Below are 140,962 nucleotides of genomic sequence, written 5' to 3' on the forward strand. Positions count from 1 at the left end.
GCCTTTCCTGTGTCCCTAATTACGCATGTGAGCTGCTTTTGTTGGAGGTTTTTTTTCCTTTCTTGGACTTTTGCCCTGCTTAACAACCCAGAACACGCTGGCGTTAGAGACACATTTGTTTCATCAGCTTTTACTCCAAAAGGATTTTATAGGATCAATTTGTTTAGCAAACTTTTAATTTGGTTTTGTTTTCTCTTCAGGGACTTTATTTGTAAAACTGGTGTGCATGTACACAAAATCAGATGGTTCAAGTGATTGAAATGCCAGGAAGCAGAAAACTAGCTCAGCCTCAAGGATGCTGAGACAAACTCCCGGTGTATCCGCCAACTGTATGTCTTAGATGTTTTCACGTTTTGCTTGCAAGATGTCTTACTCCACTTGGGCTGCTACGACAAAAGCACTGTATGCTGGGACTCAGGGTTGGGGGGGGTGCTTTGTGCAGGGGCCCTTAAAGAAAAACACTTCTTTCTCCCAGTTCTGGAGACTGAGAAGTCCAAGTTGAAAGTGCCAGCAGATTCATCTTGGTAATGATCCACCTCCTAGTTCCTGAACAGTGGTCTTTTTGCTATAACTGTAATGGGGGGGGGGAATCCCCAAGGAAAGGGGAGGTTCCAGGTTCCCTGCCCCACCCAAGGGAGCGTGGACCTGAGCAGGGGGCAAAGAAGCTGGGAAGGAGATTGGAGAAGGAAGGAAGTAGGATAGAGCCAGAAGGAGCCCTGGAGGAGGCACATGGAGCCGAGAGGCAGGTGAAGAAACTGCGCTTGCTTCTTGGTGCTGACTGGGTGACACAGACATGGGTGAGACCCGTGTGAAGGTGACAGTGGCAACTTTTATCTTGATTTTGATTTTGCTCTTTTCCTCCCAGACTTGCCTGGCCCTGTCTGCCCCTTCCCTATGGGTCCCCTGCAGGAGGTGCCTTAGACTCGTGGCAGGCATTCAGGCCTCAGTGGCCCTACTTTGGGCCAACCCTGTTTGGCTGGGCGTTTACCACGAGGGGATGGGTAACTTCGGCGCTTGATTTGTGTGGGTCTGCTAGACTTGAGTGGCCTGTTCAGCCACCATTACGGTTACTGCAGTTCTGCATTCCTATACAGAGGTCAGAACTGTCCAGTCATAGTCATAGGAGCCAAACCTTACAAGGCGCCTTTCATATCAATCAAGAGCAGAAAGCTTGATCACTCTGGGAAGGGTGTGCATCAAGAGGTATGACCGGGAACGCCCAGGGGGCTGAGGACCGATGTACAAGGGACCCAAGAAGCTGATCAGTGGAAGGCCTTGTTGTTAAGATTAGCACCATGGCCAGGGGTCTGGGGTCTAGTTTCGATGACAACACTTGATCATCAAGCTGATAACATGGTCAGCAGACTCGTGTCCCCCAAGCCCTAGATGACATTCCGGAGTTTCATCCATCCTTTTCTCCTTGTCCTCCTAACGCCCGTAGCTGATGCTCTGTGATTATTCTATTCTATCAATAAAAACGGCCAGGATCTCGCTCTCAGCAGCATCTTGCCTTGTGCAGCCTGCTCCATGATTCCGGTGTCTTTGTCAGTGTGGTGTTGCCCGACGCAACAGATTTGGAAACTTTATTCTTTGTCTTTTCTTTGTTGCACACTCATTGTATTAAAGTTCCTTTCCATTAAAGGTCTTATGCACTAGGGAATGTTTTGTCTTGATGGGGTGGATGCAGAACCTATTTAGAATCGGCAGATTCTGGGGTTCAGAGGTGCCCCTCATCCTGCACTGCGACAGATTCTCACAAAACAGAAGTGGCAAGGGAGTTCTCTGAAGCCTCTTAAAAGGTCACTAATCCCATTCGTGAAGGCTCCCCCCATCATGATCTCAGCACCCCCAAGGCCCCACCTAAGAGTTAATGAAGGACTTCCATGTAGACCAGCCCAAACCCAATTGAGTTATAATAACAATCTTCTGCTGTTGTTTCAAAAGGGCTGATGAGGGCCTTCCTGGTGGTGCATGGGGTTAAGATGCAACCTATGAAGCTATCCGCAGCCTCTGCAGCACAAGTTCGATCCCCAGCCAGGGAGCTACCCACATGGCGCAGCAGACCTCTCCTATTTAACCCTCTGCTCCCCTCAGCAGTGTATTTCAGTCAGTCTGCCTGTTCTGCTCCCCACTCTGTCTCTGGTGAATCCTCTCACCCCCTGCACCTCTGGCCTGTACCCCCGTTCTTGTATGCATAAATAAATAAATCTTTTGAAATAAATAAATAAATCTTTAAAAAAACAAAAAACAAAAGGGCTGATGATGAAGGGCTGAATTTAAAAGAACAGGATTGTCTGCCTTATTTAAACTGCTTGTTTTATTTTCCTGGGTATTGTTATACTTAATTACTGAAAACATGTACCTGAAGTTTACTTAAATTAAGCTGAAAGGCTATCACTATTTTCACATTGATTGCTAAATTGAAAAGTGGCTTCAGTATAATTACTGGGCCTACAGGCTTTCCCTCCTTGTGGGAAAACTCAATCCATCCATCACTGTGAGCTTTCATCCAAACTGAGTCCCCCAACTTTTGTCACTTGCTGCTAGCCTGTCTATCACTATCACGTATTGTTTTTCTCTGCTTCCCAGTGTGCTCTCTTTCATTGCTTTTTCTGTTGTTCTGTCTCACCTCCAATTAACTTTATCTACTTTTGCATGGATTGCTCTTCCCTCCCGTATTGCATCCATTCTCCCACCTCGATGGTCTTTTGAACATGTTGCAATCTGACACTGCCCACAGATACATAAATTCCCCCAGAGAAGCCTTCAAGGTTATAAATCAAATGTGAGACTACAAATATCAGAGGCTCTTTGAAGCTTTGCTCCATTTTGCGCCATTCAAGAGATAGCAGTGGAATGAACTGAGCAATTGAGCAATTCAAGAAAGATGACAAAAATGCCAGGGAACACAAAGATAGCACAGCCTCAAAGAAAACTCAGAACACCTTGGACCAAACTGACTATCAATACCGTAAAGAGACAGGAGGAGCACAAAAGCTTTATAGAAGTCTCCATAGAAGGCTGTTTTAGGTAAATAAGAGAACCATGCGTGAAAGACAGCTAGGAGAAGGAACTAGGATGGGGAATTGGAGCATGCTAATTCAGAAGGTTTTCTTTGATACTCTGTAAATTTAAGTGACTTTAATAGGATAAAAAGGTTTATTTCTTCTTTCTCATCTTTCTCCACTGCCTGCTGCTCTCCACCTACTGCCTCACTAGACTTAACGGTGAAGCAGGAGTGCAATATGGAATATCTAATAGCTTCTCATATAAAAAAGAATCACTCTCACTTCAGGCAAGAAGTTAATTTAGTTCTTTCTGCAAATTTAGTTCTCTGAAAATCTGCTGATAACACATCATGAAGAAGGAACAGGTGATATTTCCTAGACACGCTTGCATGTTATTTTACTTTACCCTTCTAAAACTCCCAAATCCCCAACCAATTTTATTGCCTCTTCTTTCATTTTCTTCTTTTGGACACTCTACCACCACCCTCGATGCATTTTGACCTACCTCTCCTTCTAGATTCAAAAGTAATAACAATAGAATTTAAGAAAAGATTGTCTTCCTACGTATGGCAATGCCGGGGTCTTCGCCCCTGCCAACCCTTAGCGCCTGGTGATGTGATGCAATGGAGAGTGCCCCTCAGGAAGCAGTCGGCCTGGCTCTAGTGCCAGCTGCACCCCATCAGGCAGGATTTGATGGGGTGATCCGCGCACGCTTCCTTGCTCACATGCTGTGCGCCTATTTGAAGAGCAGGCATGCCGAGCCCTCCTGGTTCTATCTAACAGATTCTAATGCCCAGTGATCCAGAGCTACATTCTTCACCCCCTGTGTCCACAGTTAGGTCTCCCTAACAAGGAAGATTGAAATACCAACCTCAGGAGATGGTTGTGAGGCTAAAGAGTTCGAATATACAAAGTGCTTAGCATAGAACTTAGCGTAGTTAAGTTGCACAAAAGTAGCTGCCGTGGGTTTTTGAAACAGCTTTTTTGAGATATAGTTCATATATCACAAGTCACCATTTCACGTGCATCATTAGGTGTAGTTACAGAATTGTGCAACCACCACAGGAATCAATTTCAGGACATTCCATAAAATGGAATTTTTTCCCCCAAATCAAGTCCATACCCTTTAGCTATCAACCCCCTATTTCCCTCAAGTCCCATTGCTGGCCCTAGGCAACCACTAATCTACCTTTAGTCTCTCTCCAGATTTGCCCATTCTGAGCACCACGTGACTGAAACGTGGTGGTTACTATATGTGGTTTTGTGACTGACTTCTCTCACTGAGGGTGGTGTTTGCAGGGTTCATCTGGGTTGCAGCCCATGTCAGCACTTCATTCCTCATTATTGCTGAGACTATTCCCTTGTGTGGATCTACCCATTCATTGGTTGATTGGTTGTTGTCACATTTAGACTATTAAGAACAATAATACAATGAGCATTCATGTACATGTTTGTGTGCGGTCATATGTTTTCATTGCCCTTGGGTATAAATCTAAACATGGCATTTCCAGGGCAGACAAAATCTATTTGATTATTAAAGAACAAGCAGACTTTCCCAGAGTGGCTGGATGATACCTCATTCCCACCAAGAGTATCTGAGAGTACTAATTTCTCACATCCCCACCCACATATGTTGTCTTCTGACTTTTGATTTCTAGCCATCCTTGTGACGAGGCAGGGACAGCTCATTGTGCTTTAATTTGCATTTCCCTAATAACTAGTGACATCAAGCATCTCTGTATGTGTCTGTTGGCCAGTTGTAAACTACGGGTTCTTATGACATGCCTACTGCTGATGTTTAGTACACTCATCCCACAAGAGATACTCAAATCAGAGCCGAATCCTGGGTTCCCAAGAGTTTGAGAGGATTCAGCTCATGTGTTAGCCCTTGCAAGGAGGGCACATCTACCATGTTCTTAATGTTGTAGCCAGGAAGGGAAACTGAGAAACAGGAGAGCCAGTCTCACCTTCAACAGGACTTTGCTTTAGCTTCCTTTCTACCCAAATCCCTTTCATTTCTATGAAAACTCTTTTTAAAAAAGATTTTATTTGTGTGTGTGTGTGTGTGTGTGCATGTAGAAGAACTGGGGTGCAGGTCAGAGGTGTGGGAGGTAAGAGGATTCACCAGAGACAGAGTGGGGAACAGAACAGGCATATTGACTGAAATACGCTGCTGAGGCGAGCAGGTGAGACAGAAGAGGTCTGCTCTGATATGTGGGTCAGCATCATGACCAGGAATGGAACTCAAGCTGTAGCTATGATAGCACTGACACTTAACCCCAAAGCCACCAGGGAGGCCCCTCATTTCTAAGAAAGCTCTTATTCCAGTGCCTCCAAAGGTCTCAATTACCACAGTTAGGGTGTTCTCAAATTCTACTATCTTGATGTCTTTTTCATGTGTGTTGACCTTCCCACTGTAAGGCTGGAACACTTAGATTTTTCATAAAGCGCATGGAAGTAATCTGTATGTGCTGCTGAGACATCTTACCACATCCCGAGAAAGAATCTCTTCAAATGAGCCAAAGCAGTTTAAACCAGATTTTTCAGCTTGAACAATTAGCTTCTCGCATATAAAAGTTATGTTTACACTGTTAGGCTCTATTAAGTCTATCTAGCGTTATGTCTTTAACACTATGTAAATACCTTAATCAAAAATACTGCTAAGAAATGTTAATCCTCATCTGAACCTTCAACAAAGTCATAACCTTTCGGTTCCTGAGGCTCTTGCTTAATTGTTCATAGTAGCACACTGACAAGGTTAGTGGAAGATAGGTAGGTATGACTGTGGCAATTTCTTAAAAAAGCAGTAAAGATTGCCATATTGATTGCCTCTTCTTTTTTTTTTTAAAGATTTATTTATTTATGCATACAAAAGCTGAGGTACAGGCCAGAGGTGTGGGGGGTGAGAGGATTCACCAGAGACAAAGCAGGGAACCGAACAGGCAGATCTACCGAAGTACACTGCTGAGGGGAGCAGCAGGCGAGTCAGGAGAGGTCTGCCGTGCCATGTGGGTTGCTCCCTGGCCGGGAATTGAACTCGTGCTGCAGTGGCTGTGGATAGCTTCAAAGGTTGCATCTTAACCCCTTGCACCACCAGGGAGGCCCTTGGTTGCCTCTTCTTTCACTAATTCATGCAATTTTACCCACAGAACTTCTTTCAAAATTGGAGTCAATCCTCTCAAACCCTGCTGCTGCTTTTTCAGCTAACTTTATATAATATTCAAAATCATTTTTTGTCATTTCAACAATATTCACAACATCTTCACCAGTCACATCTTCGGGTTCTATTTGTATCTCCAGTCCTCTTGCTATTTCCCTCACATCTGCAGCACCTTCTCCCCCTGAAGTCTTGAACCCCTCAAAGTCATCCATGAAAGTTGGAATTAACTTCTTCCAAACATCTGTGAATATTAATATTTTGACCTCCTCCCATTAATCACAACTATTGTTAATGGCACCTAGAATGGTGAATTCTTTCCAGAAGGTTTTCAAATGACTTTGCTTAGATCAATCAGAAGAATCACTAGCTATGGAAGCTATAGCCTTACAAAATAACTATTAAATTGCAAGGCTTGAAAGTTGAAGGACTTCTTGATCCTTGGGCTGCAGAACAGATGGTGTGTTAGAAAGCATAAAAACCTTAGTCTCCTTATAAATACCCATCAGAACTGCTGGGTAACCAGGTGTATTGTCAACAAGCAGTCATGTTGAAAGGAATCTGTTTTTTTCTGAGCAATATTTCTCAACACTGGGCTTAAAATATTCAGTAAACCACACTATAAACAGATGTGGCTTTGTTGTTCAATTTATAGATCACAAGCAGAGTAGATTTAGCATAATAATTCTTCAGGCCCCTAGGATTTTCAAAATGGTAAATAAACATTGACTTCAACTTCAGTCATCAGCTGCATTATTCCACAGCAAGGCAGTCAGTCTGTCCTTGAAGCTTGGTAGCCAGGCATCAACTTCTCTTCTGCAGCTATACAAGTCCTAGATGGCAGCTTCTGCCAATAAAAGCCTGTTTTGTCTACATTGAAAACTTGTTTACTGTAAATGCCTTCATCAGTGATCTTTTCTAGATCTTTGCTGAAGCTTCTCCACTAGCGATTGCTGCTTCACCTTGCACTTTCACGTCGTGGAGGTGATATCTTTCCTTAAACCTCATGGGCCAACCTCTGCTCGCTTCAAGCATCTTTCTCTCAGATTTCATAGAACTTAAGAGTTAAGGCCTTGTTCTGGATCGGAATTAGGCTTAGGGAAATGTTGTGGGTGATTTGACCTTTTACCCAGGCCACTGAAACTTTCCATATCAGCAGCAGGGCTGTTTTGCTTTCTTATCATTTGTGTGTTCACCACAGAGCTCTTGTAATTTCCTTCAAGAACCTTTCCTTTACATTCATACCTTGGCTAACTATTTGGTGCAAGATGCCTTTCGACTTGCCTTCTTCACAAAGTTTAATCATTTCTAACTTTTGATTTAAAGCAAACAGAGGTCACTGTAGAAATATTATTTGAGCTAATTTCACTGTTTTTGTGTCCCAGGGAATAGGAAAGCCAGAGGAGAGGGAGAGAGACAGGGGAACCACAAGTAGAACAATCAGACAACACACAATATTTATTAATTAAGTTCATCATCTTAAATGGGTGTGGTTCATGGTACCCCAAAATAATTTCATAGTAATATTTTTTAAAGATTTATTTATTTCTGCATACAAGAGCTGGGGTACAGGCCAGAGGTACGGGGGGTGAGAGGATTCACCAGAGACAGAGTGGGGAGCAGAACAGGCAGAGTGACTGAAATACACTGCTGAGGGGAGCAGCGGGCGAAACAGGAGAGGTCTGCCGCGCCATGTGGGTAGCTACGTGGCCGGGGATGGAACCCGTGATGCAGAGGCTGTGGATAGCTTCATAATGCTGTGCTTAACCCCTTGTGCCACGAGGGAAGCCCAAATTGCATAGTAATCAAACCTTCAAACCACAAACCTTCAATATGTGAAAAATGCAATCTCTGCAAAGTGCAATAAAGCAGTACAATAAAGTGAGATATGCCTGCATCTAACCTATAGCGCGCTCTTGTGAGGAGCAAATGAGATAATGTAGACAAATTACATGGCACAATGCTAGACAAATAATAACCATAAAATAAAACAAGAGGCTACATATATATTATCTATAAATATGTATGTATACATTATCTATAAGCACACACACCTATTACCAATTTATCCCCACTTAAAACTATTCTGTCTAAAGTCATCTGCAGGGGCCGTCCTCCTGGTGGCACAAGGGGTTAAGATGCAACCTGTGAAGCTGTCGGGTCTGCAGCCACTGCAGCCCAAATTCCATCCCAGCTGGCCAGGGAGCTACCCACATGGCACAGTAGACCTCTCCTGACTTGCCGGCTGCTCCCCTCAGCAGTGTGCTTCAGTCAATCTGCCTGTTCTGTTCCCTACTCTGTCTCTGAATCCTCTCACATACACACCCCTACCCTGGCACCTCTGGCCTGTACCCCAGCTCTTGTATGCATAAATAAATAAATCTTTTTTAAAAAATAAAATAAAGTCATCTGCAGGCTGACTGTACAATCTCGGGGGCGTTGGTACACAGCAGGGCTCAAGAGAGGGACTCCCCAATAACACATTAACCTGGGAGCTTAGAAAATAAGAAAGAGGAACTGCAGACTCCAGAGGCAACATGGCCAAGGTTGAATTATCAGAGGAATTTTCATCTCACAAGGCACGTGGTCAGAGAGTGGAGGTCCCTCCCGCCCCGCAGCCTCCACAGCCTTTGCAGGCTGCGAGGATTCTTCTCGAAAACCTCAGATGAGGAATCGGGACAGAACGAAGTTCCCAGCTCTGAGAGCCGCGTGTCCGACAATGACTTTGAGTGCACAGGTGCTCTGTAGCCGGTTGCCTCCCTCATTATGCCCGTGACTGTGGCTTTACAGCAAAGGCTGCTTGGGTCCCCAGCTAGCAGCGCGGTCACCTGCTGCCATCTACGGGCGGGACTCTGGAAGTGACCAGCAGGAATGACACGTCCGCACATCCTCTCCTGGACACTTCAGTGTGACTTGGAGAGCAGCGAAGACATTTGTTGCTTTGTCGTTGATTTTCCTCATATACATCAACATAAGAAGCAAAATTGAGGACATTTATCAACCCTACCACAAATGCCATCAAATCAGCCTGAGGACAGTGATTGGTTTGAAAGAGAAATTGATTTTTGTCCTCCACCACTCTTTTTTTAAAACAAGAAAAGATTTATTTATTTATGCATACAAGAACTGGGGTACAGGCCAGAGATGTGGGTGGTGAGAGGATTCACCAGAGAGAGTGGGGAGCAGAACAGGCAGACTGACTGAAATACACTGCTGAGGGGAGCAGCTGGGAGTCAGGAGAGGTCTGCTGTGCCATGTGGGTAGCCCCCTGGCCAGCCAGGGATCAAACTCGTGCTGCAGAGGCTGCAGATAGCTTCATAGTGCGGTGCTTAACCCCTTGCACCACCAGGGAGGCCCTGTCCACCACAACTCTTAACTGGGAACTAATTACAAAACAAAGAGGCAGGTGGGGAGGAAAAACATTAATAATGAGGCAAAGATCAAATTGGGTTAAAGAATTTTTAAGTAAGAAAAATTGTCATGGTTCTCCCTAAAATAGCTCATCAAAATCTATTACAGCAAAGGTCCTTTTGTCTTCACTGCCGTAGAATTAGAATCTTCACAATTATTTTAAAATAGTACTTTCTTTGAACAGTTAGAAACCTCTGCATTCAGAGACAGAAGAATGGGCTTTAATGAGAAAACACTCGATTGTGTCCTGAAATATTTATACCAGCTTTGCAAACAAATATAAAACATTTAACAGTGCTGCCTCAAAAAACGTTCTTGAATGGGATAGAAAAATATAGTCTCAGATTCACTTGTCTAATTTGCCAATTTTAGGCAACTTTTAAAGTCCAGGGGAGGTGAATAGAACAGAAAAATAAAAAGGACGTACACACAATTCTTAAAGCATTCATTACATTTATGCCTATCTCTTAACCAAATATGAAGCCTTTGAAGGCTGAAATAGTATTGCATGCTCCGAATCTAATCCCAGTGCTTGAAGTTTAGATAATAAATGTTTGAAAATACCTAGTCAATAAAAGTTTATTTTGCATCTACCATGTACTAATCAAGCTGCCTTATTCTAGGCACTGATAAAAGGAAGGAAGGAAGGAGAGAAAAGAAGCGAGGACTTTCAAATGTGCTTAAAAGATGGGTGACGACTTTAGCAATACAGGCATAATATGATGCAGGAGAAGTAGTGTTTTCTTGAATGAATACGTTCAGACAAGTTACTTTGACTTAATTAATAATTTTGCCATAGTGGGGCCTCCCTGGTGGCGCAAGGGGTTAAGATGCAACCTATGAGGCTCTCCACTGCCATTGCAGCACTGAGTTCGATCCCCAGCCAGGGAGCTACCCACATGGCGCAGCAGACCCCTCCTGTCTCCCCACTGCTCCCCTCAGCAGTGGATTTCAGTAGATCTGCCTGTTCTGTTCCCCACTCTGTCTCTGGTGAATCCTCTCACCCCCCACACACACACCTCTGGCCTGTACCCCAGTTCTGGTATGCATAAATAAATAAATCTTAAAAAAAATTTGCCATAGTGTAAACCTTTATTACTAGGAAGTAATGCATCAAGGCTAAGCTTTGATAGTGTATGTGATTAAATTTGAGTATTTCAGTTTATTATTTTCCTCTAAGGAATGTAGCATCATCTTTGGAGGGGGAATGGATTTTCATCTATTTTGTTTACAGCTGTATCTCTAGCACATAGAGCAGTGCTTGGCTCATAATGTTCAATAAGTATCTATGAATTAATATTAATATCTTAGCGTCCTACCGCAGGCATTATCTGGCATACTTGTGAAAATGAGACCTGTAGGGAGATGTAATGTTCTTCCCAAGATCATTTAATAAAAAACTATTTGAATTCCAACTGTCATCCAATGTTTGTTTCTGAAAATATTTCTAAGATCCCAAGGGGTATCTAAGATCCCAAGCTTTTTCATTATACCAGACCATGTTCTATTGCTCAGGCCTCAGATTCTAGTCTCATTGACACTAGCAAATAAATACACACAAAAAAGTATAGTAAATCCACGGCCTCTTCACCTGCCTTTGCCACAGAGCATTTCTCTGCCCACCTTCTGTCTGATGTTGTCTGAAGGGGTCTGTGATAATCACTGAACTACGTAACCATCCAAATGAGCTTGTTCTTGCATCTGTTAAGGGCCATCAGAGACCCCGTGCTATGAATTTCAATTTAAGGAGCTTTATGTCCCATCTGGAGAAGAGGAGTCATTCTCATGTAAGAGGAAAAAACCATTGTGATTTTAACCTGGTTTTAAGGGAAATAACTCAATTCAAATTTTAAATTTTAAATACGTTTAATGTTTCAGCACACTGAGAAAGAATAATCTTGCCAAGCATTATTTTCAAGTCACTTTGCACAGCAGTAAATGCTCATTAAAATGCTCATTAAAAATAAACCATGTATACAGGAGCTCTCATTGCAGCATTGTTAGTAAGAGCAGGAAACTTGACATTAACCCAAATGTCCATCAAAGGAGATGGGATAAAGAAATTGTGTTATGTTCATACCATGCAGCTATTAAAAAGGATGCAGTGGGTCTACATGTGCCAGTGTGACAAGCTATTTAACAGAGACCAATGAATTAAAAAAGCAAGATTCAAAACACTATGCTTGCTTCTAATACTAACAATAATAGTAGTAAATGTCAGTGTCAGCAAAACATCTGGACGAACATACAACAAACTATAGAGAGTAATTACTCTGGGAAATAACATTATAATTTCATTTTTCAACCTCGTACATCACTGCATCATGTGAAATGTTGATGCACTTCACATATCCTGTAATTTTTAAACTTCTTTTATGTCATTTTAAATATAAATAGGTAAATAAGTACATTTTAAATGAGTAAACTTTAATTTTATTGATATTTAAGTTTAAAATAGTAGTTCCTATGTAAACTGAATATGATTCTTCCAGAGAGTTTACTTTATGCCACAAACATTATATGTTTATATTCATTAGTCCAGTAATCTGTAGTACAGAAAACTTTCAATCATAAAAACATTTTTTACAATTCTTTTATAATTGCAGAAAGTTGGAAGCAAGCCACATGGTTAACAGAGGAGCAGTTAAATTAACTGTCATTCTCAATAAAATATTATGCAGCCATTTAATAAAGTGAAGTGTTAAGACGACTGAAATTACATGAAATGCTCGTGTTATAATGTTAAGGGTAAAAGACATGATACAAAATTATATATTCAAATGTGTTCAGTAATATCTCTCAATGGAAAATAAAATAGAGTTGCCAGAGTTAAGAGGAATGTTGTTTGGATAGAGGTTATTTTTCTTTCTTATGCATTTTCATAATTTCAATTTAACAACTTGCTACATTTATAATTAAAACATAATCAATGCTGTTGATAAGATATTAAAGAATTCAAAACTTTTTGTTACTATAAATTTATTCACACTTTTTTCTTTGACTCAGCTCACCTGTTTTTGTTTTTTTTTAAGTTTAATTTTTATTTATTTATGTATATAAGAATTGGGGTTTAGGCCAAAGGTGCTGGTGAGGGGCGGGGGTGAGAGGTTTCACCAGAGACAGAGTGGGGAGTGACTGAAATACACTGTTGAGGGGAGCAGCGGAGGAGACTGGAGAGGTCTGCTATAGCAACTCATGCAGCAGTGGCTGGAGATAACTTGATTGTACTCAGACTTTAACCCTTGCACCACCAGGGATGCACAACCCTCCTGCTCTTTTTGAGGAAAATCCAGTTTAATATGTCATATTGGAGGGATAGGCTATGTGGGAGAAAGTATATAGTCAAAGAACAATATCAGATTCAGAAACATTATAAGAGGCAAATTACAGTGAGAATAAGAAATGAAGGTGAAAAAATAAAACAAAACAAGAAAAGGGCAATTTTGATAATTGATGATAATGAAGTATGATTTGAGGACTCTAAGTAACCTGAGTCTGTATCAGTGTTTTCAAAAATAGAAAAAAGAAAAAATAAGGAAGTGTCTGACTGCCACTGGGAGTTCTGGGTTGTGACCTTGATTTGACTTTGCTAATTTGCTGTGGACAAAGCCACACTGCTTTAACCTACAAAATCTTAAGGAGGAGTCAGACAGCCTGAGACCAACTCCCAACTCCCAGCTCCATCGCTCCCATATGACCAACTTTCTTACCCTTCTCACAAGTTCATTTCTTTACATGTCAAATCAAGGCAATAATGTCTCATGTGTTCCTGCAACATAGGTACATCCCTTCCCCTTCATTTTAGGAGAATTCTGAGTCTAAAATTCAGATTCAGAATTAAAATTTAACACGGTTGTTTTACAAATGAAAAGACAGACAGAAACATGAAAAAGCTGGTAGAAAGAATAGTAGGTGAGGAAGAATCTGCACTGTGACTGCAGCTTTGTCGACCTATCTTGCAGCCAGGATAGCTAAACAACCCAGTTCTGACCAAAGGTTTATAAGAGAAACCCCCCCTGGGAGGGATGGGCAAAGGAGGGATTATGAGACATATAGTTTATCTCCCTGATAAAGGATTCTCAAAAAGGGTAAGACCAGGGCCACGTGCCCCTCCTGCCTCCCACCTATTTCTCACCTTCAGGTATAGTCACAGTATCTGCAGCTGTTGCATTATCTGGCAACCAATAATCAGCACAGTTGTTTGAAAGAGTAACATGCTCAGGAAAGCAGAGCAGAACCACAGTAGGGAGTGTCCTTGAAGTGTCCTCAGAGACAGTAGGGAGCAGCTGGACCCATGGAAGTGCCTGGCCCCAGACTTCTTGTTATATAAGATAATTAAACACCATATAGCTTGAGGTACTGTTTGTGGGCATTGTTTTATTTGTAACCAAAAGTACACCTCGTCATGTGTCCCTATAATTCTGAACCTGTACAATTATTTATAAATTGATAAAAATGAGTTCAGACATGATCTGTACTTAGACCTTTTGACTTGAAAATAAAAAAGAATACAGAATAATTTTACACTGTCAAATAGAAGCCAGGCACTGTGCTAGACCCGTCATATACATGCCCAAACCTACAATTTCCTTTATTACTCATATCATGACACTGAAGGGCCTCTGATTCAGAGAGCTACAAAAGCTGCTTTGGGAGGCAACATATCTAATTCTGTCTGTAGTACAATATAATGTGAGTGGAGGAAGACAGCCAAGAGCCTGTGTGGTATAGTGACTAAGAATGTAACAGGTTACTTAGGTCTTTTCCTATCACCCCTGAATTGACAATCAGGACCCATAGCAGGAACAAAAAGAGTTAAGACCTCCACTTTCTAAAGAGGTTTGCCTACAATTGGGATGACTCTCTGATCTATGAGGAATATAGAACTAACACCACCGCCACCCCATACTCTCTCCCAAGAGGTCAGGGAGAGGCAGTCTTTGGAGAACCCAGTGACCTGCTTCATGGGAGGGTGCTTTCCTCTGCACCATCAGGCTGAGACTACAAAAGAGGAGTGAGAGGATCCCCAGGTTATCTCTCACTGAGAATTTTTTTTTAAGATTTATTTATTTATTCATACAAGCACTGGGTGTAGTCAGCAGCACGGGAGGGTGAGAGAATGGATCGAACCGGCACTACAGAGGCTGCGGGCAGCTTCGCAGCCCAGCGCTCAACTGCTGCACCACTAGGGAAGGCCCCCTCTCACTGAGATTAAGGGTGTCTCCTAGAATGGTATCAAAGAGCTTCTCATTCCTGGATCTGTTAATAACCTTTGGCAATACCGCCTTGGCAATGCTGCTTTCTGGCGGACAGAGGGACCTGAGGTAGTGTTCGCTTCCGCCAACTGAAAGAACTACAAATCTGATGCAATCTTAACAGGAAGTTGCAAGGTCCATGGAAAGCGCATGCGCAAGGCGAGAAAAGCGCATGCGCAGACTTTCCTATATACACACACACACACACACACACACACACACACACACACACACACACCACACACACACACACCACACACACCCCCGCCCCTCGGTAATAAAGAGAGTTCCTGCTTCCTGCGAAGACGAGTGTACGCATTTTTCATCCCCAGCCCCTCCGCCGAGTTCCTGAACCCCGTCGGCCTGCGGGACGGACCGTCAAGTGGCGCCCAGCGTGGGACACGAGTACGAGGGATCCTCGGAGGGACCGATCCATCAGTAAGGTCAGGATTAGGTAAGTGATCGGCATCATGGGCCATACCATGTCCAAGGGCCAACTCGTTAGAGCCCTGCAACTGTAACAGGGTGGTCCCCAGGAAAGGGGGAAGTTCCAGGTTCCCTGCCCCACCCAAGGGAGGGTGGAGCTGAGGAGGAAGAGGAGAAGCTGCAGAAGGAGACCTGGAGGAGGCGCATGGAGCCTAGAGACACGTGAAGAAACTGCGCTTGTCTTTTGGTCGTGGACGGGGTGACCCAGATGTGGGTGAGACCCGTGGGGAGGTGACCATGGCAGCTTTTATCTTGATGTTGATTTTGCTCTTTTCCTTCCGGGCTTGTCCGGTTGTTTGTGACCCTTTTCTGTGGGTCCCCACTGGAAGATGCTTTAGACTTGTGGCAGGCTTTGGGGCTTTGCTCTGGGCCGATCCCATTTGGATGGACTTTTACCCACGAGGGGACGGGTAACTTTGGGTGCTTGATTTAGAAACTAGATTCTTCGCCTTACCTGTATTGTTTCCTAGTTTTATTAAAGTTCCTTTTCATTAAAGTCTCCTATGTTTTGTGTTGATGCGGCGGATGGCAGAACCCACTTAGAATAGACAGGTTTGCGGGGTTTGGGCTGCCCCTCTCCCTGTCCTATAACACAACTTCTGCTTAAACATTATGGAACTCCCGTGAAGGTTCAGACCCTTCATAACCTAGTCTCAGTCCTCGCAAATACCAGCAAATGGTTCCTTCAGCAGGACACCGTCTCAGTACGAAACTGGGGAAAGGTCAAGGCAGACCTTCTTCTTCACAGGGATCTCTACGGAGCCCAAACAGACCACCCCCCACCCCCCACCCCCCGCATCCTTTCTGTGTGGCAGTTAATTCACGATACCCTCCGTGAAGGGGGACCGGCTGCTTGCGAACTGGCGGCTGAGGCCCTACGCTCCGCGGCCCAATCCGAAAGTGAAACTCCACCCGCGGCCCGCGCAGCCACCCAGGCCCCGGCCGTTTCCATGTCCCATTCCCATTCCACAAAGCTGATGGAGGACTCTTCCTCCGACAAGGGGGGTGTAGAGGATAACACCGACCGCCCACCACCCCCACCCCGGTATCCCTCCCTTTCTTTCCTTTTCTTTTTCCTGTCACCTTCTTTGCCTTCCTCGCCTTCTTCATTTCCTCTCCTTCCATTCTTTCCTTCAAAATACCATGGACATTTACTCTACTGTACAAACTTAATACATTTAATATCTAAATAACTCCGCATTTAATATCTAAATATCTTCCTTATGAGAAAGAAATTGCCTTTAAATTTCACATGACTTTGAAGAAATTATACACAGATGATGAGAACAAATTAAGCTAAAACTTAGTAGAAGGAAATAATATATGGCAATCAGAATGAAAGCAAATGAAATAGAGACTTAAAAGACCATAAAAATACAGCAAAACTAAGTTTAAAAAAAAAAACAAAAAACAAAATAGTGAAAACTTTAGCTAAATTAACCAAGAAAAATAGAAATACTCAAATGAAATTGGTCATGAAAAGTAGACATTATACCTGATACCACGGAAATATAAAGGATCATAATATTCTATTATGAGCAAATGTAGCTGTAAAAGACTATCTACATACTTAAATTAGTATAATAAGTTTCACCATAATCTAAAAAGTCCGTTCACTTGTATTTGATAAAGTATCTTAAAAAATAGGCAACAGGTGTTTTCACCTAGCCGTCATATAGACTAGTTCTCTGCATACCTCTGCTACTTATTTCATCCCAGTGTGCTCATTTTTTTTTTTCTAAATGTAAGTTGAAAAATAGACTAACAGAGCTACAAAATTTTAACATGATAAGAAAATATTTAGAGGGTGATAGTCCCCAGTGATACTTTAACCCTTTGCACTCCAAACCATTCTGGACATTGGCTACCAGCTACTCGACGCTACTTTGCGGAGGAAACGTGCATTTACAGACCTTCGTATTATTTAGTATAATTTTGGAACCAAGTAACGTATTATAATGATATTGGACTTATATGAATTGGGTGACATCGAGGAATGTATATTTGCAAAAAAACAGTATTTTATTGTTTATAATTTTGTACAGGATGATAAGTTTTGTAACACTCCCCAACATGCATTGCAGGCTGATTAGTGCATGTTTGACGTGTCTGTATAGAGGTCTATCTGGAGCTCATCTTCACTTCTACTTGTGTCATGAGACTCATTCATAGTTGGACGCTTTGCCATTGTTCTAATAAAAAATATGAATAAATGCATGGGTTGAAAATTTCTAATTGTTATTACTAACTGACAAGATGATATTTACCAAAATAGTTTTCACCAAACAATTTATTCACTAAGAAAAGAATCACTTTTCCGATTTTCTCCTCATTAGATCTATGTGCACTGCTCGAAGCTTCAAACCAAAATGAGCTCAACTTTGAAAATCTTTTCCTCCAGATGTAGACTTGTTTATTTGTAATTATATATCTCACTATACAGTGCGCACTATGTTTGAAAACCGACCTTTCTTCTACAAACTCCCCTTATTGCACTTTTCAAGTGGCGTCGTGAAGTTCTCGGACCTTCGTGAGCATGCATCTCACATTCTCGTCCGACACAAAACCCGCTGACATTTCTTGTATATATCTTAGTAATTTTACGATATTCTGATTTAATTTCTTGTGCCATTTCAAGATAAAACTTCAGGGAAACATGCATGTCTCAAAAAGTTGCGTTGAAATAACTCAATTCCCCATAATCACAATAAATTGCAATGTCCCCTGAGAGGGGACATCCGAGCGATATGCTAGAATTCCGATGTCCCCTGAGAGAGGACAGCGGAGTGCAAAGGGTTAAGTGAAATTCAATCAAACCTTACACCTCAAGATGCTATTCCAGAGAACTTCCGTATTAACCACCATGATTGCCCTTGCCTGGCAAAAAGTCAGCTGTGAATTATTTGTTTATTGTGCTCTACCAGGGGAAAGAACCCAAACAGCCAGAAGCCTGTGTGTACAGAAGGTGGCAGGAGGGGTGGAAGGAGTCAAACTGGAACCTACTCTCCAATGTCAAAGGATTCTTCAGTGAAGAGTCCCCAACTCCACTCTCAAAAAAAATACGCACACACAACTTACAAGAGCTGGTGTCTCAATGCATGTCACTGACCTCAAAGGTCGGACCATGGGAGCTAGAAAAGTAAAGACAACCAACGAAAGGGGGCTGCTCCCGTGGGTCAACAAATACAAACAAGTATCCTTCCAATCTTTAACTCCAAAACAGTCCATGGCAGGAGAAGAGAAAGTGTTCCAAAGGCAGGTCATGTCCTTCAACTCCAAGGTGAAAGAGAGTAGAGCGAACTTGCTTCTTCCCTCCTTCAACTCGTCTATGAAATAATTAAGTTCTTTATTATTTAAGCCCCCATTAATAGTCTGTTAGTTGTGATCGACAACATGTTTTTTCCCATCTTTATTGTGATAAATTGACATATAACATTGTGCAAGTTTAAGATGTGCAATGTGATGAGTTAATACACATATATATTATGAAATATTTACCACAGCAAAGTTAGTTGACACATCCTTCATCTTCGTTTAGTTGTTATGGTGAGGATATTTAATTTCATTGCTACTTCTAAATATGCAATCTAGTATTGTTATAGACACCATGCTATAAAATAGATCCCTAGAAATTACTCATCTTATAACTAAAAGTTTATGCCCTTTGATCAAAGGCCAATTTCCCCAACCCCCGGTAACCATCAGTCTACTCTCTGTTTCTATGAATTCAATATTTTTAGATTCCATATGCAAATTATATCATAAAGTACTTGTCTGTCTTTGCCTGACTTACCTATTAAGCCCTCAACTTTCATCCATATTGTGACAAATGGCAGTTTCCTTCTTTATGGCTGAATAAGATTCCATTGTGTGTATATGCCACATTTTCTTTATCCATTCATCTGTCCACGGACTTAGATCCGCTGTCACTTAGAACCTTTTGTGTCTGCTAGAACCAATGAACATATAGTGCAGATGTCACAAAAATAATTCCACTTCCTTCAGATATATAACTAGAAGAGGGATTTCTGGATCTCATGGTAGCTCTATTTTCAATTCTTGAACTGTTTTCCATGGTGGCTAACTTACATTCCCACCAACAGTGTTAAAGTTTTCTCTTTTTCTGTACACCCTTCTAAGTACACAATCCGGTATTGCTATAGACACCATGCTATAAAATAGATCCCTAGAAATTCCCCAAAATTATTATTTCTTTTTTTTTTAAGGATTTTTTTTTAAGATTTATTTATTTATACAAGCACAAGCCAGAGGTGCAGGAGGGTGAGAGGATTCACCAGAGACAGAGCAGGAAGCAGAACAGGCAGAAGGACTTAAGTACACTGCTGAAGGGAGCAGCAGGCAAGACAGGAGGGATCTGCTTCACCATATGGGAACTCTCCCTAGCCTGCCGGGAATCGAACCGGCACTGCAGAGGCTGGGGACAGCTTCACAGCGCTGCACTCAACCCACTGCGCCACCAGGGGAGGCCCAGCACTTGTTACTTCTTGCCTGTTTGATAATAGCCATTCTATCACCTTCAGGTTTTCATTTACATTTCCTTGATTACTAATAATGCTGATTACATGTTCATGTAACTTTTAGTCATTTTTATATCCATATTCTTCATGGACAAGTCTATTTGGTTGCATTTGCCCATTTTTAATCAGATTATGTGTTTGATTTGGTATTGTGTTGTTAAGTTCTTTATCTCTTTTAGAGATTAACTTCTTATCAGATACTTGATTCGCCAAGTATTTGCTCACATTCCATAGGATGACTTTCACTTCTTTGATACTTTTACTGTGCAGAAGTTTTTAAATTTTACATAGTTTCACTTCTTGATTTTTGGTTTTAGTTGCTTTTAATTTTGGTGTCATATTCAAAAATATATTGCCAAAACCAATGCCAAAGAGCTTTGCTCTAATTGTTTTTGCTAGGAATGTTATATGGTTCAGGCCTGACACTTAAATCCTTATTCCACTTTGAGTTAATTTTGTGAATGGCTGAGGATAGGAATCCAGTCTTATTCTTTTGTATTTGTAATCCAGTTTTCCTACATCATTGTAAAGATTTTTAATTTCTTCATTGAATATTATAGTTTGTCTTGTCACATATTAGTTGAATATATATGAATAGGTTTATTTTTTAGCTCTTAATTCTGTTCCATTGGCCTATGTATCTGTTTTTATATCAGTAACACACTGTTTTGATTACTATAGCTTTGCAGTATAGTATGAAATCAGGAAATGTAATGCTTTGTTCTTCCTCAAGACAACTTTGGCTCTTCAGGATCTTTTGTGGGGCTATAAAATGTTAAGATTGTTTTTTCTACTTTTCTTTAAAAGTAGAGGTAGTATGGACAATTTTACCATCTTAATTCTTCTAATCTGTGAATAGGGAATAGCTTTCCATTTATTTGTGTCTTCTTTGGTTTCTTTCATCAATGTCTTGTAGTTTTGGTACAGATCTTACATCTCCTTAGTTAAATGTAATCCTAAGTATTTTTTTAATGTGATGCTACTGTATACTGGTTTTCTTTATTTCCTATTCATATAATTCATTCTTGGCTTATAGAGTCACTGTTGATTCTTGTTTGTTGATATTGTATCATGCAATTTTACTGAATTTATGAGTTCTGAATTTTTTTTTTTTGGTAGAGTCTTCAACATTTTCTATATGTCCCCTCCAAACAGAGAAAATTTTACTTTTTCTTTTCCAATTTGGGTGCTTTTCTATTTCTTACCTGACTGGTTTGGCTCACACTGCAAGTACAGTGTGAAATAGAAGTAGTGAGCATGGACATCATTGTTTTGTTCATTTCACCTCTTGGCTTATCATAAGTGGTCTTTATTATGCTGAGGTATATTCCTTCTATAACATATTTGTTGAGAGTTTTATCATAAAATGATGTTAAATTTTGTCAAATGCATCTATTGAGAGGATGATGTGTTTTTTTAATCTTTCATTCTACTGAGATGATGTATTACAGTTTGAGTTGTTTAAGTTCCTTATATCTTTTAGATATTAACCTTTTCAGCAGTGCATATGTTGAACAATCCTTACATCCAACATGTAATCCCACTTGGTCGTGGTATATTATCCTTTTAATGTACTATTGGATTTGATTTACTAATATTTTGTTATAAATTTTTGCATCTATCTTCATCAAGGAAATTGGTCATTAGTTTAATTTTTTAAAAAAAAAAAGATCTTTTCATGCATGCATACAAGAACTGGGGTACAGGCCAGAGGGGTGGGGGGATGAGAGGATTCACCAGAGACAGAGTGGGGAGCAGAACAGGCAGACCGACTGAAATACATTGCTGAAATACACAGCGGGCAAGTCAGGAGAGGCCTGCTGCGCCATGGGGGCAGCCCCCTGGCCACCCAGGGATTGAACTAGTGCTGCAGAGGCTGCGGACAGCCCCATATTGCTGTGCCCAACCCCCTGGACCACCAGGGAGGCCCCACTAGTTTTATTTGCTTATATTGTCCTTATCTGTCTTTGGTATCAAGATAATGCTGGCCTTGTAAAATGAGTTTGGGAATATTCCCACTTCTTCAATCTTTTTTTTCCTCTTTTCAATTCTTCAGTCTTTTGGAAAACTTTGAGAAGGGTTGATATTAATTATTCCTTACATGTTCAATAGAATTCACCAGTGAAGTCATCTGCTCCTGGGCTTTTCTTTACTGGGAAGAGGGCAGCTCTATTATTTGGGAGTTAGTTGACTACAGGATCAGAGTACTTTAATTCTAATAATATCTAATTTTTGTAATTTTAAACTTCAATGAGCATATGTCATTTTAGCATAAGTTGGCAACCCAAAATTGGATTAATAACTTAAATAACTACCAGGCTATACAAATTCCTGGCAGATTGCATATCGGACCAATTGTTATAAGTTAATGTTTATAACTCAAGGTCATCTAAGACAAATAATCACCTGAAGGGAAAGGCGGGCAGACCTGGAGCTACAGGTGCCAGAGGCTTCTATGACTACACAAATGAATATTAGATATATCTAGACACATGGTAAGAAATTTAATTTTTTCTGAATTATTGATTGCTACATTGCCCTCATACTTTTCAAGAAAACTGTCAAGAAAGAGGATAAATTGAAGTTGAATTCATTAAACCACTTCCTAAGTAGTTCTGGCATCTAGTAGATAAGTTCTAGTCAGACATAATCCTTCAAAAATTTGAGATTTCAAAGGCCAAGAACTGAAATGATACTATGAGAAATGTGCCTGGGCAGTGGTGAGTACTTGTATTTTCATTTGGTAAATAAGCCTGTGCTTGAGTCAACAGAGCAGTCAACCTGTTGGAAAGGAAACTTGAAAGTCACAATAGGTTCCACATATTTTTTATATGTAACAGCCCCAAAATGAACCTAAAGAAATAGAAAATGAGTTGCAGAGATTGAAACTCAATCTTCTATTCTTTTTTTGTGGCCTTTCAGTTATTAAAGATTGTATACATGTCACTCCTCACACTGGCAAAGATTTTACATCTTTATAAATGCTGCATAAGTTCTTCAACCACACTAAGTTGGCGTGATATCACAGCAAAGATGATGTATATGCAGATGAAATAAGTAGCCAAGTGTCACATAACTTGAGGGTCATCAAAAAGCTCTTTGGAAACAGACTCTACAATAGAGAGATAAATGTGTTTACTTGCAAATGTCTTAAGAAGACATATCAGGAAAAAATGGATAAGGCAGCAAATAGACAGAGGGAGAAGCAGTTGTGCAGTGCAGTTGCAACAGAGACCTCAGTCTATCCTTCAAGGAGATCTAGAGTTGGGGTGGCCCTTCATGTTGCCCCAAATTGAAGTGGGAGCGTGTTGGGAGCTGAATTATGTCTCCCCAAATTCATGTTGAAGTTTTTCCTGTAAGTGCCTTAGAATGGACTGTGTTTGAAGATAGAACTTTTAAAAAGTCAATCAAGGTTAAATGAGGTTATATGAGTGGGCCGTAATCTAACAGGACTGGTGTCCTTACAGAAAGAGGCACCAAGGGTGTGCACACACATGATAAAGGCCATCTGGAGGCACAGCAAGAAGACACAGCCACCTGCAAGCCAAGGAGAGAGGCACCAGGAGAAACCATGCCTGCCAACACCTTGATCCTGGGCTTCCAGAAATAAATTTATGGCAACTCTAGCAAACTAACACAGAGCAGACTTCTATTTGTCAAAAAGTTCCTCCATTCCTCCTGAAATTCCATTGTCATAAATTCCCTTAAATCACTAGTAATGTACTTCATTCATCAAAATAAAAAAATCATCACCACCACCTTGTTTCTGTCAGGCATAATGCTACGGACTAACAAGACATGGTGAGCCTGATGGACATGGTTCCTGCCTTGTCCAATAAGACAGAGAAGTAATTACAATGACATGAAAAGCACCAGATATTAGACTGGGAGAAGGAATAATCCAGCAATATAGAGCAGCACCTATCAGGAAGCAAAAGCTGATGGTGTCTTTAGCAATGGAAGGATAGAATGCAGGGTGAGAGGACAGGTGGAGAGGACGCGAGAGGAATACAGAACTGGGCATCCAGGGAGTTTAGACCTTTCATAAAGATACAAAGAGGCACTACAGGTCAGAAGCAAACAGACCCAGAAAAATTTGTTTTGCAGAAAATCATCTGGCTGTAGAAGGGATTAGATAGAAGATAGAATTTGTGTCAATATAGGGGGTAGAGATCAAAAGGGACTTTGTGATCGACCATCAGTGATAAAGCAAAGGGAAGAGTCATTTGGAAAACTGGGCAGATGTGTAAGTGGACAAGGGTGGGGGATTTTAGTTTGTGGGCTCTTCACCCATGTGCTGACAATTGCATCCCACAACTCAACACAGGATGCAACAACAAGGTTTTTTTTCAAAGGGAGATTCCCTCAGGCCACAAATAGGCAACTGCCCTACCCCAGAGAGTGTCCACTGTGCCCAGGAGCCCAAATCAAAAGCTATGCATGCGGGATAGTGCTGTCCCTCTGATGAGAGCCTGGAACTGGTGGCTCACCACTGAGTGCTGGACCAGGATCCAGCTAACCCGTGGCAGCTCAGATGGTCACAGGCGCTGAGGTCACACCACAGCAGCATCTCTCCTACAGCCAAAGTCTGTCTCCTCCTGAAGCTTCCTCTAAGCTGTCAAACTTCTCAAGTCTAGTTGTCCTCACAAGCCAACTGAAGTCTTTTTTTTTTTTATAAATTTTATTGTTATATTCCCCATACAATTGCAGCCCCCCCATTCTGACCCCAATCCCTCCCCTCCCGCCCCCGCCCCCCTAAAAGTGTCTCTGGTTCATAGTTTTCTGTTGATTTTGATTTTCACTTTCTTATAGTTATTCATTTTCCTGGTCCCTTATTTAAGTTTTCTAGATTCCTGCTCTGAGTGAGACCATCCGGTATTTCTCTTTTTCTTTCTGGCTTATTTCGCTGAGCATGATCCCTTCCAGCGCCATCCATGTTGCTGCAAATTGCATGTGTTTATCTTTTTTGAATGCTGAGTAATATTCCATGGTATATATGTACCACATCTTCTTGATCCAGTCATCTATTTTTGGGCATTTGGGTTGTTTCCAAAGCTTAGCTATTGTAAACAGTGCTGCTATAAACATAGGGGTGCAGGTGTTCTTTGGAATTGATGTTTCTGTGTCCTTTGGGTAAATACCTAGGAGTGGAATTGCTGGATCCTATGGAAGCTCTATGTTTAGTAGGTCCAGAAATCTCCACACAGCTCTCCACAGTGGTTGGACCAGTTTGCACTCCCACCAACAGTGCAGAAGAGTTCCTTTTTCTCCACACCCTCGCCAGCATTTGTTGTTGCTAGTTTTTTTAATATGTGCCATTCTCACTGGTGTAAGATGGTATCTCATGGTAGTTTTGATTTGCATTTCCCTGATGGCAAGTGATGTTGAACATTTTTTCATATGCCTGTTGGCCATTTGCATTTCCTCTTCAGAGAAGTTTCTTTTTAGCTCTTCTGCCCATTTTTTGACTGGATTATTTTCTTTGTTGTTGTTGAGTCTCATCAGCTCTTTGCAGATTTTTGTGATCAGTCCTTTATCATTAGTGTTGGGTGCAAAAATGTTCTCCCAGTTGGTGGGGTTTCTCTTTGTTTTGGTTATTGTCTCTTTTGCTGTGCAGAAGCTCTTTAATTTGATGTAGTCCCAGCTGTTTATCTTTGCCTTCACTATCACTGCTTTGGGTGATGTGTCTGTAAAGATGTCTTTGATGTGCAGATCACGTAGTGTTTCGCCTATATTTCCTTCTATGTATTTTATGGTTTCAGGTCTTATGTCTAGTTCTTTAATCCATTTTGAGTTGATTTTTGTGTATGGTGTGAGGTAGTGGTCAAGCTTCATTCTTTTGCATGTAGCGACCCAGTTTTCCCAGCACCATTTATTGAACAAACTTTCTTTGCTCCAATGCATAGTCTTTGCTCCTTTGTCAAAGATTAGTTGACCATAAATCTGTGGGTTTATTTCTGGATTTTCTATTCGATTCCATTGGTCTGTATGTCTGTTCTTGTTCCAATACCATGCAGTTTTGATGATTATGGCTTTGTAGTATAGTTTGAAGTCTGGGAGTGTGATGCCTCCATTCCCTTCTTTTTTTTTCCCAACTGAAGTCTTTTTAAGCAGCTTCTCTTGAACTGACTGATGCCTTCCCAAAACGAGTCAAGCCTCTCTCCTCAAGCCTCAAGCTGGCTCCAAGCCTTTCCCACACAGCCCCTCTCCAACTACCTCTTCCTCTGGCAAGCTGAGGATCTAGTCTCCCTCCCAAGTCTCTGCTTATATCCCCCTTCAGAGTACCCACCTTTCTAACCTAATTGGCCCACTTTCCAAACCAGCTGTTTCCAAGATGGCGTGTAATGGGTGTTGGTGTGTGCATGACCCTAACTGGTGTCAGTGCGAGCCTGGACCTGTTTGATCCATTCTCAAAACCAGCTCAGGATTCAAAACCAAACCCCTGATAGTGCATCCAATCTGCCCTGTACCCTCTCATGCAAGAGCTGGGCAGGTAAACTCTGCTGAATCTGAATGAATTGTCTCCAAAACTGGCACCTTTTTATCCTTCTTTTTCCTAAAACCCAAAGATAGCTGCACCAGGGTCAGCCATCAAACCCTGCTACCATCGTATAGCCCAGCCAGATGCCCCGCAGCTGGGGCTACTGTCACAGATGGTGGTATCCTTCCCAGAGAAAGAGAGAAAGCACCCCAATTAGCTGCCATCATCACGTTCAAACCTTGCCTATACTATACCAAGTGTTTGCAAATTACCTTTCACCCCATTGAAAGGTAATCATCTTGAAGACAAGGAAATAATTCATATTTCTATTCAGTAGGCACAGCACTTCCAGTTGCACAAAATGTGCTGCTTGAAGAAACACAGGCTCTGAGATGCAAGCAAACCTTAACTCAAATTCTAATGCCATAACCCGCTATGTGACCTGCAAGTGGTTTTACTTCTCTGAGCTTTAGTTTCCTCATATGTGAAATGCAAAGACAAAAACTTAACTTACTATATTGCTGTAGAGATTAAGGGAGATCATGTATATAATAAACCTGGCATATGTATGTATTCACTCGCCTTAAGCACCTGTTACGCACAGGTACAGTTCCCTGCTTGAGGATTCAGGAGCTACATTCCAGTACAGGAAGACAAACTGAATTTTGAAGCAAGATAACTTCAGACAGTGACTAATACTAAAAAGGCAAGAAAACAGGGGGAGATAATAAAAAGTTGCCATGAGAAAAGAGGCTGTTGCTTCAGATAAGATCATCATAGAAAGCCTCTCGGATTTAGCAAGTGCAAATGCCCTGAGGTCTGCATTCACTAAATGTGAGTCCTCTTACTTTCTCTACATTTTTTATTAAACTAACATTGCATTATAACATTACATAAGTTTCAGGTATCTGTCATTAAAAATCAAAATCTGTGTATATTACATTAAGTTTACCACAAAAGTCCAATTCTGTCCTTCACTATATAATTCCTTCCCTAATTGAAATAAAGAAAATAATTAAATTTACTACATTTTGATCTCTATGGCAATTGACCCTTTATCTGCTAATGTTTACATTCTATGTCAAGTGGATTAGACTTGTGCTTAATTAAACTCTCCAGCTGATCCCAAAATTTGAAAATCACTGTATTACAGACAGGACTGTGTGCTCCAATTAAAACATACACTGTCTTCCTTATAAAATGTCCATCTTGGAGTCTGCAGTTTGATTCTTTGTTTCCCTGCCTTATTCAGAGTTAGATGAGAACTTGCTCAATTAGGAAGCAAGTTAGTTTAGCTCCAAGCTAGAGAAAGAATTGTGCCCATGTTTTTGGCTCCTTTTAATTGAAGATAAATGTTAACATTCTGGAAGAAGTCCAAAGAACAATTACGAAGAGAAAAGTACTAGAAAATTATAAAACGACTGAGTTTTGTTTCCAAAAGCTGAACATACTCTGCTCCATAATGATAGGGAGGAATATGAAATGTCCAAAGGGGAATTTATAATGCCAAGAAGAAATGCTCTAGAAGAGAAAAGACATTTCATTTACCAAGTATAAGTGTCTCATTTTAAGCAACGAAAAATTAAAGTTCCAGGGCCTCTCCTGGTGGCGCAGCAGTTGAGCGCTGGGTTGCGAAGCAGTTGAGCGCTGGGCCTCTGCAGTGCCGGTTCGATCCCCAGCCGCCGGCGAGGGTCCCACACGGCACACAGACCTCTCCTGCTGCGCCCACTGCTCCCCTCAGCAGTGTACTTCGGTCCTTCTGCCTGTTCTGTTCCCCGCTCTGGCTCTGGTGAATTCTCTCACCCTCCCGTGCTTCTGACTGTACCCAGTGCTTGTATAAATAAATAAATAAATCTTTAAAAAATAAATTTAAAAAGTTCCAAGTGAGAGAAATACTTGCATCAGTCATGAAGATATTATTTATAAAACAAAAACATAACTACTTTATTGAGACTACTCATACATTACTTTGTAGAAAAGGTATTTTTTTTTTCAAAAAATATAATTATAATTCTAGAGCCAGCAGATACAGGGCAGGTTCACTATGGATTTGGGCAGATGGAAAAGGACAGTCCTGGAGTCCTCAGCAGATTTTACAGGCTTTAATGCTCTCTCAGGGAACCAGGCACACAGGCACACCAGGCAGGGAGGCTGGCATGCAAGGAGGCAGGCACAGGCCAGACAGAGCAGGTAGGAGGCAGGCAGGCAACCAAGCCTCCCAGCCCCCCCATGAATATTTACTCTTTCTGGGTTCTCTGGTGTTCTCTCGTGCTCTTGCTTCTTCTGTAGTCACGCTGCTCGTCCTCTCACAGCTGCTTGTCTCTGAGTAACATCATTTATATCCCTGGCCTCTAGGCTTCCTTACAAAATGAGACATTTCTAGGAGTAGTTGAACTGCCGAGGGCCTCAAAATCACTGTGTCGCTGTATCCTGTTACAAAAACTTTCAAGTGAGACACCAAATAACTTGATAAACTACACTTTGAGGGGAAAAGTCAGAAATGCACCATCTCAAATTTAACTAATCTGTACCTAGCAAGGATCCTGAAATCTTCATCCACAGCAAGCCTATGCACAGCCTCTCCCAACAGGGAGAAATGGCAGCGCTGTTTGTGGCCAGGGTCCTTTGGGGCTGCCATTGAAGGAGCTGGATAGCCAGAGCTGGAATTGCGCGGTGAAAAGGTCTAGTGGTGAGGGGACTAGTCTTGTAATAGCGTAAACAGTGGCTGAAGCCAAAGTCTGTTACAGGTGGTGCCCCCTGCAGGGGGGTTGCTGGCGAGGATAGATAGCCCCGGGGAAATGCTAAAAAGTGTCACATTTGGGGGTGGAGTGACTGACAAGAACTATAAGGGACTGCAGAAGCAGCCGTGCTTTATTCAGTGTTTGGGATTCAGCATTTGAGGATTCGGCATTTGGGTTTTGGGGTCAGCGATTTCAGCACCAACCATGCCAATCTTCCAGAAGACTGTTGTGGGCCTCTGAATGTGGAGAAGCTTCCAACACCCACCTCAAAGAGGAAAAGTTCGGAGGCTTTGCAAATAGCTGAGACTAAAACTCTTCCCCGTTTTGCTGCTGGTACAGCCTGGTAGGGAAGGTGAAGACCTGGAGCCAGGTGCCTTGCTAAGCTGCATGAGTGTGGCCATTTGAGGGGTTGTTCAGCCGCTGCTGCTACTGTTTTGAGAGTTGCTTATCTGATGCTCTGCTGGGGCATCTCGGCAGCTCAGAGAGCATCTCCTGTTGTATCTTCTGTTGCCTTTGTGAGTTGGAACGTGGCCTGTAGTCTGGCTGCCGCATGCTCCAGGCCCTCAGTAGCAGGAAGACGCCATCGTGGGCACATGGCTTATTGTTCAGGAGGAGCTCTGCGTCCTCAGAGGCAGGAGGACTATCTTAGCTGCTTTTGTTTAGGGCTTGAAAACACTAGACACTGCTCTGGGTGAGGTAAATGGTCATTGTTGGCCTCCGTAACCCTTTGCTTTTCCCTGGTTTGTTAAATAAATGCCATTATTGTTGTTTTCTGAACCTGAGTCGTCTTGCAATGGTGCATGCAGGTGATGAACTCAGACAGTGATAAACTATCTGGGGTGTGTTCTTGGCCAGTGTTAGTGCCCCTTGCTGGCCTGTATCAATAGCTTTGGGTACTCAAACACATTTTAGGAGCAAAGTATTTTTATTTCATTGTTATAAATCCTTCTGGACAATCCTTCAGTTACAATCCTTTCTATGATGAAGATACACTGTCACTTCCAGAAATATTTATTGAGAAACTATGCATTCATTCCCTGGGAATTTCCATCCGTCTGGAATTTATATTCTATAGGGAGGGTGTGGGAAGGGGTGGGAAGCAGGGGAACAAAAACCAGACAGATAAGAGAAACATACAAATGTCAGATAGTTGTATGTTCTATAACACAAAACAGTAAATTAGAAGCCTCTAGGGAGGCTGGGTAGAATAGGGAGGCTGGAGAGGGGTACAATTTAAAATATGGTAAAGGGATGATGGTCACCCTTCTTGAAAAAATTGTCAATGATTGTTTTCCTTCAGCCCTTCAACTACATTGTCATCCCTAACCCTTGAAGGAAGATTCCCTCCATGCCTCTTGAGAAATTGCCAGGGAGATCCATGGCATCTGAGATGGGGTACCCCACGGGAGGAGGCCCTACACTCCAACTTTTCCTAGGGTTTCCTAAGAGTTTGTGGGCAACACACTGGCTTCTAGTTTGTGAGGAGTAATGACAGGCACTTGGCATTTAGAAGAGCCTATCTGGGCTAGAGGCAGAGAGCTTTCAGCCTGGTTCTCATGGGAAAGTAAGTTACTCAGGATATATCCTGCCTCCTTTTACTCTGTGATTTACTTACAACCTTCCTCTGCCCTTATATTCTTGATAGGTCTCAAAAAAATGGCATATAATTGTCTTTTTTTAATGCAGTTTTAACAGCATTTAATTGAAAGGATTAGTTCACTTACACTTATTATGATTTCTTATATATTTCAATTATTTCCACTGCCTGGCATTATTTAGTGGTGTGTGTGTGTGTGTGTGTGTGTGTGTGTTCCTTTTTAGCTTTTCTGGAGACCAACTGAGGTTTCTTTTACCAGCTTGGCTCCCCCTTCCCCCCTTTTTTAAAGATTTATTTTATTTATTCATGCATATAAGAGCTGGGGTGTAGGCCCAGAGGTGCAGGGCATGAGAGGTTTCACCAGAGACAGCTGGGAGCAGAACAGGCAGACTGACGAAACACACTGCTGAGGGGAGCAGTGGGCGAGACAGGAGAGGTCCGCTGCACCATTGGGTTAGCTCCTGGGCAGGGGATGAAACTGAGACTTAACCCCTTGTGCCACCAGGGAGGCCCTGGTTTTCCCCTACAACAAACAAAAACTAGAAACATTCTGTTTTGTCCTTTGGTGTTTACCCTTAAGTAGAAACTCTTAACAAGTCAAAGCTAGTATCTTCATTCTTCTCTCATATACATGAACTTCAGCATGCATTTTAGCATTTCCTCACTCTGGTATCACATGGTTGCTTAGCCATTTTGCTTTATCTTGTTTGCCATAAATCTTAGAAGTGACTTGCTATTATTACTAATTTATGCAATTAATATTAAGAATTCTCCATATTGATGACCTTTTTTTATTCATCACTTCACCTTGTGCTTTAGCTTTTCCTACTGAGGTGATTTTCTATCCTCTTGAAGTATAACTTGTAAATACCTTTAGTGAAGATATGTTGGTTATAAACCCAGTTTTATTTCTCAGAAATGTCAACATTTCAGTCTTCTTGCTGAAAAAGTTTTGCTGGATATATAGTTCTACACTGATTGTTTTCCTTGAATACTTTACTCATTTTCTTCTTTTCTGTCTTCCTGTTTATTCTCAACACTGCCCCAGAGTCCTGTGCTCTTTGTAGGGTCCTGTGCTCTGGCTGTGTTAAGAATTTTGCATTGCCTCTGAGGTTGTGTAGTTCTATTATCATTTGCCAAATCACAGATTTCCTTTATCAGTCCCAGAAAATTATCTTTTTTTTTTAAGATTTACTTATTTATGCATACAAGAACCGGGTACAGGCCAGAAGTGTGGGGGGTGAGAGGATTCACCAGAGACAGAGTGGGGAACAGAACAGCAGAACACTGCTGTGGGGAGCAGCAGGGAGACAGGAAAGGTCTGCTGTGCCCTGTGGTTCAGCTCCCCGGCCGGGAATCGAACTCATGCTGCAGTGGCTGCAAATAGCTTCATAGGTTGTGTCTTGCGCCACCAGGGAGGCCCAGAAAATTATCTTTTCAATGAACCAGGATTTAAACTTTAATAATCTTTGTCATTTCTTCATTTTCTGTTTCATTATTTTTCTGCTCCTGAATTTTGAGCTTTTCTTTTAGATTAAAATTTTCTCATGAAATACTTCTTTAGCTATGTCTTTTAATACATAGTATTATTATTCCATTTTTATCATTCTACAAATTCTGTTGTGCTTTCTTCATGAGATATTCAGAAATTCATGAGATATTTAGAATGTGATGTTAAATTTTTTAACATATGGATTTCTTAGTTTTTCTTCTTTAACTTAACTTCCCCATGGCCAGAAAATTAATATCTTAAATTTATCAAGATGGCCTTTATGGCCCATTCATGGTCAACATTTGGACATATTCAACATGAACTGGTGAAAAATGTACTCTCCGATATATGGAAGAAAGATTTCATAATTTATCAATTATGTTAGTAGTAGTATTAAAATCTTCCATATCTTTCTGTTTTGATCTTAAATAATTGAGAAAGTTTTTTTAATGTCTCACTATGTGGATGAATTTGTCCATTTCTCCTAATTTCTTTCCCTTTATGTACTACAAGACTGTTATTAAGTTCACCCAAAATTGTTATTTCTTTCTCATAAACTTGATGTTTTAGCACCAGGAAATGCTCTTTATATGCCTTAAGTTCTACTTTTTCTGGTGTTAATGTAACCGCAACAGCTTTCCTTGTGTGAGTTCTGGAAGTCGGCCTCTAGAAATACCGATTGCATAATAGTTAGTGTCCAACTGTGGTCCTTGAATCTTGATCGTTAAGGAACCTCAGGATAGAGGATTCTCAGCTCACTCAGAACAAGTGAGGGGTGATTTTATTCTTCCCCCTAAAGGATGACTTTGCCTTGTGGAACTCCTCCCACTCTACCACTAGGTGGTCCAGGAGTAGGAGGGAAGGAATCTGATTCGGCCTCACTGGCTTCTGTCACTGCCCAGCTGGAAGCCTGCCTGCCAGTGGGCACCTCGCCTACAGCCAAGTCCCTCCCCAGGCCCTGGGGTGCCAGTTGCCACTGCCAGCCTCTCCCGCCTGGGAGTTAGGAGGAAGCTACTTCTAGGGAGCTGCAATCTTTAACTTCTTGCATGGGATGGAAAGGGCAAAGGAAAGAAATGGTTACCTGTTCATTAACACTGCTCTCCAAGAGAAGGTCCATCTGCGCTGTACTCAGTGTCTTTACTCCTAGCACAGGTACGGCTTGCTGGTATCTCCCCTCCCCTTATAAGGACACCTGGCACATTGGGTTAGATTCCACCCTGAAGGCTTCATTTTGCCTTAATTAACTTTTTAAAGATGGTATCTCCATGTCACATTGTGTGGTACTGGGGTTTTAGGACATCAACAAATTAATTTGCGAGGGACATGGTTCAACCTGAAAACCGGCACATGGTCCCTAAGCATTGGTGGCCTGGGAGGAGGACGTGGCAGAGGTCAGGAGGTAAGTTTAAAGTCAGGTTGCAGCCACAGTCCACACGTCCATCCCTCTGTTGCTCTGATTTAAGCCCCCTCATTCACAAATGTTGGTGTGAAGGGCCATCTCAGCCACTTCAAAAGGCTGCCAGAACCTGGTTTCCAGTGGGTTAGCACTGGTAAGTCAAGATTTGAGGGTTTGGGGGGATAGGAGAAGGGCAAACTTTTCCCTCAAAACAGAAATAATAAAGAGTGAGTCACAAGTGCAGACATGAAATTTAAAATTCCGTGGAATCATTCTCACCAGAAACAAAGAAAAGAGGGAAGCTGAAGCCGGCAGTGCCGGAGCTGGCTGAGCCCCAAGACCTCACCCTGGGTGATGCCATCACGCTGGACATTTTTCTTCTGCTGCCTTAAGACTCCTTGGGAAGCACTTATGAGAAATAGGTGGGTTTGTTCCAGGAAGCAATAAACTCAGCAACTTTAACAACCTCCACACCATCCCTCTGAGCCTCCCGTCACTCCTCTTACTTGCTGACTTTCTGGGCACCACAGAGGCATGTAGCTTCTCTTCTTCATACCCACTACAGCTCCATCGCTGGGTAGGGCCTGTTTCCCCTTTATTCTAAGTCTATGAAAGCACAATGAATGCTGCGATGTGCTTCTCCTCTGGGATCCCTTGGTGAAGTGTTTCCTGGCTCCATACATCTTGTGCTGCTTCTTTAACCACTGCCAAGAGTCTCCCACTCCTTTCCCCAGAAGCTCTCCCAGGAAACTGACCCCAAATAAATGGAATCTTGACATCTTTATGCCAGTGGAAAGAGAAGGAATGCCGTGTACTCTTCATGAGAATGGCTACCATAAAATACATGGAAAAGAAGTCCTGGCCAGGATGTGGAGGAATAGGAACTCCTGTGCAATGTTGATGTGAATGTAAAATGAGGCAACCACTATGGACACATTATGGTATTATCCTTAAAAAATTAAGCATAGAGGGCCTCCCCCGTGGCGCAGCAGTTGAGCGCTGGGTTGCAAAGCTGCCCGCAGCCTCTGCAACGCCGGTTTGATCCCCGGCTGCTCCCCGGCCACCGGAGGAGGGTCCCACATGGCGCGCAGACCTCTCCTGCCACCCTCTGCTCCCCTCCGCAGTGTACTAGGGTCCTTCTGCCTGCTCTGCTCCCCGCTCTGGCTCTGGTGAATTCTCTCACCCTCCCGCGCTTCTGACTGTCCCCACTGCTTGTATAAATAAATAAATAAATCTTAAAAAAATTTTAAAAAAATTAAGCATAGAATTGCGATATGATCCAGCAATTCCACATCCGAGTGTGTGCCCAAAGGAATTGAAAGCAGATACATGACGCAACCCAGGTGTCCAACATATGAATTGATGAGCAAAATGTGTTTTGTCTCTACAATATTTGAGGGTTAGAGGGGGCCAGGAAATAAACCTTTCCCTTAAAACAGAAATAACTTCCACTCATGTAAAGAGAGTGAGTCACAAGTACAGACAATTTAAAATTCCCTGGAATCATCCTCACCAGAAACAAAGAAAACAGGGAGCCAGCAATGCTAGGGCTGGCTGAGCCCCAAGACCTAACCCTGGGTGAAAGTCAATATTGTTGATCTTCAAAAGGAAATGAATTCTGGGCCTCCCTGTTGGCCTCTGGGTTAAGTTAGTGCTATCACCAAGGCCCACTGCGACTGCCTCAGTTCAATCCCCAGCCAGAGAGCTGCAGCAGACCTCTCCTGTCTCGCCCGCTACTCCCCTCAGCAGTGTATTTCGGTAGATCCACCTGTTCTGCTCCCCACTCTGTCTCTGGTGAATCCTCTCACCCCCCCACCCCACACCTCTGGCCTGTACCCCAGCTCTTCTACACAAAAATAAATAAAATCTATTTTAAAAAAAAGAAAGAAAATAAATTCTGACACTTGCTACAACATGGATGAATATGGAGACCACTATGCTGTGCAAAATAAACCAGTCTCCAAAGGACTAATCCTATATGATTTCATATAGGTGAGTCCCTAGCCAGTCACATTCACAGAGACAAAAAGTAGAATGGTGGATGCCAGAAGGCAGGGTGGGAGAGACCAGCAGCTCCTGTTTAAAAGTTATAGCATTTCAGTTTTACAAGATGAAACAAGTTGTGGATGTGGATGGCCATGATGGTTGCACGATGTGAAGGGATTAGGTGCCATTCACACGAAGTGAATTTGGTGAGGATAACAAATTTTATGTTACATGTATTTACCATTATTTTAAAATTTGGGGGGAAAATCAACAGATAAGGATAAAAATTTTTAAATAGAAAAAATTTTTTTAAAGAAAAGGGATGAAGAAAGAGTTGAGAGTCAAGGATGTGATGGGACCAGGAGATGTAGCAGAGTCTGTTAAGCATATTAGTTGGCAATTTCATAAACTTGAAAATTGATTGACATTTTTAGTCTGCAACAAATTTCCCATTGTCACAAAGGCTGTGTCAGATACTGGTCACCCTTTTAAAATTAATAGCAAGAATGATGAATCATGGCAATATGTCTGTTGTCTTTGTCTTTCTCATACAGGCAGTAGCACAAATATTGCCTTATGCAAAACCCACCTACATTTCCATTCTTTTATATCCAATTAGTGGAACATGCCAACACTGTTGGTCAGAACAGCCCATTTTGACATGCAGGATAAAGGGAAGATATTTTGACCAGCTATTTGTCCATTGTTTCAAAACAGTGCATCAACGTACAGAAACACCACTGATTGCTTAGTACTATTTCAAACACCTCTGACACCTCCCCTCACCTGAATCTCACCCCATCTCTGATTCCTTCCCACCCCCAAATCCCACCTGAAAATAACCGCATCCAAAATTATAAAAACATGTTTTTTCTTCATTATCAAAGGATCTTCAGCACAGTCACACAGATAGCCCTTGTCTTCATCCCTATGCCCATCCTGTGCCATATTCTTCTCCAACAACGATTGAGGATCAAGGAAAAATCATGCATCCAAACAGATGTAGCAAGGGCACCTGTAGTAGCCTCTTTGGAGCCAGGTATCCCAGCCCCTTGACTCAGCTTTGATGTGGGTGGCAGCTATAGTAGACAGTTCCCAATAGACTAACACCTAGGAGGCCCTCCAAGCCCTCACCTCAGTCTCCACATCCTGCCTTGTGTCCTTCCCTGAACATTCAAGAGCACACTTGCTCCTCATGAGACAAAATCAGGACACACAGAGCCGTCAATATCCCCAGTGAGCTTCAACCAGGGTCGGGGACAGACTAGCTGATGGCTAGTGCCCCAGAGAGACAATGCTGCCTGCCTCCACTCAGGTCCGGTGCACTGAGCCCACATCACCGGGATAACTCAGCATCAGTAGGCTTTCCTCTGCCCTGGTAGATCTCTCTCTGCTTCTTTCTTGTTTCCTGGGATCACTCTTCCCCACAAATTATTGATTTGAGCTCAACTTCTCAACTTTCAGAGGAACCCAAATCATGGTCATCTTTCCCCAAAACCTGATGGTTCATGTTAGCTTCTTTTTAATATGGTTTCACCTGTGAAGGCTGTCTCAGAGAGAACCCCCTTCAAAATAGCCAAGCTGAATGGACTTGTCGAGATATTATGAACTCATATAGAAAAGTCCCATTTGTAAGATGTTGGAGTTGTTTGGGTACATTTGTGTGTGTTTTAAGCTACACACCACTAGCTATTTTCTGAAAGTTCAATTTCTGTTTTGCTCAATGGTTCTGCATAGACCTAGGGATGTGTAAAATGAATCTCACAATAGTGTGCGTGTATGTTTGTGGAATGTGTGTGTAGATACTACTAGTGGAGTTTCAGGGGAAAGAGAGGGCTTTTTTTTTTTTTTCAGGTAACTGTACATTTTAGCATTAGTCATTAAAACAGGCAAATGATATTTGTATTAAAAGAACACTTAGGACCAGGGAAATTAAGCAACATATGATAAATGATAAACATACGCTAACAGTAAACTTAGGGTCAAAACCCATTGACTCTGAATCCAAGTTCAGTCAGTGAACCTTACATTAAACTACATAATAAAATATTTCAAACATAAGGAACCCATTCTTTAAATGACTTATAATGATGATAATAGTAGCAATTGTTAGATGCTTACTATGTGCTCTAAGTGCTTTACCTGCACAATGTCACTTAATTTTATAAATGTGAGATGAACACTGTTATCTTCACTCCTTTTGCAGATGGGAAAGCTGAGGCATAAAGGGCAGGATAACCTGCCAGGGTCACAGCGTAAGTGATAGAACCAAGCCTCAAACTCAGGTAATGTGGCTCTAGGACTTACAGTTTTAACCCTTATGCTTTAGTAACAATTCATCACATGATTCTTACACTTTGCAGCTGTATTTATTTTCATATATAATCAAAGGCATCGCCTTTGAGAGAACCAAAAAGAACTTTAAAGTATGATGATCTTTTCTGGTTCCACAGGGAACTGTGGCACTGATGTTGCTTGCTTGAGAAAAGGCCAGAGCCGAGTGCCACGGCAGATGGCGTGTTCTCTCACCACCGGCAGGGCCAAGGCAATCCTGGCTGGTCACACCCTCCACCTGGGGAAAGGTCTGGTGCTCCTTCTTCCCTCTCCTTCCCCCAGACTCCAAAATTCCTGCAGTTCATTAGGAGAGATGCCGCATTTAACACTCAGCGTGGCTACTTCACTGAGCAATTGCCAAGAACGGCATTTTTATCAAGACAAAACACAATCAAATTGGAAAGGAAATGTGTTTTGTATGTTCACCAGTATCAAAGAATTATTGTTACATGGGTACTTCACATCCACATGCATTATATCCTCAAAGTACTAAACTTATTTCAGATTCCATGTAGTCCGCTAAATTATACATCTGAACTAGAAATATGCAAGTATGTCTGGAGTCTTTTATAAGCATATGTCAGTTAAGGAAGGAAAAGCACAAAGTATAATCTGTTACTTTTCTAACCATTTTATAAACCACGAAAAATAAACTGGAACTATGCTACTGATAATAGAAATGGTAATAATAATAATCATTAAAGGGAGTTCTTATAAATAAATGGATAAGTAAATAAAGTGGGAATAAAATAAACTTCCACTCACACCACTCATAAAAATTAACTGAAAATACATGAAAGACTTACATGTAAGAGTTGAGATCATGAAATTCCTAGGTGAGAATATGGGAATAAAGCTCCTTGATGAGGTCTCAGGGGTGAGTTTTCATAAATGACACTTAAAACATATGCAACAAAATCAAAAATAAGCAAATGGGACCACATCAAACTAAAAATTTTTCTGCACTGCCAAAGAAACCACTGGCAAAGTAAAAAGACAAATCACAAAATGAAGAATAAAATTGTAAACCACATGTCACATGTCATATCCAAAACATGAAGAACTCACACAACTCAATAGCGTAAAAACAAATAACCCAATTTAAACATGAGTGAAGAGTCTGGATAGACATTTCTCTAAAAAACGTGTGAAACGGGTACACAAAAAGACACTCAGTGTGACGATAACCAGAGGCATGCAGACTAATTGCACAAATTGCTGTCATCTGACACTTGCTAGCAAGGCCTGCACCAGAACAACAGGAGGTAACAAATGCAGGTGTGGATGTGGAGAAAGGGCACCCATGTGCACTGGTGGTGGGATTGTCGATGTAAACTGGTGCTATACAAGAGGAAACAGTACAAGGATCCTCAAAACCTTAGAACTACCACATGATCTGTCACAAACTTACAAAATTTTCAAAATGCAGAGGTTGCACCACTTGATTCCAAGATCTTGCCTCTTTAGAGAAGTGAACAAGAAAAACTTCAAGTATTTCCTTAGATTAAAGGCACAGAGTTAAGGGGTAGATTGGTTTCCTAGCACTGTTGTAATAAAGCACCACAAACTGGGTGGCTTCAAGCAACAGAAATTAATTCTCTCCCAGATCTGCAGGCTAGAAATAAGAAATCAAGGTGAAGGCAGGATGGGTTCCTTCTGGAGGCTTCGAGGAAGGGTCTGTTCCTGCTCTAACTTCTGCCGGTTGCCTTCTATCCCTAGTGTTCCTTAGCTTGTCCATGCACCCCAACCTCTGACTCTCTCTTCACTGGCCACCCCCTCCACATGTGTCTTCACATGCCTGGCTCTGTGGCTCTGTGGCTCATTCTTTATAAAGATGCCAGTGTTAGATTGGCTTTGGACCCATCTTCACTCAGTATTCACCCATCTTCATAATGATGGCTTTATTTTCAAAGAAGGCCGCATCGTGAGGTTCTGGGAGGAAATCAATTTAGAAGAAACACTATTCAACCAGGGTAAATATAGATGTGTGAAAATATTTAGATCATAATTCATAGAATATGGCTATGGGTTAGGTCTGCACCCAGGGTAGCTACACATTGTACACTAAGTAGCTCACCCTGATCTGTGGGTTCACTTTTCAGTCTCAGTTACCAGAGGTCAACAGTGGTCTGAATATATTTATTCTATTATTAGTTAGTGCTAATTGTTATTATGCTTAGTTTAAAAATTAAACTTTATCATAGGAATGTAAGTGTAGGAAAAAAACAGCACATATCAGTTTCAGTACTGCCTGTGGATTCAGACATCCACTGGGGGTCTTCGAAACATATGTCCATGGACAAGGGACAGCCATTGCATGGTGTGGGATTTAGTCCAAAATATCTCACCACAATTTAGGTTGCTTATCAACATAATGTAAAATGAATTCAAACTTGAGCTCAAATCCATAACATCCACTTTCCCACAGCTCACCAGCTAATAATCTGCTCCTCCCTAAGTGGTTATTATATTGTTATACATGGTAGATGTTACAGTATTGAATTTTCTACCCAATATGTGGGAGGCCCCCAAGGCCACCCTCACATTCATAAATTCACTAAGAGGACTCGGGGGACTCAGCGCACAGTCATACTGATGCTGTGATTTATCACAGCAAAGAAGAAGGCTCATTGGGCAAAGTCTGGGGAAACAGGCATCTGCTCCCCAGGGGCCTCTCCCACTGGAATCACACAGGCTGCTCTCCTTCCTCCAGCAACTGGTTGTGATCTCAGTGTGAAATATTGTCTATAGGGAGGCTCATTAGAGACTCAGTGTCCAGGGATTTTATTAGGGGCTGGTCATATACACAGCCTCTGCCTGCCTGCTGGAACAATGTTCCAGACTCCCACAGGAAAGCAGGTGTTCAGCATAAACTACTGTGTTTGTTCAAACACTGAAACACAGGGTGTCACTCTTGTCACCCTCTGATGGGACCTCTCCTGATAGCTCTGTTCCCAGACACCACCCAAGCGCCAAGCTAGCAAGCAGGGCTTTTTAAGACCAAAGGTTTAGGTTGGTTGTACTCACTCTTTCCTGTACCCCCTGAGGCATAGCCAAGCTCCCCAAAAGATCAGTATGCTGCAGTCAATGGAGTGATGAGAGTTGTTCCTGGAGCCCCATCACTCCCACTAGATTGTTGCCTTTCTCCCTGACAGACACTCTTATTCTTACCTGAACAGAGCAGCTGTGAAAGGACAAATTGGAGTAGAAACAGAGAGGCAACAGGTCCTAGTCCTGGGCCAGCCCAGTATTAGAGGAGTTGAGGAGTCAAGTAGAAGGGTAATTGGGAGTGGGGACAAGGTATGACCTGGAAGTCTTGAACTAGGTCCTTCCTCATGATGGAGGAGATGATTTACTGATCAGCCAGAGTGAGTTTCTAGGGTATTTTTAAATATTTATTTTTATTCATTCATTTATTCAATAACCTAGGCTAATACAAAAACAATGACCTTTCTAAAGTGCAGATTGGGGGCCTCCCTGGTGGCTCAGAGTTAAGTCTCAGCACTATGAAGCTATTGGCAGCCACTACAGCACGAGTTCAATCCCCAGCCAGGGAGCTACCCACATGGTGCAGCAGACCTCTCCTGTCTCGCCTGCTGCTCCCCTCAGCAGTGTATTTCAGTAGAGCTGCCTGCTCTGCTCCCCACTATCTCTAGTGAGTCCTCTCACCACCACCACCCACACCTCTGGTCTACACCCCAGCTCTTGTATGCATAAATAAACAAAATTAATCTTTTTTAAAAAATAAAGTGGGGCCTCCCCGGTGGCGCAGCGGGTTGAACGCCGCACTGTGAAGCTGTCTGCAGACTCTGCAGCACGAGTTCGATTCTCGGGCAGCCAGGGAAATTCCCACATGGCGAAGCGGACCTCTCCTGTCTTGCCCAATGCTCCCCTCAGCAGTGTATTTCGGTCCATCTGCCTGCTCTGCTCCCTGCTCTGTCTCTGGTGAATCCTCTCACCCTCCCGCACCGCTGACCTGTACCCCAGCTCTTGTATAAAAATAAATAAATCTTCAAAAATAAAATAAAAAAAAAATAAAGTGCATATTGGTTGTGTCTTATGTTTCCTTAAAATGCTCGTGGTTCCCTGTGTCACTGTCATAAAGTCCAAACTCCTTAGCTTGGAATCAAGGTGCTGACCTCTCTCTACCTCCCTGACGCTTCTCTCTCACCACCCTGTTTGCCTTTACCCAATGTTTTCACCTTCCTCCTCACTTCGGAGGTATATACTATATATCCTTTGTATATGCCATTTCTGGAAGGTTTGGAAAGCCAAGATAGGTTGGTAAACATTGAAGGAAGTAAGTCATCAGAGCTCTGAGCTGCAAAAGTCAATATGGCAGAAGTATGTAGGACAGATTGAAAAAGAAAAGAACTAAACTAATAATCCCAAATAAATTATTTTGGTTTGGTCTGCTTCTTCCCTGATGATGTCAGATTTTGGGGAAAAAAATAATAATTAAATAAAAGGAAAAGTAAACCCAAGAGTTCAGAGCAGTTCTATGATTTAACAAATCTCCCAAATGATCTTTAATCAGTGAGGGTTTTCAGTCTCAAACAATGGAACCCATTTTGCGACAGGAACAATTAGTTCCCTCCAGCAGCCATTCTTTCTTTCCCACAGGAGTAAAACCTCCAGTTTTTAGCTGAGATATGGCTCTCCCAAACAAACACTGTATTTTCCTCTGACTAGAGTTGGCTGGATAACTATGTCCTGGCCAGTGCAGTGTAAGTAGAAGTGACCAGTTCGACTTCTGGGTTATGTCCTGCAAGGGAGGCTGCATACCCTCCCCTCTCCTTCTTCTGGCTGCACTATCTTGGCAGATAATAGCAACAGTCTGTGGTTTTGCCAACACCCTGGAACCACCATATCAACTCTGCATATTATACGAGAGAGAAAACATTTAATGCACCTTGTGGTATCCCTGTTCTGGATGCTGCAACTGTATCTGAAGTGCTAAACCAACTTAGCTTGTTAAACAGAAAACTCATGTCCTAAGTATGCTTAGGTAGCTCACAGAGTTTGTGAGAGGATCAGAGAGAGGCTTGAAGGGTGCACAGCCAGAACAACACCCAAACCATGGGACAACCCTACTCTAGCAAAGACCCACACAAGGAACTGCGCATTCGATGCCAGAACTGCTGCGGCCACTGCTGCCTCTGAAGTAGAAGCCTCTACCACCATCAATGCTGGAAAAAAATGGTGTTTGACTCTTTCATTGCTCGCTTACCAAGCAAAGACTCGCTCTGCAACATGTGTGTCTGTTGGACCGGTTAGGTCACATGCCTAACTGCAACGGACACCAGGAAACTGGGGTCTGGCATCTCTCTTGGGGAGGCAAGTAGGTCAAGCCAACGATGCACTGCAGGACTCTGAGGAGCTGCATGGATGTATTTAGTTGAGGGTACTAATATTTATGTAAATATCCTCCAAATTTCAAAGGCCTGATATCTTCTGGATGTTATGTCCCACCATGCCACAAAGAAATCAGGCACTCAGCAGGCAACCTTCCACATGGTGATTCAGAAAGTTTGGCTCCTTCCATTCCTGTGCGCAGAGGAAACACCCACTGTCATCCTATCCCATTGCGCTGGAGAAGGCTTAGGCAAAAAATAAAAGACACACACAGCTCATGCTTGAGGTGAAATGCTGTCAGCAAGTTATAAGTCAAAGCCATTACTGAAAGCAGAGGTGAGGCTGAGTGGAGGTACACTCCGAAGGCATCGCACACTCCAGCTTCTACATCACCACTTACCTGCACAGGACCGTGAGTAACTCTCACTCTAAATCCAAAAATCCTTTGACTTGTGTTGAACATCTAAGATACCCAGGGCTGGGATGTAAAGAGAAAATGACTAAAGTGGCTTCAGTGTTAGCATCAACCTCAAATCAATGATAAGCCTCCATCCAATTCCCCTTAGGGGTGGGGTTAAATGTTGCAAATTCACTGAATTCAGTCAGCCTGTCATTCTGTGTCCAGGTTACACCAGAGAGCCCTTCCATGCAGTTTCCTAGAATTGCTTCTGCAGGTAGGAGCCACTCACAGGCTCACTCATTCCAAGAGGGTGGGTGCACCAAGCACTGTTTGTGCAGCTGTAGCATCCCTGGAGACAAACCCTACCCGCAGAAAAGCTACCTCCCGAATGTCATTCAGTCCTTAAGCTTCTCCTGGGAAAAGATACTTTGTTTGCAAAAAATCTGCACCCTGCACAATTTCCTGGGGAAATACCTCAAATGAGGGGGAAAAAAATGAGATATTCTATTCTTCAGAATACCTCCCCTGCATCTCTGACCTGGTCCCCAGAAGCTGCTGTCATCAATAACTCACCCCATCAGGGCCCTGCAGGAAGATGCAGGGTACCTAGCCAGCAGTCACCACTCGTTTCCATCAGTGCATCCCTTTCCTTACCCACCAGGACCCTTCCCTGCAGGGCGAACCTGAGGAGGGTCTTCTGCAAGACCTGGGGATGACAGCCTTTGTCCCCACAGTGCTCTCCAGGGCTCTTCGATGTGTTGTTCCTTTTGGATGCCACACAGAAGTCTACACTAAGCATTCTTACTGATGCCACTCAAGACCTCCCTTTAGGACCTCCCTGGTGGCGCAAGTGGTTAAGATGCGACCTGTGAAGCTGTCTGCAGCCTCTACAGCACAAGTTAGATCCCCGGGCAGCCAGGGAGCTACCCACATGGCGCAGCAGACCTCTGCTGTCTTGCCCGCTGCTCCCCTCAGCAGTGTATTTCAGTCCGTCTGCCTGTTGTGCTCCCCACTCTGCCTCTGGTGAATCCTCTCATCCCCCACGCCTCTGGCCTGTACCCCAGCTCTTGTATGTATGAATAAATAAATCTTTAAAAAAAAAAAAAAGCTCCCTTTAAAGAATTTGATTGAAGCAAGCTTAAAGGGTTCTTCTGACTCTGTGGTTGCCTTACAGAAGGAGGGGATGTCAGCCCTTGAGGGATGCACATGGCCCTGCTCTCCCACCCATCCTTCACATTCCTCTGCCTTTTCTCAGTCTCCGCACACTCAGGCTGCCATGCTCATGTGTCTACACACTATTGACATCGGAGAAAGACCTCTTTATTCCTTTTTTTTTTTGCATCCTTATTATAACTTTTTTCCTCCAAATATGAGGATTTATATATTCAGCATAAAATTTTTCCAGCAAATGGGAGGAAATGTGTCTTCTTACAGAGTGAATCTGAAAAATGCCACTTCAATTTATTAAAGACTTATTAAAGTGGAAAGACCTTGTTGATCTAGCAATAATTAAAATAACCTGAGTTGCTAAGTGATTTGCTACTTTCATGAAAGATGGATTCATCAGTTATCTTAAAATTAATAACCCCATTCTTGATATTAGTATATTGGCTACATTGGGTAGTTTATATTGTAGATCACATCATTTGTCATTTTACTGTATCACCAATGCTGAATTCATAATTAAAATTCACAGTCATAATGTAACAACTAATAGTGTGTACCATTAATAATTCACAATAAATAAATTATATGTTAATTAGGAAGTACTAAGTAAGTTATTTTATAGCAATTGTTTGGTTTAGTTATGAACCAGTCATCAGTTAAAATTTAATAAATTTAGAGTTTAGCAGCTTATTACTATATATAACTTTAAATGTTACACATTTTAATGTGAGGTGCTAAGCTATTAAATTATTTCTCCCTACTGAGAGAGAAATTTAATTCTCCCCAAATTAAACTTTATTTTAAAGCTACTCAAAGTCTACTATCTCACAGAAAGGTGGTCAAATCTAAGACCATTTCTACAAAAGGTTAAAACAAGCAAGCATTGAAATGGTCATAAAGTATTTCATTTCAGCAGTTCTTGTCCTTGACACCTGCCTCCCTGTGTCTATGCAAGCATTTCGCTTTCCTTTTGTCCCTTTTCATTAAACTTGCCATGTGCTGATAAAAAAAAAGAATTTCATTTCCATAAAAACAAGACATGTAGGGCCTCTCCAGTGGCACAGCGGTTGAACGCTGGGCTGTGAAGCTGCCCGCAGCCTCTGCAGCGCCGGTTCGATCCCTGGCCGCTGGGCGAGGGTCCCACATGGCGCACAGACCTCTCCTGCCACCCGCTACTCCCCTCAGCAGTGTACTTTGTCAGTCTGCCTGTTCTGCTCCCCGGTCTGGTGAATCCTCTCACCCTCCTGCGCTTCTGACTGTACCCAGTGCGTGTATAAATAAATAAATAAATAAATAAATAAATAAATAAATCTTTAAAAAAAAAATAAAAGACATGTAATGATTATACAAATTATTTTGTTCATTTTACTGATTATTATTATATAAGAAAATATCCCCAAACTACAAACATTTACTGTCTGACGTAGTTTCTGAGTGTCAAGAATCAGGGAGTGACTGCACTGGGTGATTCAGGCTAAGGGTTTCTCACAAGATTGCAGTCAGATGTTGATCAGGGCTGCGATCATCTGAAGGTTTGACTGGGGCTGGGGGGTCTGCTTTCAAAATGACTCCCTCAGAGGGTTGGCCAGAGGGGGTCTAAGTTGCCCATTATGTGGACCTTTCCATGGGGCTGCTCACAACATGGCTGTTGGCTTCTCCCAGAAGAAATACGAGAGAGACAGAGAGGAGGCCAAGACAAAAGATGCAATATCTTTTATAAGCTGTTCTCTGAAGTATCATATTCTCCCTCTGCCCTACTATTCGTTACACAGATCAGGCATGTTAGAATGTGAGGTTTTGTGCAAATACCAAGAAATGCAACCTTGAGAGACATCTTAGAGGCTGACTTCCAGCCAGGAAAGTTCTTAATTTCTCTTCTAAAATATAAATTTTCTTTTAGTTTGATGTGTGCACTGATTGTTACTGTTCTATTGAGACATAATGATAAGAAATGTCTCCAAAAGCTAGCTTTGGGGTTGTGGTAGCCCTGATACATCCTCCTTGGGAGTGGGGTATGCCTACCCATTTCAGAGCCTTCAACATTCATTGATTTGCAGAAGATAAATCAACAACTGCCTAAATCTCCCAAGTCCCAAACTCATATCCCTGAAATGACCACCAGACATATTCTGCAAGCCCCTCAAATTCAACTTGTCCATTATCAAGCCCACTATCTTTCCTGAAAAAGTATCTTGCTCCACTTCAGTATTTCCTGTCTCATCCAGGTAGGTGAATACCTACCATGTCCACCCAGTTGCCTAAGCCAGAAACTTGGGGCTATCCCTGACTTCCCATTTAGTTACAACATTATTCTGGTTTTACTTCCTCGGCATCTCCCAGCTGTCTTCTAGATGCCCTTCAACACGATGTCACTTCCAACACTCATGGTTTCTCCCTGATTATTTCAATTACCTTCTAGTTATTCTGCCTCTGGTCTCATCTTCCCTTCTCCAGTCATTCCCCCACATTGCCCATTAAGGCAATTTTAAATGTGAGTTTGATCATATCATTGAAGTCCTTCAATGATTCCACATAAATGTCCTAATTCAGCAAACAAGGCTTTCTGGAGATTGACTCTGCTTTTTCTCTATTCTCATTTCTCATGAGACTCTAAATTCTATTCCTAACAAACTCCAGAGTCCTTGAAATCATCTATGCAATCTCCTTACCTCCACACCTCAGTACATATGTGTTTTCTCTACCTGGAATACATTTCCACCTCCTTGTCTCTCTTCCCAAAGCTCTGTCACCTTTCAAAACAAAACTCTAATGTCATCTCCTTTGGGCAACCCTCCCTAATCCTCAAGCTAAACCAATACTCCCTCCTTTGTTTTCCCCATGACATCACACACATCTCTCCATGGATGTGAACTTGTGGGATGAACTCATTAATGAGTCCCTCCACCACTGAACATATTGGCTATGCCACCGTATTCAATCTTGTAGTCACAGTAATGTAATAGTCACTTGATAGTTGCTAGTGAAAAGTCAAAAGGAACAGAGTCTCTTTTCCTCTGCCAGGGGCTTCATTGGAAGCAAAACTCTATGTGTGTGTCCACATCCTGCAGCTCTAGTCACCCTGGGTCCCTGAGGCATGGAAATGCTGCTTCCATGGAGAAAGAAGCTGATTACCTCTGCCCTCTAAACAATGCTCTTCGTGACAGATGATATAGGGTAGATCAGGATTCATTCCCTACTTGGCCTTGCTTTTCTGTTGAGGAAGTGAAGGTAAATATTTGACTTCGCAAACTTACAATTACAAAGGGGTGGCCATGTGACTCAGTTCTGGGCAACAAGATGTGAGCAGAAAGCCCTAAGGGAGTGATTTTTTCCTGAAATGAGAGACAGATCCTTGGTCTGTCTGACAGAAGCCTTGGTCCCCTACCCTTTCTCTTTCCTTTCTGCCCAGAATGTACTTGAGAGGCCTAGTGAGGCAACAGCCTTCTTATGCCTACGAATCCAACAACCTTGAGAAGGAAAAACACACAATAGGCAGGAAGACAAGTAGGATCAGTCACTGATGATGCCAAATTGCCAGTCTCTGAGGGTATTCTGTAAGTTAAATAAACTCCTAATTCCACAACAGGATATGTTTTCTGCTATTTGCAATCAAAAGCATTTCTAACAGATACGCTATTGAAATATAAATTTCTTATTACCTCAAATCCCTTGGATTCTTATACAATATTAATAACAAAAACGGGTACTATTTATTGATCACCTACTTAGACCAAGCATGACAGTAAGTTTTCACCATTCATTAGCTCCATTTCTAATCCTGCAAGATAGGGGGTATTTTTGTGATAGAGTTCTCTTTAAGAATAGGATGATTCAGAGTGAGAGACACAGAGAAATGCCTTTAAGGCCACACAGTTATAAATGTCAGAGAAAGCACCCATGTTCTTAACCACTGTGCTATTTATTTATTTATTATTTTTTATTAATTTTTGACATCGTTTTTCATTTTTAAACAATATTTGCTTCCCCCCACCCCTCAGGTGGAGTCCCCATAGAGTTTCCTTCCCCAATGCACCCCCGTGCATCATCACCTCAGTCCCCTGTGCTCCTCCCTCCCTCCCTCTGATCCCTCTCCCTCCTGCTCCCCTGCAGGATGTCTCTGGTTTATAATTGTCTGGTTTTGCTTTGTTGTGTTTTGTACTGTTACTATTTTTTACACTGATGTCTTTTTTGGTTCCTTTATATTTCTGCTATAAGTGAAACCATCTGATGCTTTTCTTTTTCCTTCTGACTTATTTTACTGAGCGTAATGCCTTCTAGCTCCATCCACGTTGCTGCGAATGGCATGAGTTTATCTTTTTGATTGCTGAATAATATTCCACTGTGTATATGTGCCACATCTTCTTGATCCAGTCATCTATGTTTTGGGCATTTGTGTTCTTTCCAGGTTTTACCTATTGTAGATAGTGATAGTGCTGCAATAAACATAGGGGTGCAGGTGTTCTTTTGAATCACTGTTTTTGTGTCCTTTGGGTAAATACCTAGGAGTGGAATTGTTGGAAGCTCTATCTTTAGTAGGTTGAGGAGCCTCCAGACAGCTTTCCACAGTGGTTGGACCAGTTTGCACTCCCACCAGCAGTGCAGAAGAGTTCCTTTTTTACCACATCCTCGCCAGCATTTGTTGTTGCTTGTTTTGTTGATATGTGCCATTCTCACTGGTACAAGATTACCACTCAATGTGGTTTTGATTTGCATTTCCCTGATGATAAGGGATGTTTTTTCATATGCCTGTTGACCGTTTGCATTTCCTCTTTGGAGAAATGTCTTTTAAGTTCTTCTGCCCATTTCTTGACTGGATTGTTTACTTTGATTTTGTTGAGTCATGTGAGTTCTTTGTAAATCTTTGTGATCAGTCCCTTATCACTTGACTGGAGTGCAAAGATTTTTTCCCAATCAGTGGGATTTCTCTCTGTTTCGGATAATGTGTCTTTTGCTGTGCAGAAGCTTTTCAGTTTGATGTAATCCCAGGTAATTTATCTTTGCCTTGACTATCTTTGCTCTGGGTGATGAGTCTTTCCACGGTGCTCTTTTAAATAATGCCAATCAGATTTTTTAAAAACCATTCCTTTTTGAAAACACTCCTTGCCTATGCCTTTCTTTTATCTGATGACTTTCAATTCAATAGGGCTTGGCTCACAATGAGACTTACGCCATCAGAAGCTAACTACCAGTAAACAAAACTTGCTTAACCAAGTCAAATGGTATGATCACAAAGAACTCATGGAAATTTGAGCAGATTAGCCTTCTAGAAAAATGCCACAAGGGGCCTATTTGGCTTTAAAATGCAAAGTAGTCTGGCCAGAGTCTACATGGAAAATGTATAAACAAACATCTTTACAAAGTCTCAAGAAATGTTGGTGGTGTGAGCTGGTGCTATCCAGAAGGAACTGGACTCTGAAAAAAAAAGAGCCATAGGAACACGGTGGGGGCAGTGCCTGCTTTGAAGGAGTGAGAAATTCCCTCTAAGTGGAGAAAGGCAGGAAAAATTACAATGAGAGTGATAAGTGACAGACAAATTGAAGTAATTCTCTGCTTGTGTTAGAGTTATCCTCTGAAACTTCAGAAACACCTCCTGTCAAAATAGCCTTGGATTAGCACTGTTTTGCAGAAAGAAGGGCAGTGGCTTCAGAAATCCACACATAGTTACCAATAGCAAGGATGAAGTGACCGGGTCCAGCACGAACCACCAGCATTGTGAACTGCGTCTGTATTGTTCCTCAGTAAGCCAAATCCAGTGGGCCCTTCCTTAGGAGCAGAAAAGGGAACTAGATGCTGTCAGAACTTATGGTGGAGAATGCAATACAGTAAGAAATACATCTATTTGGTCTTGGCACAGAGAACCAGAAGCCCTTGGGATCTGGGTGCTGGAGACTCCTATGCTGATGAGGCAGCTGGCAACCAGAGTCCCCAGACAGTTAGCCAGAGCTGGTCTCCAGAAAGACCAAGGCTGATTAGAGGGCTGGAACATCCAGTCCACACTCCGACCTCCAGCAGGGGAGAGGGGCTGGAGGTTGGGTTCAATCACAAGTGTCCAGTGATTGAGTCAAGCATGATTAAGTAATGAACATTTCCTAAAACCTCCTTAATTACAGGGTACAGAGACTCTGGTTAGTGAACTAGATGCGGGGAGGGTGGTGCACTGGGAGAGGTAGGAAGTGGGGAGGTGGGGGTGGGAGCTTGGGAGGGTACTCCAAGCCTACCTCCAACCCCTGACACCCTTCTATCTGCCCATACCTCTGTTGCATTAAACCATTCAGCCATAAGTCAGAACTTCATCTGCAAACCAGGCTTTTATCTGAGGTCTTAAGAGAATTGCAATCCAGGAGCTTGGTGTGCTTACTGGTGGGAAGAAAAACACAAAGCCTGTGTACACAGGTTTTAAAGAGAAAGGAAAACACGTCTGTGTGCTAATGCAAAGAATGTCCTCTTCAAGCCTAGTTCATACAGAATTTGGCACCGTCTGCTCAAACTTGCCAATTCCAGATGTCAGGATGCTGGTTTGCCAAGGCTGATTGATATATGTGGTCATCAATTTGAGTTTCAAGTGGTCTGGCGTGGCAGATGTGTTTAAGTTCTACTCTCCTAACAGCCTCTAACTCCATTTTGGACATTCCCTTAGCATTTTAATTTTATGATTTCTTAGTTACCTCCATTGCTGTAGTCTTCCTTTCAAACCAGCAGTAATGAGTGTTTTCCTATGTGTGTTTCTGAGCAAATTATTAAACTTGTGAATCTTTCCTCTTTTTTAAATATTTATTTATTTTGTAAAAGAACTGGGGTATAGGCCAGAGGTGGAGGGGGGGTGGTATAGGACAGAGACAGAGTGGGGAGCAGAACATGCTGAGGGGAGCAGCTAGTGAGACAGGAGAGGTCTGCTGCACCATGTGGGTAGCTCCCTGGACGAGGATCGAACTTGGGCCATAGCGGTGATAGTGCTGAGACTTAATCCTTAGACTACCAGGGAGGCCCCTAAATTTGTGAATCTCTCCTTATATAACCTGAGGAGAAGATCAAGGAAACCCCCAATTCATAGCCAGTTGATCAGAAGTGGGGGGGACAGCTTGGGACATAGAGTCAGTGTGGGAAGTGGGGGCATCTTGTAGAACTAGCCCTTAAATGTAAATCCTCGAATGCTAATTCTGAGTAGATAGTATCATAACTGAACTGTAAGACATACAAGTTAGTGTCTAGCATTGGAGATGTCGGAAGTGTTAAGTAAAATGGCTCAGAGAGGATAAAGCCTTTGACGGGTGGTGCAGGAGAGGATACTGGGACCACCAAGCACTTGCCGTCCCAGGCCTTCACTGGCTTATTAAAAATTGGGTGACATCTGGGCCTCCCCTGGTGGCGCAGTGGTTGAACGCAGCACTGTGAAGCTGTCCGCAGCCTCTGCAGCACTGGTTCGATCCCGGCTGGCTGGCGAAGGTCCCACATGGCGCGCAGACCTCTCCTGTCATGCCCGCTGCTCCCCTCAGCAGTGTACTTTGTCAGTCTGCCTGTTCTGTTCCCCACTCTGGCTCTGGTGAATCCTCTCACCCTCCCATGCTTGTGACTGTACCCAGTGCTTGTATAAATAAATAGATAAATCTTTTTTTTAAAAAAAGGCAAAAAGTGGGCTTCCCTGGTGACCTAGGGGTTAAGTTTCAGCACTTTCACTGCCATAGCCTGAGATACATCCCCAGCCAGGGAGTAACCCACAAATGGCACAGCAGACCTCTCCTGTCTCGCCTGCTGCTCCCCTCAGTAGTGTATTTCAGTAAATCCACCTGTTCTGTTAATCTGTCTCTGGTGAATCCTTTTACCCCCCCATACCCTTCCTCTGGCCTATACCCCAGTTCTATGCAAAAAAAAAAAAAAAAAAAGTAATATGTGTTCATTTATAGAGAACTTGATAAATATACAAAAGAACAAAGAAAAAATTAATCCAGTCATAAACTCCTTTTCGTAAATAACCACTGTTAAATATTTTAATATGTGGGGCCTCCCTTGGTGGCGCAGCGGTTGAGCACTGGGCTGCGAAGCTGCCCACAGGCTCTGCACTGCCAGTTCCATCCCTGGCCACCAGGGAGGGTCCCACATGGCGCGCAGACCTCTCCCGCCGCCTGCTGCTCCCCTCAGCAGTGTATTTCGTCAGTCTGCCTGTTCTGTTTCCTGCTCTGACTCTGGTGAATTCTCTCACCCTCCCATGCTTCTGACTGTACCTAGTGCCTGCATACATAAATAAATAAATAAATCTTTTAAAAAAAATTTTAATACATGTGCTTCTAGAATAATGTATATATTACTCACTATTATAGTATAATTATATATTATACTATATAATAGCAATTATACTATAAAATAGCAATCTGTACTATTATATTAATATGTTAATATATAATGCTATATGTTATAATCATAACATGTAATTGAATTTACATATTAATTATAAATTGTATATTGTTACATTTATACATATTATAGTATATAATGTTAATAATACCGATAACACATTTAGGTAATATGCACAGTATTTTTTGCTCTTTCTTTCACTTTAGAGGTAGTTGTATACCTAAATTGACTTTACCTTTTTCTGCACTTTCAAAAAAATCAATGCAATTATCAACATGCTGCAGACAGATTATCAATCTTTCAGGCCCCAGGGTCAAATAAATTTTGTCTATTCCCAATCCTTCATTATCTATGTCTCTACTATCACCATACGTTTGTGGGGCTATTCCCTCCAAATGTTTTACTCCTTTCTCTTCATACTCAGCATTTTCAGCCAACTTCATTTCCCACTGATGTTACCGTAAGAGTTACCTCTTTGATTTCCCTGAGTCCATTTCAATCCATCTTGTCCACTGATGCAAGACTAATGTCCCCAAAATGCTATTTTCCAGCTATTGAGGAAAGGCAGGCAAATGGGGAATCAAATAGTCATCTTTGACTCAAACAGAAGAGCACATTTCGGCGAAATTTTTTCCTCCAAGGGAAATAAAACCACTCCTCCATCACCTTCTCCTTCCCACCCAATCCATTATTGTGAAGCAAAGCCTATTGCAAGATATTTAATCAAACCTCAAAAAGATACTAGCGACTCAAGTCGCCAAGGAAGGCTATAAGCAATGCAGCTGCTCTTCCCTACAAACGCCAGAGAGTTAGACTAGAGAAAGGCAGACAGAGGGGCCTCCCTGGTGGAGCAAAAGGTTAAGTCTCAGCACTATGTGCTATCCGCAGAGTTCAGGAGCAACCCACAAGGCGCAGCAGACCCCTCCTGTCTCGCCCGCTGCTCCTCTCAGCAGTGTATTTCGTCAGTCTGCCTGTTCTGTTCCCCACTCTGTCTCTGGTGAATCCTCTCACCCCCTGCATCTCTGGCCTGCACCCCAGCTCTTGTATGCATAAATAAATAAATCTTGAAAAAAAGAAAAAAGAAAGGCAGACAGAGACCCAAACTGGTGAGCTGCAGTGCAGAGGAAAAAGGCGGGTCTCACATGAAAAAGAAAAGCTTTGCAGGGAGAACGCTGATAGCCAAGCGGACTGAATGTCTGGATGGTACATCTCCCTTACATATAAAGAAAATGAAAACATATGCTAAGTGAAACTTGTTAAATTTTTGTTCACTAAATTTTCTTCTTAAAATAAAGACTTACAATTTAAAAAAAAAAGAAAATTAAAAAAGATTGCATTCACTATGAAAGTATATTTTTCTAAAAGGAGATAGAAATAAATAAGTTTAAGAAATTAAGATCTCAGGACCTCCCTGGTGGCACAATGGTTAAAGTCTCAGTGCTACCACGCTATCACCAGCCACTGTGGCATGAGTTTGATGCCTGGCCAGGGACCTAACCTACTCTTCTCACCTCTCCACCCCCAAACCTCTAGCCTACACCCCAGTTCTTGTATGCATAAGTGAATTAAAAAATAAATCTTTAAAGAAAAGTAATAAAGATATTGTTACGGAGCAACCCCGATATCAAACGGGTTGCCTGGCTGTGGGTCCTCACCTGCACGCTTACAAGGAACTTATGAATACTCCACTACAGGCACACACAGAAGGTTCATAAAAGGTTTATTTACAAGGGAAAAGGAAATAAGGTAAATGTACAACTCAGGGAGAAAATAGGGAAATAGTCTTTAATGCGTCCTACCCGATCCGCCGACCTGGAAACCCCAAAGGCACTCCAAGAGCTGCCCAAGCTGCAAGCTGGCTCGAGCCAAAAAAAAGGGAATCCCCCAAAGTTCACATGTCTGGTTTTATACCCAACCTGGCTGCTTAACCCACCCTCAGGTCCCAGCCATCTTCCCTTTGGTGGTAACGGGATTTGTCTTTCCCAATGTCCTGATGGCTTTGGTCTGTGTGGAATATTCACCTTAAATGTATGCATGCATATATTGAAGACATGTGAAACTTGATTCTAATTTTTCACATTAGTAATTATATATCTGGACATTAAACACTAAAAGTGTCATGGTATCATTAGTAAATTTAAAAACTAAGCATACATAAAAAAATTAAAAATAAAAATTAAAAAAATCATGTATGATCCGACGACTAATATAAAGTTAAATATCTTTCTAATAAAGTTAAATTATCTTTTAAAAAAAAAACCTAAGCATCCACTCCTTGCCCAGCAGGCAAGTTTTGGAGCTTGACTGGACAGAGGGAGTGGACGGGACAGCCAGGGGAACTGAGCCATCAGGTTGATGACCCAGATCAGGAGTCAGGACACACTCAAGACTAGCCACCCTAACCAGTCACTGATGCCTGGAGTGTAAATAGATTCTCGGGACTCTCACATCTCTGGACTATCTCATCAGCTGCTTCTCTTAGCAGTGTATTTCAATAAATCCACATTTTCTGTTCTCCCCTGTCTCAGGTGAATTCTTTCACCCCGATGCCACTAGCTTACAACAAAAACTGCAAATCATTTTTCAATATAAAAGTTTGCTAAGGTTGCATTAGGTTTTTTTTTATTTTAATATTTTTTATATATTTTTACATCATTCTTCTTTTTTTTTTTTTACAATGTATGCTATCTCATCTCAGTTATAGTCCCAGTGAAATTCCCACCACCCATTCACCAGTGCACCATCACCACACCCCCTTGTGCTCTTCCCACCCATTTTGATCTTACTCCCTTCTCCTCCCGCAGGATGTCTCTGCTTTATAGTTGCTTATTGATTTTTGATTTTTACTTTATCATAATAACCTTTTTTTTTCCTGATCCCTTATTTGGATCCTCTACATTCCTCCTGTAAGTGAAACCATCCAGTATTTTTCTTTTTGTTTCTGGCTTATTTCGCTGAGCATGATCCCTTCCAGCGCCATCCATGTTGCTGCAAATGGCATGTGTTTATCTTTTTTGAATGCTGAGTAATATTCCATGGTATATATGGACCACCTCTTCTTGATCCAGTCATCTATTTTTGGGCATTTGGGTTGTTTCCATAGCTTACCTATTGTAAATAGTACTGCAATAAACATAGGGGTGCAGGTGCCCTTTTGAATTAATGTTTTTGTGTCCTTTGGGCACTGGTGTAAGATGGTATCTCATTGTGGTTTTGATTTGTATTTCCCTAATTACGAGTGATGTTGAACATTTTTTCATATGCCTGCTGACCATTTGCATTAATTTTTTTTAAATGTTAAATGAAACTGTGCTTTAACTTTGACTTAAAAGTTTGATTTTTGTTACTTGCAATTATTTTGTCTTTTAGTGGAGACATTTCAATATTTTGGAAAATATAAATCATTGAAGCAATTTAAGATTTTTTAAGTTTTTACATTTACTTTAATTTGTTTTTGATGTAACATATAACCTTTGTTCAACTTGAATACATTTTATTTTTTTAAACATTTAGATCATTCCTATCCTAAGAAAACAAATTATGTGAAAATATTCATCATCCAGATATGGGGTTCAGATGATGAGGTCTGGTGTGTTGGGTCCCTCTGAGAAAGAATTCAGCAGATGTTCATCAGCACCCAGCAAGTTTATTGAGAAAAGGAAAATAAAAGGAAAGCGAGATGCCTGAATACATTCAGGTGGGCAATCTTAAAAGATAATAACTGCATTTTTCCAGAGCAAGCAGTGTTCACCTTTTAAAGTGTTCCCTGATGGAATTATTGTGGAACTTATCACTTCGGAGTCAGGTTAGGTTGGTCTTCTATGATTAATAATCCTCTCTGCCACCACCTCTGGCTGATAATCTTTTCTGACCCCGCCTCAGATTCCTGGAAACTTCCAAAACTGGTTTAGTTAAAGATGTACTGATACTCCCAACCCCCACCTCTGAAGTTTGTCCTTGTGAGACCTTCCATCCTAAATTTTTCTACTATAAAGCTCTACTGTTACAGAGAAGGGAGAAGGGTACCTTAGAGCCCCTGTAACAGGGGGGTCCCCAGGAAAGGGGGAGGTTCCAGGTTTCCTGCCCCACCCAAGGGAGGGTGGAGCTGAGCAGGGAGAAGAAGCTGCAGAGGAGACTGAGGAAGGAAGGAAGCAGGATGGAGCCAGGAGACCTGGAGGAGGCACATGGAACGTAGAGACACGTGAAGAAACTGCACTTGCCTTTTGGTCGTGGGCGTGGACTGGGTGACACAGATGTGGGTGAGACCGTGGGGAGGTGACAACGAGGGGACGGGTCACTTTGGGTGCTTGATTTAGAAACTAGATTCTTTGCTTTTCCTGTGTTGTTTCCTAATTGTATGAAAGCTCCTTCCCATTAAAGTCTCATATGTTTTGTGTTGATGAGGCTGATGGCAGAACCTATTTAGAGCAGGCAGGTTTGGGGGGTTTGGGGTGCCCCTCTCCCTGCCCTGTAACACCCCCAAACCTGCCTGCTCGACCCCCACCTCCTTGTGAGTCAAGTTCTGGTCTTGGGGCACCTCCTTTCCAGTCTTTCTATTCTTGTCCTCCATCACTATCACCAAGAAAAGTATTAATAGAAAATTTTAATTTATAGAAAATTAATTATAAAGTAGATAAAAGTGTATAAATCAGGAAAGTATTTAATAATCTTGTAAACCTTGCCAGTCCATGAACAGAACACCTACGTATTCCCAGTGAGAATTAAATTCAAGATCTTTATAATATTTTGCAAAATTTCAGTCATTTGAAAACCATGAACAGGTGCAGCAGACCTCTCCTATCTCCTGCTGCTCCCCTCAGCAGTGTATTTCAGTCAGTCTGCCTGTTCTGCTCCCCACTCTGTCTCTGATGAATCCTCTCACCCCCATACCTCTGGCCTGTACCCCAGTTCTTGTATGCATACATAAATCTTTTTTTAAAAAAGAAGAAAAGAAAATGTGATGTCTTGAGCTTTGTTCTTCATGCTTAAGATATCTTAAAAATAAATAAATAAAAACCATTAACAGCCAAGCCTTTTTATTTTGTCATATGGAAGTGTATTCCAAATAAAAGAAGAAAAGCTTTTTCTTGGGTTCGTTCCTGGTGTTAGGGGTTTTGTATCAGGGCTGCCCTGTAACACTGAGGTGCCATAAATGACAGTGGCAAAAAGATTTACAAGGGAAAAAACAAACGGAAGTTTAATCATATGTATCATGCATACACACGGGAGCTTTCAGAGACATAATGCAAAGGGCTGTTGAGGACCTGGGCTTACATAGCATCTTATCAAAGATCAATAATGTTATAGAGATGTGACAAGACAACGGGAGAGGACTTTGAGCTTCTAGGGGCAGCAAATTGCGGGAAGGCAATATAAGGAGTGATGGTAGATAAAGACTAGCCTTAGAAATGTTTGCTGTAGATCTTCCGGGCTGATAAGACTATAGAGTTCTCTTGGATAATGAACTTCTGTCCTTCCGGGTAGAGAAGGGAGAGGGACATCTTTGCAAATGTATGTCCTGTTTTGGTAGGTTTAGAAAACTTAAAGATCTTTCTTTAATCCCTAGAATAATACACAAACATTCAACCCAAAGAGATAAAATCAAAAAGGGAGGTGGGGAGCAGAGAATTTTTCTTATTGTCTACTTCTCAGTTGCATTCAGCTCAAAGTAACCCTTATGCCAAAGCATCCATCATCGCAAGGAGAGAAGATAGCACATACTTGATTTGTAACTTCGGAATATTTGGATATATGGGTAATGAGTCTCCATTTGCCCTCTTGCTCTGATGCCCACAAAAGTCAGAGGCAGTGTTAGGGGGAAAGGATGTTCTAAACTAATCCCATACAGGCTTTGTGGACTCCACCCCCACTCCAGACCAAAGCCATCAGGACATGGGGAGAGACAAGTCCCATCACCACCAAAGGGAAGGTGGCTGGGACCTGAGGGTGGGGTTAAGCAGCCAGGGTTGGTATAAAAACCAAACATGTGGGCCTTGGGGGGCTCGCTCTCTCGCTCGCCTCCTGGCTTCACGGCTCCTGGCTGGTGGCCAGCTCTCAGAGCACCATTTTGGGATTCCTGATCGGTGGATCGGGTAGGATGCATTTAAAACTGTGTCTCCCACTTTTCTCCCTGAGCTGTACATTTCCTCATTTGCCCTTCCCTTGTAAATAAACCTTTTATTAACCTTTCACGTGTGCCTGCTGTAGAGTATAGATAAGTCCTTTTAAGTGCGCAGGTGAGGACCCACAGTCAGGCACCCCATTTTATATTGGGGCTACCCTATAACAGCTGGACTGTTTATAAAAGCAAAGAACAGAACTGGCACAACAAAAACTTAAATGTTTGCCAAGGAAGAAAGGCTTGAGATGATCAAAGTGAGCTCAGGAGCATAAAAAACAAAATGAGCAAACTCATTCAACAGAATAGATATGGGAAATAAAAGTGATGCAATATGTGGATCATTGTCTCTGAAGTAGAAATCCAGCAAGGGGATAGAAACTTTATCAGAAATACAGCACAAAAGTCTTAAAAGAAAAACGAAATCTACAGCTTAAAGAGAAATGTCTTCGAGATTTGTACAGACTGAAACCCTCAGGCAGGAGAAAGTGGGTAACCTCACCATCATATGGTCCAGCGCCAGCTGTGTTGTCACTCACCTTTCTTACTGTACCTTGCACTTAGTTCATTTCTCTGTCCTCCTGGCTTGTTTCCTATCTGACGACATTGGGAGAGTGCTAATGTATTTTATGTTATACGTGAAATGAGATAAGCAGGCCCAAATGTGTGTCCAAAGGCCTTAGCTGTGTCATACATTGCTCAGGGTTGGTCAGGGTCACTGGTGTTACTCAGAGGCATTCTTTATTTCCATTTTAGGGCTGTTCTTAAATGCTAAAATCACCATAAATCTGACTTCCGTGGAAGGGAAGAGTCCGAAAAGGAAGAATTCCTTCCACTGTGTTCAAGTTCCCATCTCATTGCACATTACGAGGTTCTTCCATCGAGAGTTCCACCTCCTGGGGAATGCTAAGAAGGTGTACCCCCTCCCTCCTCACCCTCTAACCTACCTTTATTGTTATAACTGGAATGAGTGTCTTGTAGATAGCATATGGTTAGTCCAGGGTTTCTTTTTTCTTGAACTTTTTTTTTTTAATTTATTTTATTTATACAAGAGCCGGGGTACAGGCCAGATGCATGGGAGGGTGAGAGGATTCACCAGAGACAGAGCGGGGAACAGAACAGGCAGACTGACAAAATACAATGCTGAGGGGAGCAGCGGGCGCATCAGGAGAGGTCTGCAGCGCCATGTGGATTGCTCCGAGGCTGGCGGGGATCGAACAGGCACTGCAGAGGCTGCAGACAACATAGCACTGCATTCAACTGCCTGCGCCACCAGGGAGGCCCTTTTTTTCTTTCACTTTTAACCCATTCTGACAATCCATGTTTTTTAATGGTGTGCTTAGACCAAAGTTTAGTAAAGATGACCCACAGGCCAAATATTGCTCACCACCTGTTTTTGAAACAAAGAAGAATATGAACAGAGACTGTATTTGACCTGTAAAGTAAAATATATGTAATATCTGACCTTTTAAAAAAATTTTGTTGACTCCTGGCTTAGGCTATTTGTATTTAATGCACAGATAACTCTTAAACAACATGGATAGAACTGTGTGGACTTATTTATACAAGGATTTTCTTGTAAATAGACTATGTAAACTTCTAGGATAAATAAATACAGTATATTTTCTCTTCCTTATGATTTTCTTTTCTTTCCTTTCATTTACTTCATTTTAAGAATACAATGTGTATTACATCTACAAAGTATGTGTCAATCGACCATCTGTTGTTAGTCAGACTTCCAGGCAAGAGTAGTTAGGTTTGGGGAGGTGTCAAAAGTCATGTTTCGATTTTCAACTGTGTTAGCAGTTGGTGTTTCTAACCTCAGGGCTGTTCAAAGGTCAACTATAGTGATCAGTGTTTGGATTTTAAGTCTATCATTGTATTTCAGTTTCAGTTTCTTCTGTTTATCTTCTATTTCCTCTTTTCAATGTCCTTTTGAGCTATTTGAACATTTTTTTTATTTTTACAACTTATCTATTCTGTGTGCATTTTCTTTTTTTTATTGCATAGAAGAACTGGGGTGTAGGCCAGAGGTGCAGAAGGTAAGAGGATTCACCAGAGTCAGAGTGGGGAGCAGAACAGGCAGATTGACTGAAATCCACTGCTAAGAGGAACAGAGGGAGAGACAGGAGAGGTCTGCTGCGCCACGTGGGTCAGCTCCTTGGCTGGGGATCGAACTCAGGCCATAGCGGTGGTAGCACCAAGACCTAACCCCTAGGCCACCAGGGAGACCACTCTATTGTGTGTTTTGATTTTATCTCTTTGGATCGATTGTGTATTATTCTAGGGAGTACAATATAGATATTTAACTTTTCTAAATCTACTTAAATTACCATTTCAGCACTTCATAGCTAAATTTCCACATAGCTCTCTTTATTCTTGCCCCTTTATAGTGTAGTTCTGTTACATGTTATTTCAATACACACTGAAAACCCCATCGGACACCGTTAAAATTTTCGCTTTTCAACCACTAAACAAATTTTAAGGAATAAACAGAAGAACCATCTACCATATATCATAATAGATATTCGTTATTTCTTTTCTCCATTTCTAATACCAAGTTTTCCTTTTGGTACCATTTTCTTACATCTGCTGAATTCCTTTAGTATTTCTTTTAGAGCAAGTCCACTGGCAACAAACCGTCTTAGTTTTCCTTATCTTAAAATATCTTCATTTCAGTTTCATTCTGACAGAATTTTTCTTGGATTTAGAATTCTGGGTTCACAGTGCAGGTTGGAGGAACACTCAGTAAACTCAACATCAGTTCACTTTGAATTTTTGTCTTCTTCACTGATCTGCCTGTTCACACTCATTTTTCAGCCCTTAATACCTGCTCTCTGCATCCTCTCCAGGGTTTACAGCTGCAGTGGAGAGACGGGGTAGGGTGTGCTTACACCATCGCTACCCAGAAACCGAACACTCTTCCTACCCTTCACTGCTTTCCCATTAGGGAGAGGAACTCATTGGTTAGTGGGAGCTAATCTTCCCTGGTAATGCTTCCAAGTAAGTGGGGTGATTTCCTGAAAGGTCACAGCCAGGCATGCTCCAGTGCCTTGTTTTATCTTTATTTTTTATTCTTTGCAGCAGGATAACGAAGCACTGCCTTCTCTGTCACCGCCTGGTAAGTGCCCACAAGGCAGGCCCCGCGCCTCTTCCAGAGATAGCTCTAGCCATCCTCCACTTTCCTCCTAGGATCTCAGCATTTGTGCTGCCAGTGAGATTTCTCATGGTGGTCTCAGGGGTCTGCTCTGTGAGTCCACTTGGTCATGGGAGGTGCAGCACAGAGGTGCAGAGAGAATAGGAGGAGGAAGACTGTGCTTTGGTCAGTCCACTTTGTCAGATCATGAATCTGAGGGTTGTTTGGTCCCTGCCTGAAGTCTTTTGTAGTTGATACTTTCTACTTTTCTTTCAGGGCAACCCCAAGTTAAATGGGTTGGCCTACTGTGGGTCCTCACCGGCGCTCTTAAAAGGGGCTTATAATGAGACTCAACTGCAGGCACACACACAAAAAGCTAATAAAGGATTTATTTACCAAAGAGAGAAATGAAGAAAGGAATAACTCAGGGAGAAAGAGAGATAAATTGGTGAATGTGTCTTACCAGTTTGGCTGAGCTGGAAACCTAACAGCACACTGAAAGCCAGTGAAAAACCCAAGCACCCCCAAGGCCCACATACCTGGTTATACACCAAGCCTGGCTGCTTAACTCCAGCCCCAGTTCCCAGCATCCTCCCTTCGGTGGTGATGATATTATGGGATTTGTAGTCCTTGGTGTTTTGGTTCTCTTTGGTCTGGGGTGGGGGTGGGGTCCATAAAACCTGCTTGTGGAGTTTGTTCAGGACATCTTCTCCCCCCAACACTTTGACCATAAGATTCTTGTATCTAGTATCTCCCATCCACTAGACTCCTGGTTTAGTCATGGTAAGAGACAGAAAGTCTACTCTAACTGGTTTAAACAAATAGTTTGTTGTTTTTATAAATTAGAATGCCAATTTTGGGGGCCTCCTCTGGTGGCGCAGCAGTTGAGCGCTGGGTTGCGAAGCTGCCCACAGCCTCTGCAGCGCCAGTTCCATCCCCGGCCTCCAGCGAGGGTCCCACATCGTGTGACAGACCTCTCCTGCCACCCGCTGCTCCCCTCAGCAGTGTACTTTGTCAGTCAGCCTGTTCTGTTCTCCGCTCTAGCTCTGGTAAATTCTCTCACCCTCTCGCGCTTCTGACTGTACCCAGTGCTTGTATAAATAAATATTTAAAAAAAATAAATCTTTAAAAAATAAAATAAATGCCAATTTTATTGGCTAAGCTAGAACCAGGAGTCCTTCTCTTCATCTTGCAGGTCTGCTTTTTCCCATAATGGCATTATTGTTGGGTCCGAGGAGCTCGAGGTTAGAAATGCTACAGTGAGAAATCACAGTAAGACCTTCTTCTTGCCAATATTTCTAAAAAATCCTAAAGCTGGAGCTCACTCACTCTGATTAGATGACAGGTCCATGCCTGTGACCTAGAGAAAGGTTGGCCCATACAAACCCCAAGGACCAATAGCAGACAGTGGCTCCCCATGGAATATAGGGGTGCCGAAATAACAAACAAAGAAGATGCTTTGGAAAGCAAGCAACACTTGTCACTGCCTCATCCAAGGAAAAGTCTTATCAAAATTGTAATTGCAACTCACATACATTCCAACTATACACCAGGCACTATACTTTACATGGGATCAATGCACTTAGCACTCAAAATATTATTTTTTTTAAATCATGAAAATGTACACCAACATTAGCCGTCACCAAGACAATGTGCATTAAAAGAATATATGGAAGACATAAATTCTCATCCACTGCTGCTTAGAGTAACAAAGGTGTAGAGTCACTTTGGAAATCAATTTGGCAGTTTCCATAAAGTCAAACCATACTTACATCTGATTCAGCAATTTGATTCTAAGATATTTTCCCTGGGGGAAATAGCTATCCAGTCCATCCATCTACCTACCCACTGAAGTAGGCCAATTTTAGGATGTGTGCCCTCAAGATTGTCCAATTTTAGCACAACTCCTGATAAGTCAATTATCTCTGCCTGCTCTTCTCCTAGGCACTTTGCAGGTGGCTTATGGCTCCAAACACACTCTCTGTCCATCAGGTACGTGCACAGAGGGGAGTGCAGGAAAGCAACTCCGCACAACAAGAACAATGCCCTTTTGCTTTGTTTCTCCTGCCCTGTGCCTCGTGTGTTTCATTTATTCGTTAAAAGAACATTTCCTGGGCCTCCCTGGTGGCGCAAGGGGTTAAGCACTGCACTAGGAAGCAAAACACAGCCTCTGCAGCACGAGTTCGATCCCTGGGGGGCCAGGGAGACACCCACATGGCGCGGCAGACCTCTCCTGACTTGCCCGCTGCTCCCCTCAGCAGTGTGTTTCAGTCAGCCTGCCTGTTCTGCTCCCCACTCTGTCTCTGGTGAATCCACACACACACACACACACACACACACACACACACCGCCTTTACCCCAGCTCTTTTATGCATAAATAACTCTTTAAAAAAAAAAAAAAAGAGCGTTTCCTGAGTTCCCGCAATCCCAGTCACCGTGGTGGCGCGACAGGCCTTCCCGTTGCTCCCGAGCTGCACCCGGCTGGTGTGAAACGCCCTTTCTCGTCAGCAGCGCGTCTGACCCCCCGCCCCGCCCCGCCCCGCCCCGGGTCTGGAATTCCCAGATCGAGGGTTTCTCAGGTCGACGGTGCCGGAGCCCAGAAGCAAAGGCCCTAAACTTACTTTTCCCCCTGAGGAGCCATTTACTCGCGCACCCCGGCCCTGTCAGAATCTCCTCACAGGAACCCCCGCGCCGCACCCGGGGCCTTAGGACCCGGGGAGCTCGTGCCCCCCCCCCCCACCCCCGGGCTGCCTGGGGGGGCCGGGGCTTCGCGCCTCCCCAGGGCACCGGGCGATTGGTGCCTCAGCGAGGACGCGGGGTCGGGGCCGCCTCCAGCTCGTTCCAGCTCCAGGCGCGCCCGGGCCGGCCCGCCCCGCGCGCCCCGAAACGCGCCCGCGCCCCGCCCCGCGCCCCGGAGCCCCGCCCCGAGCCCCGCCCCGCCCGGCCGGGGGTGCGGCGCCGCCGCCCACGCGCCCCGCGGCGGCCTCGGCCTGTGCGCGCGGCCCGGGCGCCTCGCATGGACGGCGGCTCCGCGGCGGGCGGCGGGCCCGGGCGGCTCCTGCTCTGCGGGCTCCCGGCGGGGCTCGGGGCGCTGCGCCCCCGCTGCCCGGCGCGGGCCTCCCCGCGGCTGCTGCTCCTGCTGCCGCCGCCGCCCGCCCCGCGCCGGCCGCTCGCCGACTGGGGGCGCGCGCGCCCCGGCCCCCCCGGCCCCCCCGGGCCCCCGGGCCCCGCGGCGGGGCTCGGCCCGGGCGCCCCCGGGGCCGCCGGCGCCCCCGCGCTGGGCCGCGGCCCCCGCGCCGCCTGCAGGAGAGGTGAGGCCGGAGGCGCGCGGGGCGGGCGCGGGGACCCAGAGGGGCAGCCCGGGGCGCCGGCCCTCCGGGGCGCGGGGCCCGAGGTCGGTCTGTCTGTCCGGCGCCGCCTTCGCGGCTCGCCGGGCCGGACAGCGGGGAGGAGCCGGAGGGCTGGAAAGTCAGTCCCGAGGTTTTGGGTTATTTATTTATTCACACAAGAACTGGGGTGCAGGCGAGAGGACTCCCCAGAGGCAGAGCGGGGAGCACAACAGGCGGCCTGACTGAAATACACTGCCGAGGGGAGCAGCGGGCGAGACAGGAGGGGTCTGCCGCGCCGTGTGGGTAGCCCCCTGGCCGGGGCTCGAACCCGTGCTGCAGAGGCTGCGGGCAGCTTCCCAGGGCTGTGCTTAACGCCCTGCGCCACCCGGGAGGCCCAAGTCCCAAGGTTTGGGCGCAAATTTTTAGCGGGATGCCGGGGAGGCCGAGCGTGCTGGGCGGAGGGGCGGTGCGCGCCCGCCGGGGCTCTCGTTGTGTCGGTGCCCGGCTTGGGGCGACGCCCGGGTGAAGGGCGTGCGGGAGGCCGGGAAGCTGGAGGAACCGAGCCCTGGGGAACGAAGGGCGGTTTACAATTTCATTTCAGACGCTGAGGGAGTCATTCATTGAGCACCAGTGTCTCCTGGCACTTCTGTAGGCGCTTGGGTTATAATAGTTAACAGAAGCCTTTCCTTCCTGGTCCTTAATTTTAACAGATTATTATACGTATACAGAGCGTAAATATATAATATATATAATTTATGCAAACATTAATTTTAAGATTATTATACATATACAGAACTTGTAAATATATTATATATAATTTATGCAAGCATTAATTTTAAGATTATTATACATATACAGAACTTGTAAATATATAATATATATAATTTATGCAAACATTAATTTTAAGATTATTATACATATACAGAACTTGTAAATATATTATATATAATTTATGCAAGCATTAGTTTTAAGATTATTATACATATACAGAACTTGTAAATATATAATATATATAATTTATGCAAACATTAATTTTAAGATTATTATACATATACAGAACTTGTAAATATATATATAATTTATGCAAGCATTAATTTTAAGATTATTATACATATACAGAACTTGTAAATATATAATGTATATAATTTATGCAAACATGAATAGCTTGCATTTAGTTTACAGAAATAATTATGTATTATGTATGTATACATATTTGTAATTTACACATTGTGATAAATGATAAGGGACAATATACACGGGTTAAAGGTTTCCGTGAGTGGCACAGGCTCCAGTCATGAATTTAATTACAGTCATCAGAATAGGTTTCATTGAGGGGGTGCAATTTGATTAAAAAAGGAAATGTGGCTAATCACATGCCCTGATTGAAACCGAAGTGTCAACAGGCTCTGTTTACTAGACAGCAGACAGTGATAAAAATGACATTTGGGTTATTTTTTATTTGCAAACATTAGCAATACCACGTTGGGAAGTCTAAGTCCATCAGGAATCAAACTGATGGCTGTTTTTTAAAATATCTTTCTTAACCGAAATGCCCAGTAAATGTTAACAGCATAAAATTCAAGAATACTGTTCACTCTCTGGGGGAGAAACTGGTGGGGCCACTAGGTGAAGGTAGCTCACATACAAAGGGTGGGAGATGAATATTTAACTCTGCCCATGTCCTGCAGTAATTATGAATTAGAGATGGCTTTGGTTTTATGTCTGCACTTTGCCTTTTGTTGCTCTTTTTTTGATGACCTGTTGACCTGTGGTTGAATTTCTCATAATTCTAGATTATGGGGCAGTTTTCTGAGTTTCGGTCAGTTAGTTTTCTGATTTTGTACCAGCAAGGCGGCACCATTGGATTCATCTCGAACGAGTGATCTGATTCTTCGGAGTCATGCAGAGTGAGGCGGGATGTATCGATACTGGAGAACACAGAGAGTAAGGAAGGCCATATGCCCATTCACCAGCAGTAAATGACTGATCATTGCTATGTTTTCAGCCTAGTGGTTTGTTCTGTGCCCAGGGTTTTCACTGGACTGTTCACGCAGTGCGATGTTATGAATAGGAATTTAACTTGGTTTCCTTTTCTGTCGAAGGCTGACTTTAGGCTTCTTTTGTTAGTGTTTTTATTTATTTTTTATTTTTTTTTAAGATTTATTTTTTTATTTATTTATACAAGCACTGGGTATAGTCAGAAGCGCGGGAGGGTGAGAGAATTCACCAGAGCCAGAGCGGGGAGCAGAGCAGGCAGAGGGACCGAGGTACACTGCTGAGGGGAGCAGAGGGCGGCAGGAGAGGTCTGGGTGCCATGTGGGACCCTCACTGGCGGCCGGGGATCGAACTGCTGCTGCAGAGGCTGCTCGCAGCCCAGCGCTCAACTGCTGCGCCACCGGGGAGGCCCTTGTTAGTATTTTTAATATGCTTTTGATATGCTGAAAGTCTCCCCAAAAGAGAATTACATATTACACTTTAGTATAGCTCAGTTTACTTGCTTGTTGGCTATTAGTGGGAATTCCCGGACCTTGTTTTGTTTCTTGATAGAGAAGGAGGTGTTCTGAATGCCAGAGAATGGCCGAGCCCTAGTCCTCAGGTTTGCCCTTTGACTGAGGTGAGGCTGCAGTCAGTCACCCTCTCCGCAGGAGCGGCAATGCCAAGTGGGAAGTGGCCAGCCCTTTTCTCCACTTTTTAGAAGGCAGCATTTTGAAATAAGCTTACTGTTGAAAATCTCGCTCATTTTGGAAAGGAAACCTGCATGTCTAAATCGGAATTCGCTCCTCTTTAGAAAGTGGTTATGATGGTTTGTTTTGTGTGTGTACAGAGGTGGAATTTGTGTTGTACGTCAGATGATTACTTGGTTTTTAGAAACAAGGAATTTGGAGCTAGAATAATCCCTTCACTCTTTGTGAGGTCTGAACTCAGATGTTTCCAGTTTCCATGAAACAGTCCAAGGCAGTTCTAGGATGAGTAAGGAGACTATAGGGGGCACTTGAGAGGTGCGTTCTTTCATTCGGTCACTTATTCACCCACCCTGTGTCTCAAGCCAGGTCTGCTCTGTGTCAGGCATTCAGGGCCTCGTTTCGTGAAGTCCAGTTTCTGTCCCAGGACTGGAAATATGGAATGGAAAGAAGAGGTACCAAATTCCAGCGAGCTTATCTATGTGAAAAGGGAAGACTAGGAAAGGAGTTGATCTCAAATTTTCTTCCTGACAGTCTCATCGTGCAGATCTTAGAAGTCGTACAGGTGAATCTGAAAAATTAATTCTGACCTGCAGTGTGCCAGGCCCTCTGATAATGCTAATGGCAAAAAAATAACTAAAAGATCTTGATCTAGTAGGTGATACAGACAGGGAAATAGTGTGGTCACTGCCATGCAGGAGCTGTGTGTGCTGGACTAGAACACTGAGAGAACAGCAGTCACGTTTTCTCCCCACCCCAGGCCTGGGTGGAGACAGCAGAGGGAACCATACAGTGTAGCATGTGTGTCCAGAACTTCATGGGTGCTTTGCAAGTTGTCAGAATATTAAAAGACAAGTAAAAGCAATACTTAAAATTCACCAGTTGAGAAAGGAGGGCAAACCACGCTGAAGGATGGCGTATCAAGATATGAAAGTGCAGGAAACAGCCTAGGCGGCTAGAAAGACAGCTGAAAGGCTAAGTGTGGGCTCAAAGCTTTGTTTTGCCAAGAACCTTATAAGGCTGTTGGTTTTTTGGATCTAAGGGCCCATTTTTACCATTAAGCACAGACATACAGTAGTCATTACATTTTAAATTTTGTTAGTCTGCATACTGCTTGGTACAATGAGTGATGATTCAGTCTCTTGCACTTACCTTGATGCTCACAGCCGCTGACTCTTTCCAAGTTGCCTGTAGGTTGGGAATCACTGCTGTGGGCTTAGGGAGAAGCATGGGCTCAGCAGGGCCCTGTCCATGCCTTGCTTTTGCTTACTTGCAACTTCCTTTAAGAGCCTCTAGTAGTGAAGGATTAAGAGTAGCAGTTGATTAACTGAAGTGTCTTTCTGGTCACCTAGGAAACCTCTTGAGCAAATCTTTAAACTTGTTAGTAGGTGACAGGTCTACCACTCCTGTACAACATATGGCATGTGGGGAAAAAAGCAAGATTTTCATAGCTTTGTTTGCTAGATTTAAATGAAAGTTATTTTATATTTTGCCTCTTTATTTTTCCTTTGCTTTCAAAATGTTTTTTTTTAGTTTCAGTATGATAATAAGGAGCTATTCTATTTAAATGACCTTTCTTGAAATAATGAGAAATTGGCATTGTGCTTGTTCCAAATTTTTCTTAAAACTTAGTAGTTGATGAAATAAATTAGGTCATGCTTTCTTATGCTACCTTCTTCAAATGACTGCCTTGAAACAAGTTTACAAAATGAGTTGGATGTGTAGCTAAATAGAAATTCATAGAAACTACAATATACAAAGTGTTAGAGCACATCTCTCTAAAGGTAGACTTTTGGGAAGACATCCCAAGAAAAGAAAGCAAAAAACCAGTGTTTATTATGTGTAAAAATACAGTAATCCTAGCAAACCAAATCCAGCAATATATAAAAAGGAGTGGACATTATAACTAAACAGGCTTTTGTTCCAGGAACATCATGTTCACTTATATCTGAAAATCAATTCATATAATGCACATATTAATAAAAGAGAGAAACTACGTGGTCATCTTAAAGGGAAAAAATTTGATAAAATTCAATACCCTTTCATGATTCAAAACAAAATGTGTCCCTAACTAATTAAAAACAGGAGGATACTGCCTCACCTGTTAAAGGGTATCTGAAAAATGTGTGGCTGATATATTTAAATAGCAAAAGACAGAATGCTTTCTTGTTAAAGTCAGGATTAAGGATATCTTTTCTCACCACTTCATTCAACACTATACTAGAAGTTCTAGCCAGAGCAAACAGGCAAGAAGATGAAAAGTGTTCAGATTGAAAAAGAAGAATTAAAACTGTCACTGTTCAGGTGACATGAACTTGCATATAGAAAACCCTGAGGAATTCATACAAATGATAAGAGCTAATATGTTCAGTGAGATCACCGAATTGATAAACTGATCTAAAGTACATATGGAAATGCAAGGGACTTAGAAAGCCAAAACAATGTAGAAAAAGAACAAAGTTGGCAGACTCCCATCCTAAAAGTCAAAATTTACATCAGAGCTACAGATAATCAAGAAAATGTGGCACTGCCATAAGGGCAGACAGGCTAGAATGGGAAACCGGAGCTAAGGCCTCACATTTATAGTCAACTGATTTATTTTTTTTGAAGATTTATTTATTTATGCATACAAGAACTGGGGTACAGGCCAGAGGTGCGGGGGTGGTGGTGAGAGGATTCACCAGAGACAGTGGGGAGCAGAACAGGCAGGTGTGCTGAAACACTGCTGAGGGGGGCAGCGGACAAGGCAGGAGAGGTCTGCTGAGCCATGTGGGTTGCTCCCTGGCCCACCTGGGGATCGAACTAGTGCTGCAGGGGCTGGCAGTAGCTTGATAACACTGTCTTTAACCCCAGCGCCACCAAGGAGTCCCCTATAGTCAACTAATTTTTGATGAGTTACATGACAGTTTAATGGAGAAAAATAGTGCTGGGACAGCTGGTCATCCATGCACAAAAAAATTGAAGTTGAGCCCCCATTTCATAGCATATACAAGAATTAACTCTAGTGATTCAAAGACTTCAATGTAAAAGCCAAAGCATATGTCTTTGTGTACTTCAATTAGATATGACACCAAAAGCACAAGGAGCAAGAGAGAATATAAACTGAAGTTCACTAAAATTAAAAACTTTTGTGCTTCAAAAGCTACCATCAAGAAAGTAAAAGAGGGCCTCCCTGGTGGCACAAGGGGTTAAGATGCAACCTATGTAGCTCGTCACAGCCAATGCAGCATGAATTTGATCCCTGGCCAGGGAGCTACCCACATGGCACAGCAGACCTCTCCTGACTCGCCCGCTGCTCCCTCAACAGTGTATTTCAGTCAGGCTGCCTGTTCTGTTCCCCACTCTGTCTCTGGTGAACCCTCTCACCCCCCTCAACTCTGGCCTGTACCCCAGTTCTTGTATGCATAAATAAATAAAATCTTTGAAAGAAAAGAAAGTAAAAGAAACCCAAGAATGTTAGAGAATATTTCCAAGTCATATCTATGATAAGGGAATTATCTAGACTATATAAAGCACTTATAACTCAGCAATAAAAAAGATAACCCAGTTTTTAAATGGGCAGAGGATCTGAATAGATGGTTCTCCAAAGAAGATATGCAGCTGGCCAATAAGCATATGAAAAGCTGGTCACCATCATTAGCCATCAGGGAAATGCAAATCAAAACTGCAGTGAAATACCACTTAACACCCATTAGGATAAAAAGATAATAACCAGTGTTGTTATGGATGTGGAGAAACTGAAACCTTCATATACTGCTCTTGGGAATGTAAAACCGTGCAGGCACTTTGGAAGGCTTCATCTCGGAGAGTTAACATGGAGTTACAGTAGGATGCAGCAGTCCCACTCCTAGGGGTGTACCCAAGAGAACTGAAAACGTGTTCACACAAAAACATATACATGAATGTTCGTAGGAGCAGCATTCATATAGGTAAATGTGGCAACAACGCAAGTGTCCTTCAGCTGATGAACAGGTCAAAAAAAAATGGCATGTCCATACAATGGAATGTTGTTTGGCAATAAAACAACAGAAATAAAGTACTGACATGTATAGCAAGATGATGAACCCTGAAAACATCACTCCGAGTGAAAGAAGCCAGACAAAACATCACAGGCCTTGTGATACTGTTCCTATGAAATGTCCCAGGTAGGCGACTCCACAGAGACTGCAAGTCGGGGCCTCCCTGGTGGTGCGGGGAGTTAAGTCACAGCACTGTGAAGCTGTCCACAGCCACTGAAGCATGAGTTCCATCCCAGGCCAGGGAGGGGACCCACATGGCGCGGCAGACCTCTCCTGCTCCCCTCAGCAGTGTATTTCAGTAAAATCCACCTGTCCTGTTCCCCGCTCTGTCTCCGGTGAATCCTCTCACCCTCCCCCCAGCATCTGGCCCCATACCCCAGTTCTTGTATGCATGAATAAATAAATCTTTAAAAAAGAGAGAGAGATTGCAAGTAGATCAGCAGTTGTCTGGGGGTGGTGGACTAGGGAGATTAAGGAGTGATAGCTAACAGGGATGAGTCCGCTTTGGGGTGGTGAAATGTTCTAAAGTTGATTGTGGGGATGGTTGTACAACTCTATTCTAAATGAAATGACACACTTGCGGTGGGTGAGTTGTAGGCTATGTGAATTAGACCTCAACAAAGCTGTTGTAAAAAAAAAAATAGGTTGGGGGGGGTATGTCATATTTTTTTCATGGTGCTAAGTTGTTTTTTTCTGCCATTAGATTTGGTTTTGAACATTATTGGCCTTTGCATTTCTAGAGCTGAGCCTCACTACTGGGTGCTTGCAGCTGGAGCGCAAAAGGAAAGAGTTCACCGCCTCTGGGAGCAGGAAGCTCTACTTTGACACCCATGCCTTGGTGTGCTTACTTGAAGAAAACGGTAATCCCCACTCATTGGTCATTCCCTGCCTTAAAAGAGAACAATAAATTACGAGTTCTGTCATGATTAGATTTCATCTAATTTCTCCTCTTTCTGACTTTTAAGTCTGCAAATAACCTTCTGAATAATCTGGTTTTTTCATTCCCTTGTTTTTTCTTTAAGGAAATGTTTGCTTCATCAGTACAATGGAGATGTTTTTCACACATTTCCTCTTCGTTCCAATCAAGTGTATTTTTATAACATCACTATGGATATATAGTGTCGTAGGTAAAAACTCAGGTCAGCAAAACTCAGGATTGTTTTCTATAACAACTGTGTGAAGCACAAAAATAATGTTATCGCTCTGCATCTTGGTTTTAAATTTTTTTGTGGAATTAAAATGTAGGTAGTTGAGCAGCAATTAAGATGCTTTCACCTTATTCTTTGTTTTTTAATATTCAGACTAAAATTTCCAGACTAACATTTTTAATATTCAGACTAATATTAGTTCCTCATGGTCAGAAGAATTCCAAGGATCCTTTTGAGTATTCAGTGAAATAATTTACTTGAATGCACTTTGGGAGAACTGTCAAATGCTGCATAATAATTTCTACAGTTTCTCAAACTTGATTTTTAGCGAGAACTTAAAAGGGGAAGATGCGAAGTAAGAGGAAGGGCATCTAAAATTATGTTGAGAAGCAGAAGTCTTCCTGCTTTGCTTTTTCTTTTTACATTCTCTCTCTCTCTCTCTCTCTCTCTCTCCCCCCCCCCGTGTGTGTGTGTGTGTGTGTGTGTGTGTGTATGTGTACCTAGTGTTCTTATATTCAAAGAAGTCAATTGTAGAAAGACATTGAAGCTAAGGGGGGCATTTCTACATGATATTAAGGAAACATCCTTAATTTGCTAAGTGTGACAGCATGGAGGTGGCTGTAGTAAACTCAGTGGCCTCAAGCCTTCCTCTCATGAAGAGGTGGAGTTTATTTCCCTTCTCCCCCCCCCAAAAAAAGTGTTATCTATTTTGACAAAAATTGTACACATTTAAAAGATCAAATGCACTATTTTGATATGTGCACTTTCTGCTTTTCTTGATTTCAAACCTTGACCCACGAGGGTGTGAAGGTGCTTACTCAGGCTGATGGTGATAATGTGGGGTATCTAAGATGACTAGGTTGGCATGAGGTCAGGCAGGATGAGGTCCAGAGCTGTGTTTCCTAACAAAACTCCCCATGTGTCTATAATCTCACTCACCCTGATTGTGTCTTGTTCTCTCATTCCAAAAAAAACTAATTTGTATCTGGTAACTCAATAGGTTTTCATGTTTAACGTCAGTTTTTTATTATCCCTTTTTCCTACCATTGGGGGTTTTAGGTTTTCAGACTTTGGAGTTTATCGCCAGTGTTAAGTTCTCTTTTTGTTTCTGTTTTTCTTAGTTTTGCGTCTTAACCCCTGTGCCACCAGGAAGGCCCATGTTTCTCTTATTCTCTTCTTCATAATTGCCAGACCAAATTATGTTTAACTATGAATTCTTCTTATTAAAGTATTAAAACATACAGATGTTCACTTTCAAAAAATTAGGAGGACAGAAAAGAAACAAGAGAAAGTATTCCGAATTCCAGTTCCCCAGAGCTACACAACACTATCATGTTAGTGGGTAAATTTTGGAATGGTTTTCTTGATGAGCATCGCCCACACATTGAAAATGAAAGGACTTTGAGTAAAGTGGAAGGAATAGGTCTTTGAAGGTCTTTTTTTTGGTCTCTTTAAGTATATTTTTTTTTAAGATTTTTATTTATTTGTTTATACAAGCACTGGGTACAGTCAGAAGTCCTCGTGTTACATGGGGGCACACGCTCAACCCAGGACTCTAGTCTCCTTACCCTCTGCTCACTAGGCGCTCCTTCTGCTTCTGAATTCACACATTCACCTGAATATGTTTCTCCATGGACAATTTTTTTTTCTGACATCTGGAATTCCTGAGTGTGATTATCTTTATGTGTTTGCTCAGGGTTTACTACTCAACAAGCAGAAATCATTGTGTCTGCCCTGGTCAAGATCATGGATGCCAATATGGATATTGTCTACAAAGATATGGTCACCAAGATGCAGCAGGTGAGTTTTGTCAGCCACCTGAGCAAATAAGAAAGCTGAAGGTGGCATTATTTGTATATTATATTTTCAGATAATTTTCTGTTGAAAAGTAGTTAGTGACTTTACCCATAATTGAGAGGCAAGTGATTACAGTGTCATTAAAAAATATATATTTTTTCAAAGCTACTTAGTGGACTTACAGAATGGTGCTATAAAGTCACTTTACTTGAGAACTGTTCCAGTCAAACACACATTAATAACGGCGATGTGGGCAGAATTACAGTGCTGGGCTCTTCAGCTTGGACTGCCCCCCTCTTGACTGTGGTTTACGTGATGATGATACTGGACTTGTGTTTTATTCTTTTCCTTTCCTCATTTTGTAATTTTTTTTAAAGATTTATTTTTTTATACAAGAACTGGGGTACAGTCAGAAGTGCAGGAGGGTGAGAGGAGTCACCAGAGACAAAGCGGGAAGCAGAACAGGCAGAAGGACCAAAACACACTGCTGAGGGGAGCAGTGGGCGAGACAGGAGAGGTCCACCACACCATGTGGGTTTCTCCCTGGCCAGCCGGGAATCGAACCTGCACTGCTGAGGTTGCAGACAGCTTCACAGCATGGTGCTCAACCCGCTGCACCACCGGGAAGGCCCTGTAATTTTTTTTTTTTTTGAGCCTCTTTTCTCATGCTCATGTTCTTCTAATCTCTTATTAAGATGATATTTGATGGGAGATGGACTTTTTTTTTTAAGATTTATTTATTTATGCATGAAAGAACTGGGGTACAGGCCAGAGATGTGGAGGGGGGGGGGGTGAGAGGACTCAACAGAGACAGCAGAGAACAGAACAGGCAGACTGACTGAAATACACTGCGGAGGGGAGCAGCGGGTGAGACAGGAGAGGTCTGCTGCGCCATGTGGGTTGCTCCCTGGCCGGCTGGGGATTGAACTCCGTGCTGCAGAGGCTGTGGATTCATAGTACGGTGCTTAACCTCTTGCACCACCAGGGAGGCCTGTGAGATGGACCTTGTAGACTAGACTAGATTATATGTTTTATTTTTCTTTTCCTAGGAGATCACTCTTCAGCAAATAATGTCTCAAATTTCTAATGTGAAAAAGGATATGATTATTTTGGAAAAGAGTGAATTTTCAATGCTCAGAGCAGAAAATGAGGTAAAATTAGAATTGTTCATATTTACAAACTATTTTATATTAAGGTACTGAAATATATAGACACATAAAAGTACACAAGTGTACATTTTGATGAATTTTCACAAGGCGTCCTTCTCATGCCCCCCTGTAGTCACTCCTCCCACAGAGGAAGCCATATTGCCTTTGACTAGTTCAGCCTATTCCAGAACTTTATCTGATGGAATCATATGGTGTGTCCCACAGTGTACGTCATTCTTTTTCATTGGCTAAACAGCATTATATGAATATGCCTCATTATTTTATGCTTACTTTTGTTAGAAGTGTTTCCAGTTTTGGGTTATTATGAATAAGTGTTGCTATAAAATATCCCATAGTTTCTCAAAGCATGTCCTATGGGATCAGTGTTTAAAGAAATGCTCTCTTTGTATTTGCCTTTTGTTTCAGTCCTATTTAAAGTTCATAAGGGAAATGCAATTATTACCTTTTGATCTTAACCTTGCCCTTAAAGCTAAGGCAGAATTAGTTAAAAGAAAGTTTGAAGGATGTATTAAAGGATGCAGCTTCTCTGAAAGCAAATGCATATGTTAAAAACACTTGTGTTACCATTTTTTGTAACCTTAGTGATGAATCATAACAGATCTGAGGATATACATGTGGTCATAGTACTATCCTGTCTCGACAAATAATCTTTTCTGCTACTGAAACTGTTCCATTAATACTATATTCTTAATGCAGACACTTTTCCTGTGGAACGTGGGGGGGATTTGTGCATTAGTAATGTTTTCATATTTGTTAATTACTAAGCTTTATATTTTTATTCAACAGTCTAAACATATCATTGGCTTATTTCTTTTTAATGTGTTTTTTAGAAAATGAAACTTGAGCTGCATCAGTTAAAACAACAAGTAATGGTAAGATCACCATCCTGTTTATTGGTTTATTTTATGTAATTACATGAGCTTATTAATAATAAATATAAGAAATATTTTATGTCCTTAAAAACATAATTCCATATTAAATGTGTATGTAATATGTTTCAAAAGTACAAATTAGAAGATTTAGCTAAAAACACAGCCAATGAATAATTTCTGATGCCTACACCCAAATTCATTAGGGAAATTGTGTTCTGGGAAGAATTAAGGCATCTTTTTTTTTTTTTTAATAGAGGCATGTTTTATTTATTTATTTATTTTGTTTATACATGCACTGGGTCCAGTCAGAAGCGCGGGAGGGTGAGAGAATTCACCAGAGCCAGAGCGGGGAGCAGAACAGGCAGACGGACGAAGTACACTGCTGAGGGGAGCAGCGGGCGGCAGGAGAGGTCTGCGCACCAAGTGGGACCCTCCTCCGGTGGCCGGGGAGCAGCCGGGGATCCAACCGGCACCTGCAGAGGCTGCAGGCAGCTTCGCAACCCAGCGCTCAACCGCTGTGCCACCAGGGAGGCCCCAGGGCATCTTAAAGTGAAAGTTTTTTAAAGTAGCATTGTGGATTCTCTTAGAAGACGTTATCTTTAGCTAATTACTTGTGGTTTTAAAATGTTTACTATGTTGGGTGTTTGATTGCTTTTGAAGTGGAAGGGATAATGATATTACGGAAGATGTTTACATGATTGTCAGGAAGAAAGCTTTATTTAAACCACTATTAATGTTTTACTTCACTGAGACCATCTCTGCTTTCCAAAGTTGTCCAAGAAATAACTTTATTCATAAATGTCACAAGGAAATTATATTGAGAATCCTGAGGTCAAAAGCAACGATAACTCTTTAGAAATGGATTTGTAGCCATAGCTGCGTATGTCCCGAGGCAGGACAGACTCCAGATGTAGCTTGACCAGTGTCCCAGCATCATCAGTCGCTGTCCCCCCTTTGTCTACAAGCCCCTGTGTCTGCCCTTCCTCTCTGCTGCCTGTGGAGACACAATCGCAGGTTTCACATCTTCAGGGGTTTAGATTTCTTACTTTTGATTTCTTTCTCTCTTTTCTGTTTGCCCTTTTAGGATGAAGTGCTCAAAGTCCGAACAGATACCAAGTTAGACTTCAATCTAGAAAAGAGCAGAGTAAAAGAATTGGTATGTTCTTTTATTAAAAATAGAAAACTATTTTCTTCACAGGATGGAATGTTTGATGAAGTTGCCATTTATATGCAAGTACTGTACCATATTTACCTGTGTATCAGTGTTAGACACAACTGCTTCTTTTTTTAATTATGTTTTGGATTCGGGCTTAAATTTTAAACTTTCGAAAGTAACGTGAAAATTAAAATCTGGGTCAAGTCAAGTTTGAATCATCTTTATTTCCAAGATGCTAAATTATGTGTCCTTAGACATTAACAAAGAAATTGAATTCAATCTTGCTTTATTTAATGGTGACTTAAGCCTCCAGCTATCTTGATTTTATAAAAGTTCAATTGATTATCTGGCTTGAATAATATTAGATTATTAATTTCAAGTTCTATACTGAAATTTAAGATTAAAATATATTCTCATAGTCTTTAAAAAAAATTTTAAACATTTATTTTTATTTATTTACGCATACAAGAACTGGGGGGTAGGCCAGAGGTGCGGGGGGGGTGAGAGGATTCACCAGAGACAGAGTTGGGGAGCAGAACAAGCAGATGTACTGAAATACACTGCTGAGGGGAGCAGCGGTGAGACAGGAGAGGTCTACTACAGAGATCTGCTGCACCATGTGGGTCAGCTCCCTGGCCAGGGATCGAATTCCTGCTGCAGTGGCTGTGGATAGCTTGATAGTGCTGAGACTTAACCCCTGCACCACCAGGGAGGCCCTCATAGTCTTTTTTTAATAGAGAAATCATAATGACTTTATTGCATTGTTTCAAAATGCAAATTCTCAATAATTCTGTAAGTTAGGCTAAATTGAAATTTCAAATAAAATAGTGCTCTACATTTGTTACCAAAAAGAGGTGACAAAATGTGGGCTGTAAATAATCAAGCTGATGGAGATAGATGCTCTGCAGCTGTGTGTGCAGGTTTACACTCAGGATCTGAGGACAGCTCTGCTGTCTTCGCCTTTTCAAAAGTAATGCCTATAAATACATTTTTTTTCATACGAACGTTTCTTTGTTTTCTTAAATTTTGTTTTTTATGGCATTGAGATATGACATATGTAACATTATATTAGCTCAGGTGTGCAGCACGTGATATTTCTATGCATCACAAAATGACCCCCAGCCTAGTCAGGCCTGTCATCATACGTAGATACAGTTGTTTTTTTCTTGTGACGAGAACGCTTAAGATCTGCTCTGCAGCTTTCAAATATGCAGTACTGTATTAGCTGTAGCCACAATCCTGTACATTACACTCCATGGCTTATTTATTATATCACTGGAAATCTGTACCTTTTGATCCTCATCACTTTCTCCTTCACTTCCCCCTGACCCCAACCTTTGGCAACCACCAATTTGTTCTCTTTATCTATGCGCTCAGGGAGCTTTTTTTCCCCCTTTTTTAAAGAATCACATGTAAGTGAGACTGTACCGTATTTGTCTTTTCTCTCTGACTTATTTAACTTACCATAGTGCCCTCAAGTGCCGTCCATGTTGTTGTAAGACAAAATTTCCACCTTTTCTAGGACTAGGTAATACTCTGTTGTGTATATAGGACATTTTCCTTATCCTTGCATCCATCAGTGGACACGTGGGTTGCTTCTGTGTGTTGACTGTTTTAAACAATGCTGCAGTGAAAGTGAGGGTGACAAATGCCGAAAAATAGATGACTAGATCAACAAAATACTGTATATATACAGAATGGAATACTATTCGGCAATCAAAAAGATAAATTCATGCCATTCACAGCAACATGGATGGAACTGGGAGGGATTATGCTTAGTGAAATAAGCAAGAAAGAAAAAGAAAAATAGGGGGCCTCCCTGGTGGCATAAGGAGTTAAGCATCAGCACTAGGAAGTAATCCACAGCTACTGTAGCACGAGTTTGATCCGCCACCAGGGAGCTGACCCACATGCTACAGCAGACCTCTCCTATTTCAGCTGCTTCTCCCCTCAGCAGTGTACTTCGGTCTATCCGCCTGGTCTGCTCCCCATTCTGTCTCTAGTGAATCCTCTCACCTCCCGCACCTCTAGCCTGTACCCCAGTTCTTGCATGCATAAATAAATCTTAAAAAAAAAAAAAGAAAAAGAAAAATATTGGATGATTTTGCTCATAGGAGGAATGTAGGGGAACCAATTAAGGGATCAGGAAAAAAATAATTATAATAAATAAAAAACAAAATTAACAGGCATCTGTTAATCAGAGACACTCTGCGGAGAAGGGAAGAGGATCAAAACGGGAGGGAAGAGCACAAGAGACAATGGTGATGGTGCACATGGGAATTGGTGGTGGGAATTTTATGGGGACTCCACCTGAGAGGTGTACAAAGCATGCCTTGTACAAAAAGGAAAAATGATGTAAAACATATATATATAATTAATGATAAAAAATAAATAAGATGACATTTAGTATAATCATAAAAAAAAAAAATACTAACCGAATCACAGCTAAGAGAGCTGAATATGAAATACATTTTCCATCCATGTTTCTGACATAGTAATTAGATGAAACATTTTATGTGTTTTAAGAGTGTCAGCAAAGATTATTTTAATTTTACCTTAAATTGAAAACCAAAAATTTTTAGTAGAATTATAATAAAGATGAACATATCCCTCAAAAAATAAATAAATAAATAAATAAATAAATAAATAAATAAATAAGAAAGTAGGGGTGAAATAAGCTGAAAGTGTTAATAAAGATATGTGTTGGGTTGCTATTTTTAGCCCATCTGTCTTTTTGTTTACACCTTATTTGAATTTGATAACATTAGATGCCCTTTTTATTCTCATCATAATGAAAAATAGGGCATAGAAGGTGTTTTCACTAACACAGAGCTGGATACATGTCCAGACAGTGAGTACTCAAAATTATTCATTGTTTTCTCATTTTTATAATTTGCTTTTAACCAAAATGTACTGCAATGATAAATGAACCTAGTCTGGAAATTCAGACAAATACTTAACTGTATTTAGAAATTGCCTCTGGATTTCAAGAGTTAAGTTGAGCTTCATTGTACAAAGTAATTGTTATGCCTATGTTACCTGTCTTTCTAATCTAAAAATATTTTTCAGACATGAGGACCAAATCACCTAGTATCTGAAAAATACTTAGTGATCACTAGCATATGACTGGTATCTCAAAGAAGAGAATCTCTTTTGACTACTTTTGCCCTAACTGGTTGAGTCCTTAGCAAAAATTCTGAATCTATCTGATTGATAAGGAAACCTCTAACTAACTGTTCTTCTATATCATAGGAGATTGGGAAATATAGGGTGTCATCAAGGATTAAAACCAGTGAATTTCCTAACCTAGCTGAGAAGTTGATCTTGGTAATCCTAAGCTTAGATCACTATGAAGCGCAGAACAATGGTATATTAATATGCTGTTGTCCTATACTCCAGAGTAACTTCAGCAATTACCATGTGTAGAGATGAGTTATTGAACTTCTCATTTTTGATTAATAAAATTAATAATTTGGTTAATAAAATTATTGTTCAGTTCAATGAACTGTGGTGATATAGCCAGTTTCAAAAGCAGTATGACCTATAAACTTCTTTAGGGAAGACAGAGCCTTGGAGATATTATTTTAAAAATAATGACAATGTCAAGATTTAGGCTCTTGTGACTGAGTCAGTACAGTTAGAGACTGGAGTTTAAAAGGTGTGCAGAAAATCCAGCCCTGCCCTCTAGTGGTGATATGATGCATGGCTCTCTCCTTGTCTGGAACCCTGACTTAAAAGACAGAATGAAATTTATTTTTTGGTCTTGCAACTAGATTTTAATTGGGGGGGTCGAGATTTTCTTTTTTATTATTATTATTATTATCTCTAAGCAGTGACTTTTTTGATACTATCCCCCCTAGTAGTCCCAGGAGGACGTCTTATACCTAGAAAGCTTCTAAATATTTCCAAAATCCCTTGTGCTCTTTTTGCCCTTATTTTGATCCCTTTCCCTCCCCCATCACTGCACAATGTCACTGACTTATAGTTGTCTGTTTATTTTTATTGTGTTTTTTTATTGTTACAATTTTTCCCTGACCCCTTATTTGGTTCCCCTACATTCCTCCTATAAGTGAAACCACCCAGTATTTTTTCTTTTTCCTTCTGACTTATTTCATTGAGCATAATCCCTTCTAGCTCCATCCATGTTGTTGCAAGTGGCATGAGATTTTCTTTTTTGATTGCTGAATAGTATTCCATTGTGCAGATATGCCACATCTTCTTGATCCAGTCATCTATTTTTGGGCATGTGGGTTGTTTCCAAGTCTTACTTATTATAAATAGCGCTGCAATAAACATAGGGGTAGAGGTATTCTTTTGAATTAATGTTTTTGTGTCCTTTGGGTAGATCCCTAGGAGTGGAATTGCTGGTGATGGTACATGGGTGAATTGGTGGTGGAAATTCTGTGGGGACTACATCTGAGGAAAGAAAGCAAATATTGTGGAAAAAAAATGAACATTGATATAAAATGTATAAAAATAAATGAATTATTTTAATAGATACTTCCAAATGCATTTCTTTTTCTCCTATAACAATGTTAATTTAATGAATCCTTAACTATTCATTTCAATATAGATTTGCATTTGTTCATTTAAATCCTAATGCTCACTGCTAAGGAGATATGTCTGATTTTTATTTCAGTGTCAACAAATTGCACTAAATCCTTGCTCAGACATAAATAGCAAAGATCAGTTCCTTAGTAATGCTCCGTTGTGACTACAGCCAAGTGTTTTGTTTTTAATTGAAACCAGTATAATGGCTTTGTGTGTTGGATCTGTGTTTTCCTTGTGTTTTCTAATCACAAGGCAACGTCTGTGTCACAAAATACTACTTCTTGAGACTATTTTTCTGAACTTTATCTTTTGTCTAAGTCTCAAGTTGTGACCAGATTCATTTGTTATTATGCAGGAACAGCCCTTAAATTGAATCCTTCCCAACTTTTTCCAGTACTCTCAAAACCAGTATCCATCTAAATTGGTCCCACAAAAGAATAGTGTGCGGGACAGAGACAGCACAGTAAAAAGCTGAAAAGAGAAAAACATAGCAGAGAGAGGTGAAAAATGACAAAAGGGAGCTCCAATATCTGAGATTGAGTGATAAGTGATTACAAATAAGAAACCTCAAGAGCAGATCTGAAAGAGCGGAGCAAGCAGGCTACTTTATCTCAAAGGTGATGACTAGGGGAATCCAAGAAACCTTGGGGATTACTAAGACCAGCATATTTTAAGGAGAAATCAAAAGGAATACATTAGAATCTCTGAACTGTGTTGCATGTTTTTTCCAGTATTCATTGAATGAAAGGAAGCTTCTGGAAATGAAGACAGAAATGGTGGCATTGGTAAGAAATGAGATTGACTTCTTGATCTAAAATTACTCACCTTTGCTTCATGTCAGGCATGGTTACTGTCACTTGTAATTATGTAATGTTGCAGGAAAACATGCAGGTTTGGTGTCGTAGGGATTTTTGGGTTTTTGTGGGGTTTTTAAACAGTAAAATACACATAAAAATGGCCATCTTAGCCATTTTTAAGTTGAATGGCACATTCACATTATTGTGCTACTATCACTACCATCTATCCAAAGAGTTCTTTTTCATCTTGCAGAATTGAAACTACCCATTAAATACTACTAGCTCCCTATTCCCCAGCCCCCAGTTGGTAGTTACAGACATTCTGCTTTCTCCTTCTATGGTTTTGACTATTCTGAGTACCTCAAATAAATGAAATCATTTTGTATTTGTCCTTTTGTGACTGGCTTACTATCCTGAGCATAGTGTCCTCAAGGTTTATACTCGTAACGTGTAAGATACATTCTATTGTATGAATATATACCATATCTTGATTATCAGAGGACACTTGTGTTGCTTCTGTGTTGTGGTCATTTGTATATTGAGTGATTTATAATGCCATAAGAACATGGCCATACACGTATCTGTTGGACTTTGTGTCTTCATTTCTTTTGGCTATATGCCCAAAAGTGAGATATCATCGGGTTTTTTATTTTATTTTAATTTATGGCATGCATTCTTTTCAATCCTGTAATACATAGAATCTATGCAATCTACAAGAGACTTCCATGGTAAGAATACTGAAATATTCCACTAGAGTATTTTTCTATTCATCTAGGCATTTATTTCCTTATTGATTAACTGATTATTAGTCCTAGGGAACTAGCTACTCGCCTTAGGAAAGTTTTGGTGAAGTTACTGCAGTGTTTTTGTGCATTGATGAAATATTACAACCCATTTATACCATCACCCAAACTCACCACCTTTACAGGTAGATCATATGTCTAGTTTAACTGTGTTATACTTGGGAAACAACACAAGTAGGCCCTTGGTATACACAAGTCTCATAATAATAATAAACACTCTGCATTTGAAATATAAAAGAAGAAAGCTTTTATAACTGTGAGTAGAAATAGTGTCAAGCAAGGACTGTTGCTTTTAGATTATCCAAGATCCCATTTTTTAAAGTATTTCTATAGTCTTCTCATTAGGAGGAACATATGAAAGGGTGAGACATATTCATTGCCATTGAGAACTGACGGGCTTCATAACACCCCCCCTTATTTTAGAGTCATTTGTGATTGACAAAAGCTTTTTAATGCACGTTTTCATGTTTAAATTTCTGAACATCCCGTGCGAGCAAAATATACTCTTGAAAAGTACTTTGGGATAAAATTAAGTTTTCGATATCTAAGTGTTCCTTGAATACTATTTAAATTTTATTTCAGAAAGCAAAAAGTAGTTGACGGCATCTTTTCCTGTGCCTTACATGTCATACACCTTTACAGAATATAGCAATTAAAGAATATTTTCTAACTTTCCTTAAACCAATCAAGTTCAGTTGCTTTTTGTTTTTTTGTTTGTTTTTCTTATTTTTCTTCTCCTTTTTTTTCAAACAAGGAAACAGACCTAATAAGATAAGCACCCTGCGGTGTGCAACACAACCATGGTGGGAGTGTGGGAGCAGTAACACCAGGGCCAAATGTCCTGAGTCTTTGCCTAGTGTCCTCGGCTGCACCCTGTTGGGAAAGGCTGGCAGAGCAGAGGGGGCTGTGTCTTCTCAAGCGGGTTAATGCTGTGAATCTCTTTGTTTTAAAAGCATGCCCAGCAAGACCGGGCCGTCACCCAGACAGACAGGAAGATAGACACGGAGGTTGCTGGCCTTAAAACCATGCTTGAGTCACACAAACTTGACAATATTAAATACTTAGCAGGTAAGTGGCTTTGTATCTGGGTAGTTACAACAAGCTGAAAATAAAATAAACTTATAAAGTAAGTCAAAGACAGGTATTGCCCTTCATTGATTCCAGCTTATCTTGTTTCAATTTCAACATCTCTGAAATGGACGCCATCTTACAATTTGTAGTGGGTGGCTGCCATACTATAATTGACACCTTTTTCTTTCTAAGCAGTAACATAATTAGTAAAATGATGCACTTTATAAATCACTGGATGAACTGTTGTCGTTGAACTACAGGTTAGTTCAAAACAAATATTTTTAGAGAGAATGAAAGGCTTTTGAGTTGTGAACTTCCTGCTTCATTGGGTGATATTCCTCATTAAAAAGTTGTTTTGCTTTTGCAATTTTTGAGCCCAAAGAGGGAATGAAAATTCATGTATCCCCCCCCAAAAAAAAATTACTTAGCCATTATTTTAACTCAGATTTCATGTTTTGGCTTAATCAGATATTTAGTGTTTAGAAGTGAAATTTGGCTCATGAAGGGTCTGTCCTGTATATATGTACATATGCACGCACACACACATACACACACTGTGACCACCAAATTTTTGTGATTCTAAACTTGGATTGAAAAACTTTCTTGAATATCAGATCCTTTTGTACTTTGAAAATAATTTTAAGCTGTGGGTTTTTTTTAATGGGCTGGTGTTTCATAGGATATTGTACATCTTTGAACAATATAAATCACTTGGATTTTTTTATTTTTTTCTTCTTTTTGGCAAATAGGTCGGTAAGTGGGTGTTTTACTAATAAAAAGACATTCCCCTAAGTAACCGTTAATAGAACTAACGCTGTTCTCAATTATTTTTTTTCTTACAGGGTCTGTATTTACGTGCCTAACAGTAGCTCTGGGATTTTATCGCCTGTGGGTACAATAAAGTATGTATTTAACAGTATCTCTACTCTTTGCCTTAAGAATGCCAGATTGTTGTCCTTTTTTCTCATCTTAAATTTTAACCCTGATTTGTATTTAATGCAGATTATTTTATATAAATATGGACAGACAACCAAGATAAAGAAGGCAGAAATTTCACAATTGCTCCTCTTACCTTTTCTGTTGAGTTGACTTTATAACCAAGTGGCTGTGGAGAAGGATACTCCACTCAGCGGGGCCAGTGAACTTGATCTAACCTGTGGGACATACCCAAAGTAAATATTTATCTAATTCTCTACAATTTTTTGTCATGTAAAGATATGAGGTCTCCATTGAAAAGCAAAGTGCCGAAGAATCACTGAAACCTAAGGACACTAAATCCTCTTCCTAAAAGCCCCACCCGTGCCTTCAGCCAGTCCCTGCCCCAGACGACTGTGTTTCAGCCTGAGCTGGTGGATATGTTAGTGATACAGCTGTATTTTACCCCCAAAGGAGGGGGTAAAATTTTCTTTTCTTTTCTTCTAATTTCCATTGTCTTAATAAGTTATTGTTATGGTTAATTTTAAAGTGTCTTCCAGCTAGAAAATTTTGTTGCTTAATGAAGTGTAATTGTCATGAGAACTCTCTTTTACTTCTTAAAATCCTGAATTTCCCTCCCTCTTCTTGCTGTTCTCTCCCTCATTGACAACTGTAACAATCCACTTGTGGAATTACCTTTCCAAAAACCTGCTAATTCTTGACATGGAACTCTACTTCAGTTTTTAGAACAGGGTCTACTTCTGGTCGTCATCTGCTTTTTATAAAAGAGAGGCACTCAGTATTCCTCTGTAATGATACCTGGATGTGTGATCGTGTACACACTTTTTAGGAGTAAACGTTGGTCTTTAATAAATATACCATTGCCCATTACAGGCTCAGATCACAGATGTTCTCATGCCAACCAGTATCATCCTAAGTTAGGCTGATTTCTCATGCCTACCTTACCTCTAGATCCAAACAGATCAGTTCCTAAATACAGCTGGAGTTATTTTGGAGAAGCATTTAATTAAATGACCACCACATAGAGGAAGATACGCATTTTAGAGAGGAAGGTGTCCATAGCATCTTTTCTCTTCCTACCTGTACTCACATGTGCACATAACCTGGTACTGTGCAGAAGCCACACGATCAGATGGGTAAAATGTTATTGTTCTCACCATATTAGTAAGAAGGTTACCTTTTGTCCTTTGGATATATTTTCTAAAATTTGGAAAGTATAAGTCATTGCCTTTTTAGAAAACATTTTTGTGGCATAAAGATTCTGGGCTCCACTTCCCAGTGGCGCAGCGGTTGAGCGCTGGGTTGCAAAGCTGCCTGCAGCCTCTGCAGCCTCTGCAGCGCCGGTTCGCTCCCCGGGCACCGGCGAGGGTCCCACATGGCTCGCAGACCTCTCCTGCTGCCCACTGTTCCCCTCAGCGGTGTACTTCTGTCCTGCCTGTTCTGCTCCCCACTCTGGCTCTGGTGAATTCTCTCACCCTCCAGCGCTTCTGACTGTACACAGTGCTTGTATAAATAAATGAATAAATCTTTAAAAAAATAAAATAAAATAAAGATTCTGGGCTCCAAATAAGTAGAAAGACAAGTAAGTCTACATTTGTGGTCTCAGTTTCAAGTGAAATAACACAATTTAACCTTTCTTCAGCTAGACTGCAAATGGTCTTAACAGCTCTTTAAAATATTTTACCAGTATAGACTTCCCCTTTCTGAGAAAGATCCCCCCAAAACACTATACATTTAGCAGCCACTTTTAGTATCAAAGACTGATGTGCATGACGTCCCATTATTTGCACCTACTTCATATAGATCTGAATTTGGCTAATAAGAACTTGGTGAAGGGGCTGCAAGCTCAGGTGCTTCTCCAAAATAACCCCCAGAGGAGGAAGAAAATACAAGAAATTGTTTCGAAGCAAACACTAACTTCTATAGGTTAAAAGCAGTGAAGTTAAAAACCAATAGTCTTTTTCAAAATAATACTCAATGGAATGATGTTCTTTCATCTGCCAAAATTACTTCAGATGACATTCCTGCTGTGATCGTGGGCCATAGCCGTCTGTCTCTTGGGGCTCTGATTTTGCTGCGAGTTCTCTGCAGTACAGAATCCCTGCCCCAGCCCGCCCTGGAAGCAGTGAACTTTTGATGGCATGGATGGCATGCACATACAGAGGTTAGGAGGACTCAGGACTGTGTTCCTTTATTTTATCAAATATATTCTATTTGAAAAGCACTTAAGCCAAAAATACACATAAACCCTCCCTGCTGGTGGCCGAGATGCCTCAACATTGTAGGCCTGCTGTGACCGGACAGTATGAGAACCCTGAGCTAGCTTACACAGGTTCAGATCACCCCAGGAAATTAGACATTAATTCTCAGAAGGAAGCCGGTCCTTGGCAAAACTTCCAGATAACCTCTGTCCGGCATGTAGAAACATCAGCCAGAGCTAGATCCTGAAAACATACATCAAGCAAAGATGCCCTGGTACAGATTCCTACAGCAGAACCTCAGACGGGCAGAATCCAAATGTGTCCCTTCTGTGTATGACTCCATGCTTAGAGGTTCCTCTGCATTGCTGCTTCCTCCCCTCCTGTCCTAAGGACCTTCATCTTTTTTATAGAACATAAACTCCAATTTCATTCCTTTCCTTAATAAGCAAAACCCATTTAGGTGGAGCATTCTTTACAGGGAACATGAATTTTGGGTTCCATGCCCATCTTATTCCCTAGCTGTTCTTTTCTCACTTAATACCTAACAAAAACAAATCTGAACATGTTCATTTTTGCCAGGTACCTTAGTTGAGAAATCACAAGTTCCAGAAAAAAGCTTTGACTGAAACTAGAGATCTTGCTGGAATTTGCCTCCAGACACTAAAAACCAAAATCCTGACCCACAGTGAGGATGCCCTGTCTGGTCGCCTGTTACTCACCTGTGATTGTCTCTGCAGCCACACGCAGTGACAGAACCTTCCCTCCTGTGCTCATTCTCCAACCTGTCTGTTCATTACACACGTGCCCTGGCAAGCATTTCTCTTCTCTCACCCTAATATGGTCTGGTCTAAGGATTTTGGTGTCACTTCTGAACAAATATAGATAGAACTTGTGTCTAGAAAACTGTGGTTTTAAAACCAATTTGTTGTGGCCTTTCTGAAACTAAAGCAAAAACATGTTAACCAGAAATAATTTATTCCTCATGTATGTGAAATGTTGGAGAATGTTCAGCCTTTTATTGAAATTTTATTTGGAAAATACCTATATCTAGAGATTTATACATATGTTCCTCTGATCCTAGCCCAAATCATTTCTTAATAACCCTTTTATTACTTAAGCAGATGTTCAGTTGTATTTTTATATAATAAGGTGCATATATTTTTATTGCCTAAAATAAAATAATTATCTTCTTTGGAAAATGTACTTTTCAATCAAATCGAATATGAAAAACTAGAACAACTTCTGCCTACACTGTATTTCAACTGGTACTCCCTCCACTTGTATATACTAACACAGGTGTACGCTGAGAAAATCTGATACCTAAACATTTGAATTTATATAGAAGGTAAATATGACAGTGGCATTTGATACACAAAATAAATTTTCATTACTCAAAAGAATTCCTGGGCCTCCCCTGGTGGCGCAGCGGTTGAACGCTGGATTGCGAGGCTGCCCGCAGCCTCTGCAGCACCAGTTCGATCCCCGGCCACCGGCGAGGGTCCCACAAAAAAAAAAAAAAAAAAAGAATTCCTTTAGTGTGCTTATATAAAATATTGTGACTACTTGCATGAGTGGCAATGATGAGGTTTCTACACAAGTTTTAGAAATAGCTGAGGACTTGGATGTAAGTGATAGAAATCCAAATCAGGTTAGTTTGAACAAAGAGGAATTTGCTTTTACCTGATGTAAATTCAGGAAGGGCAAAACTCAGCCCTCAGCTTTCAACTCTGCTTATCTTAACCTCCGCTTTTTCTCCAGGCAGGCACAACTCAGACCAACTTCAAGTGTGAAGAGCCAGAAATAGTAGCACATGCTCTTGTAACTTTTCCACTCTGAAAAGCTTTGAAGTAGCCAGCGTAGGCAGCTGAGGTGGCAGCGAGTGGCCCGTCCAGAGAGGGGTGCTGGGTTCTTCGAGGCATGCTTCCTCTGACCACCTGTTGAGCAAAATGCCCCACCTCTGAAAAATGGAGCTCTCCAGTCAGCCTGCCTGGAGACCAGCAAGCTGATCTTTGATGTGACAGATGTCTGCTCAGAGAGGAAAGCGATGGGGGACCGTGCAGCTTGGATAAATGAAATAGAAAGGTAGCCTGGCGTTTTATGTGCTTTTCCCTTTCTCCAACCACAGATCACTTTTACCAAAGTTAGTCAAAGAAACTAACAAGATTTGAAGATGAGCAATCGAGTTGATAAAAGGGGGACAGCAAATGAGAGGCAAAGTGAGCTGCATGTGTGTTTAAAAACAGTGTCAATGATGTGTTCGATGTGGCGGTTCACGTCACCTCACTGCCACCTGCTTCGTGTCAGTGGTGTGCAGACAAATGAAAAACCTGTTCTTTGCTTCAGGTCTGTGATTTCTTTAAAAATAAGACATTTGTCTTAAAGACAGGCATTTTCTAGAAACCACTTTCTCTGGTATCTAAACCTCTGGCTTTCCACAGCCAAGTTTCATCATTCCTTTTACTGCCAGGCATGTCTACCTTAACTCTGCCCTTTTCACCGGGATCACACTGACCCCACAGTCAGCCAGACACACAGCATGCTTGGCGGAAATGGGACAGCTCCGGTTGTCTTTGACATAGCACAAACACACAGATCACTATTTTTAGGCCAACAATTCCAGGAATAAGTTGAACTATGTGGACATGCTACAAAGTCCTATCTTTCCGTTTCAGTTTCGACTTTTGTCTGCATGGGGTTTTTTGTCTTTTGGTTTTTGTTGCATTGCTTTCTGTCAGTTTCCATGATTCTGAAGCTTTATCAGCTTCAGATTAAAGGCTGGGAAGCCACACTTAACAGTTGCAGCTAGTGTCTCATTTCTCCAGTTTCTTTCAGAGAAGCTTTGTAAATTCTTCCTCAGCTACCTCAGACTCCGCAACACATTCTCCCAGGAGAAAAGAAACAGCTGCCTGTGGCATCCTGTCCCTTTCAGATGGAAGTCAGTGTCTTCTCCTAACAGCTATTTTTTCACTATTTCTCTTTTATTTTTATACTACTTCATGGTTTGCTTGAACCTCCCAGCGTTCTGCGAGGCTCTGTCACAGGCAGTCACTCTGTCAAACCTCAAGAATTGCTCTCTCTGCAAACTCTGGTGGTAAGACTTTGGGGAAACAGTGGTAGCCTGGGGGAATTGAGAGATTCAGTGAGCCTGTGAAAGCACTTATAAATAGATGTTTTTTTACATATATATCTACAGGACTCCTTCAGTTGCATTTAGCAAAACTAAACAATAGCTTATACCTATGTTTATTAAGTCTAGAAATAGGTAATTCTAAGGTTTGGATTAGTCGTTCATGGTACCTTCAAGGACCCAACTGCTTTTTCATATTTCAACCCCTGCCTTCCTCTGCGTGTTAGCTTCAGGGTTGGGGCTACCTGATCACAATATGGCTCCCCCGGCCATCCTCACATAGCATCCAAGCCAAAAAAGATAGATGTGCAAAAGGACCCTTCTCGTGTCTCTTAATCAGGGAGAAAGATCTCCCCAAACACACACACAGCCCTGTTTCATAGGCCAGGGTCAGGTCGCACAGCCACCTGTAGCAAGGAAGGGGGCTGAGAGTGGTTGCCACATCATCAATGTTCCTTACAATATTCAGGGCAACCTAAAGAGAGTCACGCAATTAGCTTTCCTCTAAGTTACCATTCCTTAGTAGCTGGAAACACTTCAGAATGTCTCTTCCCTTTATTTTCTTTTTTTTTTTTTTTTGAGATTTTTTTATTTATGCATACAAGAACTGGGGTACAGGCCAGAGGTGCCAGGGGTGGTGAGAGGATTCACCAGAAAGAGTGGGGAGCAGAGCAGGCAGCCTGACTGAAATACACTGCTGAGGGGAGCAATGGGTGCAACAGGAGAGGTCTGCTGCGACATGTGGGTAGCTCCCTGCCTGGCTGGGTTTTGAACTCGTGCTGCAGTGGCTGGTGACTGCTTGATAGCAGTGTCCTTAACCCCTGTGCCACAAGGGAGGCCCCCCCTTTATTTTCAATAATGGGTAATATATATTCCATGTCACAATATTTTCACAACCAACCAAATCTCCTTTTTTTTTTTTAATAAATTAATTTCCAGTATCTACCATTGTTCCAAGTTAATTTGCATGCTTGGGGGTAAAAAAGTCAATGAAAAATTCACACATTTGGGGCCTCCCTGGTGGTGCAAGGGGTTAACTCTGCACTATGAAGCCATCAGCAGCCACTGTAGCATGAGTTCCATCCCCAGCCAGGGAGCTGACCCACATGGCGCAGACCTCTCCTGCCGCCCGCTGCTCCCCTCAGCAGTGTATTTCGTCAGTCTGCCTGTTCTGTTCCCCGCTCTGTCTCTGGTGAATCCTCTCACCCTTCCCACCCACCGCCACCCCACCTCTGGCCTACACACCAGCTTCTGTATGCATAAATAAATAAAAATAAATCTTTTTTAAAAATTCACATATTTGAAAGTTTCTCAAAATTCTTTAATATATATCTATGTATTAGCTGTGCCATATTATTTTAGCCAAAGCACAGCATATCCCAGGTACATGTCCCTTCCCTTGCAAGGAGCAGGGAAGACTTGCAGCAGGCACTGTCAACACTTGCGTGAGGTTTGCTTTCCCTCAGTGGCCTTGACTGCATGGCAAAAGCAAGTATCCTGCCTTCCTTCTCTCTTCACTTCCTCTCCCAGCTTCCTGGTTTCTAACTATCTCCTACAAAGATAGCTCAGAGCATATACTTGATCTGAAATTCATGTAGGTGCTAGAAAAATGTAAAGGGTCATCCGCACTTGGTAGAATTGGGTGTTGGGAGGGATGACTGTGACAGTTGGTGGCCCTCGTTTATTCAGAGGGTAGTAGACCTAGAAATCATCCTGTTTGATAGTGAACAGTATGCCCTTATGGGATGTTGCAATTCCTGACAGCCCGTTCCTTCATGTGACATAGAACAGGTGTACCTGTGTTAGGGGGAAAAGATGTTCTGAGCTAATCCCATACAGGCTTTGTGGACTCCACCCCACTTCAGACCAAAGCCATCAAGACATTAGGAAAGACAAATCCCATCATTAGCAAAGGGAGGGTTGCTGGGACCTGAGGGTGGACTTAAGCTGCCAGGTTTGGTATAAAATTAGACACGTGGGCCTTGGGGGTCTCTCTCTTGGCCTCCTGGCTCTTGGCTCTTCACCAGCTCTCAGCGTGCCATTGGGATCCAGGTCGGCGGAACAGGTAGGACACATCTAAGACTCTACCTCCCTCTTTTCTCCCTGAGTTGTACATTTCCTCGTTTCCCTTCCCTTGTAAATAAACCCTTTATTAACCTTTTGTGTGTGCCTGCAGTGGAGTATTCGTAAGTCCCTTTTGAGCGCACGGCTGAGGACGCACAGCCAGGCAACCCGTTGTAGAGCGGGGTTGCCCTGTAACACCTGCTTATGATGTGTGTATCCAATTAAGTCGCAAGGTCATGTGCTTATGAAAACAAAAAAGCTGATGAAGCAAGCATGGTCAGCTCTGCGTTTGCCCCATTAATATTTATGTGCATTCCTTTGCTTGGTTATGAGCTTCAGCGAGTGAGTGTGGACAAAACAGTAGCAAGTCCTCAAAGTATAAGAAAACTCTAAGGGAAGAAGTTGAAGATCAAGGAAAGTGTCAATTATCTTCTTCCTGCCAATTAATAAATCTGTTCCAGGGCAGGGAGAGGGGCAGCCCAGACCCCGCAAACCTGCCTGCTCTAAACATGTTCTGCCATCCGCTGCATCAAGACAGAACATCTGAGACTTTAATGGGAAGGAACTTTAATAGAATTAGGAAACGCACAGGAAAGACAAAGAATCTAGTTTCTAAATCAAGCTCCCAAAGTGACCCGTCCCCTCGTGGGCAAAAGTCCACCCAAGCGGGACTGGCCCAGAGCAAGGCCCCAAAGCCTGCCACAGTCTAAAGCACCTTCCAGTGGGGACCCAAGAAAAGGATCAGAAACAACCAGACAAGTCTGGAGGGAAAAGAGCAAAATCAAGATAAAACCCGCCATGGTCCCCTCCCCACGGGACTCACCCACATCTGTGTCACCCCGTCCACGACCAAAAGGCAAGCGCAGTTTCTTCACGTGTCTCTCGGCTCCACGTGCCTCCTTCAGGTCTCCTGGCTCCATCCTGCTTCCTTCCTCAGTCTCCTCTGCAGCTTCTTCTCTCCCTGCTCACCTCCACCCTTCCTTGGGTGGGGCAGGAAACCTGTAACCTCCCCCTTTCCTGGGGACCACCCTGTTACAAAACCACAATGATTTTTATTGTCGCAACACAATCTCTTGGTACCAATATTCACCAGCAGCTCATTTCACAGTCACTAAGATGATGAGTCAGGGACTACAGTCAGCTCCCAGCATTGCTACTTGTTACCCTCTGGGGAAAACCGTTGACCTTGCCAAGCCTTACTTCCCACATTTTTAAAATAATGGAAACAATAATGACGATAACAGGAATAATTACAGAGGTTTGTTTACTGTATTCCAGGAACTGTTCTACGGTCTTCAGGTATTCTTTTGATCTTCATCACATCCCTATGAAAAAAGTACTATGACCTCTGTTTTAGATGAGATAAGCAGGACAAAGAGTTGAAATAACTTGCCCGGGAGCACTGAGCTAGTAAAGTGGTGACTGTGTTCAAACCCAAGCATTCTGACCCCAGGAAGAAGAGACCCACCCACTGACCTGACCGGACCTGCAAAGGATTAAAGGAGGTCAATTACATGCAGATGTTTTGTAAACAGTAAAACTACACACAGAGAATACAGAATCACTAGTAACTACTAGTACCATCATTTACACCACCAACGAAACAAGTGAATAGTCCTTGACATGCTCCAGCAACCACCCCAGAGTATCCATGCAGGTGAATTCCCTGAGAAAGGTGCATATTCCAGCAACAGAACATAATCCTTGGAATCTAGGGTATAGGTTGTGGTAGGTATTTGGAGGCTATAGGTAATTCATAGTGAGACAGGGCAAGCTAGGGTTATTAGGCAGTTTTAGGGACAGTGCAGGAGGGGACCTCTGAAGAATTTAGGGAGGCTTCAGAGATAAGGACAAGCAAGGGAAAGTAACCCATTCCACTAGGAAAAACAAACATCCCAGGACCAAGGACAACATTGTTAATGCTGGTCCTGGTTTCCTTCAGGTGGTAAAGGGAGGCGGAGATTGGCGAAATGGAGAGTGGTTTAATTTATGGACACATTAGAAGGGCAGCTGTTTAACTTCAATGCAGGGATGCCCATCCAGAGGACTGGGCCATAAATTTAAAGATGCAACAAATGGGGAAAGAGAAAGCTGTTAGATAAGGAATGTGAAGATCCCCCGCTCAGTAGCAAATGAAGTGAGACAGCCGAGAACTAACCAATCACAGAGAGACGGGTGGGGCTTTAGAATAATGAGGGAAAGAAGGTCTATATTCCCTGAGACACGACTCCACTTGGGCTTCCTTCCCCTCCCAGGCCTGGTTCCCTGGCCCGGGAGTCCCACTTTATTTCTGCTCTTTTCCTCCTCAGTAAACTTTTTCTTTCTCTAAACAAACCTGCCTCTTCTCACTTGCTGGCCTGAGCGTCTGCGAAGTTCCTGCTGCGGCTTCGTGAGACACCAACCCTGGGGGGGTCTAGTGGCTGGGACTCAGCGCTGCCCTGCAGCCTGAGATCCGTTCCTGGCTGGGAGACTAGGCCTGACAATTCCGGTATCAATAGGAAGCTTTCAAGAGCTTATAGCACACAAACTTCACACTGGGGTGGGGGTGTAGAGATGGGGGGCTGGGGAAGTGGACACTGAGTGTTAATAGTACAGGGTTTCTTTTTAGGGATGTGAAAATATTCTAAAGATGGGTCATGGTCATGGTTGCAAGCTCTGCATAGACTGTAACAGTGAATGGCACATTTTAAATGGCTAAATTGTCTGTTGAACTAAATCTCAGTAAAGCTGTTTTTATAAAATACAACCCCAGAACCCCAGAAGGCAAGACATTTCTTTAAAAAAAAAAAAGAGGTGAGTACTAAAAGGAACCTCCAAAACCTCTCCATTCTACACCTTTAATTCACAGATGTAGAACCCACGCCAGCGCCCTGTGCGGCTGCCTGCGTGGGTCCCTAGTTACCCGGATCTGAGTGGGCAGCCTCCTGCAGCCCCCCTCCCTGAGTGCCACGTGACTCCCGACTAGTGTCTCCAGAACATGATGCTTCGGTTGCTATACAACCCGAAATTACTTTTTATTATGACTCAGTGATAACTAGAAGAAATACTCTAGTCATCCCGGTGTTGAAAGTGTTTTAGGAGGGACAGAGCCGTCTCCCAGTCAGCACACGAGAGCCCCCCCATGGGTTCTGTAACACCCCCCACCCCACCCCCACCCTGGGCAGGGACAGCATGAGCTTCTTCCATCAGTGCAGCCCAGGGGACAGAGTTCTGACTGTGGGGCGTCCTCTGGGGTGCAAGTTTGTGTCAGGCGCTGTTAGGCAGGAAGGCCCAGAGGCCCATTTCGCAGAGTCCTGTGACCAGACTTTGTTTTGAGGTTCCCTTCCCTTGCTCCCAACTCTGGACTGACCTTGGTCTAGGTAAACAAGCCAAATGGGCCTCAGCATTCCCCAGCTCTGCCGCCTGTTCTCAGACTGTAAGGGGGAAAGGGCTGTCCTAAAGCTAATTCCATGCAGGCTTTGTGGACTCCACCCCAACCCCAGGCCAAAGCCAAAGACACTGGGAACTCCACATCCCATCCCCACCCAAGGCAAGGTGGCTGGGACCTGAGGGTGGGGTTCGGCAGCCAGGTGGGTATAAAGCCAGACCCGTGGGCTTTGGGGGATCCCCCATTTTGGCTCTCCACCAGCTCGCAGCGTCCGGCCAGCTCGGAGAGTGCCTTTGGGTTTCCAGGTCGGCGGATCGGGTAAGACGCATTAAAGACTTTATTTCCCTATTTTCTCCCTGAGTTGTACATTTTCCTTATTTCCTTTTCCCTTGTAAATAAGCCTTTTATGAACCTTTTGTGTGTCCTGTAGTGGAGTATTCATAAGTCCCTTTTAAGCGTGCGGGTGAGGACCCACAGCCAGGCAACCCATTCCATATCGGGGCTGCCCTATCACAAGACTTCTGGACCATCTGAGGCATGACTGCCCAGCTCTCCTCCCACCCCAGGCCCACCGGCTCAGGCTGCTCATCCAAGAGATGGTGTTAGAGAGTGGGCTGGAAAGACCCTAGAATGAGAATTGAGGCTAGACTGCTGGTCTGGGCACCACAGTCTCGCTGAGCTTCAGTTTCATTGTCTCTAAAATAAGGTAAACCAAGTGAATTTTCATCCTTTCCACACCCACAGCTCTGATTCCAAAGCACTTCCGTCTTGGAACTCAGCAAACATGGCCTCTAGTAAGTACCCAGTACTCATGGAACAATGATCTTTGAGTATTTATGGATGAGGCCTTCCACTAAAGAATGCTCATGAGAAAAAGGAACACAGCTTATCAGAAACAGAAAACTCATTTTCACTTACCCCAGACATGGCCCAGAATCTCCATCACTCTGTGAAAACTTAACCACCTCCAGGAAACTGCCTGGATCAAGCCCATTCTCGTAGCATTGCTCCCTGCTCTCCTGCTGGGGCATGTTAGCAGCATGGCCTCCAGCGCTAGGCTGCTTCCATTGAATCCTGTGTTATCTTGGGCGATGACTCAACCTCTCTGTGCTTCAGCTTCCTTATCATTAAAATAGGGATGATAAGAGTACCTACGTCACAGGGTCTTTATGAGGATTAAACTAGTCCATGTAAGCATCTGGTACCTGCAAAAACAAATGTGTTTTGTGCATCCTGTTATCTTCAGTATGTTAACTCCTACTTGTTGACATGTTTTATAGTTTCTTCCAAACATCTTTTAAAGGACTTCCCCCTAACTGGAGTCCTTTTCCGGTTAGTCAAAATACCGCTCTGCATAAGGCAGTCTAGCAAACACCTGCTATCTGTTTCCCAGATCAATCTAATCCAGTTTGGGAGAAACTTTAAACTCTGGGTGATTGTTGGGGAAGAGTTGTCGCTCTCTTGTCTGCCTTGTTTCTCTGAGCCTTGTTTCATGTTTTCCCTGAAAGTGTCCTTTATCTGTGGCCACCCTGGCACCTCCAGACTTCCCTGTGCTAGGCTTCTGACTACAGGTTAGAATCAGCCACATCATTCTGCTGGGGGGCCCCGCGGAAGCAGGAGGGTAGTGGGATTGGGGACTGCAGACCTGCAGTGGAGACCATGAAATAGAGGTGAGAGTCCACACAAAGGTCGCTTCTACTGAAGGAAACACAGAACTTAGGGATCCCCAAGGCTATAAAAATCCTCTTTTGTGCCTCAGTATATGTCTCTTGTGTAAGGTCTGCTGTTGCTACATTCTAGCTGCATTGACAACTGGAATCTTCCAGATTGTTCCTTTTGTGATTATAAACTGTCTTTGGAGTAGCATAGTGTGGGTGGTTGCAATTTATAGAACTCCTTGGACCAATCAGCCTCCTCCTCAAAGGAACACTTGCTTTACACGCTTCCAGTATCGTTCTTGCAAAAACAACATCATATGTCAGTCTGTTTGGGGGGTAAGGGGAGGGGAAAGGATGTCACTTGATTTAAGGACATGAAGCAATACCAGAGCATAGGCCAACTCTGATAGTATCAGCAGGAATTCTGTTTTTCCTTTCCTCGCTAGCCCACTTTCTCTCAGATGCCCGTCCCTTCACATATTTTCAGTGCCTAAACCACCAACAATAAACAAACCCAGTCTTAGGAAAGAAGCAAATCTCCTTTGTGTATTTGACAACAAAGAGACTTGGGTTCAAATCCTACTTGTGCTTCTTGGTTGTCTGACCTACTGCAAATGACGTAGCCTCTTCTGTGGAAAACACAGCTGTGTTCACCGTAGCTGGTGCTGTGCTTTTGACTCCATGAAACCAAAATTCAACTCAAGTGGGTTTAACCAATCGGAAAATGTATTGACCCGCATAACCGGAAGTTCAAAGGTTTGAAAGGCTCATTGAACCCTTGTGTCAGGGACCCAGGTTATTTCTCCATCTCTATCCTCCATCCCCAGTGTCACTCAGAGAGGCTGCCAGCAGCACAGAGGGCACCACTCCCTCAACCACACACCAACACTGACACTGCATAGATTGGCACAGGCCTGGGTTCCCAAACCAGTCACCAGCAAGGTAGGGGCAGGATTTCCATAATAGTCCATACTCCTGGTATGGACTAATAGTTCTTAAGTTGAGCATACATCCAAATCATCTGCAGGACTTATCACACTACAGACAACTAGGCCTCTGTGCGATATTCTGATTCTGTAGATCCAGAGAAAAGTCTAAGAATTTGTCTTTCTAACAAGCTCTGAGGTGCCAGTGTTGCTGCCGGACCACTCTTGGAGAACTACTAGTATAGACTGATGAGGGGTATTTCTAAGCTGCGGTCCGTTCCTCAAATCGCACAGCAAGGAAGGGGCGAAATGGGTGTTAACTGTGATTCTCAAATTCCTGCAGGGTAAATATGGAGATTGTTTCAGTCATGCATTGCTTTGTAACAAACACTCCAAAACTTAGTGGCTTACCAGCAATTTATGGCCATTGCTAATGGTTCTGTGAGTTGACTGGGCTCAGCTGGACAATATTCACTTAGACCCTCACATGCCGTGTTGTTCACATGTGGGTTGAGCTGGGATTCATCCAAAGGCTACATAGGGCTGGACGCCCAAGATGGTTCTTCATTCAAGAGTCTGGTACCTGCTGCGGCGTGGCTGGGATATCCGAGAGGTGGCCAGGCGTCTCTTTCTCTATTGGCTACTCCTTGTGGTTGGCCTGGGCTTCCCACAGTATGGCAGTTTCAGGAGAACTGAAGTCCTTATATGACAACTGACTTTCCCTAGGGTGGCTAATCCAAGAGAACAAAACAAGGCTGGTCCTGATCTAACTTGGGAGCCACACAGCATTGTTTCTGCCCCCTTCTACTTGTTATATTGGGGTCACAGGCCAGCCCAGGACACCACACAAGGGCATGTATATACATTGAGGGGCCACATTGGGGAACCAGCTGCCACAGAGATTAAAGGGCCTGCAAAATCCCGAGGATGGGTGTAAGTAAAGCACTCACCATAACTCAGGGCTCAGGAAATCAGCACAATTATTATTGTTGTTCATTTCAGCGGGCTTAGCTTATTACACTTACCTGTTATTGAGGAACTTAAAGCTTTCTCAAGTAGTAAAGTGTTTTCCGGTAAAGCTGTATTTTCTTGGTGCAGGATCTTTGCATGTCCCCAAAAACATACATACAAGTGACTATTTCCCTACCTAGGAATAAGACCTCTGTTCCAATGTGAGATCCAAAGTGTATCTGCCCTCACCTGGAAATGTCCTTTTTTCTATTGGCTTCCATGTGGCTCCCATATTCAAATGTTTGCTTTTTTAAAAAAAGATTTATTTTATTTATTTATGCATACAAGAGCTGGGGTGTAGGCCAGAGGTGCGGGGGGTGAGGAGTGAGAGGATTCACTAGAGACAGAGTAGGGAGCAGAACAGGCAGCCTGACTGAAACACACTGCTGAGGGGAGCAGCGGGCAAGACTGGAGAGGTCTGCTGTGCCATATAGGTAGCTCCCTGGCCAGGGATCGAACTCATGCTGCAGTTGGCTGCTTCATAGTGCTGACGCTTAACCCCTTGCACCACCAGGGAGGCCCTCAAATGTCTGCTGTTGATGAGAGAATTTTACCCAGATTTTTGGGGCTCTAGGTAGTTACCTATAGACTGACTGATTTTACAGCCAATAGTTATGACTGCTCTTCCATCCTCTGTCAGTACTTAGGTAAAAGCTGTCCCTCCATGTTTTCATTCACATTCTATTAACTTCAAGTTACTCTGTATCTTCCCCTATTCAGATGCCACTATTGGGAAGACAAACACACTTTCCCCATTTGAACAACAGTCTACACCATTTAGTTTCAGAATGGCCTTACAAACAGAATGATTTTTTTACAGCTATTTCTGCCAAACATACACATATGTATTTTAGCTTTATAATTACTGGGTTTTTTCCTTTCCTTTAGAGTGTAAGACTGAGTAAGGCTTTTATTCCATTGCACAGCCAAGAAAAATGTGAGGGGCTTTGTGCTTGTAAGTGTTATTTGTTAGGGTTAGGGGGAAAGCAGAAGCCACCAGAAGAATCTGCTGGCTCAGAGGGGGAAAAAGTGAGGAGCGCCCTGAGGAGGGTATTTCGTCTGTCAGCTAATGTGCCCGTGCAGCCCGCCAAGCTCTGATGTGTCGAGACTTGAGCTTCAAGAGGAAGGGAGTGCAAAGGCAAATTCCTGAGATTTGTTCTGCAGTCTGAGTGGGCTGGGGTGTTCTCACTGGGCTATTTCTGTATAAAACGCTGTCTGGAACAGTCCAAGAATCCACAAACCACTGCAGTTTACTGTAATGTACCTTCTAGCCACTCTCTGTTGCATCATTTCCCCTCCATTTTATGCTTAAAAGAGTAACTGTGTGTACATGTGTGTGTCCCTGTGAGTGTGTGCGTGGCAAGTGTTCCAAAGTTACGTTACCATGGAGAGTTGTTTGGAGAGGAGTCTCAGGAACCACTTCAGCTGAACATATAAAAATGCATCTCAAAAATCAAAGCTCCTCTGATAGGCATAGACTCCGTCTGGAAGGACACACACAAATCTGGTAACAGTAGCTGCCTCTGGGGACGGGTTGCGTAGGGGGAGGTCAGGGGGCGGAGGGAGACTTACTGTAGACTGTGTAATTTTGTTTTTACCATGAGCATATAATGCTTTTTTAAAATGAAAATTGAAGTTTAAACGCCAAGGCTTCTCTTGGAAAATATTCACTCACTCAAATAGCCCCCTTAATTCCCGCACTCACCCACCCCAGGGGAGAAGATGGCGAATCGCTGAAAAATCAGGGGCTGAATAGGAAGAGGGCATCCGGCCATCGCCCCGGTGCACATGACCTGTCCTCAAGGGCTCGCTCTTCACCCCATCCATTAGCACAGGTAAGGTATGTTGATATGGAATAGATAAGGTATGTGAGAGGAGATACCACAGCTGTCAGCTTCTGTCGTAATCACTAATGGCCTTACGCACCTTGCTCCTGGCAGTCTTGCAGAGGAGAGCGCAGCTGGCGGCGAACGAACGTAGCAGCCTGTGGATTTCAGGGGGCTGGACAGGAGGCCCGAAGTCACCTGTCCATCTGACACAAAACAGCTCATCCAGGTTGGACAGGGACACCCCATGGCCATCACGAAGGCAAATAGGAGCTCTCATGATGTGTGCACGTTTAGCTCCTCAAGAGATGATGGCTCAGACTTCAGAAACTGGGGGAGCCCTGTTGGGTGTTTTTATACCCTCATTGCTGAGCTGATGACCCATTTCCAAACCCCGTTGTACAAATTACGGATGAGCATCACCAACTCTGAACATCACTACCTCTCCCATCTCTGCTAAGCGGAGGGCCCATCACATGGACGAGTGTGAACACAAGACCTTTTGTTGACACATGTGGAAGGACACATTGTGCCAGGAAGAGTTCTTTTCGTTGAGAATCATTACCCACCTCGAGGGGAGGAAAACAGAAAGAAAAAGAAAAGCATCGCCCATCACAAAAATCATTGTGCAGTCTGCCAGCATCGGTCACTCGCGCAGGACTTGCCTTCAACACTCTGTTAAACACACCACACCCTACCACTGAAGTGATAATCGCCTTCCTTTTGACCAGCAAAGTAATAAGAATCAACAAGGTGTAGTGGAAATGTCTCCATTAAATCTGGCAAAAGCAAGGATGGGAGAGGGAAATTTGTCTATTCAGTTACCTTTCTGGGGGGTAGGTAGCTGGAGCTCACATACTTGGCTGACAACGTAATGTTGCAACACAGGTTACTGGTGCCTTGTTCAAATATGTTTGAAGTTATCATGGAGCTTCATGTAATCACGAGTGTCTTCCCATGGGAATACTTTGTTTTGCACATAGAGCCCCCCAGTCTTGGAGCTCTGTGAGGACCTTGTGTGATTCCATTGAACACAATGGGACAGATGTTTCAGAGGACTGCAGTCCAGGCAGGAGAAATTGGCTGACTGCCAGCCCTGTGACAGACACCTTCATGCCTCTTGTGTTGTTGACAACTGCTCTGCAAGGTTGACATTACTGGCTGTGCTTCACAGGGAGAGAGCTAGAGCATAGGGAGTGGAGTGACTTGCCAAGGGGCCACTCTCTAAGAGACAGAGCTGGGGTGCACACCCGGGCCCTTCTGGCCCAAATGTAAACTTCCTTCTCTATGGCAGGGATTTCCATGCTCTTTTGCTGCTGAAGATGAATATGTGTCTCATACCTTAGACAAAGCTCTCAGGGAGGCTGAGCAGAACATGGGTGGGACAGTGATGAGAACTGAAGACTTGGATTGGGAAGGAGATTCCAGAAACAGACAGTACAAAAATATTTGGAGAGTAGTGCGATACCCCCTAATCTAATAGCAGTATATAGGGCCTGGGAGACAGAGGCAGGATGGCATCTCCAGAAAGACTGAGGAGCGGATAACAAGGCAGGCCCTCAATCGTAGAGGAGGTAATGGAATCCCTGATGGGCATTAACTCCAAATTAGAGGGGTCAAGATGGAAAACCCAAAAGGCAGGACTTCTGTCATGAGGATATAACAATGGCCAAGGACTTAGAATCAGGCCTGGGCAAGAAACCAACACCAGCCTGAGTTTGTTCCGAGCCTACTGTGTAGCAAGCACTGTTCTAGTCACCATGGAAATAGTGGTGAAAAAGAATGAAGTCCCTGCCCTTTTGAGAAATAAATGAGGAAGTAAAGATGTCTAATGATGACACTATAGAAAACAATTTGGTCAAGCAAGGGGGATAGTAAAACTGATGATGGTGGCCCTGCTGCTTTGCCCTGGGTGGTGAGGAAGGGTTATTCACTGTAGGACATTTAAGCAAAGACTTGAAAAAAGTGAGGGAGTGAGCTATGGGAACATCTGGGAGCAAAGTTTTTGCAGAACAGAGATTGCAACAGCCCGGAAGCAAAAGAGTAACTGGAGTGTTCAAGGGACAGCAAAGAGAGCAGCTTCACTGGTCAGTTTCCCCAGGAGGTGGTGCTTGACACGGCAATTCATGTGCGGGTAGCTTACTAGGCCGTATCCTGGAATCAACCTGTGGAAAGGAAAGGAGGGGAAAGAAACAAGCCTATGTTGACTGGGGGGAACAGAAGGAAAGAAAAGGGCTGGGCCGTGGCCTCGCTGTGTCGTTCAGCATCACTGACGTGGAAAAAGTGTGGATGGAGTGACATCTCTGGCAGCAAAGTGGGCAGACCACAGAAGAGCCAGGAGGCTGTAGGAAGATTCATTCACAGATACTTAGAATAAAGACCATAAGGATATCGGTGATGGTCATAGTTGTAGACGTGGAAAGTTGTTGAATTCTGGATCTATTCTGAAGATAGCACCAACAGGATTTGCTGGTGGGTTGGATGTGGAGTGTGGGAGAGAGAGGAAAAGCAGGGACAACGTCAGTGTCCCTCTAAAGTAACTAAAAGGGTGGAGTCACCATTTACTGATGGGGGAAGCGGGCTGTAACAAAATACCACAAATTTAGTGGTACTGTAACAGGGGGTCCCCAGGAAAGGGGGAGGTTCCAGGTTTCCTGCCCCACCCAAGGGAGGGTGGAGCTGAGCAGAGAGAAGCAGCTGCAGAGGAGACTGAGGAAGGAGGAAGCAGGATGGAGCCAGGAGGAGACCTGGAGGAGGCACGTGGAGCCGAGAGACACGTGAGGAATCTGCGCTTGCCTTGTGGTCGTGGACGGGGTGACACAGATGTGGGGGAGACCCGTGGGGAGGGGACAGTGGCGGGTTTTGTCTTGATTTTGCTCTTTTCCTTCCGGGCTTGTCGGGTTGTTTCTGCTCCTTTTCTGTGGGTCCCCACTGGAAGGTGCTTTAGACTGTGCCAGGCTTTGGGGCCTTGCTCTGGGCCAGTCCTGCCTGGGTGGACTTTTACCCCCGAGGGGACGGGTCACTTTGGGTGCTTCATTTAGAAACTAGATTCTTTGCCTTTCCTGTGTTGTTCCCTAATTGTATGAAAGTTCCTTCCCACTAAAGTCTCCTATGTTTTGTGTTGAGGCGGCGGATGGCAGAACCCATTTAGAGCAGGCGGGTTTGCGGGGTCTGGGCTGCCCCCTCCCTGCCCTGGAACAGTACTACAGATTTAAAACAACGTGAATTTGTTGTCTGGCAGCTCTGAGGTCAGAAGGCTAAAGTCAAGGTGTTGGCAGGTTGTGTTTTTTTCTTGAGGCTTAGGGGAGAGTCCATTTCCTTGGCTTTCCTTGCTCCTCGAGGCTGTCTGCCTTCCTTGGCTCCCCTGCCCCCCTCCCCCATCTTCAAAGCTCAATGTTTCAGCTTCTGCTTCCGTTGCGACTCCTGCCTCCATCTTCAAGGACGCTCTGCTTACATTGGGTGCACCTGCCTCATCCAGGCTAATTCCCCATCGTGAGATGTAACTTCATTCCATCTGCAAAGCCCCCTTTGCCGAGTAAGGTAACATGCCCAAGTTCTGGAAATGAGGCCGGATTTTATTCACTCTGGAAAGAGGCAGTTTGGTAGAAGCAGAGCTCAGTTGTAGACACATTAAGTTAGAGACATCCTGTAAAATGTCCAGGTGGAGACATGAAGTCAGCTATTGGAACCATGAGGCGGGAGGTCAGAGAGGTTCCAACTAAAGTAAGACTTTGGGCATTTTCATGGGTTTTTAATATATTTAAAACCACTTTGGGTTTTTAATATATTTAAAACCACTTGACCAAAGCTGCCCCTCTGGAGTGGATGAAGAGAATTCTGAGAACCATGTCTCAGAATATTCCAGTGGTTGGGGATTGGTGAGCTGCGGAGGAAGCAGTAAAGGCTGACAAGTGTGGTGGGTGGAGACAGCTTTCCAGTGAGCAAAGGAAAGAAAGGATTTCCCAGCAGAGAGATAATCGGCTACCTAGGGGACAGGTAGGATGAGGACTGAGCAGCGCCCACTAGAGGTGGCTAGTGGCCATGACAAGAGCAGTTTCAGAGGCGTGGTGGGTGAAAGTCTGATTCAATTGGGTTTGAGATAAAGGGGGGAAGGAATTGGAGGTGATGGGAATAAATGATTTCCTGAAGCATTCTGTTGGAAAGAGCAAAGAAAGGGCGGGGGGGCTCCCCTGGTGGAGCAGCGGTTGAGCACTGGGCTGCGAAGCTGCCTGCAGCCTCTGCAGTGCTGGTTCGATCCCCGGCCGCTGGAGAGGGTCCCACATGGTGCAGCAGACCTCTCCTGTCTTGCCCACTGCTCCCCTCAGCAATGTATTTCGTCAGTCTGCCTGTTCTGCTCCCCTCTCTGGCTCTGGTGAATCCTCTCACCCTCCCACGCCTCTGACTGTACCCAGTGCTTGAATAAATAAATAAATAAATAAATAAGAGCAAAGGAAGGGGACAAAGAGTGGGTTTGGGATCAAGAAGTGCCAGCAAGGGCCTCCCCGGTGGCGCAGCGGTTGAGCGCTGGGTTGCGAAGCTGCCTGCAGCCTCTGCGGCGCAGGTTCGATCCCCGGCTGCTCCCCGGCCACCGGAGGAGGGTCCCACATGGTGCGCAGACCTCTCCTGCCGCCCGCTGCTCCCCTCAGCAGTGTCCTTCGGTCCTTCTGCCTGCTCTGCTCCCCGCTCTGGCTCTGGTGAATTCTCTCACCCTCCTGTGCTTCTGACTGTACCCAGTGCATGTATAAACAAAACAAACAAACAAATTTAAAAAATGCAAAAAAAAAAATTATATGTTCTACAATCTTTAAAAAAAAAAAAAAAGTGCCAGCAAGTCTGGGACCTTCCAAGGACAGCTGCAGGTCTGACCTCTGCTGGGTGGAGTGGAGGCTGGGGAGTCAGTGGCCCCCTGAAGGCTGGAGATTATGGAGCCACAAGAGGAGGAGGCAAATCCTGGTTGATGAGTGGATGGAGGGAGAAAGGAGAAAACCGATGTGCTTGTCATTATGCAATGTGTATCCTCCTAAGAAGATGGATATGGATCGACTTTTGAGAGAATTTTATTTTGTTTTAATTACACTGGGGAAATTATTTAAAGGAAACTAGTGGTGATTTTTTTTTAACCTGAAAAATCCTCTTCAAATATAATTGTGTTTTGAAATTTTCCATTTTTCGGCTTTTCCCAAAATTGGATACACTTTTGGTTCTCCACTACATCTAGTATGAAACTAAATGCGATTATATAATATTTCCTTCAGATCATCTTAGGTTTAAAAAAAAATCCCAAGGCCATCGCAATATGACTGTGAGATTATAGAAAAGCATGCAGGTTTTGGAAAAAGCTAAAGCATGGAGCTGAAAAGTTGTTTTCCAGATGTCACTGAATAGGCCTGGCCAGGCCTGGCAATGAAGCCAGAGAGCAAGAATTGGGGCCAGAAGGCCAGTTGCCCAGGGGACCCAAGGGAGATAAATACACAGTAGGAACCCCACAAATGGCTTCGAAGCTTTGGAGAAGGCTTTTAAAATTAAAGGGCCAGCATCTAGTGTAAACACACAACCCTGGGCAAAAGCATGGAGCAGGAGGATAGACCTCCCCAAAAACCTGCAGAGCAGATGCGGTTAAGCCTTTACTTCTAAGAAGAAGGTGCCCACCCTGAGCTTAGAGATCCAGAGTTAGAGAATTAAAAGTGACATCATCAAGGGCCTCCCTGTTGGCACAGGTGGTTGAGAGCAGCGCTGTGAAACTGTCCTCAGCCTCTGCAGTGCAGGTTCGATTCCTGGCCAGCCAGAAAGATACCCACATGGTGCGACAGACCTCTCCTGTCTCGCCTGCTGCTCCCCTCAGCGGTGTTTTTGGTCCGTCTGCCTGTTCTGTTCCCCACTCTGTCTCTGGTGAATCCTCTCACCCTCCCGCACATCTGGCCTGTACCCCGGTTCTTGTATAAATAAATAAATAAATCTTAAAAAAAAAAAAAAACAACATCTTCAAGATGAACAGGCCATCTCTGGACCTTTGCCACACGGTGCCCTCTGTTTGAACTACTCAGCCCTCGTCCCCACCAGGACTAACTCACACTCCTCTTTCAGGGCTTGTCTGAAGAGGCCCATGGTGAGGAAAGCTAGTTTGAATACCCCAGCCAGCCCCATTCCACTTGAATCCAATGGTGGGGCCAATTATTTTGAAAGTGACAAATTTTTTTTTCTGGCATGAAATTAGAATAAAATAAGAAAAAACTTCACAAAGATATACATGCCAGTGAGGCCATTACAAATGTCTGTGAGCTATGCCAGGGGCGTGGGTGCTGCCACCCAGAGATAAGTGTAAGCGTCCTGGTGCTTGCAGGCCTCCTGTGGTGAAGGCCCCTAACTTTCTTCCCTGAAGTGCTCATCCGAAGAGTCAACCGAGCCGGCCCCTCCCTTCCGCTGGGGTCGCTGAGCACCGTCAGCACTCGGAGCACACTCCATAAATAGCAAACCAGCCCAGGCCACATCACCTCCACCCTCCACCCCTCTTACCTTGCCTGTCTCTCCCCACAGTCTCTGCTGCATGCTCACGTGGTTCTGCGTTCACTGGCTGGCCTCTCTCTTCACTGCAAGGATGCCCGGTGAGGAGTAGGTGCTTGATAAACACCACGTGGGTCAACCCACGTGGACAGACCAGGAGGTCAGGCTGCCAGGGCTCTGCCCCGCGCCGTCCCAGCCCAGGACTCCCAGGCCCAAGACACCCAAGAGAGGAAAAGCCTCTGACTCCTCCTGCCTCCCGCCTGCTTTCATTTTTCTCTCTGTGGTCTCCTGATTCTCCTCCAGTTCTGGTTTTGGTGCACGAACTGCCCCTGTTCTCCCCCTAGTCCTGCCTCTGATTTCCTGGCTTCTCTTAGACGAAAGCAAGCTGCCACCAAACCGCCTCTCCCACACCGCAGTCCCCCGCTGCTCGCTCTGGCTCCAGCTGCCTTTTGAGGTCAGTGCACCTGTTTTACAGGAGGGAGCTTTTCAGCAGAGCTATAGCCAGTTCCCAAGAAGGTGCCCATCTGCTTGCAGAAGGGAGGGGGGTCGCTTCATGGGAAGTACTCACTCTGCTGACTAAATATTAACCACTCAGGCCTCCCTGGGGAGAAATATTCCAAATAATCATTGAGAAGCTCTCTGATTTGTGCAGCGGTAGCCCCTAAAACTGCCCAATGCTTCACGACGACCTTCCTGTGTAGGGTTTTAGGTGCTGTGTTTGATGAGGTTGTGACTTAACACCAGAAGGGAACGAATTTGGGGGGGACTTCGTGAAGATCCCACATCATTTGCAACCTCAAATATTCAACTGCGAAGGTGAAAAACATGGGGGAGTGAGATCTGGGGGTAACCCTACCACATGGGCAGCTGCCCCCTTGATGCTGCTCACTTTCCCTCACCATCATCCAGCCAGACGGGCCGTGTGCCTTCATCAGAGTGCCCTATTCCAGGGACAGAGCAAAGACACCTAGATTTCCTGGGCCTGCTGAATTCCTATCCTTTTTCCTTCCCCTAAAAGACAAATGCCGCTGCGGCACTGCTTCAGACCCTAGTTTCTGTGGCTTTGGATTGCAGTCCTAAGGCAGTTTTCTAGAATGCCAGGGCCACTGCCTGCCTTCACCCACTGGACCACAAGCCACTGTTGGTTAGCACTGTGGGCACTCAAAGTGCCAGATACCGCCGAACCATCCCCTGTGACTGGACAGCGGTGCCATCCCCAGGTACTGAACAGGTGAAGACACCTTTGCAGTTAGTTAACGAGGAATTAAGAAGTTCTTCCTGACTCTGTGGCAGATGTGGGAAGTCTCTTTGCCAAAGATTTTCAATGTAGTGCCATGAGTTGGTGCTGGATACTTTTCTGGGTGAGCCGCCTCTGAGGACACTGATTTTTCTCCATCGTTGCGCTCAGCAGAGAGCAGGGTGCCAGGCACGGAGACCCCATCAATAGCTGTGGAATGAGTGAAAATGTGAGTGAACAAAAATGTATGAATCATCTTTCGTGATACATAGGACGGCTATTTACTGTGTGATCCCGTTTTTATGAAAGTTCAGAGAAGAGGAACATAACTTAAAACGACAGAACTATATCAACCTCATTACGTGCAATTTTTAAAAAGGCAAAGTAAAATCACACCGGGGTGTGGCTTTCAGTCTGCAGGTTAGCAAAAGTATGTGCTTTGAGCAAAACACAAATCTAGATCAGATTTGTGCAAATCGACTGCACAGGACCATGAGGGAATATTTTGCGGTGACATAAATGTTCTACATTTTGTTTATCCAAGAGTATACACTTGTCAAAATAAAAAAAAAAAATAAGTACACTTAAAATGGGGATTTTATTGTATGCAAATTACATTCAGGGGAGCGGGGAGTTACTGTTTAATGGATATCGAGTTTTTTGGGTGAAAAGAAGAAAAACTTTGGGCCTCCCTGGTGGCCCAGGGGTTAAAGTCTCAGTGCTGTCAAGCTGTTGCCAGCCACTGCAGCCTCAGTTCGATCCCTGGCCAGGGAGCTACCCACATGGTGCAGTAGACCCCTCCTGTCTCTCCTGCTGCTCCCCTCAGTAGATCTGCCTGTTCTACTCTCCACTCTGTCTCTGGTGAATCCTCTCAGCCTTCACCCCGCACCTCTGGCCTACACCCCAGTTCTTGTATGCATAAGTAAATAAAAAATAAATCTTTTTTTAAAAGAAAGGAAGAAAAACTTCATCTCTTTTCCCTCTGGTGGCAAAGGATGATACTTAACGTGAATTTTTAAAACAACGATGCAAACATGTGTCATTGAAGTGTACACTTAAAATGGCTAAATTGATAGATTTTCTATTGTGTATATTTTACCTCCATAAAATAATTATACCTCAATAATGTCGATGTTACAGAAGTAAAAGAGGGTAATCACATTAGATGGTAGAAAAAGAATAAAATATGTGGTGTGCACAAAAATCTCTAATTATTTGAACCCTTTACCAGGGTCAAAGAGATGGTAGCAAGATGTAAGTTGCTAGAGGGTTTTTTTTTTTATTTTTATATTTTTTATTTTTATATTCCCCATACAATTGCAACCCCCTTATTTTGATGCCAATCCCACCTTCCCCGCCCCCCCCCATAGAGTGTCTTTGGTTCACAGTTGTTTGTTGATTTTGATTTTTTTCTTTCTTATAGTTATTCATTTTCCTGGTCCCTTATTTAGGTTTTCTAGATTCCTGCTATGAGTGAGACCATCGGTATTTTTCTTTTTCTTTCTGGCTTATTTCGCTGAGCATGATCCCTTCCAGCTCCATCCATGTTGCTGCAAATTGCATGTGTTTATCTTTTTTGAATGCTGAGTAATATTCCATGGTATATATGTACCACATCTTCTTGATCCAGGCATCTATTTTTGGGCATTTGGGCTGTTTCCAAAGCTTAGCTATTGTAAACAGTGCTGCTATAAACATAGGGGTGCAGGTGCTCTTTGGAATGGATGTTTCTGTGTCCTTTGGGTAAATACCTAGGAGTGGAATTGCTGGATCTTATGGAAGCTCTATCTTTAGTAGGTTGAGGAATCTCCACACAGCTCTCCATAGTGGTTGGACCAGGTTAGTGGGGTTTTAAAAAGCAGCACCAGGGCAAAAGTGAGTTGGGATGAAAAGCCAGAGTAGCTTTATGGTGCTTTGTGTGGCCTGGTCCTATCATTTTCCGCTTTGAGATTTGGCTGCCTCCCCAGTAACCTATGGGGGTACCAGCTGACACCCAAGGGCCCCCCTGTGCTAGTGCTCTCTACTTTCCCTGCTTTTGTGTCCACTCAGGATTCACTTCCTTCTAGTGTGAGAGATGACAAAGGGTAGCTTAGGCCAATCAGTAAATGATACTTTACAGAAGTGACACAATATTTGCATTCATAATAAAAGATGTTCTACCAGTTTCTTTTTCAACTGACTTTTACTAAGCATTTATGTTTCACACCCAGGCACATCCCCCCCTCTCCTCTGTTCTTCCTTTCTTGTTATTTTCTGTGACTCAAAAGCCTGTGTAGCAACACTCCCCAAAACTTCCTCTACCAGAGGTCACAGTGACCTACTTCCTAATTGCCAATTCCCATGTGCTCTTAAATCTTTGTCTAATCTGGGCTTTCCTCGGTGGCACAGCAGTTGAGCGCTGGGCTGCAAAGCTGCCCACAGCCTCTGCAGCGCCGGTTTGATCCCCAGCTGCTCCCCGGCCACTGGAGGAGGGTCCCACATGGCGCGCAGACCTCTCCTGCCGCCCGCTGCTCCCCTCAGCAGTGTCCTTCGGTCCTTCTGCCTGCTCTGCTCCCCGCTCTGGCTCTGGTGAATCCTCTCACCCTCCCGCGCTTCTGACTGTACCCAGTGCTTGAATAAATAAATCTTTAAAAAAAATCAAAAAAACATTTAATTAGTTGCTAACTTAAAAAAAAAAATCTTCATCTAATCTGAATTCCTGGTCAGACTCAACTCTGTTAACCCTCCAACCTAACAGAACTTGTACCTCTTGAGTTCTGAGGCTCAGGGCCCTCCCCTCTTTTTTTTCTCTATCCCTCCCAGATTAGCAAACATTTTCTGTGAAAAGTCAGATAGTAAATATTTCAGGTTATGTGGGCCTTAGGCTTCTCTCTATAGTCTTCGTTGTGTTTGTTTGTTGTTTTAAACCCTTGTGAAAGTAAAGCGCACTCTGAAAGGAGAGCTCCCTGTCTCTGTGGCTTCCCACTCACTCTCAGCTCTTCCTGCCCCTTCCCCATTAGCCTCGTCCTTCTCCCACCTGTCACCCAGAGGCCTAAACAGTGATGTGCTCTGAGTTCCACCTTCCCAGGAGGGGGTGCCCCATTTTCTGAATTTAAAAAAAAAATGTAATTGTACGAAAGATAATGGGCAAAACATTGAAAAAGCTATTTGCAAAATAGTAAATGTCAGTGAGTTTTAGACATAATAAGATTCTCAACCTCGGGCCTCCCTGGTGGCACAAGGGGTTAAGCACTATGAAGCAATCCACAGCCTCTGCAGCACCAGTTCAGTCCCTGGCCGGCCAGGGAGCTACCCACATGGCATGGCAGACCTCTCCTGACTCGCCCGCTGCTCCCCTCAGCAGTGTATTTCATTCAGTCTGCCTGTTCTGCTCCCTACTGGTGAGTCCTCTCACCCCCCCCCAACACCTCTGGCCTGTACCCAGCTCTTATATGCATAAATAAATAAATCTTAAAAAAAAAAAAGATTCTCATTTTCATACAGAATAAAAGAAAGGCAGCGTAAAACCACAGTGCAATGTGGTTTTTCTGTGTGCAGAACAACAAAAAATGAGAGTTTGATAATATGAGCTTGTTGATGAAGAGCTGAGGAAGTAAGCATTGTCTCCTTTGGCAGATAATTTAGCAACATCTATCAAAATAGAAAATGCACATGCCTTCTGACCCAGCAAGTTCAATTACAGGGAGTCATGTGAAATAATGCAGGATGGAAATACATTGGTGGCATAAATAAGGCATACGTGCATAAATAAGGCGTGGGAAGAAGATGCACATTGCTAGGAGCATTAGGCGTGGCCAGGGAGGGAACAGATTAGAGGAAGTTCCTTGAGGAAGACACTTACAGGTGTCTAATCTAACCCCATCACTTGCTAATGAGGAAGTGAGCCCCGAACAGTTCCTTGACTTTCTAAGATCTGATTGTTTCTGGCGGAGCTAGAACTCCAATCCAGGCCCACCAGTTCTCAGTCCACTCTTGTCCCTCACATCGCATCTCTTTAGTGACCCCCTGATGCAAGAAGTTCATCTAGATAACTTGAACTTGAGGAAGATGTCGGCATTCGTAAAAGTGAACATTGACAATGGCGTTTCTTTTTTTAGGCGCATTTTTATAATTAAAAATTACCAAAGCATTTGTAGACCATTTAAATAATGCAGAATTGGGCCTCCCTGGTGGCACAAGGGGTTAAGCACCGCACTGTGAAGTAATCCACAGCCTCTGCAGCAGGAGTTCGATCCCGGCCAGGAGCTACCCACATGGCGCAGCAGACCCCTCCTGTCTCGCCCGCTGCTCCCTTCAGCAGTGTATTTCAGTCAGCCTGCCTGTTCTGTTCCCTGCTCTGTCTCTGGTGAATCCTCTAGCCCAGCTCTTGTATGCATAAATAAATAAATCTTTATAAATAAATAAATAAATAATGCAGAACTGTATTGTAATGTTGCTTCCTCAGCAAAGATTCTACTCCTCCCCCATGGGTGGCAGCCACAAGTGATTTGCATGGGACTGACCCAAGTCCTGAGGACACTGAACGATCAGGCCTCCTGGGCCACAGTGATCTATTTTTAGTCTGTAGGCCCAAGCCAATCAGCGCTCGCCATTTCCCTGCCTCCAGGGGTTCATTCTGGGTTGGTACAATCAGCAATGAAACTGAAGACTTCTGTGGAAATTATGGGCCACAAACACCTCTGCTTCCAGATACCACGGGAGGCTTATGTGAAGCTCGGCGCTGCTGCAGCCTTCTTACTACCATGAGGGAATTTTGCCTAGGAATGCAGGTGACACAAAGGAAGTCAGAATAAAGGGATGGAAAAAAATTACTTGCAGACATTAAGTTCGCAAATCACAATCCTGGCATGCCAAGCTGCCAGTCACACAGCTCTCTGAACCTTTCAGTTACTTGAGCAAAAGTTCCCCTTTAAGCTAATTTGAGTGAGGATTTCTGTTACCAGCAGAGCAGACATAAATGATACATATTTAAAGTAAAAAAAAAAAAGTGAAATTCTCCCTACTTCCACACTTAAGGAATCATTGAAAATAATTTTGTGTTTCTTTTTAAATGTGTGTGTGTGTATGTACATGTGTGTGTAAACAATCATTAATTATACCACTTATGTTATTTTACAACTTGTTTTTTGTTTTCCTTTCTCAATATAGCCTGGGTTGCTTCCCTAGAAGTACAAACACAACTACTTATTTGCTCATAGTATGACAGTAACTTGTTTATCAAACCAAATTTCTAATCTTAGAATTTGAGATTTAGTCTCTATGTTATAATAATGCCAAGAGAAAGAGAGCAAACTCACCTTGTGAGCACGTGTGACATGTCACAGGTATGGGCTCAGGAATCAGATGCCTGAATTTAGACTCTGGCTTCAGTGATTACTTGCTCAGAAAACTTCACTTTCCTAAGCCTCAGTTTCTCCTTCTGGAAAACGGACATAACAGGCCTACATTCAGCAGACTCTCTTGGGAAGACACATACCAAGTACTAGTCAAGGTTAACTATTTCTAAATACTGGAATCAATCCCTAAAATTGGACTTTCTGTGCCACTATTTACCTTTTAATTTTGATAGAAGCTACCGATTAACCTCCAGAACCAGAAATAAACCAAGTTACACTTTCCCCAGGAGTGTCCTTTGACCTCCACATTTACAAACACTGGATTTTCTTTTTTTTTTTTTTTTTTTTTTTTTTGCCAAACCATTGGGCTCATTGCTGTTTTATTTTTTTTTAAAGATTTTATTATTTATTCATGCATACAAGAACCGGGGGACAGGCCAGAGATGCGGGGGGTGAGAGGATTCACCAGAGACAGAGTGGGGAGCAGAACAGGCAGACTGACTGAAACACACTGCTGAGGGGAGCAGCAGACAAGGCCTGTGGGTAACTCCCTGGCCAGCTGGGGATCCAACTCGTGCTGCAGTGGCTGGTGATACTTGATAGCGCTGTCTTTAACCATGCGCCACCAGGGAAGCCCATGATTGTGTCTTTTTAAGGATGGTTTTGGTTTATGACTTCTGATGCACTTCAGTTTTTCTTGCTAGGTCCCTGCCGAGTTGGGGCATACAAAGGATGCTTGTCTGGACCTCCTGGACATTACTATAGATTACTAACTTCTTGGTCTGAAAAGGGCTTATAAAGCCCTCACAGGAGGCTTGAAACAGCAACCCCCTCCTGGACACCACAGGATACCCCACATCAACTGGCCTGAGCTGAGTGGAGGAAGGCCTTGGTCTTCAGTTAGTCTCTGCTGAGAGGGTTCTTAGCAGTGGGATACAGGAATGACAAATGATTTAGGAATGACACAGGTCCCTGCCCTGGAGGTGCCTACAGGACCGTGAAGGAGACAATTACATAAACTGGTCATTTTGCGTGTGCCTGATTAGCAATCTACATACCCTACGTTGATAAACCATTCAAGTGAAGGTAGCATTGTTGACAAAATTACTTCACTTAGTGTTCCAGAACTCTGCTTTTTAAACATGGAGCTGAGGAATTCTGATCTAAGATTGCACAACGAGGAAAGAATTACCTGCTAAACGAGACTTTTAAATATCACACTGATATTTTTCTTTTTCCTTCTGGCTTATTTCACTGAGCGTAATGCCTTCTAGCTCCATCCATGTTGCTGCAAATGGCATGAGTTTATCTTTTTTGATTGCTGAATAATATTCCATGGTGTATATGTCCCACATCTTCTTGATCCAGTCATCTATTTTTGGGCATTTGGGTTGTTTCCAGGCTTTACCTATTGTAAGTAGTGCTGCAATAAACATAGGGGTACAGGTGTTCTTTTGAATCACTGTTTTTGTGTCCTTAGGTAGATCCCTAGGAGTGGAACCTCCAGGCAGCTTTCCATAGTGGCTGGACCAGTTTGCACTCCCGTCAGCAATGTAGGAGAGTTCCTTTTTCACCACATCCTCACCAACATTTGTTGTTGCTTGTTTTTTTGATGTGTGCCATTCTCACTGGTGTAAGGTGGTATCTCAGTGTGGTTTCGATTTGCATTTCCCTGGTGATAAGGGATGTTGAACATTTTTTCATATGCCTGTTGGCCATTTGCATTTCCTCTTTGGAGAAATGTCTTTTGAGTTCTTCTGCCCATTTCTTGACTGGATTGTTTATTTTGTTTTTGTTGAGCCATGTGAGTTCTTTGTATATCTTTGTGATCAGTCCCTTATCAGTTGAACAGAGTGCAAAGATTTTTTCCCAGTCAGTGGGGTGTCTCTCTGTTTTGGTTAATGTCTCTTTAGCTGTGCAGAAGCTTTTCAGTTTGATGTAATCCCAGGTGTTTATGTTTGCCTTCACTGTCCGGATGGTTTCACTTATAGCAGGAATATAGGGGAACCAAATAAGACATCAGTATAAAAAAATAATAGTAACAGTACAAAATACAACAAAGCAAACACAGACAATTATAAACCAGAGACATCCTGCAGTGGAGCAGGAGGGAGAGGAATCATAGGGAGGGAGGGAGGTGCACAGGGGACTGGGGTGATGGTGCCCGGGTGCCTTGGGGAAGGAAATTCTATGGGGACTAAACTGAGGGGGTGGTGGGAAGCAAATATTGTCTAAATTTTTTTTTAAATGATAAATGTTAAAATAAAAAATAAATAAATGAATTTTAAAAGTAAATAAATAAATATCACACTGAACGTCCCGGTTGTAGATTAGACTCATATCTAGTTTACAAGCTGCTGAGTGATCTGCCCCTGCCCCACCCCAGCCTGCTCTGGCCCTGTGCTCTCCACTCTCTGTGAGGCCTTGGCACATGCTAGCCTGGCCCCACCCTGCTGCTCTGTCCTGCCTCCTGCCACTTCTTAACCCACTATTAGGGGGTGAATTGTGACCTTCAAATTCCTATGTTCAAGTCCTAACTCCTGATACCCGAGAATGTGACCCTATTTGGAAACAGAGTGTTGGAGATGTAATTAGTGAAATTGGGATGAAGTCATCCTGGAGTAGGATGGGCCCTAGCACAGTAGCAGTTTGTCCTTATGAAAAGGGTGGGGGGAGAGGAATTTGTCTACAGAGACACCGGAGAGCGCTTACCACTGAAGGTTGCTTGTAAAGTAGGAGGAGCAGGGAGATACGGGGCAAATTCTGCCTCGTAACACTCAGAAGGAGCCAGTGCTGCCAATACCTTGATTTCCAGCTTCTTGCCTCCTAAATTTATAGAGACAATACATTTCTGTTGCCTAAGCTACTCTGGTTGTGGGGGTTTTTTTGGAAAATACACCCATTTCAGGACTTTTATCTGGCATCACCTTGAGGCCTCAGTTGGCCCCCATGGTCTTTAAAGTTATGGTTCCCTGGTGCCCAGTGTTTTCTAAGACCTCAGGCGGGTCCTGCCACTCCCCTTAAGTGCCCCATACCACATCTCATGCAACATAATAAAATGCACCCAAATCCCAAATTAAATCTAATTATATGGTAGAAATACAATTTGTTTTATTATATTGTTTTGGGAATAGATTGAGCGTAATTATTTGAATTTACTGTGACTTGTAGAAAAGGAAAAAAATCTAGCTTATAAACGGTTTTCAGATGTAAATGTCTATAAAGGGTCACATTATGTCAACCGTATTGAAATTAACTCTTTATAAATAATTAATCTGGTCAGTGTTGAAGGAATGTGACCTTTTATAGATATTCAATTTTATATGATTTGATAGTCATTTTCTTTTCACTTTTAGGACCTAATATATATTTTTTCAGGACATACAGTTTTAGAGCCTGTCTACAAGCTTGCAAACCTCCTGGTTCCTCCTGCGGCGCTGGTGAGCACACTTTAGCATCCTGAGCTTATTTTTGCAGAACCTAGCGCCCTCGGTGTGACTGTTATTTCCTTGCGCTTCTCTCACAAGCCTGTAAACTCCTTGAGGGTCTCTCTCTGCCTTATTTCTGTGTCTCCCGTCCAGCACAATGTCTGGCATGTAACTAGTGTCCAGTGACTCATTTAATGGATAAATAAGCACTTTACATGTTCTGCTCTTAAAAATTGCTAAGTGTGGAAATCGTTGATGCTTTTGCTTTAAAGCTGGTATGCCAGGAGCAGCTAAACATGAAACAAAAACCCATCACATATTTTTTACACTTGAGGACTTTTAGACTCTGAGGAGGTTATGACAACAAAAGCAGGGTTTACATCTCGAGGACAAAACCACTGTCACTTTGCCACTGCCCAGCGGTAGGAGCAGATGCTATGTCTCCACTGGACTCAGCTGTCTCTTCCTTCCCAGGGTCTGGGTTCAAGTGGGTGACTCTTGCCTTGAATTCAGCTTAAGTGTTTAGGATAAATGCTGGAGAGAGAAGGCCAGGGAGGAAAAAACATCCACCTCAAGGGGGCAGGAATCAGCAGGAAGGAAGTAGACACATCAGAAAGCAGAAGTCAACGTAGAAAAGAGAATTGTTGCTTTTATAATAGCCTTGTGGCTGAGATCATAAGCGGTCAAGCAAGCAGCGGCTGTGGTGGTGTAAAATTGGGGTGAGACAGAAGGCATGGAGGGGGTGGTACAGGGATGGGGGTAGAGAGGGGGGTGTGTAAAAGCATTCACCAGAGACACAGTGGAGAACAGAAAAGGCAGATCTATTGAATACACTGCTGAGAGGGGCAGCAGGCCGAACAAGGCTTAAGGTCTTTTATAGCCTGCTGGGATGTCTGGTCTCGGGTGCTGACCTTTGACACAAGTGTGTCCCAGCCCTGCTTCCACATTTGTGGTCTAGGGGATGGAGATCGGTGGTAGGTCTTATGGCCCTGTTGCCTTTATCTACTTGCCTGCTGGGCTAGGAAAGGCGGCTTAGTTTTCAACCTTAGTAATGATACCACGAAGAGTGTTTGCTTGTATTGTTTCCTTTCACTCTCTGGACAGTTCTGTGGGGTAGTTATTTATTTTTTTAGAGATTTATTTATTCCTGTATACAAGAACTGGGGTACAGGCCAGAGGTGGGGGGAGGGTGAGAGGATTCACCGGAGACAGAGCAGGGACCAGAACAGGCAGACTGACTGAAATACACTGCTGAGGGGAGCAGCGGGCGAGACAAGAGAGGTCTGCGGTGCCATGTGGGTCACCTCCTTGGCGGGGGATGGAACTCGTGCTGCAGAGGCTGCGGATAATTTCATAGTGCGGCATCTTCTTTTTTTTTTTTTTTAAAGATTTTTATTTTTTGTTTATGATTACAAGAACTGGGGTACAGGCCAGAGGCACGGGAAATGAGAGGATTCACCAGAGACAGAGCGGGGAACAGGCAGATTGACCAAAGCACACTGCTGAGGGGAGCATCGGGCAAGCCAGGAGAGGTCTGCTGCGCCATGTGGGTAGCTCCCTGGCCAGGGAGCAAACTCACACTGCAGAGGCTAGGGACAGCTTCACAGTGCTGCGCTCAACCCCTTGCGCCACCAGGGAAGCCTAAGAAAATTGGATTTAAAGAGGTTAAGGTGAGCTGAAGGTGAAGTTGTACCCCTGGTGATGTAGTAACCAGTGGCTGAAGCCAAAAGAGTATTACAGGTGATTTCCCTGGGAGGGGGTTGCTGGTGAGGATAGATAGCCCCAGGGGAAATGCTAAAAAAGTATCACATTTTGGGGTGGAACGATGGATAAAAAAAATAGAAGGGATTGCAGAAGGAGCTGTGGATTATTCAGTCTTCAGGATATATATAGTGTTCCGGATTCAGCTTTTGAAGATTTAGTGTTTCAGATTTAGAAGACTATTGTGGGCCTCTAAAGGTGGAGGCCTCCAGCAACCAACTTCAGAGAGGAGAGTTTGGAGGCTTTGCAAGTAGCCAAGCGACTGAAACTCTTCCTGGTTTTGCTGCTGTTACAGCCTGGCAAAGAACGTGAGGACCCAGAGCTGGGTGCCTCGCTGAGCTGCCATCAGTGTGGCCATTTGTCAGGGCATAAGACTGCCGTAGCTGCTGTTTTGAATGTTGCTTGTCTGGTGATGTGCTAAGGCATCTGGGCAGCTCCAGCACCATCTACTGCTGTGTCTTCTGCTCTTTGTGAGTTGGAACACTGGCCCATAGTCTGGCTGCTGTGTGTCCGCAGTGGGAGGAAGACACTGTCTTAGACACATGGCCTATTGCTCGGGAGAGGATCTCCAGTGTCCTAAATGGCAGGAAGGCGCCATTTTAGCTGCTTTTGTTTAGGACTTAGAAACACTGGACACTGCCTTGGGTGAGGTAAACAGCCATTTTTGGCCTCAGTTACTCTTTGCTTTTCCCTGGTTTGTTACATAAATCCCTTTGTTTTTGTTTTCTGAGCCTGAGTAGTCTTGCAATTGTGCATGCAGGTGAAGAACTCAGTGACGGGTAAACTATTTGGGCAGTGTCCTTGACCAGTTTTAGTGGCCCCTGCTGCCCTGTATCAATGACAGTACTCGGATTTGGCCTCTGAGGCCAAAGTGTCTCAGGCTTAACTGCCACTGCTTCACAAAGATGTTGTATTCCAGCATCTTTTACAACATTACAGGTCCTTTGAAGACAGAAATTGTATGTCCATTCTGTATTTTAGGGAGATTTTCTTATTGCTTTTAAATGGAAGAACATAATTGCTTACTAGGCCAGTTGATATTTATTGAAGAGAGCACATCATACTTTCCAAATTCATTTCTCTTGTCATTCATTCTCATCTTAATTTGAGGGCAATAACTTGAATCAACATTTATTCTGTTAAAAATAGTCAAACACTTAAACAGCTGTGGGGCCTGTTTTGAGTCACCGGACTCCATCTTGCCTCAGCTAACTGCTATGTTGAGACTTCTGGGTGAAAATTAAACAGCCTGACCAGCCATTGAGTGGCTAGGAGGGGAAAGGGGTCATCTGCTGATGGGCACAACTGGATGATCTGTGTGTATTAACTCAGGTAACCCTCCGGCTTAACACTGGATGTGGACTGCTGGTAGAATTTACACTGCTAGAAAAGTTTATGAATTGTGGAATTATTTCTAATTAGTTCTACTACATTAAACTACATTTAACCAGTAAGTTAAATACTCCCAAGAATGTCTGCTGAGGGCCTCCCCTGGTGGTGCAGTGGTTGAGCACTGGGCTGCAAAGCTGCCCGCAGCCTCTGCAGCACCAGTTCGATCGCCTGCCGCCGGCGAGGGTCCCACATGGAGCGGCAGATCTCTCCTGTCACACCCACTGCTCCCCTCAGCAGTGTACTTCGTCAGTCTGCCTGTTCTGTTCCCTGCTCTGGCTCTGGTGAATTCTTCTGACTGTACCCAGTGCTTGCATAAATAAATGAATCTTTAAAAAAAAAAAAAAAGAATGTCTGCTGAGAAGTACTGCCATGTTCCTTTAATGAACGTTGATGTCTCATTTATAATCAGGAACAATTAATGTACTAACATCCTTAAAAGTAGAAAGGGAGCTGACTTTAGTTAAATATGCCCTGTATAAGCCTACCAACTGCCTTTGTTAGCACATGAACAAGAGGTACATGTGGATCCCAAAAACACAGGGTGCATGCTCTAAAACAAGGTGCCGCCATTCACCACATCAGACAAAGGAAGCATACTCGTAGTGTAAAAGATCTTTGATGGCATTAATGGGCATAGAAAGGGAATAGAGAAGTTCCTAGTAAGAGTTTTCCAATCAAACACCACAAATTCCCAATCCCCTCCCAGGAAAATTCCCAGCCAAACAGGGTCGGCCTGAAGCAGGTTGCTGAAGCCTGAAATCTTGCCACAAGTCTAAGCCACTTTCTGGTGGAGAACCATAGGAAAGGGGCTCTGAAACAGGTCCCAGAAAACTGGAGCAAAAAGACATACCACATCAAAAGGACAGCTGCCACTGTGTTTCTCACCCACAGTGTCTATTCCAAGTGTCTCTATGTGTGTTTTCCATGTGTTTCCTCCAAGTCTCCTTCCCCAAGTACCAGGGTACAAGTTCCCGTGTTATACAGCGTCACCTGACCACTAGCTCCACCCGTGTTCTCATGAGCTAGTCCAAAGCAGTTTCATGTAAGTGGAGACGGGAAACACGGTATCTCCCCTAACACCTTGGCAATTTATCTACCACTTTCTTCTAAAATTATTCAAAGACTTCCCTACATTCCAAATAAATGTATCAGGCCTCCCTAATGGCCTAGGGGTTAAGTCTCAGCCCTACCACCATAGTGGCCTGAGTTTGATCCCAGGCCAGGGAGCTAACCCACAACAGACCTCCCCAGCCAGGCAGCTAATCCACAACAGACCTCTCCTGTCTCCCCTGTTGCTCTCCTTAGCAATGTATTTCAGTCGATCTGCCTGTTCTGCTCCCCACTCTGTCTCTGGTGAATCCTCTCACACACACACCCCCCCCCATAGCTCTGGCCTACACCCCATTTCTTCTGTGCAAAAATGAATAAAATCTTTAAAAAAAAAAACACACACACAAATAAAAGTATCACAGTTCAGAACTGAGAGCAACTTTTTTTTTTTTACTATATTATCAAAGACTGAGTTTTGAAGATTCTAGGCAGGAACTTCAGGAGATAAAACTTTTTAAACCTCTTAATTCTTAAGCCAATGATACAATAGGATGTAAACCTAGTTCATAGGATGTAAACCTAGTTCTTGGCCAATTTAATAGGTCTAGCTTTTGTCTGTACAGGATATACCGTACAGTCAAAAAAAAAAAAAAAGGAGTCGTCCACAGAATTCCAAGTAAAGTTTTTGTATGCTTACGTTAATATTTATTATTCTTGTAAAACCGGCCTTAAGTGTTGTATTGTGGTTTGGGCTTCAGTCTCTTTAAAATCCAATGTACACAGGAATCACCTGGAGATCTAGTTACCCCACGGATTTGTTCCAGCATGCTGAGGGTGGGGCCAGAGAATCTGCATGTCTAAAGTACTCCCAGGCGAAGCCCCAATGCAGAAGTTCAGGATGTAGACTTTGGGAGCCAGATAGTTGGCCTTGCATGATTAAAATTCTTGTTCTCTCACTTATTAGATCCATGTCCTTGGGCAAGGTATTAACCTCTCTGCCTTGGTTTTCTTGTCCACAAAATAGGATAATGATAATAGATACACTATAGAGTGTTTCAAAGATTAGTTAATACTATAAAGCAATTCAAATAGGAAAAAGAAAAACAACTGGCATTACACTGCACATGGTTACAACTCACTTTTTTCACTTAGCAAAATAACTTTGTATGTCAGAATAAAACCACCCCATGCTTTCTAAGGGCTATGGAGTATCCCACAATGGCATGTATCTTTATTTGCTTCAATCCAACAGACCTTGTTTCTATTTTTTAAATCGTAGAAGCTTACCATTTTATTTATTTTTTAATTTTTATTTATTTATTTATATAAGCACTGGGTGCATAAGCACTGGTATTTATTTATAGAAGCGCAGCGCGGGAGGGTGAGAGAATTCGCCAGAGCCAGGGCAGGGAACAGAACAGGCAGACTGACGAAACACACTGCTGAGGGGAGCAGTGGGTGCAGCAGGAGAGGTCTGTCGTGCCATGTAGGACCCTCGCCAGTGGCCGGGAATCAAACCGGCGCTGCAGAGGCTGCGGGCAGCTTCGCAGCTCGGTGTTCAACCACTGCGCCACCAGGGGAGGCCCAAAGTTTACCATTTTAATCATTTTTGAATGTATATTTCAGGAGCTTTAAGGACATCCACACTACTATCCATCTCAAGTACTTTTTCACATCCCAAATTGTACGTCTCCATTGTACAATAACTTCACTCCACCCATTCTCAGGAATCCTTGGTTCTCTCCTTTCTGTCTCTATGAATGGATTTGTCTCTTCTGGCCCCTTAGGCATGTGGTATGAGGTAATATTTGTCCTTCTGTGCCTCCAGTGGATTTTCAAAAACATGCTTTCTCAAGCAGCCCTTCCTGCAGAATCCATACTCTGAATCCTGCCATCTCTAAGGAGCTGCCAGTTGATGCTCTTGGTGCCCGAGGCAAGAATTAGATCTGAGTTGCTCACCTGTGACTGTGCAACCTCTGCAGGCCTCTGACTCTATCACTAACAAAACCCCATGTCACTTTCATTCTCTGAGCACCTCCCTGGGGCCTGCACTGTGCTGGGAACTGCAGTGCTCCCTAAGATGGAAAAAATTACCCCACTTTGCATTTGCAAAACCGAAGATCAGAATACTTAGTTATTATTCCAGGACAGAAGTGGGTTATGATTAGGTCTGCCTCCAAAGCCCATGCCCCTTCCACTGCTTACTAGCCTGACAAATGAAAAAGCAATTGTTTTCAGTGTTTTTTGCAGCAACATTCTGCTTAATACAGGTGAAATCAAATTAAGAAGACCTAATAATTAAAGATTCAGATATGTAGACAAATTAATTGGAGTGTTTGCTAAACAAAAGAATCCATCACTGAGCCTCTTTTGAGCTAAGCTTCTCTTTTTTTTACTCAGTTTCCCAGATAGGGAATGATCTCTCAACTGCTTGTGTGTTTGAGAGTAGATTTATACTGCCTGCTATTGTCCCGCCTCCTTTTTTCTTGGTATCGCTTCCTCATCCCTGGAGTATGTGGATGTAGAATTGTTGTTAAACTAACTAAGGACTAGGAGAACCTCAACCAGCAATTCCTTGTCGAGCAGCCTCATCTTTAAACCCTGCTGACTTTCTCTTCAGGACTTCAGAAGGAGTAAGAGCACTCACAGGCAACTGCTGTGATCCCTGACAAAAGTCAAAATGCTGGTTTGATCTCTTCAGATTATTTCCTGACTAACTAAGTGGGCAAGTTGTGTGTGTGTGTGCGTGTGTGTGTATACATGTGTATACAATTACTGTATAGAAGGAGACTCAATGTTCTATTTTTGCAAAACAAAACATGCTTAAAATTTGATGGAAACATCCCTTTAAATGACTGTAACTATCACATCTAAAAATTCCATTTCTTCCTCCTAAGATGGGTCTTTTGTCTCTTGTTTTTGCCAAGAAGAAAGAACACTGTTTACGTTTTGCATCACCCTTTCACGTGCTCCAGTTCGGATCCTCTCACCAGGCTCACATGTTGTTTTGGCAGCCCGCGTGCCTTCTTTCCTGCTTCCACCCCTTAAAGGAGCCGTGTGGAGCCCAGCGGAGCTGGGGCTGTCACCTGAGCAGGGGGTTGGGCAGCTGCCTGTCACGATTGCCTGATGTGATGCTCTGAGTCTTTTTGCCCAGCTGGGTGTTAGATCAGAATGATTAGGGAAAATCTCAAAATACCACTTGATCACTAATAAGATGCACTACCCAAGGCCACTAGCCTACCATTCATTGTGCAAACCAAGAAAAAAAAAATAATGTCCACGAGGACACTTGGAGGGGGCGCAAGTCAAAATACTCCAGGTCTGATACGTTTTGGTGACTTGGATCAAATTAGTTAACATGTTGACTAATATCCCCGCCCCTCCCCCATATAGTTACTAGGGAATTTATTGTAAAACAAACTTCTGATTTGTCATTATAAATAAGTTTGAAATTCTGGGCCTCCCCGGTGGCGCAGCGGTTGAGCGCTGGGTTGCTAAACTGCGCGCGGCCTCTGCGGCGCCGGTTCGATCCCCGGCTGCTCCCCAGCCACCGGAGGAGGGTCCCACATGGTGCGCAGACCTCTCCTGCCGCCCGCTGCTCCCCTCAGCAGTGTGCTTCGGTTCTTCTGCCTGCTCTGCTCCCCGCTCTGGCTCTGGTGAATTCTCTCACCCTCCCGCGCTTCTGACTGTACCCAGTGCATGTATAAACAAAACAAACAAACAAACCAGCAAACAAATAAATAAATAAAGCATGCCTCTATAAAAAAAAAAAAAGAATTTCACTTTAAAAAAAAAATAAAAAAAAATAAGTTTGAAATTCAAACCACATGTAGCTCCATCCACTCAACAGCTTTGAAGAACCCACAGGATCCTCCGCATGGCATGGCTGTCAGACAGTCAGGCTGCAGGCACATGTCACACTGGGAAATTGTCCTTATATTTTCTCACTACAGCAAAGGCTGCTGCCTTTCTTAACTCAGCTCTGTACCAAAAGTTGATCTTAACCTTTGATCCCCTCTTTCCATGGTTTGTAAATGTAGTCACGCATCCATATTCTTTGAGACATCTCTGAATTATGGGGCTCCCATTATGTACAAGGCCCAGAAAACAAGAGCATAAATAAACCATCCTTCCACTTTTATATGCATGTCATTGGCTGCAGTGCCGGGCGGGTGAAATATGATGGAGGTGACTTCTGAAGTCCTTGTATTTGGAGAGATTCTAGTTATTATATATGCCAAATTATAATTGAGTACATATTTGTTGGGCATTTCTATGCTGTGCTTACCTTCAGTTAAGAGCCTGAGCAAGAGAATACGATGAATTGCTCATGGCCATCCTTATGAAAAGCTTCACATCGTCCCTCTTTACCCCAATATCATGTCCCCACACAGGGTCACTGGTTTCAATCACTCAACAAGCATGTGAAAGACAGAATGAAGTATCCCTTTAAGGAACTTACTATCTAGTTCAAGAGAAAAGATGTATGTGCATGAAAGATCAATACAAGGTCACACAGAATCAAGTGCCTGGATGTGGTGACAAAGTGTGAGTGTGGACTGGAATGTTAAAAGGGGAGAAAATGGCTGGGCTCATGTTAGCAAGGGTCTTCTTCGGAAGAGGGAATCTTAGGAACTGACCTTTGAATGAAGTGAGGAATTGGACTAATACAAAAAACAGGGAAGTGGACGTTTCTGACTAGAAAATAGATGAGCTGGAGCGAAGCATAGAGGGAAGAGGAAAGGGCTGTGCTTGCTTATTTCCCTTTGTCCTTCCTTTAGATTCTTTCTACTGCTTCACACATGAGAGTGCCTTTGACTCCAGCTAATAGGCTGCAAATTTATAGACTAGCCTTTTGCCACTTGCATTTTACACCATCTGTTCAGGGAATATTTTGTACCTATAGTCCCACCTTTGAGGAGGGGAGAGGAATTGTCTTTAATGAAGGAAAAATGGAATCATTAAAGAGAATGTGCTCTTTCCCTCCCATTCTTTCCAAATGGCCCAGACCTGCACTATTAGATGGGGCAGGGGCAGGTGGGCACCCATGTGTGAGCAGAGAGGGTTGGCTGTAGTGTGTCAAACCCATGCAAGGTAAAGAGGGCCTCCATGCAGGGCTTTCTGACATGAGTGAGAGCCCATGAAGGTGAGGGGGGTGCACACTTGGGCTGGCACCAGGTATGTGAATCTGAGAATGATGACCGGGCATCCTCAGGTGAGGAGAGCCAGGCATGGGTCTCAGATCCCCGGTGGAGAGGAAAGCATCCATGGGAGGGAAGGGGTGGGAGGTGGAGTGCATAGGGGGCTGATCAGTCAGTGACTAGATGAAGATTTCTCAGTGGTTGAGAAGGGAAAATTGAAAGGGGAAAAATAAAAATATAAAATAAAAATAAAAAATACAGGGGCCTCCCTGGTGGCGCAAGGGGTTGGGATACAACCTGTGGGGCTGTCCGCAGCTGCTGCAGCATGAGTTCAATTCCCGGCCAGCCAGGGAGCTACCCACATGGCACAGCAGACCTCTCCTGCCTCGCCTGCTGCTCCCCTCAGCAGTGGATTTCAGTCAGTCTGCCTGTTCTGCTCCCCACTCTGTCTCTGGTGAATCCTCTCACCCCCTCACCTCTGGTCTGTACCCTGGTTCTTGTATGCATAAATAAATAAATCCTTAAAAAAATTAAAAATTAAAAAAATTTAAAAATTAAAAATACAAACATTGAAAGGGAAAAAATAAAAATAAACACTGTCATGTTGAATCGGCATTGGTAGTATTAGTGAAATAAACCACATCTTTTTAAGATTGGCAGATAGAAATATAGACAGACAGACAGATGATAGAAACATAAAGTTTACCAGTGTCTATATGTGTAAGTGTGTATAGACTCTAAGATGGTCCCCAGTGACCAGCATCATCTGGTATCCATGCCCTTGTGTAATTCCCTCCCCTTAAGTGTGGTAGGACCTTAAGCTACTTCTAACCAATGGACTACGGCAAAGATAATAGGAGTCATTTTGTGATTGTGTTACATAGATGAATGTCTGTTTGGCATGGAGACACTCCCCCTTGCTGGCTTTGGTGAAGCACGTTGTTCTGTTGTGAGTTGTTTTGTGGAGAGGCCCACAGGGCACAGAATTGAGGGCAACTTCCAGCCAACAGTCAGTTAGAAACTGAGGCCTTCAGTCCAACAAATACACAAAGAATTGGATTCAGCCACCACCTGAGCTTGAAATGGTCCTTCCTTAGGTGAGCCTGGAGATAAGCCCACAGCCCGAGCTGACACTTTGTGAAACTCTGAGACAGCCCAGCCAGCCAAGTCATGCCAGGGCTCCTGATCTCAGACACTGTGTGATGATAAATGGGTCTTGTTTTAAGCTGCTAAGTTTGTGATGATTTATTATGAGTGTAGATAAGTAGTACATATAATATTTTTACTGAGGCCAAAAACACTCCCATAGCAAGAAGCATACCTGGTACCAAGGTTTTTGCTCAAATGCTATTTTCAATTAAATGGAACCATGTGTCCTTGGAGAAATGGCTGATTGTGAGGCTTCCACATGGAAAATGCAAGATGAGTCTGGAACATTTTCTTGTACCAGAAAGAAATGAAGTACTCCAAGAAAAATCAGGACATGTCAAAAGGACACAGAAGTCAGCTTGAAAGGGCTCCCATTAGCCAAATGAGGAACAATTTGAGCAACATGAAAAGCAATAATAGTAATGGATTATGAACCATTGAATAAAACAGAAGCCACGAGTCCATGGTGATATAAATGAACAAAGTGAAAATATGATAATTAGACCATCTCAAAATACTTCTCCACAAAATATTTATTAATTACACAAAGGAAAAGAGTGACTTTATAGTGGTGAAGCCTGGGACATACTACCTACATTAAATAATTAAAATGAACATCACCATTAAAGGGAGACTCCAATCACGCAACACCTAAAGGGCTGAGGACAAAGATGCGGGGCCTGAATCTACTCATGAGGAAACAGAGACAGATCCCAGGTAGGGGACATGTCTAGAAATAACTGACTGGACTTCAAAAGCATCAGGATCATGAAAGTCAAGGAGACTGAAGCACTGTCCCTGGGCTATGGAAGGTGTCAACTAGGGGTGAAGCATAGTTTTGAACTGGATCCTTTGCAATGTCACTGCACAACTGTCAAAATTCAAACCGGGCATGAAGATGAGACGAGGCAGTGTTCTGTGTTCCTTCCCTGAAGGAAGTGGCTGTGGTTCTGTAGAACACCTTTTTTTTTTTTTTTAAAGATTTATTTATTTATGCATACAAGAACCGGGGTACAGACCAGAGGTGAGGGGGTGAGAGGATTCACTAGAGACAGAGTGGGGAATAGAACAGGCAGACTGACTAAATACACTGCTGAGGGGAGCAGCAGGCGAGACAGGAGAGGTCTGCCATGCCATGTGGGTATCTCCCTGGCTGGCTGGGGATCGAACTCGTGCTGCAGAGGCTGTGGATTGCTTCATAGTGCGGTGCTTAACCCCTTGAGTCACCAGGGAGGCCCAATATTCTAGTTTTTAAGAAGCCCATTGAACATTCATTCAACAAACATCTATTGATCACCTACTATGTACCACTAATGGAGCAAAACATTGAAAGTTACACCATAGCAGGTTCACAAACTTGGTATTTGTGGTAATGACAAAAGGGACAGCTTTATTGACATACAATTCACATACGACATTCACATTTGAAGTGCACAGTTCAATGGTTTTAACATATTCAAAAGCTGTACCATCATCACCACAATCAATTATAGAACATCTCCTCACCTCAAAAAGAAACCCTACACTATTAGCAGACAATCCTCATTTCCTCCTCCCCTCAGCCACTGGCAACCACCAATCTACTCTGTCTCCATGGCTTGGCCTACTCTGGACCAATGATATGGAATCATAAAATATGAGGTCTTTGTGATCAGTTCCCTTCCCCTGGAATGATGTTTTGAGGCTCATCCACGGGGTCATGTGTATAGTACTTTCCACCTCTCTGTAGCTGAATGGTGTGCCATCGTGTGGACCTACGTTGTGTGGATATGCCCACCCACTCGTGGGCATCTGGATGTGTCCACTGTTTGGCTGTCACGAATAATGCCTCTGAGAGTACTTGTGTTTTTATGTAGACATCTGCGCTGATTCCCACTGGGAATACACCTAGGAGTAGTCTCCTGGGTCACGAGTAACTCTATATTTAACCTTTTAAGGAACTACCAGGCTTTTCCCTAGAGGCTGCCCCATTTTGCATTCCCACCAGCAGGATTGGAGGGTTTTGATTTTTCTATATCCCAGCCAGCACTTGCTATTAGTACCTGCAATCTTGGCATCATAATCAAACTGTGAAAAATTTCGTTTTCAGAATGAAAACCATGGGGAGGGTTATGAAGTCCTGGAATCAAGCATTATGGAACTAGCTAGTGGGTTGCATCAGGAAGCATTTAAGGAGTGCCTACTAGCTGTCGGGCACTATACTAGGAAATGGTCTCTTTTGAGATGTTTCTCGTGGTTGTGTTAAGTAAATGGGGCATCTATGACTCAGATTTCCCTGGCAAGCCAGGAAATATCTCAAGATCTCTACAACTGGTTCTGCAAGCAGAGCAGCATGACTGAAAAAGCTGGTGTTTCCAATCACCCATAGTGGGCAGAGACAAATAGCAATTTTGGCTGCTCAGTGAACAGAGCTGATGTAAGACAGCAGAGCACACCCAGGACGTCTGTGAGTGGCCTGAATTCCCAGCTCTGAGTTCAGGCCAGCCTGTAGGTCACTAAGTGGGGACCCATTAGCCAGGTCTAGCCCACACCCGTGTTTTGTTGGCCCCCTACAGTGTTTCAGGCATTATGATTTGAATTCCTTCACACTGCAGCCTGTTAAAACCTCCAGTGCTTTCTCGGTGTTTCATATCTGACCTGGTTCACTGTTTGACATCATTTGTCTGACCTCTGGATGCATTAGTATGCACACATCCTGCCTAGGACACCTTAGTCATGTGATTAAGGCCTGGGCAATGATGAAATAGACCATCCCTGTTATCATCAAATAGACATGTTTCATCAACAACTGTTAACAAGTAGATCATTAGGCAATATCGACGTGGAAAACAAATTGTTGTAACCTGTCTTTACCTTGTCCTTAACAGATTAAAATAAACCACATGGACACAGACATTCATGTGGCCAATGGAGAGTAGATGAAGACTGACAAACTACAAAAATAAACCTGGTGGAGGTTGGCACTGAGCATGGCAGCAGAGTCAAACCCTATGACTAGACTCCAGATCCCACATGCAACCTAAAAATAGGGTTCTTTACAAAAGTCCCTCTCCCCAGATTATTCCTATGAAATTCTGATGTGTTTGTTGATTATGTCTCCCTAACATGGGAGGCAAGACTTGTGAAATTACAACACTCTTCAGTAAAGGAAAGAAGCCTTTTTCTTCTCGAGTCCTCTGGTGGCAGGTGCGTTCGCTGAAATGACCCGCTGTGTGACCAGAACATGCCCTGATGCCATCGGCTCCCTGACCAACAGTTATCTTACCTGCCCCTGTGAGTAGTGCTTGCCAGTGGCTCACATGGCCCCCTGCTCCAGGCAATCGTCCTTGCCTGAATGGAGCCTCCTAGTCCAGCAAAGCCCAGATACTATGGTCGCCCAGGGAGGGAGGGATCTGCGCCTATTCAGGGGTTAACACAGGTCTTGGCGCAGGTGGGACAATTCTGTAGCCATTGCCACTCCAGATGCCTTGGGGGGTAGGGGGGTCAGGCTGAAGCCAGACTTCACTGAACCTTCCCCTTTGCCTCTGGCTTCTTCGCTATCCCATTATGCTTCCCTCATTCCCACCCAGATTTCACTTGAGAGCACGCTTTTAAAAAATCACTTGTATCGAACAACCCATCTCAGGCTCTGCTTCTAGGAAAACTGATGTAAGATGCCTGACCTATTTTACAAAGTTATCATTACAGAGTCAGATTTTTAATTGGGTGTTAAAGCAGAATACACACGCCATCAGGCATGTAATGGTTAAAAAGTAACAGCCATGAGCTGAGGCAATCAAGGTGACCCTCTAATATCCTCCTTTAGGCAGTTTTATGGCATTTATGCTTCTGCCCAGTGGCAAGAGCTAGTTCAGTTCATATCCCAATTATCAAATTACTTTGCCATCAAACCAGAGTGCCTATAACCCCTCTTCTTTACTAACATATGGTGAGGACTTGGGTTGGAGGGGGGCGGTTGTTGGGGAGAGTGAGAGAGAGAGAGAAAGACAAAGACTATTGTGAAGACAAGCAATAAGCCTACATTTGCCATAATGGCAGCTTTTACATAACATACGAGCTCAGAATCTTACAGACAAGCACATTCAAATAAAAAGCATTACAGTTTTTTTTTTTAAGATTTATTTATTTTTGTATACAAGAACTGGGGTATAGGCCAGAGGTGTGGGGGAGATGAGAGGATTCACCAGAGACAGAGTGGGGAGCAGAACAGGCAGACTGACTAAAATACACTGCTGAGGGGAGCAGTGGGCGAGTCAAGTGAGGTCTGCTGCGCCATGTGGGTTGCGCCATGTGAGTTGCTCCCTGGTTGGATGGGGAATCGAACTCATACTGCAGAGGCTGCAGAGGCTGCGGACAACTTCATAGGTTGCGTCTTAACCCCTGTGCCACCAGGGAGGCCTGCATTATAGTTTTGATGAGGAAAACATGTCACAGTACACAGTGTTGTATGGTTTTCCCAAGAACCTCAAACGCTTCAAGTGTGAGCATTAGTTTCTTGTGGCTGCTGTAACAAATTACGACAAACTTGGTGACTGAAGACATGGGCAGCTTATTCTCTCAGAATTCCGGAAGCCACAAATCCCAGATCAAGGACTGGGCAGGGTGGCAGTCCTCCCAGTTCTGAAGGGGAGGATCTACACCCCACCTCTGCAGCTTTGCCTCTGCTGGTGGTTGCTGGCCTTGTTGGCTGTGACTGTGTCACTGTTTCCTCTCCACGTAGCCTCTCTCTATTACAAGGACACATGCCATTGGATTTAGGGCACAGACCAGGATTATATCATTTCAAGATCCTTAACTTAAGTCATCATTGCAGAGACCTTCTTTCTAAATGAGGTCATGTTTCAGGTTCACAGGTGGAACTCTTCTGAAGGGTCATTTTGGGACCTACCATGGTGCATGTGTTTACATATGTTGACTGTCCTCAGTCTCCACTCTTTTGAAGCAGTGCCGGAGGTTCTCAGATTAATTCTGGTTCATAACTGTAACAGAAACTGGCTCATAATTATAACAGAAACTGGTCACATGGAGTGTGTCACATGGAAGCAGGCACTTGGCTATTGAGCACCTGGCTATCCACCCACCATCCTGTATCCAAGATTTATTTATTTATGCATACAAGAACTGGGGTATAGGCCAGAGGTATGGGGGGGCGGTGAGAGGATTCCCCAGAGACAGAGTGGGAAACAGAACAGGCAGACTGACTGAAATACACTGCTGAGGGGAGCAGTGGGCGAGTCAGGAGAGGTCTGCTGCACCATGTGGGTAGCTCCCTGGCCGGGGATCAAACTCATGCTGCAGTGGCTGTGGATAGCTTCATAGATTGCGTCTTAACCCCTTGTGCCACCAGGGAGGCCCCCTTGCAAGTATTTTTAAAACCACTTAAGGAAAACTAACAAAAATGTTTAAAAAATTAATTACCAAGGATAAAATAATGTATGGCCATAATGAAAGAGTGAATTATGAAATAAATTGCTTTATTAAATTATTGCCTTTTTATATTTATGTATATTGCAAATTAGGTCTTGCACCTAGTTTGAGAACCATCATGAAAAAAATTGTATTAATTATCTCCATGCTGTAGTCCATGTACAAAGAAGCTTAACATGAAATATTAACTCATATTTCTTATAACAATTGGTTAGATGGAGAATTATTTTTCCTGGGATATTAGGGGAAAAGCCATGATGTTTTTGGCCTCTATTATAGCACCTTTCATACCCTGCACTGAATAATTGGTTGTGTAAGTAATGTCTTTTCCCACAAAATGAAAAACTCCTAGAGGGCAAAGATTTCAAGTTCCTTTTTTTTTTTTTTTTCCAATTTCCACACGCTGCCAAGCACTGTGTATTGCATATAATAGGGAATCAATAATAACAGAAATGCAGCCAACAGTTCAGGAAAACAGGGGGTTAACCCACAGTGGGACGCAAGTCCTCAATGATACATAGCACTTGGGGAAGCCATTTATCATTAATGATACATCTTTTTCTCTCTCTCCACTTATTTTTTTGATACATCTTTTTCTCTCTCCCCTTAATCATACATCTTTTTCTCTCTCTCCACTTATTTTTTTGATACATCTTTTTCTCTCTCCCCTTAATCATACATATTTTTCTCTCTCTCCACTTATTTTTTTTCTACTTCTGCATTTTAATCTTCTTCCCTTATAGCTATGTGCAATAGACTGAATGTGTCCCCTTCCTACAAATCCATGTGCTGAATCTACTCCCCCATATGATGGTATTTGGAGATGGGGACTTTGGAAGACCAGGTCAGGAGTGTGGAGGCCTCATCATTGGGATTAGAAAAGAAGACTCTCCTCCTCCTTCCAACCTCATGAGGAAGCACTGAGAAGTTGGATATCTATGAACTATGACTTAGGTTCTCACCAGACACTGAATCTGCCAATTCCTTAATCTTGGATTTCCCAGCCTCCCAAATTGTATAAATAAATGTTTGTTGTTTATGAGCCATCCAATATATGACATTTTGTTACAGCAGCAGGAATGGACTTGAGCACTGTGCTTTGGCCACCCACACAATGAGGAATCCACTGCATCCACAGGCATTGCTTTTGCCAGTAGGTGGCATTGCCTGGAACTCAGGGAAATTCTGTGGCAGCCTTTCAGTTACTTGAGTCCATCAAGAACCTGATCATGACTTCCCAATAACAAACGGAGGGGAGACAACGCCGAGGAAGTGATTTTTTTCTGCTATTTACTCCCTCTTGTTACTGCATTTGGAATGCACTTTTCATGTCTACCAGACAAGAATGAGGGAACAGAAAAATCAATATGGAAGAAAAAAGTGTGAGTTTTGATAAAGGAACTAGAAAAAGCAGAGGGAAAATTTACAAGGAAAACCAGAGATTGATAGTTGATTAACTTAGTAATTTTTAGCTAAGTTTCTTTAGGCCAAAATCACAGTTTTGGTTCAAAGCCTTCTAGAACAGATTAATAAGACATACATAGTTGCGTCTAAATTTAGTAACTTGGTTATTCTCATTTGCTTTTCTAATGGACACTGAATTATAATCATTTTATTCATACCTGTTAATAAACAGTACTTCCCTGTTATCCCATGAGCCTTAAGCCCCAAGAATATTATGTCTTGGTTTTTTGTTTAGAGCCTGCACTATCTTTGGTTTCTGGCCCACACAGTGTGCAGTTTTCTCTTACTGGACTTTGTCTACCTGGCTTTGCACTCTTTGAAGCCTTTGCTTCTAAAGAACATCAACTGTTTCTCTTAAGTTTTTTCTATTCAAAGAATGGTCCAAGGACCACCAGCAGCAGCAGCAGCAGCATCACCTGGAAGCTAGTCGGGAATGCAGAATCTTGGGCTGCACCAAATAAATCTTGGGCTGCACCAAATAAATTCCCACATACAGGTTTGAGGAGCAAGCTCTAATTCCTGATGCTAATCTTGCATCTTCAATCCATGACTCTGGATTGTTCATTTTTGTAGTCCCTCTTCCTTCTCCTTTACTCCACTCCCAGAATCTAGCACAGGGGCCTATACCTTATAGGTGTTTCATAAATGATGGATGGATACATATCTCAGAAGAGAACATCACCCTGTCATCAGGGATGCATGACTATTGTCTATGGCTACTTTTCATCCACAATGGCAAAGGTGAGTCACGTGATGGGTACTATGTGGCTCGTAGTGCCTAACATATTTACTACTGCCCCATTATAGAAAAATCCGATCTAGAAGCTATAATTGATGTGTGTGCAAGTAAAGCCTCTCTGGGTCACTGAAAGTTGCAATGACCCCATGATAGGCAGACTTCAAAGATGGCAGCCTTCTGGTAGTCTCATGCTATCATGTCATCCCCTCCACTTGAATGTGGGCTTGATGTGGTGACTTATTGCGAACAGATCGTGGCAAAAGTGATGGGATGTCATGTCTGCGATTAGGTTACAAAAGACTGTGACTTCCATCCTACTTCTATTGCTTTCTTGGCTTACACACATTGATGAAGCATGTTGGCATGTTGAGGAGACTCACATGGCAAGGAACTGAGGCCCTATTCTGGTCAAGAGCCAGCAAGGAACCGAGGTCCCTAGTCCATTAGCTTTCAAGGAACTGAATCCTGCCAACAACCATATGAGTGAGCATGGAAGTAGATCCTTCCCCAGTCAAGAGTTGAGATGACCACAGTCCCAGCTGACACCTTGAATGCTTATGAGTGACCCTAAAGCAGAGGACCCAGTTGAGTTGTGCCAGATTCCTGACCCACAGAAACTGTGTGATAACAAGTGTTGGCATTTTTAAGCCACCATTAGAAGGTAATTTGTTAAGCTGCAATCAAGAACTAATATAGTCCTAAAAGCCACATGATAGATGTTGGCATACTTTGTCATTACATTTTCTAGTACCTAGAAGGATACTGTCACAGTTATTTACTGAAACTGACTAGCCAGTATCTGAACCTCTTTCCTGGTATGGACAATCCTTGACTGTGGGTACCAGTGGCCCTTTTTCCAGATGGCCAATGTGCTTTAACTTTTTTTTAATGTCATGCCATATGTAGAACTTGCTAAAATTGTAAGATTGTCTATGAGGTTGCTCTCTGCTGGAAGGGACCAGCGCTGTGGGCTCCAGGGCCACCTGGAGGTGAAAGTATCAATAGTTCATCCACAGGATAAACTGGGAATCTCTGTTCAGTGGGTCCCCTAGCATGGGCACGCGACTATGCTCAGCCAACCTTGAATTTTAAATGGGGGGTCAGAGAGGAAAGTCCAGGTAGTGGAGGCTAGTTCCCTGGTGAGCCCTTCGCTGATGTATGCCTTCTAACTTCCTTTGGCCTTTGTCTGCATTTAGACCAGGTTGTTCAGCCTTCTGATCAATTCTGAGAACCATCCAATATCTTCCCAATTAGTTCCTTCTACTTAAAAGCCAGAATTGGCTCTCATTGTTTGCTACCGAGAACTCTGGCAGATACAGATATCTATCCATAATACAGGGTAAAGAATGAAAACAGGTACAAAAAGAGAGAGGATAAGTTCATGGTTTTCATTATATATGTGTGTATAACTCAATATATTTATACCAAAAATTTAGTTTTAATTATGCATTATAATTGACCATTCTAGAAACATTTTCTGATGGTCCTTCATAGAATTTTGGTGATGATTGGCAGGGTATGACTATTGTATACCCTTTTTCATTTAGCACATCATACTCACTTTTCCACCTCTCAAATCCTGTTTTTAAGAGGCCAGCCATATGATACTGATTTCAAGCCTGTGAGAGGTCTGGAGGGGAAGGGTCTGAACTTGGGCCTCGTATCCATTAAGTCAAGAGGAAGAGGGGCTTTGTACCGAGAGGTGAGTTTCCCCACTTTTTGCAATCCATTGGCCAAAGGAGATGCTTCCAAAAAAAATTTTTTTTTGAACAAATGTGTTATATGTGCTCCTGCAATCCTGTTTCTTTGGAGTCTGGTTTATGACCATTTCTTCAACTAGTCCTTTCATCTTGGGCAATTAGTTTGCTTCCATATTTCATCTATCAATGTATCTTGTTGAATACTTTCGGGCCTACATTTCTTTCACATTTTAGATTTTGTTATTTGGTTTTGATTTTTTGCTGGCATAAGTTAAAAGACGTGAACACCTTTATGCCACTTGATAAATATCACCAGATATGTGACTTTCTAAAATGACAGGTTCTCTGCCACCTTGGGACTGACAAAGTGCCTATTTCACAGCATTCCCCCCCCCCACACAACTGAAACCATTCCTTCCTTGGGGTTTATGGGAGAGCAACCAGTGCCTCCTATTAAATAAGAAGCTTTTAATATAATGTGAGATAATTCTATTCTCTTATCTGTTCCTAAGATGCGTAAGGTTCTAGATGGGTTCTAAGCATGCTCCCAGAAAAATGCCCATCTTTGTAAGTAAGACCCTGATGACTATGTCAAAGAAGTCTGATGAGGTTTGGAGCCTAATTATTCTATCCTGGCTAGCCAACGTTCAAACAGAGGTTGGCTTCCAGTGAACTCATACTTACCGTAATATAGAAGGAAGTTTTAGAACAATTTAAATACAATGACATCATGTAATGTAAAGTGCAGTGACTTGAAAAGAGTCATCAAACAATAGGTTAGAATGATCGTATATTTTCATTAAAGAACCACAGGGCATCCCGTTGCTTGGGTAATTGAGGGAGAAATTAGACTGAATGACTTTATTAGTTTTGGCCAGATATTGAGGGCCTTCAATGAAATCACTATTTACCTACCCTTTTCCAGACAAACTAAGTAATTCCCTATTCAGCAAAAGGTTCCTTGCTTACTCGGCCAAGCAATGACCACCCCAGGATCTTTGGAAGCAAGCAAAATTCCAGAATGTGTAGCAGGTCATTGATGCGTACGAAGCTCCCTCTTGCCAGCTCACAAAAGCATCATCGAAACAAAATGCCCTGGCGAGAACCACCCCCCAGGAATGCTCGGAGGGGTCGGGAGCACCCCTGGGCCAAGAGCGGACCCCGCCAAGGGCTCTGTGGGGACTCCCCCAGCAGGAAGTCCTATTTTCGAGCGCTGACCTCGGTGGAGGTTTCCTCGCCTCAAAAAATGGGCACAATTCGCTGCTCCCTCACGGAGGCCTGTTAGGAAAATTAATGCGTCCATAAGATGTCCTGCCTCCGGGGAGCCCTTCCCGGGCACGCACAGCCTCGTATTCACACCATGCACGTTCCGGCCCTTCGAAGACGCGCCGGTCCCCATCAGGGCTCGCAGCGCGACGCCCCCCCCACTGTCCCCGCGAAACCCCTGATAAAACGCCCACAATTTGAGGCGGGCGGCTGCGCCCTCAGAGACGCGGCGCACCCCCAGAGGGTAAACGCCGGGGGCCGGGACACCCGCACAGGGCCCCGAGCTCGACGCGGGGCCGGGCACCCCGCGGGCCCGCTCCCGACGGCTCCCCTCGGGGACCCCGTGGGGGGGGGACCCCGAAACGGGGCGCGCGGCTGGGCCCGGCGCCCCGGGGGCGCCCGCGGGCCAGGCTGGCGGCGGCCCCGGCGGGGCTCGATTGCTCTGGCCTGGGCGG

At 43.1% G+C, this 140,962-nt stretch overlaps 1 protein-coding gene across 1 annotated transcript; it reads left to right on the forward strand.

Annotated features, from left to right (window-relative positions):
- Nucleotides 1–65,423: 65,423 nt before the first annotated feature.
- MCUR1 (mitochondrial calcium uniporter regulator 1) lies at nt 65,424–121,600 on the forward strand (the record flags this gene model as incomplete). Its single annotated transcript, XM_084259535.1, has 11 exons — nt 65,424–65,618; nt 68,952–68,982; nt 73,177–73,296; nt 75,281–75,384; nt 76,431–76,532; nt 77,381–77,422; nt 78,507–78,578; nt 83,861–83,914; nt 85,683–85,797; nt 86,643–86,688; nt 121,378–121,600. The coding sequence occupies 11 exons, from the start codon at nt 65,424–65,426 to the stop codon at nt 121,598–121,600; spliced, it is 1,104 nt and encodes a 367-aa protein (XP_084115661.1).
- Nucleotides 121,601–140,962: the final 19,362 nt, after the last annotated feature.

Source organism: Talpa europaea, assembly GCF_964194135.1.
Source record: "Talpa europaea genome assembly, chromosome: 2".
NCBI lineage: Eukaryota > Metazoa > Chordata > Mammalia > Eulipotyphla > Talpidae > Talpa > Talpa europaea.